Source organism: Oryzias latipes, chromosome 20, assembly GCF_053564925.1.
Source record: "Oryzias latipes strain Hd-rR chromosome 20, Olatipes_Hd-rR_3.1".
NCBI classification, from domain to species: domain Eukaryota; kingdom Metazoa; phylum Chordata; class Actinopteri; order Beloniformes; family Adrianichthyidae; genus Oryzias; species Oryzias latipes.
The window spans coordinates 18,259,758-18,373,199 of NC_136256.1; the positions used below are offsets into that span (position 1 = coordinate 18,259,758).

Genomic DNA, 113,442 nt, shown 5'->3' on the forward strand with positions numbered 1-113,442 from the left:
GGCTTAAAGTACCTGAGTATGTATTTGAGTAAATGTGCTTAATCTTGGTTGGTCTAATATAATTTCTATCAACACTCCACCCCTGTTCTCCCTGTTAGATGAATACTGATATGACCCTATTATTGTGTTACCAATGGTTGTGCTGAATGGCCAGCAGATTTGCACACTCACATGCTACCTGCAGTATTACATTAAAAACCCCAATGCTACCACATTTGATGCTGCAGTACCACAACCAGACACATGAATTGAATTCCTGATTCTGCCTTAAAGCCAGCTCCATCTGAAAAACAATTAAAAGGGGCCAGCGTTTGTCAGTCTGTACAAGTAAACCAGAAGACAGCAGCAGGCGATTGAGGTCGGCGCAGCACAAAATGAGCAGTGGGCTGACCTGAACCCTGGCCAGACTTTATTAATCAAGGCAGGAAACTCGTGTAACCTCTCAAGCCTGACTTTATCCACTGTCTTCTTGTGTTGTCTGCTTTTCCTTCTCAGAGCTCTTCTCTGTTTGTGTTGATAGTCTCTTTTTTTTCCCGCCCTTTGCTCGTCTTTTTGAGCCGACAGCGACTACCTTACCGCTTCTTTTACTTGCATCCTTTGCTGATAAATTTTGTCTCAGGGAAGATGAGATGGCAGCATGGGGATTTTTTATAACAACACCTGCTCTGGCAGCGGCTCGGGAATGTGGTAATGGTTTTCAGCATTGTACCTGCCGTCACCCAAGAACCCATGCATCTCTGCCAATAATCTCTTTCATCTTCCTATTTTAAATGCAGCCGTGTATGAGTTCCTAACAATTTCTAACCCTACTTTATACTTTCTTGTTTATGGTGTTTTACCAGTGTCTTGGTTATTTGAATGTTCCCAAACCAAGCTTTCATAGCTTTGTGGCCGCTTCCATATTTAGATCCAAATATAGGTTCTTTGTATTATGTAAGGGATTTTGTTTTGTCTTTGTTGCTAGAAGAATGCGCTTTAGTACAGGTTTCACTTAAACTAAGACTTAGTATCTTACATCTCAATGACCACAGTCCTCCCTTCCAGTTTTCCAGATATTCTTGTTCTACCACTTTTTATTATATGAATCAGATATTCACCAGTCAAAGGGTCCAGTGACTGTGCTGGTTGGATAAGAAGCACGATAACAGATCTTAAAGTTCCACTCCAATCATCTTTTGATATATTGTAAAACTGTTCTCAGTGGTCTTTTACTTATGATGATGCAGTTTTTAGCCAAATAATAAATAAACAAAACCTGTGTCGTTTTACCTCTGAGTTGTGGTCGGGACTGTTGGTATAGAGTGAGCCTGCCCTGACTGTCCCTTTGTTTACACGCTCTCCCAATAGCTTATAGCCCCTCACAACCCCAACCTAATGTTACCGATTCACCAAACGTGGCAATAAATATTGGAGCTATCCAGCCATAGAGTTTTGAGCCAGATTTCAGCTCAGACAAGAAAATCCCAGTGTGAAACATGGATCTATTTACCTGCAAGTGGATGCACTGGAAAGGAGAGGAGCAGGGTGCTTGTGGCCTGCTGATTGTAGCGTTTACATACCAACTACAAGTTTTCTTAAACTGCATTTGTTTTTATCAGTCCCTGATTCCCTACAGTTTGAAAAACGAAATGCTCAGAAATGCAACTTTAAGCTTAACTGTCTGTATATATGTCCTTCACCATCAGAAAAATGCTGCAAGAACATGTTAAAAACACCATTTTCATTGGAGTGAGCCTTTAAAACTTGCAGTTGCTTACCCCTGTAGTCTAACAAGCAGAGGAACCTCATCTTTTTTTTCCCCCCGAAAAAAAAAAAAAAAGATCCCCATCTTGATTAGGTTTTTGTACTTCTTTACCTGAAATGAGCCAGTTCGTACAAAAATTTGACTTAGCTTAAAGGTTGTTTTAGATCACTGTTACTATTTATTTACTATTTAACTTTTTTAGATGTTCTTAACTAAAGATTTGATGAATTAATAAATATATTATCCTTATTAATTTGTGTAATTAAATTATCTCAATGATAAAGGACAGATTTGTATTTCAGGAAGATAGTTTTAGATGTTTTGTGGTGATGCAATTGTCAAAATTCTAAAACACTCTTAGTTTCCCCAGTTTTAGGCTTCGGTAAAGTTGATGGAACAGAATGGAAGAAAAAAACAGCCCAGAAAAGTTACTCCATTTGAAATTCTGAGAAATCTAATGGCAGTTATCAGTGACTATTGCTCTTACTGAACATCGCTGACTTGATGTGAGGACGTTGCTGTCAAAGGACTATGTAGAACCAGGAGTTGCTGTGAAGCACATTTCTCTGGGGGACTGAGCGTTCTGATACCAAATGATGCAAAAAAAAGGCATAGAGGAATGATTAATGTGATTGCACGAGCGATTGCAAGACTGATTGATGGTTGGCCTCTTTTAATAAAACGTTTGTGACAAATAATGTATTTTTCGTCACAGGGAGAAAGAAAAAAAAAGTGTAAAAGTAAAGTAGAGACCGGAGGAAAGCAACCAGACGCATTGCAATATTGACTGTGCCATCTGTGATGTGTGTGACTTCAAAGTTACAATTACTTTGAGCTGTTTTAAGACTGATACTTGCTCATGTTAAGAGGCAGCCTCTCACCTTCGGAGAGCTGCCTGCCAGATGAGAAATAATTTGCTTTTAAGAAACTTAGGCAAGGGCAAATCTGCCGCGTAGCTCTCCTCACATCCACCTTCAAAGAGAAGCTAGTCCTATATGAAACAATGGAATATGTCGGGGTTTTTTGTTCATGTCATAGGGCTTTTTTTTTGCTAGAGGAGGGCATTTTAATTCTTCTTTTGTTATTGACAAGCCCCGCGGGGAAGGTCTAAGAGGCTTTTTAGACTCTACTGGATGCTCTTCAGCAAAGACCAATCGGAATGCATTATAACAATGGAGCATTCACTCCAAAATTGAAGGGATTTCAGCATCAGGATGATCTCCATCTTTAGAGACGTTATCAAAAGTTCCGAAGACATCCTGGCTGTTTCCACGAGAGGCCATTTTGTTCAGTTCTGCTGTTTCCTGGTGTCTCTTAAATGACAGCTTTGCTGCATCCCTTAACATGCACACCACTGAAACAAGTATTATAGTTTAATTCCTACCATGAAAAGCTTCCAGAGACATTAAAAGGAAACCACAATGTGGAGGCGGGTGGAAAAGGGAGACGAGCTCCAGAGGCCTCGTTGCTTTCGGGATGCGTTGACTTAATGGCAAATGGATGTCATTGGAATTTTTAGAGCGAGCCAGCAAGATCATATCACTCAGATAAATGAATTAATATTTTACACTTCAGCTGGATTTTTTTTCTTTTACAAGAAAGCTAGAGTCGGGGGTGGGAGGGTGTCAAGTAAATTAGGAAAAAAGTAAAGTGAATGAGAAAGAGTGGTAGAGAAATAAGAGGCCGGAGTGTGAACTCTCCTAATGTTATTCAGAGGCAGTGAGTCATGTAAAAGAAAAGGATCTTTTCTTGTACCAGTCAAGGACATTATCTTCTCCTGCTAGCAGTTATTAGCATTAGCATTTATATATTCAATGTAATTTTGAGGTCTGGTGATACTGTGAGGGGTCAGAAGAGGGAAAAAAAGGAAATGGGGAAGAAAGGATTAAAAAAAAGATCTTTTCTTTATGTGCAATTGGTGCTAACCAGCACTGAATAGCCAATGAGGTAAGACACAAGGACATTTCATGCAGGAATTCAATCTGCGATAAGAGATTAAATTCTCCCCATCAACAGGAGAAGGCCATACCTCAGGGTAACAAAGAAGCATAAATGTTCCAGACAATTTTAGTGGGATTGTGAAACAAATGTTTTGATTACTTAATATTCTCAACGAGTGCTCCAGTCTCTGACAACATATCTGCTTGTTGTCCTAAACTACCGTACACATTTACAACCATTCATTAAGCAAAATGTATGAATCTTATACATTTAAAGTCTTAAAGCCAACTATGAGATCTCTAGAGATATGTGCTAGCGCTAGTGGGTCAGATTGCACTGAAGTAAATGGTTTGAATAATTGAAGATTGGGTGTTAAATTGTGTTTTTTCATGAAAGAAAAGTGGGGGAGGTGATTTACTTGAAAGACACACACACACACACACAGAATCCTCAAAATGACAGAACATCAGCTAATGGTTTACCCTTCCAGCACTGGAGGGTCAAAGATCGTGAGCTCAAGCACTCAATCGGTTTGACGCAGTTAGATGCATCATCTGTTCAATTTAAAGACAATAAAAGGCAATCAGAATGGTCCATACCTTGCTGATAATTGGATGTATTGTGCTGCATTTTATTTTGGAGCTTTTCTTTAGACAAAACATTACTATTAGAATACCTGTTAGCTTAAAAAGCTTAAAAAATAGATTTAAAAATGTAAAATATAGCATTTTATATCACAAAAGATATGTTTTCAATTAGAAAATGAGGGTTTATACTAGGCCTGCACAATAAAGCGCAAATGTATTGTTATCGCAATGTCCAGCTCTGCAATATGCATATTGCAAAAGACGGCGAAAATCACAATAAATTGTAAACCTTAAATGTATTAAAACAATCTTATCTCAGCTTGAAGCATTTAACGAATCAAATAAATCCCTTTATGCATTTGACCAATCGGATGGAAACCATCAAGTTGTTGACCAATCGGATGGAGACCTATTATGTTAGATGTTTGTCACCTATGTCGACGAGGGACATTTGGAGTATAACTTTTAAACTGTTGCAATGAATGGGAATGAAGTTTTTGGTTATTTTTTTTGTATACCGCAAATTATTTCGTTATCACAATATTAATCTCTAATAACGGATATCGCAAGTTTTCCTTATATCGTGCAGCCCTAGTTTATACCATTACAATTTACTCTGAATGACAAATTCTCATTTTTTTACCAGGTGTGACTTCAAAAGGATTTTACTAGAGAAGCCTGAAAATACATTCACTGACGATCAGCAGCAGCCTGCTCTCTGTCTTAAGGATATATCATCCCTCTCAAGAAGCATGACGTACAGCGCACATTAGTTTTTCTGCCAATATAACTTAGCAAAGTTTAATAATCATGTTCTGAAAAAGAAAAGAAAATAACTCTTTATTTAGTTATTTATTTATTTTTCAGGGATAAAGCTTTTAAATACTGCCACTCTTCAACATTTGATCTCGAATTATTAAAAAGCACTTCATAAATCCTTAACAAGCATTCATATATCAGTACACCTTCATGCCCTGCCTATGCAAATATAATCTTTTGACATAAATTTGTCCCTTTGTGAGTGCACAAAAGTCCTCTAATCTCAGATAACAAGGAGTCCCTTTTTTTTCCGTATCATCTTTGTGTTTGTTCCTCTGGTAATTTTGGATGCCTTAAGTATCACAATCTGCCCTCATCTCCTCCTTCTTCCACTAACAAACACTCACAGCCCACCTTGTCCCAGACAGCCATTGTGCAGTTGTATTAAGTGGCAGGGGGCAAAAGAGGAGGAGATGTGGCAAAAAGAGGTAGAGAGGGAGAGTTGCGGGGGGGGGGGGGGGGGGGGGGGGGGGGGCACATTCTCTTCTGAGCCTGACTTTGAGATTGTTATTATCATTTTCAAAGCATCAAAGCTCTCTCTCTGGCTTTCTCTCACTCTCCCTCCATCCAAGCTTAAAGAGATGAAAGTTTGCCTTTGTTCCATCCCCTGCTACATTACCTCTATGCATTAGGCCTCCTCTTTATCCGTGAAATTACCTTTTAGCTTTCTCATTCAGAGCAGGCAGCGTGCATGCGACGAGATGGCTCACACTTTTTCACCACATCATGCACCCCCCACCCCTCCTTGCACCTCTCAATCCCCCCCCACCCCCCCCCCCCCCACCATGCTAAAAAGATTGTTGCATTCGCAGTTTGATTTTGTCCACACGTCTCTCCGTCTTTCCCGTAGTTCTTCCCCTCCGTCGTCTCTCTCCACTTCATATGAGGTCCATCTGGCCCTTCATTATATGGTTAGTGTTGTTCTTTGATCGTTCTATCTCCAAAGCAAACACACGGGCCTGTGTTGTTCTCCTCATCATGCAGATGGCAGAGAGATGATGGTGAGATGCTTCTGCTTTCGCTCTTGTGCAGAAAACCACTTTTGGAGCCTCTTAAAGCACTCTTTGAAGCTGACACAAAGCAGCTGTCTGTCGGTCTGTCTACCTATCTGTGTATTCATATCATGATTGATACCACATTCTCCTGCTCTGACTAAAAGCCATGTGAAGCTCCGCACCTGTGCAACTAGTGCCAAGTCAATAGATCTAGAGACCTCTCCAATGAAAATCATGTTTTTGATGTTTTAGACATGTTCTTGTAGCATTTTTCTTATGATGGAGGACATATATAAAGAAAATTAAGATTAAAATTTCATTTCTTTATTCAAATCGTTGTGTATTAGGAGCAGACAAAAAAAGGTGCTATTGAAAAAAAGCTTGTAGTTGTCACATAAAATCTACAATCGTTAAGCCACAAGCTCCCTGCTCCACTCTATTCTGATGCATCCACTTGTAGACTACTAGATCCATGTACACCTTTGTTTTGCTTGTCCGAGCTTGCATCGGCCTCAAAACTGTTCGGCTGGGAAGCTCCACCATTGCGTGCCTTCATTGTTGTACTGGTAATGTTAGGGTGGGGGGGGGGCTGTAAGCTAGTGAGAGAGCATGTAATCAAAGGGATGAGGGGAAATGACGGCAGGCTTCCTCTGCGCCAGTGTTCCTGCCCAAAGAGGCACATTTCTGCACCTCTGCTGAAACTACATTCTAGAAAACGACACAGGTTTTTCTTTTTTTGCCTAAAAATGCTAGAATCATAATCAAAAAACCACTTGGAACACTTTTTTAATAGATCAAAAGACGATTGGAATGGGACTTTGATAAATGTTCCTCTGTCCATAAAATGGTCATACAGGAGGAGGAGTCATCTGTTTACTTTGCAAAGTCCTTTCTGTGCTCATAAACTCATCTCTGGAGGAGCACTTACCACGCATTGTTTGGCCGCCAGACAGCATTAATATACAAATGTTATAAAGTCTATATATGTAAAGATGGGAAACACACACAGGCAGATGCACACGCCGTATTCTACACAGCTGGAATGACTCTCCACAGACTAATGTAATTAATAGCTTTTTATCCATGTAGAATTTGAAATGAAGATGTAAATTGTTCGTTTAACATAGCCATAGGACATAGAGGCTTCTGCTGTCAAAGTCAATTACAGACTCAGCACAGTTCCAGACTTTATGAAAACCTAATCAAGATGTGGTCTGCACGTGTATTTGTGTGTGTGTGTGTGGGTGTGTGTGTGTGTGTGTGTGTGCATGTCTCTGGACACAAGATGAGCAATAAAGTTTGTGGGTGTATGTGACTGCAGCTTCTGTTTTAGCGTAAGCAGGATGTTCTACACTGACTCTGGCGGGTTACACTGATTATAGAAATATCTAAAAGCAAATCTAATCACCAGAGAATGAAGTTGGTTCTGTTTTAACTACTGCAACAGACGAGGGACATATTCTTAATGAAAAAAATGTTTTTGATTCCTGGTCACTGCTGCCTTTCATCAAACCAGTGTGGAATCTCTCATTTTAAAACTAAGCAAAGTGCTATCTATGTTCTACTGTAATCTCAGTACAATTCAAAAGCTTTAGGCTTTGATTTTTATCCATTACACAAAATTATTTTAAAAATGAATCTGATTATGCCTGAATTAATTAAAAAAAAACTGCAAAGACCGACAAAATACAATTAAAGTTCAATCGTTCTGCTCAGTTAGGAAGCAAATCATGTTTGTTACTGAAACGTGAATTTAAACTTGAATGGTGGAAACAAAAATGGACTGCATTGTTTATGGCACTTTTGTTTAACTCTTGTCTTGGAGATCAACCTATACTTGCTTTATTTCCAGTGACATTATATTCAAAGAAAATGTGCTAGGGTCGTGTATCTTTCCCTTTTCACATAATTTGATGTGCAAGCGGATACATGGACCAAGAATCAATACATAAAAGGGTCACCTAATGTGGCGATATGATCCAGATAAACAGATCCTTTCTAAAAAATTTGAATATAATGGAAAAGTGTATTCATTTCCATAATTCCATTGTTTAATTATTTCAAGTATTACTTTGTTTATTTTTACATTAATTGGGGTTCCAGCTTATAAAACAAACAGAAATAGGATTTCAAAAATAGAATACTCTGGAGAGATCACCATTTCCATTTACGTACTTCTCAGTTTTTGTGAAAACATTAAAGACAAAGATTATGATCAATCAAAATAAAGTATTTTTTAAAATGATATGTCCATCTTCAATAATTCAATAGTAGTAGGTCAGAGGCCAAGTCCAGCTGGAAGATGAAATCTGCATCTCCATTCAGATCCTCAGCAGAAGGAATCATGAAGTCCTCTAAAAAAGTCTGATAGACTGTTGCAGTGATTTTGGATTGAAGGAAGCTGAATTTACCAACACCATCTATGGACATTGCAGCCCAAATCCTGACTGACTGTGGAGATTTCACACTGGACCTCAAGCAGCTTGGGTTCTGCGCCTCACCAGTCTTCCTCCAGATCCTTGGACCTTGATTCTTAAATGAAAGACACTTTACAGGACCTTGAACCACATGACCATCAGTCCAGTCCTTCTTCTCCTTGTCCCAGAGACGTTTACTATGTTGGTCCAGGCTCAAAAGTGGCTTAACCCGAGGAACCCGACAGTTGTAGCCCATCCCCTGAATGTATCTGAATGTGGTGGTTTTTGAAGCTGTTCTTCCACCTCATTCCACTCTTTCTGGATGTCTGTAGGTTCTTGAAGCTTCCCCTTTTGATAATCCACTGAAACCCACGTTCATCTCTTTCCTGGAGCGTCTTCTCCTGCCACATGTTGCCTTCCATTAGACTTTGTGTTGATCTGCTTGAACACAGCACAGCCAGCCTCCTTAGCTAGGAACCTTTGTGGTTAACCCAGACTACGGAAGGGACCAATGATGGTCTTCTGGGTAGTTGTCAAGTCTGAAGTCAATTGAACCAAACTGAACCAATTTAATGACATGTGTGGAACCTGTGCAGGCTCTTGAAGTTTAATAGAGGATTAATTTGTAAAACTTAGTTTAAAACATTCCTGTCATGTAGAACTTGGGCAGATTTTTCCACAGTATTCTTATTTTCTGTTTTTGAGAGTTTATTAGCTGGAACATAACTTGACATAAAATAAACAAAACATACTTGAAATCAATTAAACAGTTTGCCCCAAATCTTTAGTCCAGGGGTCGGGAACCTATGGCTCGCGAGCCATATATGGCTCTTTTGATGGTCACATGTGGCTCGCAGACAAATCTTTAATTATGCTTTTTTTTCTTTCTTTAGACCAGTCCTTCTCGGGCGCGATGCGATGCCAGAGGCGCGCAGTAGTAGCGGTGCTTAGAGAGAAAAATCTGCGCCAGCGCTATCAGATTACTATTATCTATTATTTCACAGAGTTTGTACCAGTTGGAAACCTGTGAATTGCCGTGCCTAAAACTGTGCGCTCCCGTCTCTGAAAAAGAGAGCGCACAGTTGCGGGGACAGGATGTGTGAGGAAGAAACCAGAGGGTGGGGGTGTGGGGTTGTGGGGACAGGCAGCAGGTGAATCGCGCAGGGATTGTAATAACGTAAAACCCGCTGTCCGTCAGTCACTGCAGCGTGTGAGTGTGTGTTTGGCTCCACGTCTGCATGTCAGCAGTCTGTCTCACATCTACAGAACAGTCAGACCTAAGATCACGTTTAAAGTCTCAACGCCTGCATGAAGCAGAAACTCACCACGTATCAACCAGACTAGACAATCAGCAAAACTACCACGAGAAATACTCATCATTTATTAGCAACAGCATAACGATGTTATTAAAAAGAATCCACAGACTTATTGTACATTAAAAATGTTGAAATTATATCAAATGCACACATTAATTTGAATATTTAGTTTTAAACATGTTGTCGCGGACTGAGTTGGACTGGGTGGCTGTTGGGCCGCGTTAAAAGTTCTGGAGTTCATTAAACGCATCAAGCAGAGATCTGATTGGCTCTCAGTTCTGTCGCTCAGCCTGTTGTTAGGGAGTTTGGACCAATGGGGTTCAGCTATGGGCCGAATAAGGGAAATGGGAGGGCTGGAGTGGGAGGGGGGGAATATAAAGTTGGGAGAAGCGCTCTCTCTCGTCTCGGCGGGAGAGATTGAGGAGTTGCTGAATTAATTGTACGGCGTTTGTTGCGGTCTGCAGTAACCAGAATAAAGAACTTTAAAAGAGGTTAATTCTCCGTGCCTCAGTGTGGGAAAGGGACACTACATTATTGTATGGCTCTTTCGAAATTACATTTCAAAATATGTGACGTTTATGGCTCTCTTGGCCAAAAAGGTTCCCGACCCCTGCTTTAGTCTATGATTTTTTTTATGGAATCATAAAAATTGATGCACTTCTCCATGATATTCAATACATTTTTTGAAAGGGTCCATATATTATTAATTTGGCATTTAAAAAAGGATTATGTACTTCCAGATTTATTCTATAGAATTGTACCAACATAGTCTTGTTCGTATTTGTTGTTTTAACCAATATTGCTGTTTTTGCTGTTAGTCCCAGTGCTTGATCGATTGGTAAACACATAGCTGTACCTTCTTCATCCCTAAACTGTACTCATCTACGTGTCTGTGAAGACTCTCATTCATCCAGGTTGGTTCCATTGTAGTAGGTTTAGGGGCTGTCATCTGGACTTGGTTTTTAAAGTTAGAAGATGTTTCACCTCCTATCCAAGAGGCTTTGTCAATTCTGAAAAAGCTGGTCGAAGAGCTGGTATATATGCGCTCATGGGGGAGGAGTCAGACCTGAAACTGGATGGTATTGTCAACTTAGCCTACATGGTTTCGGGTTGTTAAGAGTCCTTTGTCCTCAGCTAGGGGTTGGGGAGCCAGTGACTCCCTCCCCAAACTGGTCGTCTCTTTCCGCTGGCAAACTGTTCCTAGTACTCATCTACCTTTACTCAAATGTGAAATTAGGTGACATCCACACCTTTTCCATATGATTTAATTGAGACCTGACTTCTTATTCCCAAATTTGACACAAATAAATGGGAGCTCCTTAAATGCCCACTGAAAGCAGATGTCAGAACAAAGTTTTCCCCTTGACTGGTGTAAACTGGGGTTATTAAAACAGCAATATTGACTATATAAGAGCTTGATTTTGCACATTTTTGTGGGTATGGTCAATGTGCCCATTTAGGCTTTGTTTTATCTTGACAATCCAATTACATCAGCGATTAGATGTCCGGTGTTTATACTGTATGTCTCTTGGTTTAATATGGCATGCTGATGTCAAATGTTAAGGCAAGGCTCCTAGTTGTCGCCACAGCAATTCAGGTTTCACAGCTTTCAGTTTGCACATGTGGTTTTGGCATTTATACGCCGGATACCCTTCATGACACAACCCTGTATTCAATCTGGTTTAGGGATCGGCACAGGGAGAACCAGACTTTGGCCCCTTGTGGCTACATAGTTATGCAGTAGCGTGAAGGGTCTTGCCTAAGAAACTCATCGTGTCCCCTGGGAAACAAACCGTAGTTTCCCATGCGCCAAGTCAACACACATCCAACTAAGCCACCCAGCTGCTTAGCCAAGGCTCCCAGTCTTACAGAGTTGAGGTCAGGGATCTGTGCAGGCCAGTTTAGAATGTCCCCACAAAGTCCAGTGTATGTCTCTATGGACATAGGGGCCATTTCTAAACGATTCCCACAAAATGAGACGCGGCTAACTGTGGAATTATTAGTAGTCTGGAAATATCACGGCATCCCATGCTTGTACCCTGCAGGTATTCAATGAGCTCCTGATTTCATACAAGTTTTACAGGATCCAAATGATCCTGTGTGGAAATGATTTGAAACATCTCAGTTCAAGTATTTGGATTGGTAAATGAGTTCTTAGAGCAAAAATGTGTATTTCTGTGCTGATGCATGCCTATTTTTACCTGATTTCACCAGCAAAAACAAAGCAAACCTTAAGAACCAGTTTGCTGTTGTTCCAGTTAATTTATCACAACTCTCTTTTGTGGCTGCAATATTTGTGCTTATCACTTAACTGTGTCTGCTTCTTGTTTTATGAACTTACACTAGATTTTAATGTGTTATTTTAATTTTAATTTACCTTATTTCAGTGTTTTATTGTTTATTGCTTTTATCAATGTTCACTTTTTCAGTCTCTTTTTTTGTATTTTATTTCATTATTTATTTATTTATTGGGACCTCTCCCTCTGGGTCGGCTGCTGTTCAGCCACTGCGGCTCTGGATGGGGACCTGCATCACCTCTTTGCTGTGGTGGAGTGGTCCCCGCCTGTGATGCTGCATTTGGCTGGTTATGCGGCTGTTCACAGAGAGGGATGTTCCAATTATCAGCGTTTCCAACATCTTGTTTTCGTGCTCAGCCTGTTTTTCTTATTTGTCATTTCTCATTGTCTTTCCCCATTAGTTAGGGGTGGGAGATGCGAAAGAAGTGGGGGTTGTGTAGGTACAGGGAGGGGGGCCCTATTTTTATTGTTATTTATTTATTTTTGTGCTTGTTTATTTTAATTTTTCATGCTTGTTTTTAGATTATTTATTTTGTTTTGTTTTAATGTAAATCACTTTGTGTCATACTTTTATGTGAAAATTGCTTTATAAATAAAGTTTGATTGATTGATTGATTGAAGGGGTCTAATTTAGTGAGTGCAGGTTACTCATCAACATATCTGGCAAAACAACAAGTGGCATGATATTAAAGTATTGTTTTCAAGACAAAGAAGCCAATCCATTAACACTGTTTTGATATTCTCATGGTTAACTTAATAAACTTTTATTCGTTAAAATATGTTTTCTGACAAACAAGCAATAAAAGCTAGTAATAAAACTTACCAAATAAAGCAAAAGAATAAAGAACCTCACTCACACTTCTTATTAGCAGTGCTGTCATCAATCTTTTGTTCTTTATAGTTTTGTTTCCTAGACCAGAGCAAAACAACCCGCCACCTTGTATAGCATTTTATGAGAAGCATAAAAAAAAGCCACGTCAATTTTTCACCTTCTGATCATCAGCTGAAGCTCTTTTTTTTTTTAACCCAGCATTTTTATTTACCAAAACAACACAGTTTTCACTCAAAAAGTCAAAAACCTTAGTGAAAAATCTCATCAAACTTTTTATTGCAACTTGTCACGGCAGTGGACGACTGACACAAATTCTGTTGACAGACCTCAAATACCCAAATGAGCTCAGTGGAGTAAGCCGTGCAGGCGGAGGTTTGCTTGTGTGGAAAGTCATTTATAAACGCCAAGGGTAGCCATTCATGCTCAATGATTTAGGACTTTCAAAACACATTTCTGGCTCATTTGAATAATAATGGTCATAAAAAACACTGCCTCGGGCGCAGCAAGAATACATCAAGCAACAACAAAATGCCTTCTGAAGTTGTCGAAAGGCCCACAAACATGAAAACAATTAGGACACACAACTTAATTTGCAAAGGGTATACTTCGCAGTTACGCCATGCTCATTTTAATGAGTTTGAAGGCAGTAGTCTCTTGTATTTGGCCACGCTGATTGATTGACTGCTGTAACCATACAGTGCCGGCTCAGACCTCTATTAAACTTTAGACGTACATACTCGGGCCTGCTTTCACAGATGCATACAAAAACATATTTTGCTGTCTCTTTTTATGCCAGACTTAATCACACCAGGTAGCTGACGATAAGGCGTTCAAACACCCACATGCACAGACGCACACAAAGATGGATCAAACAAGCCTATCCACTTCAAACAGATGACCTTGTGATTGCCTTACATCAAAAGTAGCATGCAATTAGGGCTGAGTAGTGTTCATCAGCCTGGCCTTGCTTTGTCCACGGGGTTTTTATTGTCCAGGACACTTGGCAGAAAGCATCAGAGAGATATTCAAAAATGAGCGCAATTACATATCACCAGTCTGTATTAAAAAATAAAAAGGTCAGTCCCTAACCCCCCGAATAAATGGAAGATTAAGTTTAACGTACAGACTGTAAATATGATGCACAAATGCCTGCTTACTTCTAACAGGCCTCTTCCTTGAACTGTCTTCAGCTGTTCACTCATCAGTGTGTAAACTTCCTGAAAAGACAAGCAGTTCATGAAAGAAGGCTCATTTGCAGTTAAGATATTAGACTTTTCATGTGACCCTTGTGCTATCCTAGGCACTTTAACATTGGGAGTTGGGTCATCTAGACCCACTACACAGTCCGCTGAACCTTTTTTCTTCAATGATTGGGATCTTCACTGGTGTCCATGGATTACACGAAAACCTCTTCACCTTTTTCCACCTTTGTCATGGTAGGAATAACACATCAATGTAAGGGTGGGATCATAGGATAGGACAAGGGGGATTCTCAGAGTTTTTCATATTATATATATTTATTATAAAAGCACAAACCTAATCTGTTATTGCCAAAAACAACAAGAAATTTAGTTTATTTACAAAATAGAAAATGTGTTTTAAATGTCATTTGTACTTTTTTTTGCATGAATAAAAGATGATGGTGTCATGGCTAGCAGGCTGTGGCAGACCCAGATGCTGGAACCCGGAAGGATACTCGGCAGACAGAATGGTAAGTATAAATAGATTTAATTCTGGAAAACAGAATTTGCAGGGCAGAATACGTAGGAGATGGTTGGAGGTTCTTGAGGGCGAACACCGTGGTCCAGAGGGAAGCCAGAGGGACGCCGAGACAGGAAGCAGCGAGAGGGGAGTGCGGCCTTAGAGTTCCAGACGAGGGCAGAATCCTGGGCAGTAGACAAAGCAAGGGGTTAGTCAAGGAAGCGAGAACCAGAGCGAGACAATACATGAGGTGGCCAGTGAAGCACCGTGGAGTACAACGAACTAGCGTCGAGTACAGGTCCTGGTTCTCCTTAAGAGCCTGGGTCCTGATGAGGCTGACGAGGCGCAGCCGTTGTCAGCAGGTGGACCTGATGAAGAGGGCCCGGCCGGGGGCACCGTGACAGTACCCCCCCTCCAACGACCGCCTCCAGGCGGAACAGGGCGGCGATCGGGATGGGCCCGGAAGAAGTCCTCGATGAGGGAGGGGTCCAAGATGAAAGAGCGCGGAATCCACGACCGCTCCTCCGGGCCATAACCCTCCCAGTCCACCAGGTACTGGTATCCACGACCCCGGCGCCGAATATCCAAGACTCGGCTGGCGGTGTAGGCCGGGGCGCCGTCGATGAGCCGGGCGGGTGGTGGGGAAGCGGACGGCGGGCAAAGGGGGCTTTGGTGGACAGGTTTGATTTGGGAAACATGGAATGACGGATGGATCTTGAGTGCGGCGGGTAATTTCAGACGGACACAGGTGGGATTGATAATGCGCTCAATGAGGAATGGGCCAATGAAACGCGGTGCCAATTTCCGGGACGTGGCCTGGAGTGGGAGGTTCCTGGAGGACAGCCACACTTGCTGTCCTGGCACATAGTTAGGGCTGGCAGTACGGTGCCGGTTAGCGATCTGGCGGTTACCTTCTGCAGTCCGGAGGAGGGCGGCCCTGGCTTGGCGCCAAACGTCCTGACAGCGCTGCAGGTGTAGTTGGACAGATGGTACCGCCAGATCGAGCTCCTGTGAGGGGAACAGAGGTGGTGAGTAGCCCAACGAGGCCTCAAAAGGAGACATGCCTGTAGCCGAGGATGGGTGGTTATTGTGCGCATACTCCACCCAGACGAGGTAGTCCGACCAGTCCTCAGGGTTTTGCGCCGCCAAACAGCGGAGGGTAGCCTCCAACTCCTGATTAACCCTCTCTGCCTGGCCATTGGATTGCGGGTGGTATCCAGATGTGAGGCTGGTGGAAGCTCCGAGGGCGGAGCAGAAAGCCGTCCAAACCTGCGAGGTGAATTGTGGACCGCGGTCAGACACAATATCGGAAGGGATGCCGTGATGACGGAAGACATGGTTAACTAGAATGTTGGCAGTTTCAGTAGCAGAAGGTAGTTGGTGTAAGGGGATGAACTGAGCAGCTTTGGAGAATCGGTCAATAACTGAGTATAACCGTAAACCCATGAGAAGGAGGCAGGCCTGTGACGAAATCCATAGCGATGTGGGACCAGGGTCGATGAGGCGTAGGCAGAGGCTGGAGATGACCGGCAGGAGGCGAGTTGGAGGACTTAGCCCTGGCGCAGGTGGTGCAGGCGGCGATGTATTGACGTACATCCGCGTCCATGGAGGGCCAGTAGAACCGGCGTCTGAGGAGTGAGAGAGTCCGACGAACACCACCATGGCAGGCAATCTTGGAGCAGTGACCCCAGGTGATGACATCGAACCTGAGTCTGTCAGGAACAAACAGAGTGCCGGGGGGACAGGCAACAGAGTCAGGTTTCTCACCTTGGACCTGTAGTAGTTGGTTTTCTACATCCCAAGTGAGATTGCCCACAAAGAAGGAGTCCGGAATAATGGGGAGGATGGTGTTGTCGTCCGAGGTGCAATAATTGCGGGACAAGGCGTCTGGTTTGCCGTTCTTATTGCCCGGGCGGTAGGTGATGGTGAACTTAAACCTGTCAAAAAACAGACACCAGGGTGCTTGTCTGGAGTTTAGCCTTTTAGCTGCACGTAGATAAGCCAGATTTTTGTGGTCAGTCCATACAATAAACGGTAGTTCAGCCCCCTCCAACCAATGTCTCCATTCCTCGAGAGCAAGCTTGATGGCCAATAACTCACGGTTGCCGACGTCGTAATTCTGCTCTGCAGGATTAAGCTTCCTTGAAAAGAACACGCATGGCTTGAGTTTGCCTGAGGTGGAGTCTCGCTGGGACAGCACGGCCCCCACTCCGGAGTCCGAGGCGTCGACTTCCACTGTAAACTGTTTGTGGATGTCAGGTTGGATCAGAATGGGTGCCGAGGTGAACAGTTCTTTGAGTCGCTTGAAAGCGGAGTCTGCGGCAGTGTTCCAAACATATGGGATCTTGACAGAAGTGAGTCGAGTGAGGGGGGCTGCGATTTGGCTGTAATTGCGTATGAAACGGCGATAAAAATTTGAGAACGAGTTTCGGGGATACTCCACTCGGAGACTGCTTGGATCTTGGATGGGTTTGGTTTGATTTTACCGGCCTCGAGAATATACCCCAAGAAAGAAACCGAATTAGCGTGAAATTCACATTTTTCGGCTTTCACAAACAACTGATTTTCTAATAGCCGCTCGAGAACCAGCCTGACGTGGTGGCGATTTTCCGTGGGGTTGTTGGAATAGACTAGAATGTCATCTAAATAGATGAATACAAAACGGTTGAGATAGTCACGAAGGACGTCATTTACCAGACGCTGAAAAATGGCGGGGCGTTGGTGAGACCAAATGGCATGACTAAATACTCGAAGTGTCCAAGAGGGGTGTTGAAGGCAGTTTTCCATTCGTCCCCCTCCCGGACCCTAACCAGATGGTAGGCATTACGGAGATCTAATTTGGAAAAGATGTTAGCACCCTGAACGGAATCAAAGACGGAATTAAGGAGAGGTAGAGAGTATTTATCCTTCACTGTTATTTGGTTGAGCTCACGGTAATCAATGTAGGGTCTGAGGGACCCGTCCTTCTCTACGAAGAAGAACCCAGCTCCCGCAGGGGAAGAGGAAGGTCGGATGTGCCCAAGAGATAAGGCTTCCTGAATGTAGTTCTCCATAGAGAGTTTTTCAGGACCGGATAGATTGTATAATTTCCCCTTAGGGAGGGAGGCACCGCTGAGAAGTTCTATGGCGCAATCGTAGGGTCTGTGAGGGGGTAACGCACACGCCTTAGTCTTACTAAATACGGATTTGAGGTCGTGGTAGCATGACGGCACCTTAGACAGATCGATGTTCTCATTTTCGGGGAATTTAGTCAAGGCAGTAGTGGGAAGAGCAGAATGTAAACAGTTTGCCATACAATAGGTGCTCCAATTAGTAATCCGAGAATTTGACCAGTCAATCTGTGGATTATGTAAGCATAGCCAGGAAAACCCCAAGATAACGGGAGTTTGAGGAAAGTCGGTAATGAAAAACTGGTGATACTCACGATGATTACCGGAAGTAATTAGCTGGACGGGTTCGGTGCGTGAAGTAATTTTGGACAGCAACTTCCCTCCTAACCCGGCAGCTTTTACAGGGGCATCAAGAGACTCGACAGGTAAACCGAGTTGGCGAACAAGACCAGAATCGATGAGGCTGTGTTCAGCTCCTGAATCTATGAGGGCATAACATTCATGAACATGGTTAATACTAGGGAACTTGACAGGCATGAAAAGGAAAGGCTTGGATTTACTTTCAGACGGATCCCCTCGCGACCTGTCACTTAGCGAGGGGTTCTGGAGTTTAAACGGTTCTTGCACTGAGAAACAATATGACTGGCATCTCCACAATAAAAACACAACCCCTCATTACGGCGCTTGAGTCTTTCTTCGGGTAAGAGCTTTGAGTGACCAATCTGCATTGGCTCTTCGGTAGGAAGGTAGGTGTTTTCAGCGCCGACAGATGATTGTGGGTGGTACAGAGGAGAGTGAAAGAAAGATTCCGAGGGTGGACGCCGAGTTACACAACTCCGTTCTGCTTGGCGTTCACGAATCCGTATGTCGGAACGGAGAGCGGCGGTAACCAGTTCTTCGAAGTTATCGGCCTCCGGTTGTGTACACAGATGGTCTTTGATCCTTTCGTTCAATGATTGATAGAAAACCCCCTTGAGCGCGATATCAGGCCAGCCAGCTTCGACCGCTAAAATGCGAAAGTCTATGATGTGGTCACTTACCGGACGGTTACGCTGCTTGAGGCTGAGTAACCGCCGGGTGGCTTCTTCCTGCTTTCGCGGCTGATCGAATACGAGCCGAAATTCTCAGATGAATCGCTCGAAGGGGAGATGAGAGACAGGGTTAGCGGCCAAGAAAGCTTGAGCCCACTGCAGTGCCTTGCTGCGGAGTGAGTTGACAACCAGAGAAATTTTACGTTGATCAGACTGATAGTACCTGGGTGACTGTTGAAATATCAGGCGGCATTGTAGTAGGAATCCGCCGCAGGCCTCCATGTTGCCATGGAACGGCTCGGGCTGTGACCGGATGTTTTCATCCGGAGAGGCGGACATGACGGTGGTGAGGTCACCGGAAACCGGGGATGCAGCGGTGACTGAGCTAGCGGTTTGGCTAGTAACTCCGGCGAGGGTTTGCGTGAGGTTATCCAACCGACGAAATAACTCCTGTTGGGTAGCGGACATTTGCGTGAGAGCATCAGCTTGGCGGGAGAGCAACATACCTTGCTGGGATATGGCCAGGCGGAGTCCTTCCGGGTCAGCTGGGTCGGGGTTCTGGCTAGTTCGTTCTGTCATGGCTAGCAGGCTGTGGCAGACCCAGATGCTGGAACCCGGAAGGATACTCGGCAGACAGAATGGTAAGTATAAATAGATTTAATTCTGGAAAACAGAATTTGCAGGGCAGAATACATAGGAGATGGTTGGAGGTTCTTGAGGGCGAACACCGTGGTCCAGAGGGACGCCAGAGGGACGCCGAGACAGGAAGCAGCGAGAGGTGAGTGCGGCCTTAGAGTTCCAGACGAGGGCAGAATCCTGGGCAGTAGACAAAGCAAGGGGTTAGTCAAGGAAGCGAGAACCAGAGCGAGACAATACATGAGGTGGCCAGTGAAGCACCGTGGAGTACAACGAACTAGCGTCGAGTACAGGTCCTGGTTCTCCTTAAGAGCCTGGGTCCTGATGAGGCTGACGAGGCGCAGCCGTTGTCAGCAGGTGGACCTGATGAAGAGGGCCCGGCCGGGGGCACCGTGACAGATGGTGTCTAAAGCAAGTGAACCACCACTAAGATTATAATCCATTTGGGTTCAAAAGCCTCCAATCCTGCTATTTTGCACATCACTGACTGCAGCAAAAGTGACTTACAGTTTTTTTTAAATATCTACCGGTATTCCAATGAAAATTGTGTTTTTAGTTATTTTTTTAACATGTTCTTGTGGCATTTTTCTCATGATTGATGACAAAAAGAAAATTAAACTCTGAATTGTATTTCTGCACAGTTCTTTATGTAAATCGTTGTGAATCAGGAACAGATGAAAAAGATGCTTTTGGACAGAGCTTGCAGTTGTAACGTTAAACTACGGTTGCTGGGCCACATTGCTCCGCTACATTGTGATGCATCCACTTGCAGACAAATAGATCCATCTACGTCTTTGTTTTCCTTGTCTCAGCTGGCATCTGGGTCACATCTGTACAACTTGATAGCTTCTATATGAGTAGCCATTTTTGTGGGGACAGATAACTTATGGTTGGGGTTGTGAGGGGCTGTAAGCAAGCAGGGGAGCATGTAAACAGATAAGTGACGGGCAGTGGGTGTGGGCTTGCTCTGTGCCAACAGTCCCGCCCACAACTCAGTGGCATATTTCTAATTACCTGTGTGCTGCTCTACAGGAACTATGTCCTAGAAAATACTGTTATTTTTATCTATTTATTTTAATAAATGCAAATAAATAATCAGATCAACAATCATAAGTAAAAGACCACTGGGATCATTTTTACAATAGATCAGAAGATGTTTGGAGAGGGACATTAAATGTAGGCTGACACAATGAACAGATGTGATGAAAAAAATTATGATTGTAAAATGCAACGGCTCTAATGATATGTTAAAGTGGGAGATATTTTTTCAATTATTAGAAAATACAAAAATATGATAGAACAGAAAGTGTGACAAAGGTTTGCCTCCAAAAGATGACCATTTCCTTTATCTGGTTTGTCAGATAATGCAACTTTCAATTAGGTTGGAATCTCATGGTGACTGTACTAGTTCCACAGTCTGTCATAGAACACAGCTTCACATATTAGCCTCTATTGTCTTTGAAGCAGTCAGAATGACATGTTTGTCTCCACTAGAGACCAATTTTGTACATTCAGACAATATCATGAAACAATGTGCGCAGAAACACTTTTTAAGCACTTGGACAAAACCCACAGCAGCCCAGGTGGAAGTGACACAAACAAGCAGATGACTGACTTAAAAAAAAAGAAAGCTATGAGCAAACAATGCAAAGTGAAAGGATATTAATATTTAAATAGATCATTTGCAAGATTGGTATAATTAGCGGCTCATATTCATGTATTCACTTCAGGGATATCACATCGAGACACGTCTACTTATTCAAATAAGATGCAATATGTCACAGAGTGCATATATGCAAATGCACATATGCCACTAATTACACAACGCCTGTCACAAAGAGAGAGAGGTTCTCAGCAAAAATGTTCAAAGTTTCCTATGAACTGTTCAACCAGCTTGCTCAGGTCTAATTAAAACACGCATCTCCCCAAGGCCGTATCAAAGCATAATGTACACACGGAGAACAGAGCAACTGGCAAAATAAAGGACCTCCCAGGCACTTTTTTCCTGCTTAGATGCCATGTTTGACACTGACAAACTTTATTTCTGATTGATTCTGAAGTTCCACCTCAGGGATTTGAGAATATTTTGACCTAAGATGGGAGACTTTTATTTTGACATCTTTTCCCCCTGGAACAATCCCAGATTTGATACTGCACTTGACACCAGCTGCACTAAACAGTGTTGTGCTTGTGACTGTTATTTTAAAAAGGCAGAAATGAGATGTAAACCCTCTAGGAAGTAGTCCTTTTTTCTAATTAATCAAAGATGTTTGGCCTATAAACTTGGCAGCTGACAAATTGTGCATTGTGTATCGTCCAACTATAATAACAGTCTTTTTTAGGGAATCAAAGACATGCCTTTTAGTAGGTACTATTTATAAGTCAACAAAAACTTTTGGTTGTTGTTGGTTACTGTAGAAAAGCATTGACTTATATTTTGTAAACCCTTGATGCAGAAATGGTTTAAATTAAACAAGAGTAGAGATGCTCTTCATGTTTTTGTGAAATATTTTTAATGTTTGGGCTGCAAAATGAAATAAGTTATCCGTAGAACTTTTCATTTCAGCAAGAACTTCCAGCACGTGTTTCTTGATGTTCCTTACGGATGCAAACCTCTTCAAATATTACTACTCTTACTTGGATTTATTTTTTGATAGATAGATAGATAGATAGATAGATAGATAGATAGATAGATAGATAGATAGATAGATAGATAGATAGATAGATAGATAGATAGATAGATAGATAGATAGATAGATAGATAGATAGATAGATAGATAGATAGATAGATAGATAGATAGATAGATAGATAGATAGATAGATAGATAGATAGATAGATAGATAGATAGATAGATGTCACAGAGATGAATATATATTTCACTCTGCAGGATGTATACCTAATGACATTAATGTACGGTAAACAAATACTGGTCTGGCACAGAACATAAACTCTTTTCCATGTATGACTTTTCTAGCGTGTTCATGATCGAACAATGTCTTCAACTCAAATCAAAGGTATGTAGCTCACAGTAAACTTCCTGTATTGAGGATGTCACTTCTCCAGTCTTTTGTAGTTGTGGCCTAATATCCTTTACCAGTCCACTGCAGGGCTGACAAGCCTCTGAGAGCGTGCATGAACACTAACACTGTTCCATTGCACATCCATGCTGGGTAGCTATCCCACTGAAGGAGTCAGTCATGTGTGTCTTTTGAGATAGAAGCTGAGAAAGCTCTTGATTAGGACAGGAAGTCATGTGCATAAAACGTACACTTTTTTTTTAACCACTACTCCCTTTTTATATGCAGCAACGTGCATCCATGTGTGTCTGGAGCATCCATTTTCAGAAAGCATAATTAAGTAGCGTAGAAGTAAATAGTAATAAAATTAATTACACGCTTACAGTGAATTCCTTTGTACCTTTTAAAGTTAGCTCAGGTTTAATTTCAAGGAAAAATAATTAGATCCGGAGCTGTTTTGGAAATGAAACGCCTCACCTCTCCCATGAAAGACAAATTATTTACACTTGGTTTGTTTCTGATGATAAAATTCAAAATGAAGACCCAACAGCCTTGTGAACTGGAGATAAAAGTGTCCATTGTCTAATTTTACTGAATTTCATCAGGTGCATTTAGCTGTTTTCTTCCTACCTGAACCTCATTTCCTCAGAAATGCTTTTATTCTCAGTGTTTTACCCAATTGAGCCACCACTGCCTGGTGCATTCTTTAAGTCTTTTGCTGCTTGTGTTGATACTCATGGGAGCTTGTCTACATATAAAGCCATTGGCAGATTCCAGTAAATTCACTATTAAAGGATTAAGGCAAATTTCTTGACCCTGTTGAAATCATCGGTTGTTGGGAATGCATTTTGCAAAAATGGCTATATTCTTATGACTGCATTATTATACAAACACACAACACAAAAACACACACACACATAACTGACACCTGAGAGTCTTTCTGATGAGCTTTGTCTTGGACAGCTGATCTAAAAGAAACAATTTTGGAAATTGTGATGAATTTGTTATTCTCATTTTTTTTAACATAAAAAAAACAGTTTAAATTAGTTTGTATTTCTTGAAGTAAGTCAACAAAAACTATTTTGCCAGCTCTTCTGCATTTCAGCTAATAGTTGGCAAAAGAAAATTTTAACTCATGTTTTACACGAAAAGCAGCTGGTAAACATAGAAGTCTTGGTACTTGACACTGTGTTTTTGGTTTTCAATGTAAATGTATTGTATTCAGTGGGGTTGTATTCTCCTGCACATACCAGTTACAAGGCTGTGGGTCCATAAGTTAGCCCAGAAGAACAAGATGCTGGAGGGTTAACATAGTTAGACCAGCACAAAGTCCATCACAAGCAGCTGAACCAGAAGGACATAATTACTACTATTTGGAGAAAGCATGCAAATAAAAGATGGGGACTAAGAGAAGGTTTATTTATTACTTTGTGGCTTTACTTTTTTGGAGTCTAACCTCTAAATATTTTAACATCAGTTAAAAGGTTACAGTTTCCTTGAGGCCACCTTGAGGGACGTCATGAAAATAGAACGTACCATTATTGTCCGTGTGGTAAGTGTATTGTGAAGTATTTGTAAGGATATTTGTAAGCCCCCACTGACGTACAGGTGATGCTGTCTCATGGTGCCCTTACACCACACGCCAGTCATGAGTGAGGTGCGTTTACTGGCCTCCTATACTGACCGCATACGAAGGCTGCACGTACAAGGTCTGAAAATGATACGTAAGTGCCCGTGGGATGCCAACATAAGCTGCGTTCTGATTATCTAATTTCTTTATTTCTAACAGTCAGGCTGCAAGTGCGTAAGGCAGGGTTGCCGAACTCAAGGCCTCGAGGGCCGGCCTTCTGTGGGTATTCCAGAAATCCTTCCTTACCTGCTACTGATTGCCTGGATATGGTCTGTTTAGCCAATGAGGAGCTTCAGTAGCAGGTTGGTTGGAAAATATTTAGGACACTGACCCCCGAGGCCTAGAGTTTGACACCTCTGGCATAGGGGGTGAGGAGCAAGGAGTGTGCACTTCTCACTTGAACAGCACTGACAGGCGCAGTGCGCAAGGTTCAGGGGAGTAAAAAAAAAAATTAACATCCGTATGACGTTCCTGCATCTCACCTACTTCACTCTTAACTACCCTTACATGTTGTTTTAATTTTTCACGACAACCTGTCATCAGCAGCTTGCCTGTAGAAAAAATGTGCATGAGCCTTTTTGCCCACCAATGGGTCAATGATTGTCAAATTTCATGCGGGCCACTTCTGTGCCTCATACAGGTTTGCCCAATTTTCTCCCGCAGACTGCCCATATCCACCTGTGAGGGCAGTTGCAACTTAGGCATCAAGGAAATGCATGGCAAATTCCTGTCAGACATGTTTAGCTGTGACATTGTTCATGTTTTACAAGCCCATTGGGCAAACGTGCACTCTAAGCACATTTAATTCATTCCACTATAAATAAATCTTCAACTTATCTGCATTTTTTTCCTTTTTTCTGATCAGTTTTTGTTGGGGGTTCACTTAAATGAAGTAAAAGCACCCGCCATCTCAGCTATGATGCAAAAAATCAGATCATCCACGTGATTAGCATAAAAAAATGAGGATCATAGGGTAAAAGCAGCTCCACTGAAAGCTACACAGCGCTGCTTGACCTTAGCTCTATTATGCTTAATGTTTAAATAATGTGCAAACATTCTTGTTTATGTTTGATAGTATTTTTCATGCAAAATAAAACTGAACTCTTTGATGTAGATCCAGCTTTATTGACTAAGGTTCATAGGCCTCTTATAATTTAGGGTACTAAGTCACTGACCACCAGTTTCACAGCAGAATACAAAAATAGGGGTAACGCAGTACCCGCCTCAAACCATGGACAACTTAGATGTGCAAAAAGGTAAGAATTTCTTTAATGCATATTGAGTTATCTGAAATCATAGCTCTCGCATTCAGTCCTTTACCGCCTTCCTCCGTTTCTCCTCTTCTCTTTTACTTTCTCCCCTCGTCTTTCTCAATTGTGTCCTTTGCCTCCGGCAAATGGGAGTCATTTGTTTGTGTGAACTTCCCATAACCCGGAGTGTGTGAGACACTTATCATTCAGAGTGGAGCTGCATCGTCCCAAGTTGTAATACCTCTTCTCTTCCCCTCTCCTCTCTTCTTCTCTGGTCTATTTTCCCCCCTTTCAATCCACCAAGCCATGTCTGTTGACTTTCATTATGTATGAGTCTCCATATTTCTCAATTCCCCCCACCCCTTTCGAAATCCCTGCATTCCCATTCCCTCTTCTAGAGCACACCTCCTCCTCCTGCTGTCTCACCAATCTCATTCCCGGTCTAATCCTGGGGTACACAGGACCATTTTCATTATACTTCCACTCTTCATTTTATCCACCCTGTCATCTCCTCTGTCTCCTGTTCTTTTTTTTATTCCTTTATTCTAACGAGTCTGCATCTCAGAGCCCATCAGTGGTCCACCCCTTTTCATTTCCCTAATGTACCCCAACAAACGCGCACAAATACACCTTTGTATGGTCCAAACCCCTAATTTCATTGCTCCAACCCATTTCCCATCAACGTGATGCAGAGGGCACTATTGAAACTAAGTAAATCACTGAATCTATGAGTGCAAGCAACAGTTCAGTGTACCCCTTCATTGTGGTTATCTCTGCTACAAAATGAGCAGTCGCAATGTAAAGTAGATAAACCCAAAAAGGGACTGAGCAGGGGAAAAATGGGAGAAATCGCAGGAAGAGGATGACAGAGAATGGGGGAAAAAATGTGGGTTTTAAGGAGGGAAAGCTGTCATTGGAAGCAGAGGTGAACCCTCAACCTCCTGCTTGCTTTAATCCCTCATTTATGTGAACTCAGCTTTGAAAATGAAGCTGTCGCTGTTTTTTCCCCTCCCTTTCACACATCACACACAGCATTATCTGAAACCACACGTGTATTTAACCCACACAGTCGCAGGACAGAGACACAGAAAATCACTCAGCAGAGATTTCAAAGGTATTCCAGAGCTGGGGACCACCTTGCCTTGTTTTCCAAGAGCGAGAAACATGAGGAATTTCAGAGACAGAGAGGAGTTATGGATAAATGCTCTGGTGAGGAATAATAATCTGCAGGCTCTGGATGGAATTTTGGAGCTGCTGCATGTCATTTCTGGCCAGTCATTTCTTGCTGCATCAGTGGCCCCAATGCCCCAATGTGTCTTTAAAATACTTTATCTTTGATTATTTCGGTGCCATAATCTGTCAAATCAAACAAAAGCTTAATCACTGAGCTAATTTAAACATTTTAAACATACTTTTTTCATAAAACACTTACTCTTGATTGGAAAAACTAGCCAAATCAGGACATAAAAAGCAAAGAAGTGTATCTTGAATGCAGCATTTGCATAGGTGGTGCTTATGACATGGAGATTTACTTATTATTTTTGTAGGTGGATGACAGAAGGATATTGTTTTTCTGTAACAGCGTTTGAACGTTCAGTGAAGCACAGACTTATACTGCCACCTACTGTTCATGAGCAGATATAAGTATATTGACACAATATTGATTTGATTTACTATAAAGTCTGAGAAAGATAAAAATGTTAATTAGTGTCCAGCAAGGCCAACATATTCCTGTACCACATTAAGTTATGTAAATAAATCTTTTTCACTTGATCTTAAAATTAAGAATGTTTAGATTAAGTGTATAAAACACATGTGTGTGTGTGAGTTTGTGTTATATCTGACACTGCGGTCATCACAAAAATGTCTTAAAGTTGTTTGCAGCTAAAGAAAAGGAGGAGAATTTTCCTATTCTCGTCCAACCTTTGTTCCTCTCTTCTTCTCTTTCCTTCTTGTCATCCTCCTCAGGTGGAGCGAGCATCACACTGGTGTGTAATAGTGTGCTGTCAGTGTGGGCCGCAGTGAGGTGTGCGGAGTAGAGCTGTGCATCTCAGATGAGATATGTGACTGGCATGCTAACACACAGTTTTATCTGAGGAAAAAGGGAGAGACAGGACCCCTCATCTCCTCACCGTAGGCCTTTGATTAAAGCTCCTTGGGCACACACACACACAAGCAAACACACAATTGAGAGTGTACGCACATGCACTCGCTCAGATTATAAATAAATTGCAGGTAGGAGCATGCACACATACTGTATATGCACCTACACATCTTCCCATTGTAGGTGGTGTTGTTTTGACCTGAGCCAGGTAGCTTGTCCATTATAGAGTTGATAGAAGGATTTGGACATGTTGATTCTAGACAACATCATCTCCGCTGCCATAAATAACCCGAGTATTTTCTCTGAGTCACAAAGCAATATACAGAGAATAAGAGCTCTAAGCTTTATCTCCTGATCTCACCCACTGCACAAAAACACTCACGCGCACACATGGACACACAACAATGATTGTGTGAAGATGGACATAAACTAAATCTCCAAATCAAAGACAGCTTTGGTCCCAGCACGGCTCAGTTTCAGTGTAAATGAGCACTTTGGGTTCCAGTATGTTTTACTGTCTGTAATTACATGTGATTTCTGAGAACAGGGAACTTGTTTGATGAAGACGAACCGCATCATCAGGTGGTGAAGTCTCAATTACATGCCAATAAGGATTTAGAAAATGCAGGTGTATTCAGACGCAGGGCAGCTTTGATGGAGCGTGAAGACTTTCATGAAAGGAGTAATGGACAAACCACACACACCATCATAGAAAAAACATTTTGGACTGCATTTCTGCAGGTTCCCCATTATCCGTTTTAACTTGATTGTTTGCTGTAGAACCTTTTTAACAAATAAATGGGATAGAATATCATCTTAAAATTTGTTTTCTTTTTCTTTGTTATCAAAACAACAGGAGGAATGAATACATACACACAAAATATTATATATTATTTAATGTTTTCTTGACCTCAGAAAAGTAAAAACTAACATAAAGTTATACAACAAAAATGAAATCAATGTATGACTTAAAGCAATGCACACATTGTTTATTGAACCATAAAATGTACTTGATTAAAGTAAGTTATTACAGAAGGTTGACAACAGAATCACTGATATTTATGCAATTTACACTTCAAAAGTTAAATAAGTTCAAGACTTTTTTTTACAATAAGTTTTCATACCTGCTTTATATTAGGATTATTTAAAGTTAAAAAAAAATTCAAACCCCAAAATTACTTTTGAGCAAATTAGTATTATATTCAGTTGAACATGTTGATTTAAGGTTTAATTTTTTTACTTACAGGTTGCCAGGTTTTCCTGTGGAATCTATGATTCCACATCCTTTTGTTTGATTTGACATATTTTCAAATTTTATTACTTGATAAACTGTTGAAACATAGACATTTTTAAGAAAGAAATGTCCACACATCAATGCCATAACATTGACTTATTATAGACTAACCATAAATTTAAAAAAGCACACACATTCTGTTCCTTTAAAAAAAACTTAAATCCCCTTTTTTTACACAAATGACTGAAATTTGTATTTTTCCTGCATACACAAAGAGCAGATATATCAGAAACTATTCAAAGAATGCATTATATGCAAATGAATCACCTTTTATAATAACAGATAAAACAGAGAAAGATAGTCTGACTACTTAGGTTAAATTATTAGTAAATTAATAAAATTATAACTTCAGACTTGGTGGTGACTTAAATATGTTTTTTGTTCAACATCTGAGGTATCTCAATCTGAGTTTTCAAGTTTCTTTGAAAAACTTTTCTATATAGTTATGAAATAAACTCATTCTCCTTTAAAAGGAGGCGCTCAAATGCCAGACACTTTTTTCCCCCTAAATTGCTAAGGACGACCCCTTGTATAATTTGTGTTTATTATAAATTGGTGTAAATTTACAAAGCACCAATCAGGCAGCCTAATCCTATAGATCTTCACATGGTTTTCCTCCCCACTCCACCAACCAAGCAGCTTTGACCCCAGATTTGGCTGATGGTCAGGTCATGTCAGACCAACAGGGCAAACTGTTGCAGGTATTCGTTCTGTTTGCCTATTGCCTTTCTGTTTTACAAAACAAAAGAACTTTGAACTAAGTGCACATTCATACTATATTTGTTCCTGGCAAGTGAGTTTAATAGCTGGAGAAAGACCAAATATTTATTGAAAAAACTCATATGAATGTTTCTCCTTTTGTTTGTGTGTGGGTGTGTGTGTGTGTGTGTGTGGGGGGGGGGGGGGGGGCATGTGTGCATGCACTTGTTTGATGGAGCTCAGGAATCAACTCTACAATCTAACCAAATGTAGTTACTGAACTGACCATTGGGTGCTAGAGCTATTGCAGTGCCCTCATTGAAAACAACATGTGCAAAGACATGCACATCATTCTTGATGATGATAAAATCTGCAGTAATAGTAAAGCTTACACCTTTTTAGTATATCCTGTTGATTTTTCAATTATTTCTTGACAAATGTGTGCTGGTGACCTCCAAATGTTAAAGATAGCTGCAATAATTGTTCTCAGGTTGTTGTTGCAGCAACAGCATCAGTGCTGTACATTTTTACAAAAGATACAAGGCAAAGTTAAAGTAAACACACATATCATAGGGTGCTTCATTCATTTCATACTGGTGTAATAAACAGAAAACAAATGTGGTTGATCAGGGATCTGTCTGTGTGGACGGCGACGGGCTGGTTGGAGGACACAGAGGCTGTGGAAAGGGTTTGAACATTTCTGAGGCAGGAACCTGTGGGGGTGATGGGATGGGAGTGTCTGGGGAAGCTGTAATAAGCAAAAAAGCATCACATATCAAAGTGTTTCTTTGTGAAACTAAATTGTATTATGCATTTGCTTCAACATGTGACATGAGATGAAATTATTTGGTTTTTGCAGACTTTTTTTATTGCAGTTTTTTTTACATTTTTACCTATTTGTGGAGCGTGAAGGACGGGCACGGTGCTAATGACTAGCGTGTGCCCAGTCACAGGATCCTGAGCCAGCTGGGTGTGTCCCTGGTGGTGCAGGTGTGATTGTTCTGATGCAAGTCCTGGAGACATAACAGGGTTTTCAAATCCTGAGACACGCATACACACATATATTTGGGTCTTCTGAGACATAATTCAGTGTTGTCCAAATCTATTTTTTCTCTCAGTATTTGGTGTTGGGACAAAATATGACTTAAAAACAAATCTGTCATATATATATGATCATAAACAAGCATTTATAAACATCTATCTCCATCTATTTTCTGTGTTTTAACTTGTCTGTCACCTATGTTTTCACATGACCAAATATAGACATGCCTAAGCAGTATTTCGACAGTAGATGGTTTTGTTGGTGCTGCTGTTCAGTCGCTGTGCGTATCGTTTTCCATTTGGACAGATTTCTTTAAAAAAAATGCAGCACTTTCTGCTAGCTGTCATACAAGTCAAGCTGTCATAGCCGTCTTTTCTTACAGCCTATATGGTAAAACAAAGGGACATATATGGAGATGACTTTATTTTTATTCTGTTGCACCGCAGCTAACGCTTTAATTGTATTTGATGCATTCTTGTTTTATTGTTTGCCCACATTTATATTTGTTTGTCTTTACCGACATATCATCTAGCAAAAAAAATATGTTTAGAATTACATATAGACATAAATCTGAATTATTTAAAGCTGTGAAATCTTTCTACACATTTAAAAAACGTATCTGATATTGTAGATTTTTACCATTTTTGCAGTCTTGTGAAGTTTATTTTTTCAGTTTAACTGGAAGAATTTAGTTGCTGAATGTCATACAGAATTATAAGAATGGAAAAACTCACCTCCCAGCAGCATTTCATGTAGGAGGTTGTCTATCTTGGCCAGGCCGCAGAGCTTAATGAACTGGAGCTGTTCAATCATCTGCCAGGTAATGCTCTGCAGGGTTGGCAGCAGAAGTAGGAGCTCTCCAAAACGACCCCTGGAGTCATACTGACGGTCATTAATGTAGTCTTCTAGACTCATCTGAACCTGGTAAAGCACATCCGCACAAGGCCAAGCCCTGGTTACTGTGAGTAATATTTGCTCAGTTTCAGGACAAATGTGTAAAAATATATGCCGAATTGCATAAAAGGAGAATGACGGGTGTGATAACTTGGTGCAAATGTTTTAATATTGCTTAATTTGGTTAAAAATGGCAAAGGTCAACCTACCTGCAAACGCATGGCCTTAATCTTTGAGGGGTTTCGCAAAGACTTGGCATCTGCAGATTGAAAGGCAAACAAAGCATGACAAAGGTGGGGGCATTATGATAAACAAGGACAAATACAAAAAAACAAAAATTTAACGAAAATACAATCATGGTCAATCTGAAAAGTAAAGACTAATTTGCAGTGTAGCATTTCATCTAGGACTCTATTTAGTTTAGCATCACCTTAACAGCAAAATGTCAATGAATTTTTCACATTGAAACTTCAGTAATCTGTTTTTTTTAATAGCTTTATTTAATTACTCTCACATCTCTAAATAAAAGCCCACAGCCATCCATCACTCTTTCCATGACACATCGAATTATTAGTTACACAAAATCAGCTGCGTTTTCAACTGTCTGGAAAGGTGGATTCTATTCGAATCAAACGGAAAGTCTTCAGTGTGACAGGTTGTCATGTTGATTGTTGAGAGGCTAACCCTATCTGACTAAATTAAGTTGTGTGGTGCGGGTAGAAAATGACTGGAAAGGACAAGCTGTGAGCACTCAAGAGGGGGTGTTTTCCGTCAGAACAAAAAAAAAAAGACCTCAAGAATGATACTTCAAGATGAGCAGCTCCACACTGATGATACCTCTTCAGGATTGACATTTAAGTAGTACTTTTTTTCAGAAGCTTGTAATAGCCACTCTTTTTTTTTTAATGTTCAGCCGCTTGATTGTTTCTGGTTTAATATACTTTCTTATTACCTGGGTCAAAGAAGACAATTGCTTTGAGAGCTGCATACTCATTGTCATCTATTTGGATATCTTGGAAAGGTACGACCAGCTCATCCAGGGCTCTGTTGGCGACCCGACAAATCTCAGGCTCAGGGCTGTTCCTGTGTATGATGCAGCCATTACCTGTAGACATAGTGGACACAGATATAAAATGAAAGTATGTGGGTGTGTAACGGGTGGGGCGGTGGAGTGTGCTTGTGAGCATTGTTGCAGCCTTGAGAGGTCACATTCCAAGTCAAGGCTATAGTAAATACTTGTGGTGAGAAATACAACAAAGAGAATGTTTGCGTTTTTGTAATTGAAACTATATTCACTCTATGATCTTGATACATGAAGCTATGAAAGATATATATCTTTTTTTAAAGACGCCTTTGAAGTCATTAAGTAACATGAGGATGTGGTTAATCATTGCCAAACTTCACACATCACTGCAGACCCATGTGACCACACCAAAAATAAATAAGATGCTTTTCTAATGGTCAGTTCTTACCCAAAAGAAGTAGGTCCTTGAATCGCATTGACCTTTTTGCGACTCCAAGCAAGAGGTGTTCACCTGCATGAGCTCTGAGTAAGCTCACCTGGTCATAAACACAAATAAAGAAACAAAAAGGTGCAACAGTGAAACTTTTTTACCTACTAAAACACTGTTTATCAATTTAAAAAGTTGTTTTTTTTTGCAACCTCAACAAACAAATTTATTTATTTATTGAAATTAACCACAATAATAATTCAGAACTTGACTTATTATGTGTTACCTGGTCATCCAGTGGCAGCTCCCCAAAGGCAGGAATATATTTAGCCCATTCTACCAAAACCAACAATTGCTGCCGCATAGAATCGCACACATCCGCTACAGATGCTGACTTCAGCTCCGATGTGTCTGTTAGTGCCACTGGAGTAGTGATCTGAAGGGAAAAACGGGAATAAAACTGTTCTGTGGTAACACCAAACACACACACGTCACCACACAAAGGTCTCTGGAACTTCAATGTAGGTAAATGGGGTTGTTACCTGTTGGGATAAGGACTCTGCCTGTGCCAGAATAGTGATAGGAGGAAGGTCTTGGGAGTCAGGAATACTCCTTCGAGAGCTGATTCGATCTCTTTCATTCTGTACAGCTGAGATGTATAAAAATAAAAAAAAGCTTACAGTTTTTTGTGAACGTGTGAGGAGCAAAAAGTTAAGTTATTGTCCTATTAATGTAGTCATAATCAGTCTGCTATTTTAAGAAGTTCTTCAAAAAGATACCATATGTGTTGCGACATTTTTATTTGTGATAGTGTGGTGGGGGTTAGGATTGGAATCGTGAATGCAGGTGATAACAAAGAACACCTGAATAGGTATTATTTGGGGAAATAGCCACACAGACTGGCATCAGCAGAAAAGAGTCAAACGTTAACCTGTCACAATCCAAAACAACATGTTTGAACAGCTCACGATGAGGTCTCATAAAACTCCCTGTCAAGGTTGTACCCCTCATAAATACACATACACACTAAGCAATCATTTGTTTTATTGCTCAGCCAATTTCAACTATCTTCGAAGCTTTGAGATTACGTGACAGCAGTTTTTTTCCTGCAGTGCCACCACTTAAAGCCGACTGTTTGTCTCCAAGGCAGAAATAGAAATAAGCTTCCCAGCAACACAATAAAGGATCCAATCGCTATCTGTCATCAATCCTTGTTCTCTACTTTACCTTCTTTCTTCATGCCAGCTCTGAAGCATTTGTTGAGTCTGCAGAAGCGACACTGGTTCCTTTTGTCCTTATCCACAATGCACTGTCTACTGAATCTAGAACGCCAAAACATACAATCACATTGAATATGACTTTATAGATCCCACAAAGGGGAAATTACCTTGTTACCATAGCGTTATCAAAAATAGCAGATATAAAATAGATAACACTTAAAATACACTAAATAAAAAGCAAAAGCAGGTAAAAAATGATTTTTTTTTACATTAAATGTTCTACATGCATTAAATACACATGGAAAATCCAGTCTGTGTGTGTACTTGTGTCCTGAGTGTATGTAAATTATGTACCTGCATGTGTACACATGGCTCTTGCGTATAGAGCGCCTGAAGAAGCCTTTGCAGCCGTCACAGCTGGAGGCCCCATAGTGTTTTCCTGTAGCTTTATCTCCACAAATAGCACAGTTACTGCTCAGCCCATCTGCACCGGGATGGCTCGGCTCTGTCGGCATACCGTCTGAAACACACACACAGTCATGCAGGTAAACAAGTGTTTGAGGTGTCCTCATAGAGCTTAGGTTGAAAAAATGTCAACAAAACAACAATTGGGAGACTCTCATAGTATCTCATGAAAAATGTGTTAAAGTATCATCCAAGTAACAAAAACTGTTGCTACAAATATAGCACTTTTTAAATATGTGCCAATTTATTTGTATGACAACAAAACCACAATTCACTATCATTTATTTTTAAACTCTGTGATCCCTACTAACACCAACAGAAGCAGGACTGTCCCTAGAGTTTTTGTTGAAGAACAAAAAAAGCATGGTTGTATTGCAAATATACAGCTTAAAACGAATGATCTGCGTTTACATCTTTACAGGACAACACGTCTCTTTCTCAGTGCCCCACCAGGCTGTACCAGGGAGAAATTGGTTAATGTTTGGCTAACTCTGCTCAGTGACAACCTGACATCATTGTATCAGTGAAGAGAGCGCATGCTCCCCAGCAAGCCACGTTTATCACACACAGCTTCTCCGTGTTGACAAAAATCTGCCCTTAAAACTCCTTGACAGACATTCAGTTTTAAAAATGTCGAGGTTTTTGGATTTATTAAATGAAAGGGCTGCACTGTGGCGCAGTGGTGACAGTGGTCACAGCAAGAAGGCCCCCGGTTCAAGTGCCAGTTGGTATCTTCTCCCCAAGCATATGTGGGCCTTCCCCAAGGACCTCGGCTTTCCCCCACCGTCCAAAAACATGCTACATTGGTTACTCTAAATTTTCCGTAGCTGCGAATGTGAGTGTGCAATGGGTGTGTGATTTGTGGCCCCATTACAGACTGCCAACCTATCCAGGATGTCCCCTGAGTGACCGGGATTGGCCCCAGCAGCCCAACGACCCCGAAAGGGACAAAACAGGTTCAGAAGATGAATAAATGTTTCTGTGGTGCCCTTTAATCGGCTTGGTTTCCTGTTTACGAAGTAACCTGCTTGTCAAAGTGACCAACCTTTCCCCTCCTCAGACCCTGGACAGAATGCACATGTGGATTTAGAAATAAATTCTGTCATTAAACATGAAGTTTTAGTTTTTTTCACTCAACGAAAGGACATTTTTTGTTAGTACCTACCAGGGGGTAAGATTTTTTTCACCTTTTATCAGGTCCGTATTGGATTAGAAAGCTAAAGTGTTTGCTTTCTTCCCTTCTTTAGCCTCATCCTCTTGTTTTCCACCAAAGTCGGAGAAGCACCACAAACTTTAAGCTGATTTCTTTTAAGTACTACACTTTTTACACAGCGAATTTAATTCAAATAATCATCTTTAGGATCAAGCTTTTAGACAAAAATTATATAACAAAATTTTTCTTTGGAAAGTTAAATGGTTTCTTCATTTTCTTTGACAAAAACTCTGAGGATATTCTAACTAATTCCAGCTATAAGGCACAGATAGCAGGCTTTTTTATTGCTCTATTTAACATTTAGAGTGATGTTTTTTCATTTAAAACACAGCACAATTACTTTTTTTAAACTTATTTCTAAGTTCTTTGAGGCCTAGGATTTGATTGTGAGTTAATCAACCCAAGTCATTGATTTCCACATTACATCAGGCTTTCTTCAGTCAGATGAAGGAAAACGTTCTTGTCACACAAACGTCTTGTTAATCCACAAGTAAAGGCATAGGGATACTCATGCTTTTCTGCAATCATACATGTAATTTTCTCAGATAATATATTTAGTCAATTTGATGAAGTTGCACATTTTAAACAGGGATCCCCTCCTGATTAAACTAAGGTCAAATGTGAAAAGATTTTCTACAAGTTTGAGTAAGTTTCTGAAAGAGTTGAATACTGTTGATTGGTTCTTTGGAAACTATTCAATAACATTCAGTCGTTACCAACTCTTTTAATAAGACCAATAGATCTCAAAACAAGATGTGAGAACTTGATCAAAGGTAGCTCTGAGCTGAAATCTCTTATCTTTAATATAATTTTAATGAGTATTCTTTTAAAAATCTTAGTATAGCAATGGATGTTTATTTTTTTTCTCCTGTATTTTTTTTACACTTTTGATGTTAAATGGGATGAAATGGACTTTAAATGCCTTTAAGTGATGCAGAATTTAAAAAGCTGATGAATCAGCAGGATGGTCCATCTGGAATCAGTCAATGAAAACTAAAGTTTTTGCTGAAAACATGTTAGTGTGATTTTTTTCCATTTTAAGGTTTGCCTCAAATACTGGACCCTATCTGCCAGCTGTGCCTCATTCATCATACTTCTTCATCCAGCTCTGAGTGTGATCATCCATTTCAGACCTGCATCTACTAAGGATCTGCATCCATCTACAGAAGCACCTTCAATTCCTAAATGCGAGTGAAGGAAATACATTTTAGACATGAAACTCTCTGACTTTTCATGAATGGAATGAAAGTTCTGTGTGTTGCTGTGTGTTTGTGTGTCGATAGGCAATGTTTATTCATTGCAGACATTTTTTTTAGTAATGTGAATGCTGAAGATAACTTTTGCAGTCCTATGCTAACATCTGATGTTCAGTCAGGACCTCTGCCTGCATGAAAACTCACTCACCCCCTCCTCCATAGAGTACTTCTGCGTTCTCAAAGCCCAGTGTGCTGTAAGATGGATCCAGGCCTTCACAGTAGTTTGCAACATCCATGTCCAACAGAGACTTACTTTGGAGAGCTGGATACTTCATTCCTGATTCTACCAAGTTTGCCTTTCCTCCTCTTCTCTTGTTAGATGACTCTTACTTGTTTCAGCCTTTCCTTGTCTGTCCCATCTAACAGCTACAGATTAGAAGATGCAGATCCTTGGAAAACAAATGCCTATAATCAGACTTGATTGGGCCATCAACAAGGAGAAGGGTGGAGTCAAAGGTAAGACTTTTCACCTTATTGCATCTTACTTATCTGTCCTCCTGCCTCACACTTATCTCAGTCAGGAAAAGATAATGTTTAAGGTGATATTAATTTTCTTCCTTTTCATTTATTCTCAGTTTTATCTATGATATTGTTATTTGGGAGTGAAGGCGTGGATCCGAATCAGCGGCTTCATTTGTGCACGCTTAAAACTCCAGTTTATATAAAGGTGTCAATGAGTCTCCTTTGTGTTTGTGTGTTTGTGTGTGTGTGTGTGGGGGGGGTCCTTTCCAGGTTTCCTAATCTAATCAATAGAAGAGTAATAGTATCATTACCTCAGCAGATATAGTCTATAAAGACACAATGTGGAAAAGAGAACACTGCTATCTTTCTTTACCTGGTACACACACACACACACACACACACACACACATTGGGTTTATCCCCTACTCCAAGTTTGTAACCCATCATCATAACTATTTTAATACGTTTTGATGATCATGTCTAAAAAACAGTAAATATCAATGTGTTTAATCATTTTGGAGCTGTCGTCATCATCAGTTTGTGAGATATTTGGATTTCATGAGAACCACAGACACAACTTTAAAAACGTAATTCTCAAGAAAAGGGAAACCCCCTTTTTTCCTTTTAACCTAATTTTCTGAGGACTTTCTTTCAAACTTCCTCTATGGGGCTCCCATTGCAAACACTTGTACCCTTTTTTCCATCACTGTGTGCAGCTTAGAGGCAATCAGTTTGGGGCGTTGTGTTAGAGAACACTGTAGGGGTATTATTGTTGTCCTGATGTCCTGCATCACTAATGACTGATGCCAACCAGAAAAGCAGAGTTGTATTTCAGCAGACACGAAGGTAGTAGTACAATGTCAGAGTAGACATGATTTATCTAAAAAAAAGTGCATAAAAAGGAAATTGCATTTGGTCACAGTGACACACAATAATTAATAATCAAAGCTGCAATGAAAGGCAGAAGCATTAGACAAGAAAGGTGGGGTGAGATGAGTGATACAGCGATTACATTTTAACTAGGCAGTAAGGTCAGACCTACTGACTCATCAAGTTTGCCGAGAGTGGAGAAGAATTTGTTTTTACAATTATCTCCTAAGACGTCTTTTGCTGTTGCAGCCTTTCAGTTCAATTTTGAGGTGAAGGAGACTTGTAATTAAAAAAAAAAAAAACTATGAAGAAACTGAAGTGCTCAAGGTTATTTCCAAGAGGTCATTGTAGGAGAAATGCAAAATAGATTCCAGGTGAAAAGGAAACAAACTCAATAAAAGCTTCTATTAATGTTTAGGTTACATTTCCACAACACTGAGGATTGCAAAACATTTTGGAGCGATACCGTTCCCTCACAAAAATACACCTCTAGTGTAATATACGTATGTATTTCAAGGCTGAGAGGAAAAAAATGGTTAGTGCATTCACAGAGGCCAATATTATGACTTCTTCTAGGACATAGCTGAGAAACGTTGCTTCTGTCTACCAACCAAAAGCCTCGTGCAGCAATAAAACCCCCATGTTAAGAGGCAATCTCTGTGTGAACAGGCCATAACACTGCTGCCTCTATTTAAACTGGAGGATTTAATAGTTGCAGAGGATGATCAGCCACCCGGGTCACTCTTGTAAATCCCCACTTTCTAAAACCCAGGCAACTTTAAAATGTACACAGTTCAACGCAATAGCAGCCTAAAGCTCTATGCTATTGAATGCATATTTTCTCCTACGCTGATTTTGCTGAACAATATCTTTGAGAACAAATGTAGGACATTCTGGCTGAATGAATGTTAAACGAGTTTCTCAAACGATTTAATTTCAACATAACTTTTACATTTTAAGCTACACAGTATCAACAGTGCAGACACAGTCAATCAACAACTCCATGTTTGTCTTGGTGATCTTATTTAGTTAAAGTGAAGTGCAGGTGACACATTTGAAAAGCTGGAATCTTCTCACTGACATTAAATCCTTATTGCTCACTGGATGAAGGTGATAGCTGAAAATGAATTTATGGTTTTTCTGTATGTCAAGTCACAACAATTCTTTATCGGTAGTGAAGACGAGAGGTGGTACACCGGGGGAGAGCACTATTGCTCCTGTTTCTGCCTCGGTGGTGGTGAAATCCATTATCGCAAGATCTTTATAACACAACTTTCATGACAAAGTGTGTCTTTCTTATCTGTTTTGTCATGTTTGTGTTACAGGTTGCCCTGCAAAGCGCAAACCGGGGGTACAAATGTTCAGAAAACTCCTACAACTAGTTCCAAAGAAAGGAAGGCATTCAAGAAAACCCTCCATGAAAACTGGTGAAGACACAGTAAGTGTTCGATGAAACCCTCCACATATCTGAACATCTGTGTATTACAATCACTGTTTCATACTGAAAGAAAAGCTGGACTTACCTGGGTTTCTTTTCCTGCGTTGTATGTGCATTTACTCAGGTGTGCCACTAAACTCCGACAATGGTTAGCCTTTCAGAGTGCCATTAAACCGGACAAAGAAAAGAGCGTTGAAAGAAAATTGGTAAAGGTGCTCTACAACAATAAAAGGGTAGGTTGGAAAGTGGAGCGGCTTATAATTCATGAAGCAACACATTGGATGGCGCCAACATAGCCCCGTCATTAGATCGATTTACTAAACAAACTCAAACTAGGGTGGGGATGTTAAACAGTAACCCGGCTCCATAAAAACCAAAAGGGAAAGATCACCCTGTGAGAGTACGAGTTTATGTGTATGTGAATGTTGGACAAAGCTTCCATGACACCTTTAAAGCTACTTCATTCAAGACGTTTGTGGCCGTGTTTCACAAAATATTTAGGGGTAAAACCATGTTCAATAAGGAAATGTTATTCTCTGTAAAAATGTGTTTTTCTCTCTCTTAAAAATATTGTATCTCCACTATAATATAAATATGTCTTTACTTCTTTTAATAAGTCTTTTAAAGTTAAAGAAATGAAAAACAACAGATTTTCTTATACTCAGACAAATGACATCTTCTGAAAAAATGTGCAGTACAAACACAGGCCAGCAGAGAGCAGTATAGATTCACTTTTGTTCACATCAAAACTTAATGTTCTTGATCTCTTCTACAAAAATACTGTTATAATAAAACATTATTAATTTAAGGAAAACTTGCAACAACTTTTTTTAAACAATTTTTTAGATGAAATAAAATGACATTAATAAAGACATGACAATAGTCCACTTTACTTTAAATCATAAATCACACTGAAAAGAACAACTGCTACAAGTGAAACAATGGAAATTTGAACAGGGTAAAATATGGGCAAATTATATAATTAGTGTGAGACATCTGCGGTTTTCCAGCATACATTTAAAAAATGTATGTTCTTCAGGAAGTCATCGTCTCGTGTTACACTGCATCTCCGCCAACAGTTTTTCATTTCCCCTCTCACTTTAACCACTTTCTGGCACCATTCAGTTGCATAGAAACATACTTCACTTCCTTTATGTTTTTCTTTCGATTTAACCCTTTTTTTTTAAGTATGTAGCCATTTTAAAACTGAATAAGATGAAAGAAAAAAAAGTCTACAACAGCCAAGGACTAAATGTGAATCTATAGACAGAAATGGGTTCAAAGAACTGTTTTTAAAAAGTTATTGCCCTCAAACTCTTCTTGGGGAGAACAGATAGCACGTTTTCCTTCCTAAGAAGGTGAGCATGTCCAAACAGTTAAAAGTGGTCAGACTTAAAAGCACCTCATTGATGTCCTCCATGTCAATATGCTCCAAGTAATACATCCGAAAAATGTGGTATGGAACAAAACAAATCACCATGATCAAGGCGAAAAAGAAGCTTTTCAGCTGAGCTCCAAAATCCTGCTGGGAGCTGCTTTTTTTCTGGTACTTCCTGTACAAAACACGCAAGATGTTGGCTTGGAGCATCGTCAGTAACAGGGCCACTACAATGATCAACGCGCTTACAGTGTAGTTGACTTCCTTAAAGTTTTCCATGTATTTTCCAAATTTGAAGCATGAGGTGTTTTGATTCGATAGCATGCTCCCATTACTGTCTGTTCCGCCTTTGCCGTAGGAATAAAGGATGCCACACGGGACTGAAACGAGAACAATGATCCACACCACAACACTCGCGATGACTGCGTGGATCCTCTTGAAGGAAGACACTTGCGTATCTCTGTTGTAGAATGTCAAAAGGCGGGAGAGGAGGATAATCACATAGAGAGCAAAAGACATGTACATGTGCATGTGGATCATGGCACTGACCATTCGACACCAATGAGAGCTCAAGTACCATGTTTCAACTGCGTAATAGTAAATTCGGAAGGGCACAGTGCAAAGAAATATGAAGTGAGCAAAGATCAGGTTGAGGACAGCGACGGATGTGGTGGAAAGAGGGCTGTCCTTCATGGCGTGCATCATCAGGCTCAGGCTAACAGTACCAGAGAGCAGAACCACTGAATAGATGGCTACCAGGGCTGTGTGGTAGTCTGTTGACCTTTGTGGTTGCATGGAGTTCAAGGTCATCAATGCTGTTGATGAAGCATCCAGGGATTCTGTGGTGGACTTGTTGTGAGACATTTTAAAATATAGACGAGAAGATGGACAGCACCCTGATAGAGACAGGAGGTGAAGAAAAAATGTCAATTGACAAGTCAATACATTGATATTGTATAATACAATGCATAAAAATGTGACATTTTTACATCACCTAGATGAGCCCCCCCCCCCCCCCCCCCCCCCCCCCACCGTGTTTGTTCTTTTGTTTTTACTGGCTAACTGTTAGTCTGAGGAAAAGTAAATGCCAGAAACGTTTATTTTTTTGCCCTTCTTGCATTGCTTTTTATTTTTTTCAAAGTGAAAATAGAAAAATGTTAAATGACCAAAGACGGAGTTGTAGAAAGTCAGTGTTTATGGTGAAAATTTCAGCTACTTCGGTGATAGAATTAGAATATTTTTTTACTTTATAACTTTTTTTTTTTTAATTTTAAAGTATAAAATCTGACCTTACCGTTTTCAGAGAAATAAGTTGGAATCGTGACCAATAAGTGCTTTGTTATGAAATGTCCAAGTTTCAGCATACATGCTACTATCACATAATAAAAACAACTTATACTAGCCAAGTTGAAAAGGCAACAAAGAAAATGTAGATATAACTATGTTCTGCCTTTTTTCAGATATAATCAAATTTTTAAAAATTCATTTGATTTGTTTAAGTAATTATGCAGAAGCAATTTGTTTGTACTTTTTTAAGTAAAATGCCCAACAGCGTATCATAGAAAGAGCAGTCTTGAAAGTTTTAATGAACTTTTAAACTTCAGACCTAGGTTTTGGGTTAGTAGTGACCAAGATAGGATTTATATTTTACTCAACAGAATGATACTGTTAACAGATCATCAGGTTTAAATGTTGTGCTCCTCAGAAGTTCTGGTCACTGTTTTCTACCCAAAATATTCAACATTTTGTTTTGACCAAAATCAATTGGCAACTCTAAATTGTCAATTGGAGTGAGTGTGAGAGTGAATGGATGTGTGATGTGTGGCCCTGTGACAGACGTCCAGGACATCACCTGTCTTCGCCCACAAGTGGCCGGAATAGGCTCTGGCAGCCCCGTGACGCCGAAACGGACAAAATGGAAGAAGATTATGAATGAAAACTTTGTATTGATTCCCGTGGTCCACCAATCCGTTTTCCCACAACTGCTTAATCCCTTTCAGGGTTACTGGGTTGCTGGAGCCTATTCTATCAACGTTTGAGGTGAAGGGAAGTTAAGGTGAGGGGAAGTTAAGAAAGTAACTTCCCCTAAGTAAACTTTAAACAGGTTGCCAGTCTATCACAGGGCCTTGGTATTTTAAAAATTTGAAAGTTGTGTGTATATATATACATATATATATATATGTATATATATATATATGTATATATATATGTATATATCTATAAATATGTGTGTGTGTGTGTATATATATATATATGTATATATCTATAAATATGTGTGTGTGTGTGTGTGTGTATATATATATATATATATATATATATATATTATAGAAAATTATTTGAATTCATGATTCTGATCAAGGTGGACTAGAAGATGATACGTTTGATTCACAAGGAAAAATGTAAAATCAATAAACCACAACCTTACTGTAGCAACACTAACTAACAAGAAATGTATTATTTACAGTTGCTACATGCATATGCACGGTATTAAAAATGTTGCAATCATCAAGACACTACATTGAATGTTCATTATGGAAAAGTAAGAAGCACAAATAAAAAAGTAAATAGTTAAACAGCACTCACCGTTCTGTTGAACAAAAGTCTATCGATTGCTTCAAAATGTTGACTTTAAAACTGCCTCCCTTCTGTATTACATCTCTTCAAGACAACCACATTATTGGGTGGGTTTCTGTTAGGAATGGCTACGAGAATAAAATTTTGCTATTTATATACATCTAGTTAGAAGATAGACAAATGCACAGCGTACAAAGCCACAGCCTTTGCATATACTGCCCTTCTGCTCTGACAAACACAGGAGGTGATTGCTCAGTAAAACCACTCAGGGCCACTTCCTTCTCGTTTTGCCTTCTCGATTTTTTTTCTTCTTATTTTGCAATGTGCAAGATCAAATGGCGAGCCAGTTTTCATGCATAAAAGGTGAAACATCAGCTCGGCTCACAATCTTAAAATGCATAATTTCTGTATTTTCTATGGAATTATCACTGAAGCCCAGTAAACTGTTTTGGAAAAACGTTTATGAGATTTTCTTTACAAAATTTAAAACAACACGGAAAAACCATCAGCATTTTAGATTTAAAAAAGTGAATTGATATTTTTCTATCAAAATGGAAACTTTGCAATGGACCAACATTAAGCAAAAAGAAGTAAATCAGGATGTGGTGGTGCTAACTGACTAGGATGAAAATAAATCTAAGAGCCACAAGCCAAAAACATCACGAGTGCATCTTTTTGTGTGTGAAAATTTGCGTTTAAGACAAACATTTGTGCATCTTATCAGATAAGGGTTCAGTACATTTAAGTTACCATTTGTACGATGCAAAATACATTTCATAATTTGTTTTTTATTTATTTATTAATTTTTACTTTTTTGCTCTGAAGAAATTATTTGGATGACTTTTTTTACTTCTACCTCAGTGAAGCTTTGTTATCTAAGTTGACTTCAACTTTTGAATGTTCACCTCTGCCCTTTATAGACAATTATATGAGTTTTATTGGAACATACAATGCTAAATAAAGTGCATATCAATTGAAATAAGGATAGGTGTGGAAAAGAAGGAAGAATTAAAAGTACTCATTTTCTTCCTGTTATGTGTTTCTTATTTTGTAAAGCTTGACCAGCTCTAACTAATTTGTATGACAAGCAACAGAGTAACAGGTAAGCAGCTCATGTCTCCATATATAAATACATACCAATGGCTAGTAAGGGCTGGCCTACAGGACAGCACTGAAGCGCTCATCCTGGCAGCTCAGGAACAAGCCCTGAGCACCAGAGTGATAGAGGCTCAGATCTACCACACCAGACAAGACCCAAGGTGTAGGCTGTGCAAAGAGGCGCCCGAAACAAGATGCTGGCAAGATGCTGTAAGATGCTGGCAGGGAAAGCTTACATGGAACGCCACAACCAAGTTGGTGGAATAATATACATAAACATGTGGGAAGAATATGAACTGGAAACCCCAAAGTATAAAATGGGAAACATCTCCAAAAGTTGTAGAGAATGAGAGAGCAAAGATCCTGTGGGACTTCCAGATCCAGACTGAAAGGAAGGTAATGGAACAGAGGAAAGCTGTTGTGGTGGATGTGGCAGTACCAAGTGAAGGAAACATCAGAAAGAAAGAACTTGAGAAACTGGAGAAATACCAGGGACTCAGAGAAGAACTGGAGAAAGCCTGGAAAGTGAAGGTGACAGTGGTGCCTGTGGTAATGGGAGCACTCGGGGCAGTAACCCCCAAGCTGGAGGAGTGGCTACAGCGAATCCCTGGAAAGACCTCAGACCTGTCAGTCCAGAAAAGTGCAGTGCTAGGAATAGCTAAGATACTGCGCAGGACCCTCAAGCTCCCAGGCCTCTGGTAGAGGACCCGAGCTTGGAGGAGAAACCACCCGCGGAGATACTACAACGAAAATGAAAAGATGTGCCAGTACCATTCAGTTATATACACAGCTAAACAGGAATGTTTTTAGTTTAGATTTGAACAATAACACAGTAGAGACCTGTCTCACAACCTCAGGGAGACTGTTGCAGCTTTTAGCTGCATAAGATTGAAACACTGATTCCCCTTGTTTAGTCCTGACTCTGGGCACCCACGGGAGGCCGGTCCCTGAGGTCTTCAGAGTCCAAGATGGTTCATATGGTGCTAACATGTCAGAGATGTACTTTGGTGCAAAGTCATGGAGAGACTTGTAAACAGGCAGAGCTGCTTTAAAGATTATTCTTTGAGCTACAGGAAGACAGGTTTTTTAGATGGTAAAATGCTGCTGATGTTACTGACTGACTTGAAATGGCTGTTAATGTTCAGGTCAGAGTTTTAGAGACAGAGAGTGAAGGTAACTGCTGATACTTTCTCTTTGTTTCTGTGGACCAAAGACGAAGACTTCCATATTATTATATTATATTGTATTATATTTATATAAAAAGTCATTTGACCTCTGCAAAGACTTTGTCTTCATTTTGACAGCTGTCCTTACTGTTTGACATCTGAAAAAGTAGCTCAGTGACCAAGTGGGAAAGTGTCTGTTCTGGAGTCATGGGTTCAATTCTACAGTCTTTTTGACACCCATCATAAGTGGTTGGATTTGGGGATTAAACCATCAAAATGGTCTCCCAGTGCACCTGTAACTGCAGCTTGTTACTCCCCCAGGGTCAAATGTGGACATGCATGTTATAGTTTCACAAAAATGATTTTTTTTCTCCTTGTTTTTCTAGCTACATTCATTTTTTTAGCTCGTGAATGCATGCAATTTAGAGAAACGGACATGTGTTTTAATGTACGGTTAAAAGTGTGAGAAACAATAGGCTGTTGAATGTGCAACCAATCCCACAAGGACAATGACATTTTGGCCTTCCCCATTTACAGTTCAGGTCTTATAAACTGAAGGATTGTCTTTAGGTTCTGACCAAAGAGCATCAACCCTTGTGCTATCCTAGGCACTTTAACATTGGTAGTTGGGTCATCTAGACCCACAAGACGGTGCGCTGAACCTTTGTTCTTCAATGATTTGTGATCTTCACTGGTGTCCATGGACTACATGAAATCTTTCCACCTTTATCCACCTTTGTCATGGTAGGGAGAACACGTCAATGTAAGATAGCACAAGGGTTAAAGTAGTAGCTGCAGTTTTTTTTGTCTTCAGATCAAATTGAAGGGGTTGCAGGAAACAGACTATGTATCCATACTTTAAAGGCTAAGTTTTTTGTGTGTATTTTTTATCTTTTTGATATTTTTCTATGAATTATCTAATGCTATATCTTAACCATTTGGTGCCTATTGATGTAAATATGCATCAAACCTGCTCCAAACTCATCGTCATGTAGCAACCATTTGAAAGGTAAACATAAGGTCCAGTCTGGTTTGGCATTAATCGGCTTTTTTTTCTTTTTTACTTCTTCTTTTCATTCCGTATCTTCCCCCTTCTTTTTTCCGATATGCAAAAAGGGATTTTGTTCATCTATGATGTCATTGTCAGGTAAAAATACACCTGGAGGCGTGAAAAGGGCACACACAGACAAGGAATAATGCTTTTAACTCGGGCAGGACATGCAAAGTTCACCGCCACAGCGAGAATCACAATTTTGGAAACTTCCAGCAGTAAATGAACAAGTGATAGTGTCATTTAATAATTTTCCTACAAAAAAGGTCCAGTGATTCCCAGCTTCAGTGTGCTAACCATTTACCAAGAGAAGTAGAAAACAACAAGACGAATAAAAGTTTGCTAGAAAATCTGCTTTATTTTAAAAAATTACATTTTGGTAGCTTGAAAAACATAAACCCAGTTTATAGCACTGTGCGCCAGTGAGGTCTAATGTACAACAAATCTTCCTCATTTTTAAGGGGGTGCAAACAATTTTTTGTCCTTGCATCAGGAGTCGTATTTGCAAATGGTGGTTTTAACCCAATACCACAACATTTCCTATATCAGTTGTAGTGTAAAAAGTGGATTATAGCAGACATAAATCTTCCACTATGATCCTAAATTTTTATTAGTAATTTACAAGACAGTAGATCAGTACAGCAACCCTTCACCTTCTACAGTAAAAAAAAATGTTACCAGGAAATAAATATATATAAGCAGTAAAAAAGTTATAGTCACCCTTTATCAAATTTGCAACCTAAAGACACAGTCATTAGAAAAGTCATTAAGATTAATACAAAGATGTGCTTAAAACGGATACAAATGACTTCAGTGAAAATGGGATTATGCAAAAGCATTGACCCACTTCAGTAAGAAGGGTTTTTCAACTACAGCATATAGCCATGAAGTAAACAGTAACTCACATATGCAGCAACTTGAAAAAACAACAACCATTTGGAAATATAATTTGAATTGCAAACACGCTTAAGGGAAGTGCATTTTGGGGCTTGCACACAAGGTTAGTCGCTTTGAGGTGAGAATATGTGTGACCACACTGAGAAGCATCAAGAAGATCGTCATTGACATCACTATTACATAGTGGCTGATACTGCAACAGACAGAGGCAGGTCATTGAGCAAACACGGTTTCAATTAGAACCCAAGCCTAAAAAAAGGACTAGTGTTTGTTATATCATGCAAAAACTAGATAATATCCCAATTTACCTGGTGCCAATGTCCAACCAGCTGCCATAGTCCTGCACCATGAAGAAAAAATGCTGAGGATAAGAAGAACTGAATTAAATTTACATTTGATGTCATCAGTAAAACCAATTAAAAAAAAAAAAAAAATTCTGGGATTTTGTTTTTTTACCAGAGCCATTACATCGCTGATAACAAGGACAATGAGAAACAAACTGGAAAGAAAAAGTAGATATCATTAGAATGGCAATAAAATCCTACATCCGCATGCTTGCATGGACAAAGGATTTACATCATCTTCACTGTTTTCTTCTTTTTTCATGCTAAATAATTTACTTATTTAAGATGACTAATGTTTCATGGTCTGCATGTAGTTGAACAAACTAAAATAGTACAAGTAAAAAAAAAAAAGACTATTTTTTGCAATTGCATTTTAGTAGGGGGATAAGAGCTTACCTTCTTGATGAGAGCTGTGTTGCAACTTGAATGCTCTCAAATGTACACATTACTATGATGAATGGTATGATGACCTGCAAGAATATACAACATAAAGTATTGATTTCATGAATAAGTGTGCTTTAATAAAGTTTTGATATAAAAAGACAAATTTCTGTGTCAGTCATAATGAAAATAAATAAATACTGAATACATTTTGTTGAAAACCTTCAACAAGGTACACAATCGTCAAACAGGAGTTTAAGTTAAAGGCTTATATCTTTTTTAAACTGATTTTAAGTCAGACAGCATTATAGGAATTGAGTGGCAAGGCAGGAAATACAACTTCTCCTTTAAGTAAATACAGTGTTTGCTATAAAAGGAAACATTTTCAAGTGCAGTACCTTCCACATCATTAGACCTCCCATTATAAAAGGATTGAAAACAGTCAAGAAGCAATAAACAGAAGCTGGATCAAAACTAGACAAAAAGAAAAACAGAAACACAATTAGTTATCACAAAGAAAACTGTTTTAACTAATCCAATTATGTTTTTAGCAGGAATGTGCAATATGAACAGAAACTAGAGTACATAATTCACAAAAAATAAACAACACAGAAGACTAAAATTGATTTACTGTCTTCTTTTATGTGATGCACTGCATGTCTTTAAAAAAAAAAGGATGTCGGTCAGACAGATTTGTTTAAGTGCAACCATTTGAAACCCCTGCGTATCGAAAACAGAACTTCCTCCCTTCATCCTTTCCCCATGCCAATAAAGAAATGGTTCACTTTAAAGCATACCTGTTAATGGAGGCTATGTTTCCTGTACCAAAGAAAGCTGTAATTATAAAAAACACCTGCACAAAATGTGGAGTCAAGGAAATACATTAAGTGTTTTTTGTGATTTTATGCATTTTAAATAAAGGCAATTAAACTAATAATCCCTCAAATATCCTGTAACTCTACAAAATGTAACAGCGGCAGCATTACTGCTGTGTTTCTGTATTTTCTTTATGACTTTGCAACGGCCGTCAGTTCTGCTGAAATTCATGGGAAACAGGATACAAAAAAATATGATCTTCGAATGTCATCCAGTTTCAGTTGTCGGATCTTGCTGATGTCAATGTTTGCTGAGAAGTCGATGGTGGACAACTGCAAGAAAATGAGGCACACAGGCATTTAAAACTCAATACAAATGCAAAGTATCTCAGTATGACAGTAGGGGTGTAAAACCCAAGGGAAAAAATAAAAAAATAGCTTACATTGCCTTAACTTAGCATATATAGGTTGATCAGAAGACCATCATTTTCTACAAGTTAAATGTATTCTTCTTCTTCTTATATTTGGATTGGATTTGTGTTCAGTGACATCTTTTCAAAACTCCCCTAGTGTTTGTTGGTTGCCTTAATGCAGGCCTGCCCAATCTTGGTCCTTTTGCCATCTGCCTGTTTTCTAGTTCTCTCTGCACTGCTTTCTGTTAGCTAGCTTACCCTCCTCAATGTGATTGACAAAACACACCTGATCCAGGTAATCAGCAGCAGGAATAGCAGGGAGCGCTGGAAAACAGGCAGGATGTGGTAGATCTTTGGGAGTAGAATAGTGCAGCGCTGCTTCTGTTTAGGTTTTATAAGTAAATGGAGTGGAGGGTTTTTTTCTTTAAAAAAATTGCACAGAGCTGAGGGTTCTCTTTCAACATTTGTTTCAGTATGTCACCATGGGAACACGCCTCTGTGCACTGTCCCCAAAAATACCTTAGTCATGTTTCAGAGAATCAGGGTTTATTTCTTTACATTGTACTTTCATCTTGATATTTTCTGTTAGCAACGGTAAATACTGAAATGATTTGTAGGGCTTTTAGGAAAAAATGGTGTAAGTCCATTAACAATAAGTAGTTCATGTGAAGTTATTTTTGAAGTTCATGAAGGCCTGTAATTTTCCTCACAAAATGAGAAAAGAAATCCAGAAAATTCCATTGTCTGATTCTTAAAGGGTTCATTTGTAAATTATGGTGGAAATAATTATTTGGTCAATAACAAAAGTTCAACTCAATACTTTGTTTTATACTCTTTGTTGGCAATGACAGCAGTCAAACATTTACTGTAAGTCTTCAAAAGTTCCATGCAGATCTCCTCTGGAGCAGTGATATTTTGGGGCTGTCGCTGGGCAAAACAGACTTTCAACTCTCTTGAACGATTTGCTCTGGGAGTGAGATTTGGAGACTGGCTAGGCCACTCCAGGACCTTGAAATGCTTCTTATGAAACCACTTCTTTGTTACCCAGGCAGAGTGTTGGTTGTCATTGTCGTTGTCATGCTGTAAGACACATCCATGTTTCATCTTCAATGCCCTTTCTGACGGAAGGAGGTTTTAACTCAAAATCTGATGATGCATGGCTCCATTTATTCTTTCTTTTACATGGTCTGAAGTCCTAGTCTCTTTGCTGAAAGACGGCCGCAAAGCATGATGTTTCCACCCCCATGCTTTACAGTACGTGTGGTGTTCTTTGGATCCAACTCAGCATTCTTTCTCCTCCTTACCAAAAAGTTCTATTTTGGTTTCATCTGCCCATAGGACATTCTCCCAATCATATTCTGGATCATCCAACTGCTCTCTAGCAAACTTTAGACGGGCCTGCACATTTATTGGTTTTAGCAGGAGGACACATCTGGCACTCCAGGACTTGAGTCACTGGCGGCGTAGTGTGTCACTGATGGTAGCCTTTGTTACTTTAGCCCCAGCTCTCTGCAGGTCATTCACAAAGTCATCCTATGTGGTTCTGGGATTTTTGCTCACTGTTCTTGTGATCATTTTGACCCTACGGGGGGAGATCTTGCGGGGTGCCCCTGATGAAGGGAGATTATCAGTGGTCTTGTATGTCTTCCATTTCCCAATAATTGCTCCCACTTCTCACCAACCTGCTTACCTACTGTAGATTCAGTCTTCCCAGGCTGGAGCAGGTCAACAATTTAGTTTCCGGTGTCCTCAGACAGCTCTTTGGTCTTGGTCATGGTCGAGTTTGGAGTGTGACTGTTTGAGGTTGTGGACAGGTGTCTTTTTTATAGATAAGTTCAAACAGGTGCCATTAATACAGGTAATGAGTGGAGGACAGAGGATCCTCTCACAGAGGAAGTTACTGGTTTGTGAGAGCCAGAAATCGTGCTTTTTTGTAGGTGACCAAATACTTTTTTTTACCACCATAATTTGAAAATTAATTCTTTAAAAATCAGACAATGTGATTTTCTGTATTATTTTCTCATTTTGTCTCACATACGGAATGTATACCTATTATGAGATATATGTACTTCTCATCTTTTTAACCTACACGATTGGTGGATGGCTAAATACTTTTTTGTCCCACTGTATAGCATGTATACTACAAACCATACTACAAACCAAACTTCAGACTTTGAGGGCTGGTGCCCTCCATGCAGTTCGCTTCTTTTGCTTTTAATTGTAAAGTGCTTCAGGCTGCATAAAGTATGAGAAGTTCTTTTTTTTTTTTAAATAAAATTTGATTTAATTTAAATAAACTACTTATTGTTAGGGGGTGCCATTCAGGGCAGGGCAAAGAATAAAAAAAACAAACAAAGAAATTCTCTTGATAGCTGGACTTGTCATCCTCAAGTCTGATTTCTGAGCAAATTTTATATTTGTCATGTCCCTTAGCTGTTTTGTTTTAAAGGATTAGGCGAGGGAACTCTTAAAACAAAAATAGAAAAAAATGTGTACTGTATCTTGGAATGATTCATTGAGGGTGAACTAATGATATCTTCATAAAACCAGTTATAATTTAAAGACAGCAGATCTACTTTACCTCTAGCCTGCCAGAGACGCCTTGAGCGAGCAAAGCCTCCTGTTCAATGTTGATCCATGCAAACATTAACCAAGATAACACAGGAGGGAACAAGGCCTCTGACCTAGGTAGAAAAAGATAAACACAGTGGAAAACTCTCTAACAAGCCTAATTTTAAATATTGATGTCTCTGCATGATGTGTCTTGTCTCACCCAGTACTAAGCAAAAGGTATGTGGACGTGAGAGACAAAAATATGCTGAGAAGACGATGGAAAAGACGTGATGAGCTCAGCAATGGAACACATATTGAAGAACCTAGAAAAAAAAAACACAAAAAAAAAACAAGATGTGTCAAAGTAAAAATTTGTTTTAAATTCTACATCTTTTTTTTTTTTTTGAAGCAATAAGGGATTTTCTTTAAGAATTTGAATTCAACCTACAGTGGAATTTTTACTGGGTTACCCACCTACCTACCTAAAGTGCTCCAGCTGATGATTTGGTTAAGAAGAGGAAGGCCCCGCTTCTGTTGCAGGCTGGAGTGCGTGAAAGTCGGCACGCATGCACACACCGCCACAAGCAGCATCTGTGGGGTTTTAAGAAAAAAAATCACGCTAAGGTTTTTCGCAACAGCAATGGAGGATCCACAACAGCACTTTAACACGATACGGCGCTCGTTTTTACCTGAGCAAAAAACTGCCGTCCGTCTCTAAACTGCAGCGGTGTCCTCTGCCGTGATGACCAGAAGAAGCAGGCTGAAGAGAAAAGGGTGAGCAGACCTCCGCCGGTGCTGAGCAAACACACACAGCTGTTACTTCATGTCAAAGTGATGTGTAAACTACAGCTGGTAATCAGGTTTTTTCCAAGCTCTCACCTTCATCATTGGCTCAAATAAAAGCACCCTAATGAAAAAGCTGGTCCTTCCCAGAAAAAAAAACAAAGCTTTATCTCACTTTTGACAAAAACACACTTGAAGTTATAGGCAAAAATTAGTTTATTTTTGTTATTTGTGCAGATTAACTCAGACAAGAGTTTAGGCCAGTATATATAAAATAAACCCTCTTCCTTTCCTTATTATTACTTTTGGAAGTGTATTGTTTTCAGCAAGCATGAGAAGAAACTTTTGCTTTGTCTTCACAAACTTTAGTTCCGAGTGTTTTTTGACGGCAGCTTCAGTCACTCTATGTTGATCTGACAAGTTAACCGAACTTTCATTGCCAATGAAAGAATGCATCTCATCTCATCTTGAGAACATCATGCTAACAGAAAAAAATGTAGTGATGGCAGTGTCATGGTCATAATAAAAAAAAAAAAAGTACAAATGCTTCTTATGATTGGGTCAAAATCTTCAAATGCTACAAAATTAAAGCTTAGAATCGGTGTGATTTTCTTCAAACATGTGATAAATATACACAAATATGGATAATCTTCTTATGAATAATTACATTTTCAATTCAAACTTGTAAAACAAGATGAATGCTTTGATGTAGTGTGATAAATTGTTGCTTCCATGACACCACGACACCCTGGTTCCAATAATTGGCTTCTCGCTAACAAGTGTGATTAGATTTATGAGCTTGGAAACTATTGACTGGGTTTATTTTTAGCATATTAAACTTAAAATTGATGATTTGTGATTAAATTCAACTTCTGGGCAGCAGGTGCGGCTGTTACTGGTTATATATCGGTTTATTCAACCAACCTTCTTAAACCAACAATGTAAATAAACATTAGAATCCATGTAAGTTGATTTTTATATTTATTTCTATAATAACCCACGGCTATGTATCCTAAAACAGCTTAGCCACCTTGGATGTAAAGTGGAATCAGACATATATTTGTTCTAAATAATCATTTTTGATTCATACCACATCCATCAAATTTTCGCTGAACAGAATTACCCTTGGTCTTATGGGGTTTGAGATTGACCAATTTCTAAAGTAAAATGATGTAACTGTATGGAAGTGAGTGATGCTGAGGGGGAAACTGCTTACCATGACGACTAGAATAGGCAAATGAAGGAAGTACTCACACCAGATGCAGGTTAGGCTCTCTACCCACGACAGGCATCAGGGGGAAAGCTGACAAGCACAGACACCCCAGAAACCAGCTCAGAGAACGAAACTGCTCAAAAACAAGAGAAAAGCAACTTGTAAATTAGATTGTTAGCATTTGAGAGCCAACAAACACAACACAAATTATAGCTTTCACAGCCGTTTAAAGTTCCTTTAAAATGCATTTGAAAGCTTCAACAGCTTTGTTGCTGTGGCAGCTTTTAGAATTTTGAAAGTAATAATTGGATAAAATTGATGGAATTGTGTTCTTACAACTGCTTATATGATGATTCAGGGCATATTTAAATATACAACTCACATAAAATGCAAGGTTTTTAAATGTATTTAAAGAAAATCCAGTTTACCCTAAATAACCTTTTTTTAAATTAAATCAAATTATATTCAAATCAATATAATTTTTCTTTATTTTGTGTTCCTGCAGGAATATAGTTTCTTGCACTGCTACCTTTGCTTTGGTAAAAAGTCCGGTCAAAATTGGCCACAAGGAGAGGACACCCAGTCCTACAGTCAGCACGGCGCGGTTAAAGAAGCTCACCACCTGGGGGCAGCAGAGAGAAAGAACAGCATAAGAACCATGATACCGCAACCAAAAACGAATACAAAAAGATGCTTGTTTTACATTTTTACTTCACAGAAGCAAATTTCACAGAAAGCAAGAGCTGGATGAACAGACTTAATCACCTACCAGCAACTCGATGCCAAATGTCACCAAAACGAAATACCCTAAGCATTTCCATAATGGTAGAGAGGGGATTGATCGAACGAGATCTTTGAGAGCTCCAGACCTAAATTAGAAAAAAAAAAAAAAAATTGAAAAAGGGAGATCAAAGATTTAAAAAAAAAACGTTCATAGAAGTATAGGGTACACTTTGCTCTGGGCAAATATGAATGGTTGCAACACCACCCTGGAGGCTCATTGACATTTTACCACACCTAAGCCTGAAAAGCCTGCTGTTACCTGCCTCTATTTTCTTAGGATGCGTTTTAATATCATGGCTCCCACTTAAAAAAATCTATACAGAACCCCACAATTCTTTTGTTTTTTTTATGATTTAAATGTTATTATTCGTGTCATCGTAAACCAAAATCAGTTCTGCAGAGATAGGAAAAAAATGCAAGATTGTAATAAGTAATAAATTTGTAAAAAAGATTAGCAATGCTGCATGTTGAGCTCATGAGGGAAGTAATAATAAATGGTTATAACTCAATACAGGCTGTGCAAACAGGATCTATGGGCTGCTCTTTTATCATATAATATATATATATATATATATATATATATATATATATATATATATATATATATATATATTATATATATATATATATATATATATATCTCCATGTGTTTGCCTATTACTTACTCTTTATAAACAAAAAACCAAACAGGCACAGGCAGCAGACAGTAAATATAGTAGGTGACTGGACTTCTTTGGATGAGCAGGAACGCTGTGATCATCACTGCCACACACATGCACAGTTTGGCCACAGTGCGACTGGATCTCTGAACACAGAGAGCAAAAATACCACCTTAACAAGAAAATCCCGTTTCACGAACCTGTTGATGTGGAAGAAGCACTGTCAAAGGGAATTACAAAATGGTCCTCCAACCTGTTTTGAGAAGTGAGGATGTCTGTTGAGGCTGGCGTGAGTCTTTAGTATGACTAGGATAACATATGAGGTCCAGCCAACGAATCCCAGCACCACACTGCAACCCAGAAAGAACCTGTCGTAGGTGTGATAGTAGAGGAGGCCTTCCAGAGAGAGGGATATCAGCGACTGGCACAGGGAAATCTGGCAGGATAAACAAAAGAAAAAGGGTAATAAATCTCTGGCAAAAGCAGAAATGAAATGTTGGAAATGGATTATGAATAAAAACAAAGAGAACATCAGTTCCTTCCTTTTGAAAGCCTGTTGCTGCACAAAAAAATAATGGATGGAGCCAAGTGATTAGTCAATAAAGCTTTAAGCTGCACCTTAAACCATACGTAATATTCACCAGTCTCTACAAGAAATCTATATTTGGCTCGAATATTCGTGTTCCAGCAACGTCTTTCCCGTAATACTTACAGCTTCGTTGTATTTCTCAAGCTGAATCAGTATTCGCGCCTTGTGGGTGATTTCAGCTTGTTTGGACTCAGTTAGCTGCCTGCATAAACAAAGGAACAAAGCATTGCAGGTAAGGGTAAAATTGGCTAATTGTCTTTTCTTATGAAGTACATTAAGCATACTTGAAGGGTGTGAAGAAAAAAGACAGTGTTGTTTCCTTTTTCTGCGTCATTTTTATCTGCAAAAAGAAAAAAAAAAGCTCAGCCGCAGTATGATGCTGTGAATATTATTAATGTAATTATTAGCTGTTAAGTCACACGAACATCCAGCTGTTTTTCCCCCCAGTTGTTTAAGTAGAATAGTGACTGTGTAGCAAAAGATCCCTGCTATCATACCTTGAATTGCTCCAGAACCTGAATCGCATTAGTGTACATGCTTTCTGCCTTGAACTGACCACTATTGTTGAGGTAGAGGATAGGTAAAACACCCTGCACACACAAAATGAGAAGGAATTTTTCTTTTTTCGAACCTGTGGTGAGCTCAAACCACAGCAAATGGAAATATTTTCTTTACTGTCAACATATTCAGAAACTTACCACAGAGTTAACAGGAATAGGTACACCAACAAGAGAAGCCATTAGTGGAGCAATGTCTGCCTGAAAAAGAAAAAAAGGTGAAATTTAAGCTTGACAGGTGACAAACATGTTTGGACGTGTGGGATTCATGATGACAACATGGGTCTCACTGGAATTTCTTACCTGATTGACATCAACTCTACGGATGTGCTCCAATTTCCATTCTGAGAAAAGAACAGGTCAAAAAGGTCACTGCAACTGGTTAGCTTCATTTATTAACAGTTTGTGCCAATCTATCCTTTTCGTTTCGGGACTGATTTTGAGATTATTTGAATGGTTTATAAATGTTTTATTGGTCTTGCGCCTTCTTATCTCAATTATTTTCTTTTAAAGTTCGAGCCCTCGCTGTCCTCCAGTGCCGACCCTTTAGTTGTTCCTAAGATGAGAAACAAAACTTTTGGTGAGGCTTCATTCTACTGTTATGGTCGTCGCCCCTGGAATAGCTTGCCTAATTACTTTTTCTTTTATATATTTAAATATATTTTATGTGTCTATTTTTAACTTATGATTTTAGCCCCAGTGTTCCCATATGGGGGTCTTTTATACCAGGGCTCGCCGGTTTAGTCTGGGGTTGTTGTTGCGTTGCTCGGCCTTGCTGGGGCGGCGGGGTCTAACATTTTAGCCTCACGGCTGTGGACTGGACCTTGTTGCTGTCCAGGGTGGATGGGCGCTGTTCTGTGGATGAGGTGATTCCTCGTAGGAGAGATTCCTGATGTACTGTTCCCTCACAGCAGAGCCAAGCCCTACGTCTCTTTTTTAATTATAGTCATTTTTTTCGTGCCTGTATGCATTGTGTGTGGGGTCATGGGGGTGTGTGTTTGAACGGAGGGGAGAGCAGGTGGGCTGGTTTTACTTTTTTCTCTTTTTTGTATTTTGTCATCTGTTTATTTTTAATTGTAAACGTTTTGAACTGCGACACATGAAAAGTGCTTTTTTTTTATAAATAAAGTTTGATTGAATGAAAAGTAAAGGTGCTGTTTACAATGACTCTACTATACCTTGAAGAAAATGATCCTCATAGGATTGGGGTTCTGTGACTCTCTGGGCCACATTGACGCCAGCACCCCACACCACTAAAGGGGTTAGTGTTTCAGATGGGTGGCCTGCACCGTGGGAACCTGGAGGAATGTGTTCAGAAAATGCCAAAATTCAAGTATTGATCAATGCTTTTTTTTTTCAAGCACACAGAAAAATCTTACCCCAGTTGGTCATGCCATGATCAGAGGTAAACACATATGCTGTTCTGCCATCATGACCAAAGAACTCCTCCATGACGGGCACAAGCTCAGCTATACCCTTATCCACCAGGCCAATGTTGTTTAGGTACTCCCTGCATAGACGTCAAATGCAAAATGTGAGATCTTTGATAAATGTTGTTGTTACTGGGAACTGTAAACGATACTAAATGCAAAAAAAGGCAAGAAACATGCAAGTCCATGCAGGGCACTTACTCGGACATGGGTCTGTGAGCGTGTCCATTTGTGTCAATGCCCAGCAAATGCAGGAAGAATATATTCTTATCCATAAGCAGACTGGCTTTCAGTGTAGAGTTGGACTTTGCAGACTCAAATAAAGACTTTAAAAAGGAAAATGTGGCTTCATTCATTTCAGGAAAATAGGAGTGCAAACACATTTTCCAAAACAGCTTCATTAAGCAATATTGAAGTGTTTTTTTTTGTATTACTAATTAGTCAAATATTATTAACAAACCAATCAGAACATATTTGTTAAAATAAAATAAAAAAAAATACTTTGACTTGAGTGAACACCCAGCTGTCCAGTCTAGAAGCATCTGTGGAAGCAAAGTCCTCCTCCACTGCTGGGTATGTGTGAGTATACACATGGTCTCCACTGGCACCTGAAAGAGCCAATAACAGGAAATGAGGTTTTGTGTCATTCAGCAATATTTTCATCCATGCATATCCCCTTCAAGGTCACGGGACTGCTGGAGCCAACCCAGCTACTGTTGGGCGAAAGCAGTATATATCCTGAACAGATCGCCAGTCTGTTACAGGGTCTCACAGGTAGGGACAAATTAAGAGTCACCAGTTAACCTATGAAGCACGTTTTTGGACTGTGGTAGGTAGCAAACGTGCCCTGGAGAAAATCCTCATATGCATGAGGAGAACATAAAAACTCCAAACAGAAAGGTCCCAGCCAGGTTTGTCGCACAACATTTCCAGTAAAATTTTAAATGAATATAGTCCAAAGCATTCAATGTTTTTTTTGTGAAAGTATCATTAAACCAACCTCTCTGTAAAACTGTTTTGGGGGAAAAAAATACAACCTATTTTTATACTAATCAGCCCCACATAAAGAAAACTGAAGTGAGGTTGAATAAATCACGTTTTTATTTGAAATATAACACTACTGTGTTATACTGAAAAGTATGAAAGAAAGTATGAAAAGGCACAATCAAACACATCTGGCACTCTATTGGCTGGGATTTTTGTTTCAATACAAAAACAAACAATAGAAGTGATAAATATATAAAGAATAAAGAAGTAAAAAAGTGAAAATAAAAAGAAATCCCAATAAAAAAAGAAGGGCTGACAATAGAGATTTTTAAAATCTGTATTTGACATTTGATACAATCATTTATGTCAAGCAAGTTTTCCTGCAACAGACTATTTTTGCACCTTAATCTCGTTGTACAATGTTGCAATGACAATAAAGACTATCTATCTATCTATCTATCTATCTATTTTTTGAGCATAAAGGGTCGTAAAATATTGGAGCATAAATCAGGTTCATAAATCTTTATAATGTGTTTCAATTAAAGATATTTAGGCCCTATGTGACTGTGACTGTGAAAGCATGATTGTGTGTCTGTACCTTTTGCAAACATTGGCAAGATATCGGGGCTTCCCCAACACCAAGTGTGTCTGCTCTCATTGAACACTGAATCAAACTCCACAGGATTCTCCTTCCATCCTGAGACACATGTATGAGGACATGAGAATGCACTCTCTTACTAGTTTTTAATCATACTAATATTCTGTCAATAAATGTCAGCATACACCTACCTTTAGCAACTGCACTGACATCCTCGTAAAATCCTGCAATCAGCGCAACATGACCAGGCCGAGACTCAGTCGGCACACGTGTATGTGATACACCCCATGTACCATTCTCCTCTATTACCCTCCTGTTAGTGAAAAACATACATTTTAACTTGCATATGCTCATGAAAAGGGGTTAGGAAATTTAAGAATAACAAACAACAGAGCAGAACAGCTACACTTGCACGATTAAAGGGTGTACAAATGAACCCAACCTCAAATAATCCATACACATTCATTCAGTTTCCTAACCTGAGGTACGGCGTTCTCGATGAACCGTTAGGAAGCAGGGTGAAAAGACTGTCGGCTCTGAGACCATCTGCAACCACGAGAACTAGTCTGGAGGCAGGAGGATTCATTTGAGTGGACTGGGGCGTCATGCCGTGAACCAGGGGAGATGTGAAGTAGATGTCAAAGATGGATAGGAAGAAGACCACGTGGACCGTCAGTCCCACGATGAAAAAGGTGATCACTCTCATCTTGACTATCAATCAATGGCGTACTGAACACTGGATCCCAGAAACAGCAGTGAGATTACTTGACATTGAGGACAAAAAACAACATTAAGAACCTAAACAAAAGGACAGAAACTTTTCGAGAAAATAAAAGTGCAGTTATCAAAAGTAGGACATCAAACATTATGGCTTTCGATAGCAGATTAAGAAGTTAGATCAAGTTGAGCTACTGTTCTATTGAAAGGCTGCTTAAGGACATCACTAATCTGTTCACCATATGTCAGTGTCCAAATTTAAAACGACGCACTAGATTTTCCTACTGTGCTCTTAAGTGGCATCAACCACTTAGGGAGAAAAACTGCACTTAAAAAAAACTATTGAGAGTCCAAATAAAAAAAAAACAACAACATATATATCCTTACCTTCATATTGAATTAATTGATTCATATAACAAAACCGAGGACATGTTATCTTTTAAGTTTAGTTGAATAGGACGTAGCTGCTAACTTAAATTTCATTCAACATCTTGACCAACTTTCTAGTTTGTATTACATCTTCGAATATTATCTATAACTTACGAAACATAAAGATTACTACTCAGTTGCTTGTACAAGATCAGCGCAATTTACATGCTACTTTAAGCAAAAAACCAACAACCACCCCGCTTTCTAATAAGATTACTTCAAGAAATACAGGTACCACGAGCATTCACTTCCGTGTTGTGACTGACGTTTTTCTTACGCATGCGCAAAGCTCGTGTGTCTGCTACACTATCCTCAGATGTTTTCTGTCTTTATGATTTTCACTATAACATTATATAAACTTTGTTTTCTTTGAAGCTGCCCATTTTATAATAAAAATGTAGTTTCAGTAATTTTACAAAAACCTTCATCCACAACCAGAAGCTACGAGCTGTCAAACGTGCCCCGCCTAGTGACTGAGGGGTAGCCAATTATGTTTTAGTCTGCCATTCAGAAGGCGGGCTTCAGGATAACATCCATCTAAATCAGCCAATCATAGCCCCACATTCCCTGCGCTGCAAACGCCAGCTGAATGTATCCATTCAGGAAGAAGCGGGTCTGATTAGCTTAGCTAGCTTACATTGCTAAAAATCTTTACAGTGGGAAAAAATGGCGTCGGTGAATCCCTTCAATCTCAGCGATTCGGAGGAAGAAGCCGAACGCCGTCCAAATGAAAGCGTTGACACACAGAGAAGCCCAAGCCAAGGGGCGCCAGGGCCGCCGCCAGGGAATCCTTTTTCTTCACCTGCAGAAGCTGAGCCCCCGACGCCCCTGCTGTCTAGCAACCGGACGAGCCCAAACGGTGAGGGCATCTCTGTGTCGGCCCCGGCTACCTCCGCTATGGCAGGCAGCACCGAGGCGCGGGTGTCTGTAGATCTCATCGCTGCTCAGCTGTTACGGGACCAATTCATCCTTACGGCCTTGGAATTTCACACTGAACTGCTGGAAGCAGGTAGAGAGCTTCCGCGACTGAGGGATTATTTCTCCAATCCTGGCAACTTCGAACGACAAGGCGGCACTCCACCTGCCAAAGACCAGGTTCTCGGACCCGGAGGACCACTGAGTGAGTAACACTAGCAGCTACCTGTACATCATCCACACTCTATATTGGCCTTAACCTTAAAACCACAACAAAAAGTAAAATAAAATAAAATAAATTCAAAGGCAGCTAGCAGCAACCATTAGCTTGTACACTGACTGTGGGGGAGTCAATTGATCTTGAGATATCGGTTTGCTGCTCCTGCCCTGCTGAGGGCCGCAGTCAGTCATCCAGCGGGTTTTGTGGGTCAGCTGTCATGGCAAATGGAAAGGAGCTCTCCAGAGAATCCATGAAATGTGACTAGGCAAGAACACTTCTATTTGAAATGTGGATTCATCCACTGAGACTTATAAAATATATGTGTTTAAACAAAGTGACACCCAAGTCGACAGATATGCATATTTCTAGCTGTATTCCATAAACTTAGGGGTTCCCTAAATAGCTAGATTCATCCATAAATGACTAATAATACAATCAATATGTTGACTCTTAAAGGATATGTGTATATATTCACACTTACCCTTTGATGACCTTTTGGCCTGGTAACATTCCTCTCATGGAAATGGTCATTATGAGGCTAAACCACAGAGTTTGCGTTTTTAATTGTAATGAACTAAAAATCAGCTTGAAATGGGCATTGTTATTTTTTATGTAACTAATTAAATTATAATGGGAATTTGAGAGGATAAGCAGCCCCAATGTAGTCAGGTGAGGGAGAGTTTGTCACACGCATCACAGTATAACCAAAAACAATGCTATGGCATATGGTTGGGTTTAAAGACCCACTCCAATGAAAACCCTGTTTTTAACATGTTTTTGTAGCAATTCTTTTTTCTTAATGGAGGACATGTATAGAGAAAATCTCGATTGAAGTTCCACTTCTTAGTGTTTCTCTATTCAAATCCTGGTAAATCAGAAGGTTAGGAGTGTGAGGGGCTGTAAGCTAGTGGGAGAGTGTAAACAAGGGATTGATGGGAAATGAGGGCAGGCTTACTCTGCGCCCAAAACTTGTAGGAGAATTTTGGATGAACTACTGCTGCTTTGCAGAAACTATGATTTTGAACACGACAAGTATTTTTTATTTTATTTTTAATTTTTGCCTAAAAACAGTTTAATCGTAATTAAAAGGCCACATTTAAAATAGTTTAAAAAATGATGGAGTGGGACTTTAAAGTAATCAACCGGTGACAGAGAACAGGAGTGATTTAGAAAAAAACCAGTCCGACTGACAGATTGTTGTTTTTCAGTAGGATTCTTTGGCATTCCCATGAAACCTATAGAATTAAATATTGATCTGTGTGCTAGGCGTATATTTGTGGTGTTTTTTGTACAACTCTGCAGAGAAGAAGACATTTCCACTGCATAACTACTAAAGTTGTCCAGTGGGAGTTTCTGATTTAATAGCTGCTGGAATGCCAAGATAGTTAAAACTGGGATATTTTGGAAGGTAATTTACAACAAAATCCATATTAATCAAACATGAGTAAAGTTATGAGCTACAAGAAATATTGCCTAAGGGACAAACAGTTTTTTCACCTTTATTTAATTAGTTGCCAAGATCACAGTGACTGGATTGGTTTCTTTTCTGTTTGAAGAGTTTCCCAAGCATCTAAAATATTTATGTAGCTCTGCTGGAATAATTGCCAGATGCTTGTTATTAATGCTTGACAAAACATGTCAACTAAAATATTTTAAGTATTTCTTACTTTGGAAAGCTATAGACTCTGTTTTAACATGACAGTGTTGAAGCATGTGATCAGAACCATTCTGTAGCACGATGTGACTCGCCGTCACATGATAACCTCGCAGTTATCAATGGAGTAACACATGAAGTGATGCAGTAACAAGAAGTTTAGTATTCCCTTATGATGATATTAATGATGCAATGACTCACTATCCCCACGTTTTGCGTCAAATCTCCATTTTTGGGTCACGGTTTTGTTTGGGTTTGATAAATGATTTGTGTTCTACAACGCAACTAGAAAATTAAAAATGAAGAAAAATCCTTTTTTGATTTCTAATGACAGCTTGGCTGCAATGTACTTTACACACTGTAGTGAGAAACAAATAGAAAAGTGAGTGTAAAAGTGTGTTTTGCTGCTGGCATCATGACCAGCCTTTGCCTGTAGCATGCTCTTTTGTTTATGTTTTGCATAAAATTAGTAGACTGACTTCAGTGGCTTAGCCTCTCATCAGCAATACAGACTAATGTAATGTTTGTTTTTGAAAAGGTGCAATCAAGACGGACTGTTTTTACCCTATTATCTTTGTGCATCACATTATTGGATGATTAATGATATAGTAGGAGGACTGTGTACCATTTTGGACTGGTTCCTAAAAGTTTTGCCGCTTAATGCTTGCATAAAAACCATTAAAAAAAAGAATTTTTTGCATAAAAGGTTTTAGGCACTCCAACATATTCGTCTTAATATCTACAGGTTGGAGAACTGAGTGATTAATCATTAGGTTCAGTTACAAAATGTGATTATGATATCAACACACTCTTTATAATATTATTTAGATGTATTTATTATCAGAAGAAAGGAAGAAGTCTTTAGTATGTATTTGTGTAGATCTTAAATGTGTCATAGACATTTACAAAAACATTTTTTTTTCTGTCAGAAGCCCTCAGAAAATGTATTGAAAGTCATTCGAAAAATGCAAGTTTTCTGTTGGTGGGCTAGGGGTGTGACGATAACCACATCACCGTGGTGATGACGCAGTGATGAGGTTATCACTGCATCATCGCACGTTTTTTTTTTTAAGTTCTGCATATGGTGCGTGATTGGAACTATAATAAACACATTCAACACATTCATCTTTGCTTTTTCTGCTAGTCCTGTGTTCAGACTTCAAGGGCTTCTGGGGAAACCTTTTATTACTGTTCTCCTTCACTCCCTCTTGCGCTGCTCGCGCTCCCTTTTCTTACACACACGCAGGCGTCTCGTGAGGAAATATAACAAATTTACTGCGTTCTAATGATTAATTTCCATTGTATTCGTATCCCGGGGCGTGCGGTTAACTGCGACACCGTGGTTGTGACACACTGGTTCTTCACCGCTGTGATCAAAAATCCCACACCGTCACAGCTCTATGGTGGGCTCCAAATGTTTTCATAGATCAGCTTTTGTTTTTAGTTTTTCACTTTTTCTAAGAAGATTTTCCAACCAGTTTGACTTGACTTTTCACTCCATCTTGATACTAGTGAGCATAAAACCATTTTATCCTTGAATGTCAATGGGACGGAAATTAACACCACCAATGTACCATGGCAGCCTAGTTCAGTGAAATATGAGCGTGGCTCTTCCTATTAGTCAGGTTGATGTGGTCAAAGGTTAAACAAGGTTCCTGTTAGGCCGGTTGGGAGCTGGAATAGAACTGTTATCAGGCTGGATCCTCTTTACCTTTTAGGGTCACCCAATTAAATCATTTGCCTTCATTTAAGTTCTTTCATTAAGCTTATGATCCCCTTTACTTAGAGGATGGGGATATGGCCCAAAGTACAAATATGTATAATTTTGAGCCATAGTGTAAAATTTGATAGCAATTCTGTTTTTCTAAAAGGAAAAAACAACAATCTGCCAGTTAATTTGACTAAAAAGAAATGATTCTTTCTCATGCGAGGACAGTAATAGACAGTGTTTTTGATGATCTGATTGTGATTGTCCTTGTGTCCCGGTCTCATTCAGATCGAGCAGGCAGCATCAGCACCTTGGACTCCCTGGACTTTGCGCGTTACTCGGATGACGGCAACCGAGAGTCAGACGAACGGGTGGCAGGTAAGACCAATGAAATCCCCCCTCTGGAAAAGCACAGAGCAAAAAGAGAAATGTTTAAAGAAAAGGCATCATCGCACAAGGAAAGTCCACAATCATGCCATGTGATGCAAAACTGAAGAATTTTACACAATTTCTTTCATGCAATAATGATACATTGGCTTAAAAAATGATGGATCTTGCTTCTTTGGGTGCTACAGCCTAGAAATGGAATATTTAAATGAACTTAGGGGGGACGGAAAGATTTAGCTCCACTTTAAAACGTTTTTTTGTATTTTTTTCCATATTGTCTTTGGTTAAAATCCCCAAATTATTCAAACGTGGTAATGTAAACTCTGATCAATGCTCCTGTTTTTTTTATCAGTTGCAGTGAGTTTTTCTGGTGGTGACTGCACTTTATCCTGTCAGTTATCACAGTGCAGAGTAGGTCGCTGGTATTTTTGGTACAGGATTCGTCAGCATCCTCCAAAAAGATGTTCGCTACACCCTCTATCTCTGTTGTATCACATTATGTTAGTGTAAGGCACGATAACAACATATAAGGTAGATATGAACCCTTCTGGGTTCTTTTTAGATTGCTTTACGGTTATTAATGTTGTCTGAAATAAAGCAGTTTTATTGTTTTATTGCAGAAATCTAAGTAGACCGTCTCGTCTAGCAGGAGCCATTTTTGTTATGTTTGCAAAGTCTTTATGCAGTGGAAAATGGAAACCATTACTTTAGTCAGTCATGACCATTGACTGTGATATAATGGTTAATGTACAGCAGTATTTTGTTTTCCCTTCCATTCATCAGCGCATCATCATTGAGCTTGTAACAATAAAAAGTACACATTTAGAGCGCTGTCCACAAACTCACCTCCGTTATTGTTTAAATGTGTGATTTTAATGATAACAGCAGAGTATTTTTCAGTGAAGTCTTGAGTGTTTACACTTACATCTTCTCTCTGAACATTTGAGCGGTTTGCTTGTGGTTTGGGACCTTTCCCCACCAGCTTTTGAAGGTTTAGTGCACAGATGAACCATGCAGCAGAGGTGGTGGTTTCACCGAACTCCCAACAATGAAGCACCTTTTTCTAAGTTGCCTCTGTTTCACTTCCCTTTTGCAGAATTAAACCCCCCACCCACCCCCCCACCCACCCTTGACTTTTTCAGTATTCCTGTTCTGCTCCACCTGTACTCCCAGCTGTCTGACTCTGGGTTTTCTGGCTTTCTCCTGACGTTGATCAAACCCCAGTGAAATTCTGGACAAGTCACTCCATCCAGACTAGATATTATTTTGATTTTGGTTTTGTTCTTTTGCTCTCCCAATATTCAGTTCTTGTTTTATTTTTTTCCTTTTTTTTTGCGATTGCAATCTGTGCCCTCGTAATCTGCAGAAAGAAATTCTACAGAATAAAAACGATAGATTTTTGGGGTTAAAAAAATAACTACTTAACGGACAAAATGCATCAAATTGAGCTAATTCAGTATCCACTTGCCAATGTATATTATATTTCCATCAGTTAAAACAAGTCAATTATGACAGCATCAGTGAAAGATCCTGTGGTTACGGGGTTTCGTTGACAGGCAGATTTGAAGTGCACAGCTATGCAATATTGTTTTTTTTTCCAGCTCCATTGCTCACTTTGCTTGTGTTACTCTAACGTATCTTGTGTGTCGTTTTGCTGCATTCAATGTCAATCTTGTAATTTCCATCTCAATTGGCAAAACTGAAACCTGACAGCCAAATGTAATCCCACCATACGATGAGAGCAGCTCGATCCCTTTCATCACAATTGTTGATGTATTTTTTGAAAATAAATAAAAGTATCTCTGATCTTAAATGACTATATGTCATTGATTTATATGTCAATTAGACTCTTTCTGGGCAGTTTCTGGTTTTTGAGTGGCTTGCAACAAAAATGAGTAAACCTTTTGCTGGAAAACAACCTGTGTCAGACAGCTCTGAGATACCGAGCATGCGTTTCAGAATAGAAATTGGATTGAAATTATCATTGTTACAGATTAATTGAAGATTGCTTCCCCGCCATTTATTAATTTTGGCACAAAAGTGTAAAAATGTGTGCAGGAAATCCTCAAGTAACAAAACTATATTGACAGCTTGACCATGATCCTCTGCTGCATGTGTTTGTTTCTACTATAAATTGCATGCAAGCCTTTTATTTATTTATTTTTTTTTGCTCTTCAACCTCTAATCTGTTATTTCATCTCTAAGTTTTTTTCACACCCATCTTTGTTTTGTTTGTTTCCTGTCTTTGGTTGGATCCACTTCCTGTGTGTGTTGTAATTTCCTGTCCAGTGCTGGAGTTTGAGCTACGGAAAGCAAAGGAGACCATTCAGGCTCTGCGCGCCAACTTGACTCAGGCAGCAGGTGTAGCGGACTTTTAAATTCTTCTTCACCCGAACACTTTTTGTTACAGCTTTCCCCGTTTTTATTTTTTTTTAATTGTTTTTTATTACCACGTAAACATTTCCAAAAGACTTATAATCCCCGTCTTTTCAAATAATCTTGTGTGTTTTCATCTCCCCAGAGAGTGATGTTCTCTCACAGGAGAGGAAAAACTTAAAATCATGCCCTGAAATTCAGGTAGGGTGCATTCAAACATGCAGAAATCTCTCTCTTTTTTTTCAAATGTAAATATTAGCAGGCTTGGTTGGATGAATTATTTTGACTTTTTCTTATTTAGGAGCCTATACGTCAACTGGAGAAAAGAGCCTTAAACTTCCTCGTCAATGAGTATCTATTAAAGAATGGATACAAGCTCTCCTCTATCACTTTTTCTGATGAAAATGATGATCAGGTAAAAGTTTTTTTTTGTCTTAAAAGGTCAAAACGTTTTCTTTGATTCTAATCAAATAATAGAAAATGTACTTGTTGAACCAAACTGCGCTGACACTGATGTTTCGTAAATCATTTTTGGTTTCAGCTGTCCCGTTGTGAACTGTTTTTTGTATCAAACATACAATAGAAAGTAAACACGCTCTTTTATTTACTTTGTCTTTGTAGGACTTTGAGTTGTGGGATGACGTTGGCCTCAACATCCCAAAACCCCCTGGTCTGTTGCATCTCTACAGAAACTGTGGAAACGTTCCCCCTTCACAGAGAAACATGGTTGATGTGTCGGTAGCGGTGGACGCCTCGGAGCTTCTGGGGAACTGCGTCGCATCTGAGTCTTCTAAGAAGCCCGGCCTGTCACAGCAGGTCAGTGTCAAAGCACGGCGGACTTCAGTTTTCCTATTACATCACAACTATTCATATTATTCATGTTGATTGAAAAAAGAAAAAAGTGTCCAATTATCTAATATTTGTACCCGTTATTCACCAAAACTTGCCCATTTATCATAGTTTTTAAGCATTGTTGCAAACTATCAATGCTTTAACTTTCAGACAGTCCCTCAGGTTAATTCGCACACGCCGACCACCCTTCAACTTTGCAGCTTTTACTGCTTTAAACCTGTTTTTCCAGTGAACTGAAACGTTGCATTTATCACCTAAAACATTTACCGTATTATCCCTGCAGGACATAAAAAATGTGTCCAAAATGCATTTTATCACCCATGTTTTGTTTTGTTTTAGAGCAGCTCATGATGATCTCTGACACATTGCCGAAAATGCATTTTCCCTGACTAACAGATTTACTTGTTTTCCATTTTGTCTTGTTTTTGCTGACGAGTTGCTTCTTAATGATAAAATCAGCAGAGGGACCTGACCTATTAGGAAATCAATAAGTAATTCAGGGTTGATTATACTAATGGCCTCAAAATTCCTTTTCTTTTTAAACTCTCCTTTTGTCTACTTGTTTTTTATTTCTCTATTTGTCCACAACAAAGAAATAAAACGTTTGCGTATTTAGTTCAATTTTCGCCAAATGAGATGAAAAGTAGAACGAAAAACAAAGTTCCTGTACTTTGATTCCAAATATGGCTGTTTTGCTGAAACCTTTTATTTACAAAAAAGATAGTAGTTTGAGGCATACTATTTAAAAGTATTAAAAAAGGATCTTATTTTGCTTTTTCAGTCTAAGCAATGTCACTTTAGAGCAGAAGTGTACTATTAAAATGATTGTTTATGTAAATTAAAGTTGTACTATAGATTTATAATAACTGGAGTCTTCATTACTTTTCATTTAGAGCTGAACAAAGTGAGATTATTATTTCTCCTTTTCTTTCCTTTTCTCCTTTCTCCTTTTATTCTTCTAGCAACAAACAGAAGTTGTGCAGGAGTTGGAGTACCAGCTGGGTCTTCTGAGCAGCGAGAAGCAGAGCCTGGCCGATCAGATCAAGAAGCTGCAGAGGTAGGTGACTGCTTGTAACTCTGGTTTGCTGAGGCCCAAAAGGCTTCAATAGCTCTTTATATACCAATAATGAACCGTCCTGACAGTTGTTGAGTTGTGTTTCTACCAGAAGAAATTTATTACATTTTATTACAAATGTTCCTGTTTTTCTTGAAATTCCTTCACAGTGAAATTCAGACTCTGAAAAGGACCGTCTCCTCTCCGCCTCCAGCTACACTAGACCTGAGCTCCCAGAATTCATCCCACCCTTCCTCCTCTTCTAACATCATCACTTCCTCCACTGACTCTCCCTCTGTGGTATCTTTTAATTTAATACCTTGTGACCAGCTACACGGATTTTAATGTCTTTTATTTCAATCGGTGCTTAGCATACGTTAAAACCAACAGATTTTTCTCCCGTGAAGGAAGCTAGATATGCTAATGTTTTATTCTGTTGATTACCTTCAGGATAACAGCCAGACTCTTGAAGGCCGAGGGGTTTCAGAGGCTGGAAATGGGGGAGACCCTCCTTCTAAGCAGAAAGCATCCCAGCTACAGTCCTGCAACAAGACACATGTTCACTTTGATCAGCCAAACAGGTGAATGAAAATGCTGGCATGCAACAAGCCAACAACTGAGAATATCTTTTTGGTAGTAGACTTGTATGGCGCTGTTCTACCTTCCTCGAAGGCCCAAGGTGCTTTACAGTCCCCCATCCACACACACTGATGGGGGCTTCTCTGCTGAACAATGGTGCCAACCTGTAACCTCCAGAGGCAGTGTGGGGTCCAGTGTCTTGCCCAAGAAAACTTAGCCATGTGGGGTGGGCATGGCGGGAATCGAACCTGTAATCTTCTGATCAGAGGTCGACCGCCCTACCCATGGCTGCGTAGTGCCATGTTCATAAAGGTGGATAAATGTCCATAGAGATTATTGTTAAAGGTGAATTTTTACTTTTAATGAGCATTTCTGTTTTCAAGCCCAGTGAAAGGCATTTCACCGATTACATTTGAAGGCAGCATGAAGCCAACCAAATAATTTACCTTCTCATAAAGTCAGTTTGTGACTTGTACTTATTATTTAAAGAAAAAAATACTTAAGTTTAACATTCAGCTTTTCCACTAGTTGCCTTTCTTGGTACTAAAGGAACAATACACACTTGACAACAAATTCAAACACTGTTTTTTATTTCTGTGGGCTTGATGAGCAATTGTATTCACTCATTTCATGCTTAATGACTTAGGGACTTTATTTCTTTTCAATATCTCAATCATATTTATCTCTTGCCATTGAGTTACTGTTTTGTATTCACAGCACAGGCTAAATATCCTTCGCTCATAATTTTTTCTTTCTGTTCTACTCCATTATAATGATGATATATAACCGCAGTAATGACTGAATTTAACAGGTGCATTGATTGTTCAATCAGTAGTCATTAAAGGCTGCAATAGACTATACAAAAAGGTTTTGACCGTTTGTTGTTGAGTCTGTACGTAGAGGTCATTTTCTTTGAACAAAATTGACTTTTTCTTTTGCAAAAGGCATCAAAGTATTCCGCTTAAAAAAAACTAAAAAAAACAACTCATTATTTTATATTGTAGTTTTCTACCATCCTGGTACTCATCTACAGTTTAGTTTTAGACACATATGTATGTCATAAACCCTTTTTTTTGTAAATGTATTTATATGATTATAACATGTTGTAAATTATAATATATGAATTTAAATAGTATTGTATATATAAAATGCATTTAATAATAATGTGCACCTAACTAAGTACCAGCTGACACCAGTTTACCTCATATTTACTCCCTCAAATTGAGTGTCATTTTTATATGACCACTAGATGGCGGTACGTGGCAGTTTTGTTTTGTTTTGTTTTTTTTGCGCAATCCTAAATCACAGCTTCTTTCCTTTTGGAAAATGCAACATTTTTTATCTTCCTATTAATTAAAAAATAAACAATAGTATTCTTTTGATAGTTTTAGGGTTAATTTAATTTACTTCTACTTCTTATACTTTTATAACCAAAATTACAAACAGTGCAGTTATTAGATTTTCTGGCAGCAAAGTCAGACCCCTCCTCTGTCATTTAGTGGTCAAGACGATTTCCAAATCAGAGTTCTGAGTAAATGACACAGATCCCACAGTCATTGCATTGGCTGTTGTTTTTTCCAGGAAATTATCCCCAGCCTTCCAGCAAGCCTTACTGTCTTTCTGCAGAATGTGTTCGGACAGCCGCCTCGGAGCAGAGGTGAGCTACACTGTCATTTCAATCAAACATCCTCCTTGTACATGTAGAGACTCCAGCAACAGTCGTGCACAATCTTCCTGTTTCCTCCAGGTGTCCCGTATAGCAGACAGTGAGGAGAGTGTCATGCTCATGCTGGGACGCTGTCTGCCTCACATTGTCCCTAATGTTCTTCTTGCTAAACGAGAGGTAATCCGACTTTTCCACATTTTAAGGCTCACGTCCTCGTATCCTCTATTGTTATCCTCATCATCTGTGACATCTTTTGTTAATGATCAATAGATGCACACAGGGCAGGAAGGCAGAGCAGGGTGAAAGTCTGGGGGGGGGGGGGTGGGGGGGGGGGGGGGGGGGGGCAGTTCAAAGAACAGGAAGTCTGCACAGCTTCCCATCAGTTTAATCTGCTACACAGCATCCAGCTTTAAATATGTAGCAGTAAAAGTACCATAATGATGTATTGTGCAGTTTATGTAAACTATCCCCTTAGTTTATAGGCAGTTTGATATTTCTTCACTTTTGTGGCTAATATGACATTTGGCTACTGTTATTTTGTCAGTAAAACATCATTTTGATCAAATACTCCTCTTTTCTTGGGATTCTTTTCATTAATAATGGATGCAAATTTGATTAAAAATGAAAGATGGCACGAGTAAAGTGGCTTTATTTGAAACCTGCAAATGCCCTGTTGTCTTGTGTTCCATCTATTCGTTGGGATTTGGTCTTCTTTTACGATGGTTTTTTCTTTTCTTTCTCATTGGCTGTATTTTGGGTCTGTCGCATTTGCTGCCCTCTTTGCCTTCACTGGCTTTATTTTATTCCTCTTTTTTCGTCTCACTCATTCTCTCACTCTCATGCATGCCTCTCTTCTAGAGAATGGTTGCACATCTTTGCCAGGTGAGTCTTTCACTCATGTGCATGATTGTGACATGACCTGTATATCCCAAAAAAATCTAACTATTGGCAGTGGTTTTATGCTTAAAATGCTGATTTAGGCTTATTTTTTTATGTTTTTTATTATTGCTTCTGTCATTTTTGCTAATAAATTATACACTTTGGTGAACTAACACTGCTGGATAACCTAAGCATGAACCCCTGTGACATGCCTGGTTAGCCTAAGTTAGGCAGTGATGTGTCAGGTTGCCTCGTATCAAAGTTAAATCTAGAATGTGTTTACACTCTATTCCTGATGTTATCCTGTCTGTTTATTTAGCTTTAGCTTGAGTCTCTTAATTATGTAAGTGAAAGAAAATTTAAAGTGGTTGTAATATTCAATCTAATATTTTAACAAAACCTTATCATACTTAGATTTTAAACTCCCACTCCAATCATCAGTGGTCTTTAAATTATGATTATGCCGTCTTTAGGTAAAATCCAAAACCCTGGGATGTTTTTTTAGGACATAGTTTCTGCAGAGCGGCAGTAGTTCGTTAGAAATTTGCCTCGTTTTAGCGCCTGCTCCTTATTCAATACAATTTGAATAAAGAAATTCAGTTTTAAACTTCAACATGTCCTCCATCATGAGAAAAAATGCCACAGAAACACAACTTTCATCAGAGTGGGTCTTTTAAAAAACGTCATTTTTTTTTAAGCAGAAACAATGCTCTGTGGTCATTTCAAATTTAAACCCCTTTTTGCGACTTTTTCACATGTTTTAAGTTATTGTTATTACCCAAATCTGTTTTGATTCTAGATCTCCCATTGTGTTTGTTTTTCCAAACTGTTTTACCAAAAAATGGACAATTTTCCTCTCCCCAAGTCTTTTCTTGCTATAAGCAAGTGCAAACACCTGCACAGGTGCGGTGTTTACACTGTTTGCATGCAATATATAAATGTATATGTACGTGTATGTGTTGTCCGTCTGTACACATTGAACGTGTGACTGGCCTTTGCTGTGTTGAAACAGAAGAGATGAAATTGTCTGAATGCAGGTACAGAAGTTCTCGGTTTGCCTGCTTTGCATATGGTCATGGTTGTGTAGTCGCCGTCAACCACAAGCCGTTACAAGAACCTTATCTCTTTACTAAATCAATGCAAACAAGTCTGCTGGGAGGATTTGGCAAGAAATCAAAACCTGCACCGAACATCATCACTTCAGGCTCCTTGCAGCTCACTGCAGTGGACTTTGCCCCCGTGACTGTTACATTAACCGACCAAGACGCTGGAGGTTCAAAACCCACCGAGCTGCTGTCTCTTCTTGTCAGGCTTCTACACTCCCACACGCCTGCAGACACGCCTTAAGCCGTTTGAATGCGACACCCGCTCACCAACAGAAGGTGTTTAACGCAAAACAGAAGAGTTAGAGATGGAGTCTGCGGCTGCCACCTGCTCATATTATCAGTCTCAGTCAATCATTAAACATTATGTTTTGCTTGTAGACTGAGGATCTCACTCAAATGCAATAAATGACTATGTGTAGTTTTATAGTATTTGCATTAGATCCGTCCTGTAAAAAGGCATTGATTTGTGATCATTTGCTGCAGCCTGATGACCTTGATTTTGCTTTTGGCCTAAATAAACAAACAAAATTATATTATTTTGTAGTTTTAGATGATTTTTTTTTAAATTTATTTCAAGAGAAAATGAACAGAATATTCTAACTTTTAAAAAGATTTTTGAATGGAAAGCGCCTAATAGGGTTTAGGTGGCCGAACAACTGATTAGTGTTTCTGTGCGTTCCTCAAAACACTCTAGAAAATAAAATTGTGACAGTAAAATATTCATAGTTGCATTGAAAAAACAATTTAAAGAGAAGAACAAACAGTAGATTCAAGGGAACTTAAATTCTTGTTTGAACCGTTTGGAAAGTGCAGTTAGTCGAGATTATTTTTTTGGTGTAACTGCATGTTCATTTGATGGTAAAACAAGACTGTCAATCAAAGTTCAGAAACGGCCGAAAAAACGTTGTAATTCTGAGAAATAATTTAGATCTTTAGCCTCGTGTGTTTTTGTTGGCAATGGGGTCTAAAGGAAATTCAATCAGATGTTGACATATTAACATTTTACCGGAACATCCTTGACTGTTTGGTGTTTGACATTAGTGTGGCTTCTCAGAGGGGCAGTCTTCCTGGATTAAGGTGTCCACCCTACCTGCCCACAGTGTTTTCTTTAGAATTAGTAAATGTTGACCTTACTGAAGAAGATTTTACATGGGGAAGGCTGGCTTTTATACTTAAAGGGAGCACAGTTTCTGGCTTTCAGATGTGCAACCTTTAAAGAATTCCTCTTTTTTTCTGTTCTGTGGTGTTAGGCTATTAAATATGACTCGTGAAGGTTTGTATTTTTTTAAAGGTCTGAAAAAACAATGTTATTTATTTTGATAATTAAAGGGGATTAAACTCACTTTCTTTTGGTTTTCTTTTCTCTTTTATGTTTTAGACACTTAAATAAATGAACCCAGATGCCACTTATTGTGAAATACACCGTTACCCTTCTTTTAGTTTTAATCTTTGTAAAAAGTCCATCAAGAACAAAAACATGGATCAAAAGAGTAATTCCAAATTAGGAAAATAGATAACTCAAGAAAATCCTTTTGTTTTTTTACCCAAGTTGCCTTTGGGTGCATCTATCCATTTCTGCTCTGGACTCTTCTAAGTCTTGGTAGGAAAATAGTCTATCTGGGAAAGAAGCAAAGCTTGAAAAACGAAATATTTTTAACTCCGTGTGCACTCTCTAATTTGGGAATGTGTAGCGGGAATGTCGAGCTGGCCGCAGTTTGGCCATGGAGGCCCTGTATCCAGGGCGGCTGAGCTTTCTTCTCTCTGGCAGGAGGGCCCATGAACTCTGACTGAACTGTGGGGCAGGGCTCACTTTTAGGTGCAGAACTGGATCATTAGGCATGTGTGCGTCAGCTGTGTGTAGGCCTGCTTTTGCTCTTTGTTGGCCTTTATGGTTTGTGGCTTCTCCTATATGTGACTATAAATGCAAATAAATCAGAAGCTAAAAAGTCTTTCAGAGTTTAGATGTTAATGGCCCTCTGTTGGGTTTCTAAGGTGAACTCCCTGTTTGTTTTTTCCCTGTGATGATCCCATCGTTAGTGTCCTTTTTCCTTTCTTCAGTCTATAACTCTGCTTGATACCAACCCCCCTCTTTTTTTTTGTCTCTCAGCTGTTGAAAACTTGTAAATGATTTGATCTAATGTTGGTTATTTCTATCTCTCTTGTCTTCTGCACCTCTCCAGGAGTTGATTCCACTCATCTTGTGTACCGCATGCCTTCATCCAGAGCCTAAAGAAAGGGACCAGCTCCTCCACATCCTGTTTAATCTAATTAAGAGGCCAGATGATGAGCAGAGGTTGGTAAACTGCATTTCAAAGCCTTTACATGAATATTTGAGGTTTTCTTTTTTTTTAATATATGTGTGTTTCCTCAGACAAATGATCTTGACGGGTTGTGTCGCTTTCGCAAGACACGTTGGTCCTACTCGAGTTGAAGCTGAGCTTCTTCCTCAGTGCTGGGAACAGGTGCAGTGACCTTCACAATTCAACACTTTTCTATTCCAATTCTTTTGTCCCCACCATCTGTAGAATCACTTTTCTTTTCTAAAATGTACACAACTAAAATTTTTGACACAGTTTCTTCATATTTTCTATTTTTAAATTAAGTGTTTGTAGTTAAAATCACTTTTTGTTTACTTAAGTTCCAGTTCGTGGTCTGTTGTCTTGTACAGCAGTGTCAATTGAGCAAGAAAGCTTTTTTATTTTAAATAATAACTATCAGAATAAAGTCAAAGCCACCAAGAAAAGTGATCAATTTAGGCAGAGATATACATTTCATGTAAGGAAAAAAGCCACTTGTGTAGAATACAGTGTCATTCTATTCCATGTTTGTAAAAATCCGTCTTGTTTGCGTCTGACAAATATAGACTCATGGTTTTGTTTTTATTGCCACCTGTGTCACCACATTCTTGGTAAACAAATTCTGCTGCCATGGCAACGGCAGCTGCCAGCCGTTTGGAGGCTGAGAATCTGCAGAGAAAGACAAATTGTGGTTTCTACAGGGTCAGGATGTTGATGATTCTCATGTTGTTTCCATTCTTTGGTGACGGCACTCCCCTTTTATTCTTCTTTTTCCTTTATCCACGCTCTTTCGCTTCCAAACGGGTCGTTGTCCTAATCTGGCCTTCACAGATTAACCACAAGTATCCAGAGAGGAGACTGCTGGTGGCTGAGTCCTGTGGAGCGTTGGCGCCTTACCTGCCTGTGAGAACATTTCCATGCAGTAGTATCTTTAAAGGATACATGGAGCATAAAGATGGATTCAGTTTCCCCCCATCACTTCCTGTCTCCGCAGAAAGAAATCCGCAGCTCCTTGGTGCTGTCCATGTTGCAGCAAATGCTTGCAGAGGACAAGGCTGACATGGTCAGGGAGGCTGTGGTCAAAAGTCTGGGGATTATCATGGGTTACATTGATGATGCTGACAAGTACCCCCAGGTTTGTTTGTTTTAAGCAGAACAAAGATGCAGTCTGATCTATTGTTTTGAAAAAAAATCAGCATTGCTTCCTAACAATGCTGCCTATACTAGTTGTTGGCTCCTAATGCTGCTTTTTTTTTTTTTATCTTTTTTTTTAGGGTTTTGAATTAATGCTGCTATCACTTGGAGATCCATCAGAGAGAGTGGTCAATGCGGTCCACCAGGTCTTCATCCCTGCCTTTTCCGCATGGAGCACTGAACTGGGGAACCTTCACGTTGCACTCATTCCTTCTCTGTTGACGCGAATAGAAAAGCTCCTGCCTGTAAAGGAACTTTATGATTATGAATTCCATATAACCATTTGTAGTCTTGATTTTTGCTTTTTTACTCTTCTACTTGCTGTTCATACTTGTGATTAATCGTTCTGCAGCAGGGGGAACATGGTCTGGATGAGCACAAACTCCATATTTTCCTGTCCGCCCTTCAGTCGCTCATCCCTCCACTGTTTGCTCTGGTGCTGCAGAACGCACCCTTCACCAGCAGAGCTGCAGTCCATGCAGACACACCTGCCATTGAAGGTATGACCGCTCATCACAAACATACAGAAACGGAGTGTTGGAGATGATTTTCACACACAATGTACAGCTTTTACCACAGCAGGCACTTGTGCTCTCTCAGTTTTTAACCTTTTAACACTGGAAATGTTGCCAGCAACACCTAAATAATACATACTTTGAATCTTTGAGCCCACTCCAATGAAAAATTGTATTTTTAGTGTTTTTAAACATCTTCTTTTAACATTTTTCTGATAATGTATGACATGTTTTTTTGAAAATTGATCTTAAAATTGCATTTCTGAGTATTTCTTTATTCAAATCAATGTGAATTAGGAGATGACAAAAAATGCCATTGGGAAAAACTTGCAGCTGTGACGTAGAAGCTACAATCGGTGGGCCACAAGCTCCCTGCTCTGCTCCATTCGAATGCATCTAATTGCAGACAAATAGGTCCAGAGTGTGTTAACAGATGGATGATGGGAAATGGGGGCTGACTTACTCCGTGCCAATGATCCTTCTCACAATTCAAATTTCTTACAAACTTTTGCCACTCTGCAGAAAAAGACAGGTTTTTTTTAATGGTATCTAAAAAAAAATTTGTAGACCACTGGAAATGCTTTTAATAGATAAATAGATTTATTCAATCAAATGAAAATCAGAATGGGACTTTAAGCAGCAAATCCATATAATTTCCTCTGGGGTTTTATTGTCTCTGGTCCTGCAGTCACCCGGTTCCCCAGGCCAGCTTCTCCTCTCCAGGATATAGCTACCATCATCGGCAGCAGGGAGGTACTAAGTGTTCTGCTCCAACTCTACGACCACCAGCTGGAGCTGGAAGGAACCACCGGCTGGGACAGCCTCCTATGGGTTGTCAACCAATTGTAAGAGCTGCTGACATTCAGTCACTCTTTTAACACTTTACCCTCAGCCTTGGGCACACTACTAAAGTACTGGTAATCTCTCAAATGACTGAACTTCAAGTCAAACTCCATGTAGGCTCTGTGATCAGTGGGGGTGCAACGGATCACAAAACTCACAGTTCGAATCATTTTTTTATCAGTAAAAAGGAAAAGAAATATTTAAAAGATGAAGATTTTATTTACTCTGAATGAAATTTATGTTAGAATGTGAGATTTTTTAATTAACTATTATTGTTTTGAAGTTTTATATATTGATTATAATTTACGTTTCTTTTTCTCTCTCTCTCTATATATATATACTGTACATATCTTTAATTTAGGGTTTTAAATCGATCTTAAATCAGGATTTAATTCACTATGTTTAGAGTTTAAGCGGCTCGTTGACCTGTATCAGTGACAAACGTCTTCCTGTCTGCTCTTCTTCCAGGTTGCCTCAACTTATAGAGATCGTAGGTCGCATCAATGTGACCTCGTCGACCTGTGTTCACGAGTTCTCTCGCTTCTTCTGGAGGTTGTGTCGCACCTTTGGGAAAATTTTCACTAACACTAAGGTACCCTTCTGTCACGTCAACTATAAATCAGAGGTTGAAGCTACCAAAAGAAATCAGATTTATATTTTCAAAATCTTTGTAAATAATTCAATTTGAATAGAATCTACTAGAATTACATTTCCTTATTTAGCAAAAGTAAGAAGTATGGAACTCGTCTGTTGATAATATAGCACAGGGTTAGCTGTCATTATTTGATTTCCTGCTATTCTAATATATCTTTCAAATCCATTTATGATTGCTAAAAAAATTCATTTTTCTTTGTTTTTATTTTTCATAGGTTAAACCACAATTCCAAGAAATCCTGCGACTTTCAGAAGAGAATGTTGGTAAGTCGTTTTCTGCCAAACAGATGTTCATTTCTTTTATGCCAAAAATAGGTGGTGTTCAGATGCAGTCACAGCTGATCTACACAAGCTGTTTAGAGACAGAAAAAAGGGTGTTGGCCTTTTCTTCTTTCTTTTTCCCTTTCTAATTCTAGATATTTTTATTTTGTTCTCGCATATAGGGGCTTCACCGGCTTGTTTCTTTAGGTCTTCAACTTTGTCTTTAAGACATTTTATCCTCAGATGTACAAAGAAATAACATTTTTTGTACATTTTGTACATATTTACTTTCACACAAATGCCACACAAAGTTTTCATTGTTCCGTTTTTGTTTTGTTGTTAGATGCGTCAGCAGGAAATGGGATTCTCACTAAAGCCACAGTCCCCATTTATGCCACTGGAGTACTGACATGCTATAACCAGGTAACCAAGCTGCAGCTTTCAGATTTTAATCAATAATCCATGCAACAACCACTCTGCTCATATATTTGCTGTTCTGTCATTTTTTGAAAGGCTTAATGTATCATTAGCTTACCTAGAAAAAAAGAAATGAAAATATATTTCACACAGTTGAGATGCAAAAGGTCTTTGAAATATTATATTGATGATTGAATTATAAAATCAAGTTATGTTAGTGGTATATAAAAAAATGATCAATAAATTAATTCAATATGAGCACAGCCAGAAGATGTAGCCTCAAAAAAAAAAGGAATAGAAATCTGATCCTAAGAAGAAAATCACTAGAAAGTAGTAAAATTATCTTTACATGCAGGCAGCAAGTCATTGTCACCAAACAAAACACATTATAATAAATCCAACTTTAAACTAGTTTCACACAAGCATTCAAAAGAGAAAAAGAAGCTAAAATTGTCAACTGTTTGATAGAATTACTTGAATAAATAAATAAATCTATATTCTTTGCTAGTTCTAAGCAAGTGGTTTGTATTTTTTGAGTTTTATGTACCCAAATGTAGTTTGTTTGTAGTTTATTTTGACTACAGTGTCAAAAATCTAGTGTCATAAATGGAAATTACTAATATCAGTTTAAAATGTGAACAAAAAGACAATATGATCTTTGCAGAGGTTGGCCCAGCTTAATAAATTTGTATAAAATCCCAAACTATCAATTATTCTTACAACATAGAACTTTTGTTTCTTAAGTAATTGACAATGAATTCCTCTCTATGGCTTTGTCTGAATGGCTTCACTACATAGCGCTCACTACTACAAGGGAGAAGATGGCGTCATATTTGCAGTTTAAAAATAGAAATTGCTTTTAAAATCCAGGACACTACATAATCCCACACTATATAGTTTGTTAGTAGTTAGAGATTAGGGTGTGAATTCGGACACGCTCTACAACATGTCAGCATTCATTGAACTTTAAAGTAACATCCTTAAAATTAAACCTTAAAATGAGTATTTTGTGTTTTAATTCTTTTTTTTGACAGTCAAACTCCATGTAGCCATGTTTGTCAAGCCAAACGATTTGGACTCATTTTAATAATAATGTCTTTATTTCTAGATCCTAGGTCCCAATTTCAGGAAAGTCAAGCTTTAATCTAATTGTTTTATAAATCAACATGCATTCTCATTGATTCCTATGTTTTCACTGTAAAGTTGTTTCTGAAGCCAACAGGAGCCGTCAAACTTTCAGTTACTTTCAGTTCAGAGGGAAAATCCATACCAACACAACTTACCACATATTTTTGTTTTCCTTTTAGGTTTACAAAAATATGCAGCATTTGCAAAACACAGTGGAGTTCAGGAATGTTGTATTGTAAACTTTAAACACAATTTGTCCCAAAAACCAAATCAGTTTTCAGGGCAGCTCACTTTGTAAGAAGCATGCTTTTAAGTTGTCTGCCTTGACTTTAACACAAACATGCTATAAAATGTTAAAAGGAGGAGGATCGAAAGCTGCTGGTGGGTTTTTTGGAGGATGTTATGACGACCCTGTCTCTGTCACACGCGCCTCTCGACAGCCTGAAGGCCTCCTTTGTAGAACTGGGGTGAGACTCCAACACACACGTTACAGACAGGCTTTAATCCTGTTTTCCTGATAATCTACCTAATGGTTTGAAGGAGTATTTGTCAAGTGATACGGCATTTCCATTTTTTTTTTGTCAGTGCCAACCCTGCGTACCATGAACTGCTGCTCACAGTTCTGTGGTACGGGGTGGTCCATACCTCCGCTCTGGTGCGGTGTACTGCAGCACGGATGTTTGAGGTACACAAACACAACCACCTTCAGCTGCTGTTAATCACTGTTTTATAAAACTAAATATCAACTGCTTACTTTTGCATTTATTGTCAATCAATGTACTGCTTCTGATAAATTCTCTTCACAAGTTTTTATCACCTAATTTTCCTATAATCTGTTATTCCAATCCTTTCTTTACCTTGTTTGATAAGTAAACGCTATCCTTCGGGGCGCACACGTCTTTATTTTCCTTTGCTGCGCGAGCTCTGCCGGCTGCTGCTCTTAAATATACATTTGACCTCATGCTGTTCTGTCTTTTGAATGCAAGGACCAGCCTTTCTCAGCGCTCTGCTTCTGACTGTATAGCTACACTCTCCTTGAGCCAGCCTTGAACCTTTAACTGTGCACTTAGTTTCTGACAATTGTCAGAAAAAGACCCAAATCAACAAGAAGTAGTAGGAATATTTGGTGCGCCATTTCAGCACTTTTAAAGAAAAAAACATTGTAATCATTTTGAAAGACAGTAAAGAGTTTTCTTGGCAGTTTGGTTCTGTGATATAATAATAAAATGGAAATCTGTGCACATTTTAGGTCCAAGTTTGGATCAATGAGTTAAACGAGTGGAGACTGGCTTCTGTTGTTATGTACCGGGGAGAGGAGGAGTGGTCGGCTGTTTCCCCCCCACTTCCGTGAAGTTACTTGTCTTTTCCCAAAACACTTCACCGTTACCATCCCATAGTGTGAAATTGTCTGCCATTGTTAAAACTGGATTGAAGGGGCTCTTGCACGATTTGCCTTATGGATTTGGCTTTTATTTTCTAAATTGACATGCAATTTTTTTGTAGTTTGATCTGGAGTGTCTTGAAAGAGCCCCCAGCTGGACGCCTACCTTTGCCATGTCTTCCCTGTGACAGCATGTGTGTATGTGTGTGTCTGTGAGTGTGAATACGAGTATACACACATTTGCCTGACACATACAGTGCCGTTCTGCCTGCACCTTGCAGCTATAGATTTTTTTCATTGTATATCACTTTCTTTCTATGTGTTTGTCCCCCCCCCCCCCCCCTTCCTATTTGTTTTGCTTTTTTTTTTTTTTTTATCTCTTGTCCGTTGGCGGTGTTGCTCGCTCTTGTTCCCTCGCCACACCTCTGTGACATCACGGCTGGCTCTGTCCAATCCGATCAGCTGCTGGTGAAGGGGGTGAATGAGACGCTGGTTGCTCAGAGAGTGGTGCCGGCTCTCATCACACTGTCCTCCGACCCTGAAATGTAAGTGGAACAGCAACAACAACAGCTACAAACCGCGCCGCGTCTCTCCCCCCCTTCTCTGCGCTGCTTGAGAACTATCACACTAAAACAAGCCTGAACCTGTGAGGAGCAACTTCAGTCCATTAGTAACCCTGACTCTAATATGATTGGATTTTATTTCCATAAATTTCCAGTTTCCCAGGACAAATAGTGGGTACTTGTGTTTGTATTTCTTTTTTGTTCATTTAAACTGGTTTGTGTGGCTCCCACTTGGGTTCGGCTGTGCTAGGGTGGTTCTTCTGCACAACCATCGTTCACACTAACACTGTACATGTCTGCATGGTCGATCTAACTAATACCAGCCTTCATCGCTTCAACAGTCCTCGTTCAGATGAACCGGTGTGCTTTGACCTCATCTGACAATCCCTGCATGAATATCTGTGACCCAACCTCTCCTCCTCTTCCTCCCCCCTTACCCTTCCTCGTTGGCGCAGGGCCATTCCACACAGAAACATCAACTAGTGGCCGGTTATCTCTACCTCATCTCTCGTTTATTCTGCCACTCTGTTTTTCTTCCTTTCGCTCCGTCTCTTCTTTGTTGTCCCCCTCAATCTGCCTCCCAATTTTCACCTGTCCCCCTCCTTGGTCTCCCACCATACCCCTCCCACTCTCATCCTGCTATGTGGTGGGTTTGCAGTTGGTTCTCCGAGGCATGAGCGAAGCATTAATAGATCGCCGGGCGGCACCAGCCCTTATAACACTGTGCAGTGGGCCTGAATTGTGAGTCAAACGACACAAGAACTTGTCTGAAAACATTGTCATTTCTGGGCTGTGTCCTTTCAATAAAATTCTGCCTTGATGATCTCTGCTGTGGCTCCTGAGGCCACATGTATGACAAAAAAACATGCATTGACTTAGCCTGGTTGTCACTCGTAAAGCAAAATAAAAAGTAAAAAAAAAAAAAAGAATAAGGAATAATATTGTTTAAATTTGGGTTTAAATTCTTATATTTCTTAGAAACAAATTGAATTTTGCACTATATTACTATACTATACTACTATACTATATTTTTGTTAGAATTATGAGGCATACATAAATGCAGGTTTGGTGCAAATGGTCTGTGTTTATCAACCATGATTTTCTTTAGGTTTAAGAAGTGAGCTAACATAACCAATTTGAACACGTTTGACTTATGAACCAAACATAATCATCTATGAAGCAGCAGATTTTAATTGAAATAACATAACACTTTTCCTCTTTTTGTTTAAATCATTTTTCTTTATCTATATTTGCAATGTAGGATCTTAAACTTAAAGTCCCATTATCCGTCACGCACCTAGATGTGTAAAATTTGTTCTCTGCATTTGAGCTGCAGACACAGCCGCTCTTAGGAACCATTTGGTGGTTTAACCCCACAATTCAACCCCTAGATGCTAAGTGTGAAGCAGAGAGGCAATGGCTCCCATTTTTAGAGTCTTTTAGGCGATCTTCCAGTCACAGGGCGGACACTCTACCACAAGGTAGAGTCAAACAGAATTTCTTTTGCATCAAAACTATGGCTGGATCGCTCCAATGATGCTCGCAATTTTTGTTGCACCGGTGATGTAAGGTTGGGGGTGTAAGAGGCCGTAAGCTAGCGGGATAGTGCGTAAATGCATAGATGACGGGAAGTGGGACGGGCTTACTCTCTGCCAACAGTCCCGCTCACAACTTTCTGATGAACTCCTGCCGCTCTGCAGAAGCTATGTTTTACAATTCTTAAAAAGATTATTGGAGTGAGTCTTTAAATGCAATCAGCTGCTGCCACATTTTTGTCTTTTTATAGCTAAAACTGACTAAATATCACCTCTGTCCATATAAGGAAACTAAATGTTGGTGCGATTTTTTTTAATTTTTTGTTCGTTTGTTTTGTTTTTCCAAAAAGAAATCACACATACTCACGTGTTCCACAACCTATAGAGCACAAACTCTTTTGCACTTTGCTTTTGTGTCTCCAAACAATTAAAAACCAAAACAAAATCGTTTTATTCATGTGGCCTCAGGAATATTTTGTAATACTTACTGATGTGACACAAGTACTAAGCAGAAGATGGTTTTAAATTTCTACCATTATGGGCTTAGTATCTAGATTATTGTCTACAGTTTTCACATTGCAACAGATAAAGTTGATTTAATAAAAACGAATTGGTGCATTTATTCAATTACAAAATCAAAACATTTCTTGCTTCAGCATTCCTCTGATTCATGCATTTTTATTCTAATTTAGTTACATATTTTGAACAAAATAATCCTAGGATTCTTTGTACTAACTGCATAATATTTAAAGTTACAACAAGTATTGTAACTAAACTTTTGGTCTAGAATAGAATTAAAATATCTAAATTACCACTAGTTAACAAATCCGAATCTCAGTTCTACTTCTTTGTGAAATTAGAATAAAGTCCTGTGTGATAATAGATAATGTAAGTCAGTGAATCAGTTTTTTCTTAAAGGGCCTGGGAAAAACCATTCCATGCCTTCTTGTAAATGATAAACCCAATAACTATCTGAGTTATTTGTGATGTGGTTTAAACCTAAAAAGGATTATTGCAACATTTTAAAACACATATGATTTTTCTCTTCAAGAGTAATTGAGTCATTCTGTTTCTGGCACGCTATGAAGAATGTGGAAAGTACCTGATAGATGGATATAACAATAATATACGGTCAAAGTGACAATTGCTTCCTGCTGTTTTTAGTTCTGTGAGGATCTCCACTATTCCCGCTTTTGGCACCATCATGGAGACGGTCACACAAAAAGAGGTACATAGCCTGATATATAAGTACACACCTTATATTACCTCACCTATTCAATGTTGAGATTCATTTAATCAGGTTATAATCAATGACTTAATGTGTGTGTAGCTGCAGGAGCGTGTAAAAATGCAGCTGGCATCCTTCCTGGAAGACCCCCAGTACCAAGATCAGCACTCTTTGCACATAGAGATCATCAGGACATTCGGGAGAGTTGGACCAAATGCAGAGCCCCGCTTCAGAGACGAGTGTAAGTAAACTAGAAAAAAACATTTCCAACCTCCTCAATACTTTACCATAGTTTTAATGCAAACATCTTTTCTGCATCCCTATAGTCGTGCTCCCACACCTTCATAAGCTTGCGCTAGCTAACAACAGCCATGCGGTGGAAAGCAAGAGGATTGACATCGCCACCCAGCTGTTTGAGGCCTACAGTGCCCTGTCCTGCTGCTGTATCCTTCTGTCACATGAAACTGTTGTATTAAGCTGAGACACGAGAGCCTGCTTAATATTTCCATTCTCAATTCCAACTTTGTTTATATTTGCAGATTTGAACCCAAAAGAAAATATATGCAGCCACTAGTTCTACTTTCTCACGCTCTAAAGTGTTTCCTGAGGATTTACTAGAAGTATGTGTCACTGCTGGGCACAATCCAGTTTAGCTTATCATAATAATGAGTCAGTGTCAGATTGTTGGAATGGTTTACCTAGTGCTCGGTTTGATTCACTCCTGTAAGTGTGGGTCTTGTTTTGTCTCCACTGTGTGCATTGGCATGGCTTACCTTTTATTTGGCACAGGGAGAAACGAAAAAATAGATTTCTCCCATTTTGAGAAGTAATTACAGGTTTGTCAAAGCGAAGGAAAGGATAAGAGCAGAAGGCCCATGAAAGGAGGGAAAGGACTGAGCATCTGACCCGGTTAGATCTTCTGCTCCGGTTAGATCTTCTTCTTCTCTCTACTTTGCTTTCCCTCAGTCAGCTGTGCCCCACCCAGGTCTAGCATGCACACACTGATGAAGGATCGTTGGGTTTGAGGTTCATTCCTGTGGATTTTTGTCAGGCTGTCATTTTACAGGCAACAGTGTCCAGGATGTATAGCTCCAACCTCAACAGCTTTACCTCCCACTGCACATTTTTTTTATTTTTGTAATCAGTATGACAATCAGTACATTCCCACTTCTAAAAATATGTTTTTCTCCTTGAGACTGCCACATGGTTCCACCAGTTTTAACATGTGGACACAGCACATTCAGATGTGGACAAAGTTGCAACCATTTTTCAGTCTGGCCACTCCCACATGAGCTATTTTTAGTGGATTGTTGTCCCTCTGTAGGGTTTATCCATCTTTGATAGAGATCTCTGGGTGTTTAGATGACTGTCCACCTGGTTATCTGTTGTCCCAAAAGCTTACATAGTCTTAGTGTGGCTCAGAAAGCTCTAATTTAAAGTTTTTTTTTGGGGGGTCTTTTTTTTCAAATTACAAATTATCTTGCTTCTTTATCAACACCAGCCCACAAGACATTTTGTCTGCCTCATCATTTGGCTTTTCCACACTCATTTGGTACTGTTATTGAGTGAAAGTGAAAGAAGTTTTAACAGCTGAGTTGTAGAATTTAAGAACAGCTGTCCTTGCCTAGGCACAGTTTTCCGTCAGTGCGCCCTCTGGGTCACTGCAATCAGCTCCTAGTAAAGCCTCTTCGTTGCCACTTTATCACAGTCGGCATGAACCAGATGATGAGGAGGAAGTAAGGATGGATGAAGATCTATTAGGTCCTCATCCAAACCTCAAGGAAGATCTTTTGGTCCTGGCAGCATAGACCTGTATGTGGCGGTTCTGGTACTGAAAGAACTCTCAACTCAGAGCTATTTACTGTCTGAGGGGTTTTTATCTATGATGCATGAAGCTGGACAAGGGCGATGTGAAGGATATCAGTCATATGATCATTCTGAAGCAGGTTTTACCCTCTAATCAACATACATGGGAGCACAAGCCTTCTGTGGCTTAAGGATTCAGCAGCAATTTAGTTATCACGACCTTGGAGATAGCCCTGAAACAGAAACTAGAAGCGCAGAGAAACAACTCCAGAGTGAATAAGACTGTAGCAAAGTGAAAATATTGGAGGATTCACTTTTATCCGTTATTTTTGCCAACAGCCTGGACACAAAGCTTCTGTTTGTTCCCTTAAGAAACCTAAACTGTCTGGTTTTTGCTGTGTACCTCAGAGAGTCACAACATTTAACTTCAGAAGTTCTTATTATCCAGAGTCTGTTAATGGAATTTTTGTTGTTGTTCTGCTGGACAGTGCAAGTTCTTGTCTTTGGTAAAGATGTGCTATTTACCAGAACATGACCTTTTGTATAGAAATAAAACTGACATTGTTCATGGAGACTGTAAGGTGTAGTTGAAGTAACCATTGGTGTCACAGATCAAGCTCTCTTCTTGGAAGTTGCAGGATTTGAAAACATGCTGGTGGATTGCAGTCTGGACGGGGATTTCCCTCTTTAGTGAGATTTACTTGGGCATTGTTTGTGCTGCAGTCACAAGGTCTCAGACTAGAGGTGGTATAGGGCCCTCCCTGAACTTGCGGATGGTCCTTGTAAGAGGGACTCTAAAGGCCCCAAAAAAAGATGCAGCGTCATCAGCGTACAGGGAGACATCCAGAAAAGTGAACCCCGAAAAAGAACTTAAAAAAGCCACTCCAATCTTCTGAGCGATTTGTAAAACAATCCCAGTGGTCGGGTCACTGTTTTTTCTTGTCTTTTCAAAGATAGACATCCACCCATAGGATCCAGTTTCTACTAGCATAAACCCATACAGAGTCATTGAGAGGGTCGAAGACTTGTCAAGAAAACCAAGGGAATTCTTGTTTTAGGTGGGACTAAACTACCACATGCCACGCTCACACCACCCTCAACAAGGCATCTTCAAGTAGCCACTTCCAATAAAGTCTATTTAAATTTGTGCAAACTTGTGTTCACATGTTGCCACGCAAGACCATTTTCAGGCTTTACATTCAAAACGCATGGCCATTGAACTCGTGTTGAACGTTAAACCAGATCAATCTTTGACCCATCAGGATTTGGTGGTGATGAATGGATGACGTTCCCTATAGGACATAGGATCCACTGGCATATATAATGGCTCCAGCTTGAGTGGAGCCGTAATGTTACCAAAAGTCTTGTGCTGCTAGGTGGGCTGCTGATTTGACTCCTAGGTTGCCATCATTCTTTTCTAAAAATTTGAAAGTGACTCTCAAGTGACCTTGATGTAGCTAGCCATACTTGTTAGACAAAATGAGAGGCTTATTTTTATGAAAGACCCCAAATACAGAGTAAAGCCCCCCAGCACCACTGAGCGTCCCGCTGCATCATTTTTTTCCCCCTTCCTTAACATCTCGTGCAGTCATTTCTGAGGAGGTGATGGTCAACCATTTCCTGCCGGGCCTCAGATGTCTCCATGCCGACATGGAACAACTGTCTCCAGAGCACGAGGTCAGGAAATGCACAAACGCACACTTCTTTTGCCCTATCTGGTAATAACCCTAAATTCCCACCTTGCACACACAAAGACGGTATCTCATCTGCATATTTATGTACTGCTGCGCCCGTCTGACTGCCTGTTTTGTATCCCGGGATAGTCTGACTCTTTACCTCCTTCACAAACAAACCCGTACACACAGACCTACCATATTTCTCTGCGTCTCACAGTCTCACGCGATGCAATTCATGTGAGCATTTTCCAAAGGTGACTAATGATCAGCTGACTCTTTGCTCTGTGTACATCCGCCCCGTCTGCAAGCTCTACATACCAGGAACAAAATTAGAAATGTCATCATGATATATAAAACCCAAACCCATATGTATGACAGCTTTGGTCTACTTCAGAATCTCTGTTAAAATGGCATTTGTTTGATATAGAGCTCTTTCAGTGAAGCAGGATTTTATTTCCATTTATTTTCGAGCATCTTTCTGTGTCGTTTTTAACGATTGTTCTCTGCTCTTAACAGGTGATCCTCAGCTCCATGATAAAAGAGTGTGAAATCAAGGTTGAAAACAGAGGGATGTCTGATGCTCAAGGGTGAGAGGCGTCGCTCAGTCACACTCACACACACACACATATGCACTGATTCTGTTGAAATTCCTCAAGCTCTTCATTATTCATCTAAAAGAAGGAAAGTCAATCAGTCTTATAAACTCAAGTTTGACTGTTTGGATGAATTTGACATTTGCAAAAAAGGGAAAAAAGAGGTCATTGTCAAACTGCTGTTCGTAGGAAAAGTGCATTAAACTTTGTTTAAATCCTTGAGTTGTTGACATAAAGTTTTGATCTTCAGACTCAATTCTGGTACTGCATTAGTATTTCTGTTAGGGTTGCAGTTTTTTTTTTTTTTTCCCTACTCTTGAGCAATACAGTTGCTCACCAGAGCAGTACAACTTCTCCGCTCTGTTAATCCCAGCTGAACTGAAAGAGGAACTAGTGGAGCCATTGGGCTATAAAAAATTAAGATGCTAGACGTTGCCAGGAAGCTTTTCTTTAGAAAACAAAAGGGTTACTGTCTTCTGAAAAAAAAATATATAAATATATATATATATATATATATATATATATAAACTTTATAAATAATCTATGTGTTTTTTGTAGGTCTATATCCATAGCATCCAGTCTGGTGGGTGAAGATGCAAAGACTAAGTTCCTGAGCAAGATGGGCCAGCTGACCACCTCTGGTGCCATGCTGGCCAACGTCTTCCAGAGAAAGAAATAATGGCGGCATTGACTAATCAGCTGTTATGAAAATCTGACAAGCCCGCCCTGTTTATGGGAGCCTTTCATTTAATAGGAGAAAGCATTGGTTCTGCCGACAGAAGAAGAAAGTGACACGTAAAGTTTGATTTACTGAAAGAAAATCGGGTTGACCACGTTTAATGCGGCGGAGCTCCTCGATACTTTTAAAAGACCAGCAGCTTTTTTGCATCGACAGCATACAGAGTTTTTTTTTTTTTTTTTTATCTTCGGCTTACTTTTCCTCTCCCTCATCCATTGCCATGACGACAGCATTGTTGTCAGTGTTGATTTCAGAAGTTGAGAGGAACTAAAAACAATAAACCAACGGGGACGTTTCTGAACTAAAAAGCGACACGACTTATTTTGATTTTTCTTAGAGCGGCACAAACGCATCTTCTTGTGTCAGAACAGACTTCCTCGCCTCCAGGAAACGACGCTCTGAGCTAGAGATTGCTGGATTTCAAGAAGAATTTTAGCAGCCACCACTTTGAGTAAAAATATTCTGAAGCTGTTGCACGGATTTGCATATATAAAGGAAATAACAGCGACAGTTTGAACCACACAACTGCTGTACATCTGTTTAGCCGGCCTCATGCAGTGTCTTTATGACTCCCAATTATTGCCTACTTGAAGCTCAAATAAACTGTCTTGCCTTTATGTCCTTAAAGTCTGTTTTTCTTTTCAGAGCTACTATTTTATAACTTATTTTATGTCTTAATGAAGGATAAATCACTTTTTTTCCCCACTTCCAAAGAAATTTGCACTTAACTTTATTGGGGGGGGGGGTTTCTCATGGATTTTAATTTTAAGTCTGATATGGAATAATTATCACCTTTGTTTTTCTTTTTGCGACGGCAGTTTGAAGTTGAGAAAAAATGATTCCTTCTGTGTTGCATCATGTCTCAGTGTGGCAGTGTTTCTGATTACTCTCCTTGTTTCTCCTTTTTTTTTTTCTCTTTTTTTTTTGGGATTTGATGAGAATTCCGTAAATAACTGTATCATACACAGAAGTGAGGACACTGGTACTTGTTATGTATATTTGAATTTGTGTCATGGTGTAATAAAAGATGAACATCAGTTGTGTACTTTAATGCACTTATGGAATTTTTATTGACTGTCCAGGTTTAGGGACATTCCCAGCAGGTGATAGTCATTAAAAAAAAAAGAAGAAAAAAGGTTAAATTTTCACATTTGTTTAAAAGATTGAGAGTATATTTAGAGAATTGCAGCTATAAAAGAAGAAATCTTTTAGTTCAAGATCCCCAAATACATTTTACTTTGTTCTCATTGCACCTTGAAGTGTTGACTTAATAGTTGAACAATAGTCTAGTTAACTATGTCGGCTATAAAGGCTTAAATTTGCATTTTTGGGTTAATGTTTGACTCTCATCACTGATAAGTAGCCAGGTGGGCAAATATTTAAAACCTGGGGCGGGAAATGGGGAGGTGGGGGCATATCTGTGTATAGATATGTATTGGTTGTCAAACACGCCTGAAATGAGTGAACTGATGCCACAACAGCCTTCTACTGACAAAAATATTCATATATTTTGTTGTCAGGGACCAGATTTGATCATAAAAAAGTTGCTGAAAATTTGCAGCTATGTTTTTTTTTCTGTGGGTGTGACTTGAACCCTATTGTGCCAAATGTTTTTTTGTTTTTTTACTGTTTATGGGAAGTCAGGCTTAAAGCTGCAGCTTTTGTTCTGTGGATCCGGCATGTTTGTAATTAATCGGAACCATGCATCCTCTTTGTAGTGTAAATCTTAATTTATGTGCGTCTTGTGGAAGGAACGCACGCCATGACTTGTGCTAACCAACACAACCTTCACACCACTCTTCCAGAGTTGTGTGGCTCAGGTCATCTTTAGTTTAAAACTCATTAACCCACACTTTTTTTTTCTACAGCGAGGGGGCTTTTAAACCTCAAGCTGTTTTTCATGAAAGTCTGGTTAAACTGCAGCCTCTCAAAGTCCACACTTTAATTTTCCTGCCATAGTTATCTGACATGACTGTTTTCTGTACATTTTAATTGGATTGGCAAGAATGAAACCTCAATTGTGCACACAGCAGAGGTTTCATTACAAACCTGCTCCACACTGCATGTTTTTACAACCAGAGGCAGAAAGTTAAGAAGGTAGAAACAACATTAAACTCTGGATCTTTGTTTTTCTCACTTTCTCATCATGACGGAAAGATTTCACAATTCCTTTTTCATTCCCTTTCCAGGTATCTAAGCTCCAGGATGTACCAATTTAGGATTTGCATAACTGTCATCTTAAAGAGAACATGATTCCAACTCTGCCTAACCTTCCTTGTGTACTTGCCAGCGTGGGCTGGGTTATGCAAATCCCCAGAGAAACGGGAGCCAGAGCTGCTTTTCCACTCTTCAAAGGCAGCCCTAACATTTCCTGGACTCACTTTTTTTACATAGCTGACTTTTGGAACAGTGTGGAGATGGTCACGGCTGTTTAAAAAGCCCACGCTCCAGGAAATGTGCTGGGAGCCCACCCTGTTCCTGAGAAGGCCAAACGCTTTGCCTTTGTGGATAACACCTGACGTGAGGTCATCACTGAACTTACCTGACCTATGACACTAATTGAAATATCCACTTTCTCACTGGGAAATTGTGCGTCTTGTTTTTTAAGTTTGCGCAAATATTGAATCCTTACTATCATATTGAGTGGGTGGGCCGCGCAAACAAACAAAAAAAGATTTTTTTATTTGCATATCTAATTAGGTGGGAGGAGCTCTGCCCCCCCCCCCTTTCCTGTCTCCGTGAGACACTTCTTACATGCTGTTACTTGCGCCGCGCCTCTTCACAGCAAATGGATGAGCGCCGGAGGAGCAGCCTAAATGAAGCCACAGGAACACCGCGTGAGATGCGGCTCGGCTCGACCCCCTTTTACGCACGGCAGAAGATGTGACTTGCTTCGATTGTGTCTGAAGAAGGCTGCTGGTAACTGATCCCGGTGTGTTCCCCTGTCAGACGGACAGCATAAAGTTAACCTCAGACGTTTATAACTCTGCAAAAATGGGGAAGAAGAACTTGCCTGCGCGATGGAGACTTCCAGCGTTGGTCATGTGGCTCATCCTCCTTTGCGCACAGGTAAAGTAACTATCTGTTATGCAATGGAGACACCGTTAGTTACGCGTTTAAAACACACGATATTGCTGCTATATGAACATCGTAATGCTGTTTTGATTGTTAATGCAAAGTACTACGATTCATAGTTTGGCTTATTTGCAAGAATTTGCATGACACAGTAGTCAACAAGCCCCACTGACTGAGTGACTGAGAACTTTTCAAACCGGGATCACTGGCTCACTTGATGTTGATGTCCTTCTTCCTCTTGATCCAAAGTTTGCCTCACCCATGCCACAAAGGCTCCAACGAAATAAAGATGTAGTTTTAAACACTTAAAGTTCTGCAATATTCAGATCAAAGATCATTCACACTTAATAAGGCAAAAGTACCCTGCTATGATCTGATCTGTTATTCCAGTTGTGAAGTCCAAGCAGCTAACGCCATCCAGGTGGACGGGGTTTACAAGATGTGGTTGTGGTGGTGGGACTGCTGGGCACCACTGATGTTACTGTAAACCAGCATTGTTCCGACGTTGACTGGAACTGATGCTCCTCTTTTTCCCTGCTCCTCCGTTTCCGCTCTGCCAAGTTGTGTTGAAACAACAGAACATGCTTAAAGAAGAAGCGGCTCTGGATTTTGGATGTCTGGAAGATTGATGGAACAAGGAAAAAAAGAGAGGTTTTTACAGGCTGTGAAGTGAGCAAACACTGACTTGATGACTGGAAAAATAATCAGATTGTGGAAGGAAAAGGCTCTTTTTTATTATTTTTTTTTTTTCATTTGTTTTAGGTGACTTTGCAAACCTTTGGCTCTGGCTTGTTCTCACCACGGTCTTGCCATTACTGACTCACAGTATCCCCTTAAGAAATTTCCCCTTCTGTTTTCATGGTTTTCAACCACTTCTTCATCTTCACTCCAAATTCATTCCTAACTGTCTGCAAGACATTGAGCAATGGTCCACAGAATTACTTCAAGATGTTCTGAGTTTAAGTGAATAAATCTCTAACAATCAGAGTTTCGGTGGATTCATTTTCATGCTTTTCCATTGGTGTTTCTGTTGGCCACCTTTCCCATTGATTGGTACTTTCTTGTGAATGCATATCTGATCGGTCAAGGTTCATTTGATCTCCTGCAGTCATTTTTTGGAAATATTTGTATTTAAAAGTGTTGCATGTCCATTGATCCACATATAATCAGAAGTATTAGGCGAGACTCACCTCTGATTTATCTGCAGGCTCAGTCACATCAGAAATGTTGCAATTCCTTACTGAAACTGTATTGTTTTGCCACCCAAAAAAGGAAGGTGATTCATAATCTTCACTCCTTTGAACCTTTTATTGTGGGAATCATAAATTACAGCAGTAAAACCTTTACTTAAAACATTTTTGGTCTTTTAATCAGGCTTTGCTGCTTTCTTCTAAACAGGAAACACTTGCGTGTTTTTTTCAGGGTCCAAACTGGGATTCCAAAAAACAAGGCAGGTGCAAACATCATACAGCGTTACAGTTGTTGCGCAACATCCTTTTACTGCACCTTATCAATCATCAGTTAACCCCCCCCCCCCCCCCCCCCATGTCTAAAGTCACATCGTTCCACTCCTGGCTCTGCGCCTCCAGCTGCTGTGGCCGTTATGCAAATTCTCCCACTCTCTGGAAGCAAATGGAATGCGCTCTGTGTCCCAGTGGGCTCGGACGGGATCATCAAGGTGGAGAAGGCTTGGCTTTGCTTGTAAAAATTAAACAAAACAGTCTGGAAAACACGATGGAATAGCGGTTGTTGTTGAAAGTGACTGTATCAGCGGGGTTTTCAATGTTAACCTCTGATATTTCATCCATCCACGCATTTGCCTACTTTTTCTTCTTCACATTTTCAACTTCATTTTTGAATGTATTTTTTCCCAAAATAAAGTTAGCTGTGGGAGTAGATTTTCTGTCTTTAACATAAATGGAGTAACAATCTTTTTTCTGGATTGTTCAGAAGTCGTGTTTTTTGAGCTTTTCACAGGAATCGGTGTCACTTCTGAATCTCTGAAACCCAGTGTCCTCAGTCCTGCTTACCTGTTGGCTAGAAGCACAGAGCATCACTATCCTGGTTGAGCTATAAAACAAAGGCTGGCTGATATTTGACTTTTTTGGCAGTTAAATGCATGCTACTCTTACACTTGTTGCCCGAGGCTGCATTCACTCACCAAGGAAGTGAAATGAGTTGAGCCTGAAGGCCTAAAAGCAAGGACATGCACAACAAAACGTTGTTTTTCTGTTAGAAATACTACACTTTGGATAAATACAAATGATGGAGGAATCCAGGAATCTAGGTTTTTCCAGTGATTACAAGTGAAGTCTGAAACCAGTTTGTTTTTGGTATCATTCGGTCCAGACTGTTGTATTTAGAATGTTTCCTTCATTTTCTATTTTCTAATCTTATCACGAAAGTTAAAAAGCAAAATAATCTTATTTTGAGAAAACAGGGCTTAGTGACTAGAATTTGTTTTTCTTAAAATAAGAATTCTTGGTAAAACCATTTTTCTTATCCATTGGCAGATTTATTTTTTGTTTATTTAAAGAAGATCTTCCAATTTGGTATTGACTTTTGACATATTTCTAAATCGCCTGTTTTTACAGTAAATAGAATGATACATGTTTTTTTAAAGAAAATAATTACATATTTAGCTTGTATTTAGTTCGCTGTGAATAGAACAGGAATAAATCACAGGTACACAAATTCAAAGGTGTTCATTTTGAACTTTTTTGTACTTTTTTTTTGGACAGTCTACAGCAGGAATGTTAACATGCAGACGTTCATGGGAAAATGAAATCAAAAAGGGCTGAATGAGACATAGAAAGAGGCTGATGTGGGGTCACAGCAAAGTCAAGCCTTCAAGTTGTATTTTCCTTCCTTTATAAAAAGACCCTGTGGCTTTGGGATCATTTCTGTCAAAACAGAGATTCTCTAATTCAGCCGTGTGGTGAGGAGGTAACACGCCCCAAATCTGAGGCGACTGAAGGGACCGTGCAGCATGTTCAGATCCGCACGGAGTTATTGAGTGATGACACCGATGTCTTCATTCTGAAAGCTAGAATGAGATTGTTTTTCATTAATGTTTGGTCTTCTTATGTGACTGTGCGAGTGTGGCGTGCTGCTTTGGTCAGGTGCTTCTCAGAGTCTGGAAACAACTCCTGCTGGAAATGTTTCGGCTCTTCTCTTCCTCTCATTACTCATGATCATCCCATGTCACGGGCTTATTGTAAAGCTGAACCAAATAGACAGACGTTTCATCGGTTGTCATGGTGAAAAATGTTGAAAGACTTAATTTGATCAAATAAAAAATAAAAAATCTAGACTCTAGAATTTTCAATATTCTATTAAAGATTCTTAAAACCAACTATTCCAATCTTAAAACTCATCATTACTCAGACTGGCAATTTTTGTTATAATTTGCTGTTATTATTATCATAGAAAAATAACATTTTGAAGTATTTTTGTATTTTTTTGTTGATTTTATTTGTGTGTAAAGTGTTTATATGACCAATTGTTTATTTTTGTAGGACGCACTCACCAAAACTCTCCAGTGTAAAGAGAATCAGTACCGTGAAGGCTCCAAGTGTTGTGACAAATGTCAACCAGGTAATTACACATACAAAAAATAAAAGTAAATAATGTGTACAAGAATGGAACAGGGTGAAAATATATATAAATATTAAAAAAAGAGAGGGAAGGGATGTTTTGACTAAAACATGATTCTGCAAAGCACACTTAGGGCTTGAATTTTATGACATTCCATACAATTTGTATATAAACACATCTCCCTTTCTGATTCTGCTTTTTTTTTTTATTAGGTTACCATGTGTACTCTCACTGTACTGATTCTCAGCGGACTAAATGTGTCAAATGCAATTATGGTGAATATCAGCCTGTCTGGACAGAAGAAATGCAGTGCGTTCGGCAGAAGTTCTGTGATCCAGGTCAGTACTGACGCCTCCAAAAGAAACGACACACTGCAAAAAATTTATAGGAAAAAGACCTTTGTTTAAAAAAAAAAAAAAAATGTCTTTTATTTTTCTTGCAAGAAAAATAATCTTATCCAGAAATTTTTTTAATAGCAAAATAATCTTAGTTTGAGAATCATTTTTTTTTCTTCTCTTGGTAAAACCATTTTTCTTACCCCATTAGTATATTTATTTTGCCAATTTAAAGAAAATCTGTCAATGGAGTAAGAATTGTTGACATTTCTAAGGTTGTAAAATCCTGAACCATATAAAGTTTTGCTTTTTTTCTAATGTTTCTGTATGTGTTTAATTTTTTTCTGATTAATAAGAGCAAACATTTAAACCACGATAGCCCCCTTAAATTTAATTATATTTTCATGTCACAACAATTTTATTGGGGATAATTACACCAGTTTCAACCCCGACGGTTGGAGGTTTTGGAACTGTTATCATGGGTTCACGTTTCACACCAAAGCTCCTTCCACTTCCATAGCACAGAACTGGTGCAGCCCTGTGTCGAGTGATGGTTGTGTGTGCCTGTATGTTAAGTATCAAATAAATAAACTAACAAGGTCATCCAGTTTTAAACATAGCTCAAAAATGTGCTTCTACCAGAAGTCAGACTCAGGTTTGTGTATATATTCGTCTGACTTGAGTCACAAACTGTACACACAAATGCTCAAGTAATTCTGATAATTGTGAAATATATTGTCAATATTGTGACATTTAGACTTTTGTATGTGACTCACATTTTTATTTATTGTAACTGCTTGACACTTGAATTTATTTTATTTACCAAAAAAAAAAGAATATCTGTTATGTTTTTGATTTCAAGTTAATGCTAATTTAAGTTAATTTTGGAGCTGCAGCTGTTGTGTGCATATTTGCATCAATAGCATCAGAGGGTAAATGATCTAGCTTATAATTTAAAATATTTTTTTACTCATTTCATTTTCAGGTAAGGGTTTTATGGTGAATAAAGAGAACCCTGTGGCTGAGGAACCATGCCGCTGTAGGCCCAACTTACAGTGTTTCCACATCAATTGTGAATTCTGCGAAAAATTACCCACCTGTGACCCTGGTTCTGGCATCGAAGATGACCCCGGTGAGGTTTTCCAACAAGAAACAAAGTTTAATGGAATTACCACAAAGAGATGTCTTTCAGCAATAATAACTGAGAATCTGTTTGCTTCCCTTCAGGCTCAAATAATGGAAGAAAGATCTGCGCTCCGTGCAAAAGCGGCTTTTTCTCCGCTCATCGTCATTCTGAGCAATGCAAAGAGTGGACCAAGTAAGTGCACACACAAACATGCGCAGGGACATTTTTAGTTGAAACTGTTTCAACATGTTGTGGAGGGAAAATGCATCAGCCCGAATGAGTAAGTTGTTCACCACTTCCCCTGGAATCCTGGCTGGACCACTGCCGGCCGCAACTGTAATGGGGATGACGATGGACAGAGAAGGAGGGACGTTGAAAGGGAACTTTTTCCTTCCCTCTTAGCTCTTTTCTTTACATGAAATGAACAAAAACGGGTGTAGGGTTTTGTAATGATTCCTAGCCTAAGTTCCAATCCTCTTGTTTTCCAGTTGTAAGGCAGAGGGAAGAAGTGAGACGCAGCCGGGCAGCAGCCGGGCGGATGCAGTGTGTGGACCTCCTGACCCCGGTAAGACGTGGACACACTGAAAGCACAGACATATGAATTCCCACACTTTAGATTTGCATCATGAAGGAGTCTTTACTCACAAACAGTTGATGCAAACTAGAAAAGAAAGCTTTGAATTGTCTTTCTTGCAGGTACAACCCCCCCTTGGGTTTTAGTTTCTGTGCTGTCAGTCCTAATTGTTATGTGTCTCCTCCTTCTGCGGCTCCTCTGCTACAAGGACAAACTGAAGTTGCTCTCCAGTAAGTTTTTGCTTTGCTGAGTTTATCCTAACAAAATAGGCCAAAATGCTTCAAGTTTTTATTCTCCAAATATATCATAAATATCTAAAAATTAGCTCAAACTGTGTGAATTTCCATGCAATATCTATTTCCTTCCCGTGTTGGAATTACCATTAATTTGTTATATTTTGTATTTTTGTTGCAGTTAATCTGCGATCTTGCGTCCAGAATCTGAAGAGGACCAGGATTCAACAGGTGCTGTAATGTTTCAGTTAAACATTATTGGTGATGTAGAAAAATGATTTTTCATATCTAAAACACTTCTGAAATGAACAAAAAAGCTATAAAATACACAAAATTACATAAGTCCTCACCACTAACTATTCAGTGGTTAACGGCATTGGTTCTGTGCCTGCAGGAGACTTTGGCCCCTCTTTACCACAGTGCACCAGCAGGTGGAGGAATTGAAGCAGCTCCTGGAGATCCCAGATGTTTCCCGTGTCAAGAGACTAAACTCGTCTGTCAAGATCCCCACAGTCCTGAGAATGAGCCCCTCCGCCCATCCGCCTCCATCGGTGCCAGCGCCTGCCTGCTGTTACCAGAGCAACCAACAGAAAAAGGAGGGATGGAGGAAAAGACGGCTGCAGAAACTCAGAGCGAGGGATATGGAGAACCAGAAGAGGTGTCAGAAGAAGACTTTTCAAGTGTCTCTCCACTTTTGGCAGGTTCCTGTGTGTGTGTCATTCCAGTCTGTGAGCCACTGGAAGTAGGGGAGAATGAGGACTGTAGCCAGGCTGTGAGTCCTGGGATGACAGGAACCTGCTCGTGTGGGGCTCTGGAAGACAGAAACGAGAACAGAAGCAAAAGGCAGCGAGAAAGGGCCAATGGAAGTCAAGAAAAGATGGCTTTGACCACAAGTGAGACATGTGAGGTTCTTCTGACCTCCTGTGGGGTTCCACCATCCAGTCCTCCTGAACGCTGTCTGCCAGCCTCCCAGGCTCAGATGATGGAGCAGTCCAGATCTGACCTGACGGACGGATCACCGGTAAAAACAGTGGAATTATACACACAGACAAGTTTACACTCCACCTTTAAAGGAAATAGCACAACCTCCACTGTGACTTTAGCCAGCCCCTCATTAACTTCAGCATCGGTTGGAGATCTTTACCTGGAAAAGCCGCCTGAGTCCTCAAGTGCAGATCAAAGCCTGGGACCTTCCTGGAGGAATAGCAGGGAGAAAAGGTTTCCTCTGGGAGACTCGGAACTGGACTGTTCACCAGAGAGTCTCCACAGTCAGCTGGCTGAACCAACTCCTACCTCAGGCAAGTGAAACTTAAGGTGGAAGTGGAACCACTTTGAGATCTTGCAGACAGCTTGGAGTCTACTTTAAACCGCTAAATCAATAAATGAAAAATACAAATAAATGGAGTTAGGTTAAAATCAATGAATTTTTGAAAACAACTATAAATAAGTGTGATGATTTAGCAAAAAACGTCCTTCTTTTACATTTGAATTCATAATACTTATGAGTCAATCGTAGCATCTTGATCCACTCAAGGGTGCTTTTGACCTGGATCCTTTTCACTCTGATCTCATGATCATTTTCCTCCAAACTGGACGTACTCTGCTTTTTGGACTCCATGACTCAACAAAGTAGCTTTTCTTGAGTTTTTCTGCAGGTTTGTGTGTTGGTTGTTTGTGTAGGTGGTTACCGCTACCCTGCCACAAGCTCATACACATGCGTGATTCGATACACTTCTCTTTCCACAGCATAGGTGGGGCCAACCTCTAAGAAAAACACAAGAAGCCCAGGACTGGTTTCAATGGAAAGTTTAAGCTGTCACATGGTTGAACCTGCATTGTTCTCGCAGAGTTCTCCGCGTTCTGCCAAAGAATAATAACCTGCGGGAAACATATTTATAAATTCTGCTCCGCGCGCTGAGTGCTGATGGTTAGTTGTAAAAGCAGTAACTGTGTGATAGGGACAGGGGTTAGTTCAAACCGGAGCATTAGATGAATGTGCTGAAGCCAACTCAAAACAGGAGATTGGTTTCAGCCAAACAGCAAGAGGTCTTCGAGATTTTCTCCAAGAAATATGTTTTCTTAAAGTCAGTACCGATCACTGCACGGCAAATTCTGGGGGGTCCACACAGGGAGCGGGAAAAAGAGACGTATGTGTATGTTTGATACATTAGTGGACCACACTCAAACGATAGTCACTGTGCGCGCCTGCATCAACGTTTAGCACAGGACAAAGCCCTTGTTTACCCAGAGTTCCATGGGGCAAAGTGACCACAGCCTTAATTGAAGCAAGATGTGCAGAACTTGAGTAATACTTTTATATGCCCCGCTCACAAACAAACACACACACATCGTCTTTTGAAGAGCTTTTTTTACTCTCACTGATTACTGGGTATCTACCTTCACTTGGTTTCTTCAAAAGATTTCCCATCATGCAATAATAACATTGAGTGCGCTTCCCGCACGTGTAACTAAGGAAATCTCACCTGCCCACCTTAAACTCGTTACATCCTACAGCCACAAGCATAAACTATGCGGTCCACAGCAGTTTTGATCTGTTATTTTGAGCAACTATTTTTATAGTTTCTGCAGAGAATCAAGGTCTCAGTGTTCCAGCAGACAGGATTTTTTTTTTTTTTTTTAAAGAAGCATAATCACATCACAAACTTTTACAGTTGTTGAAAAGAGTGGAGTTACCAACAAATAAACTGAGGAACTCAAGCAGATTCCTCTGAGTTTTGTTTTCAAAGCTGCGGTAAAATGACTTTTTTTTTTAGCTGGACCTCTTTGACTTGTATTCCGGGAAAGCCTCTGGGAACACAAAGAAACTCTCTGAGAGTGTGATGGTGTTTGTTTTAACAGATTTGTGTGCTGCTCAGTGTGTGCGTTTATGCAGATTCAAAAGTGTCCAGTTCAATGTGATTGCTCACACTTGGTGTGATTTCATGAGCGTGCGTGCTTGGAGTCTGTGAACAGATGAGACGTGGAGCTGTGAGTCACACAGACTTGGCTTGTCCTGTCGGCTGGAAAGTCAGACAGGAGGCGGGTTAAAATAGGAACCAGAGGCTTAATGAAGTAAAATGTGTCATTCAAAACACACAAACGCAGCTACTCTGCTAATTCACACAGTTAGTTCATTTATGACAACAATCAGTATTATTCTGTTTTATTTTCATCTGAACATTTTCATTACAATCCTATATTCAAGGGCTTTTATTTTGTAAAACTTCAAGGCCACTGTGTAAGAAAATGAAAAACACAGATAAAGAAAAAAACATTTTGGTAAAATGTTGCATTTGTGTGTGGTGAGTTTCTACAATACTAGTTTATGACTTTTAACTATTTATAACATAGCTCCCTGTCCTACCATGCAGTGATGTACTAAATACTTTGTAAAAAACTTTAAAAATATTCTCTGTGAACCTTTTATTTAACAGTATCTAGGGTAGTAAAACGTCCTGTTTTGCAGAGCATGACTGAACTTCCTGTTCATATTTAAACCTATGAAGTAATATTGACCTATCATTTATTTTAAACACATTTTGAAGCAGTTTCTTTCTCATTTTAGGCTTGAAAAGACAAATTGCCTATAGGACAGCTATACTTCCTTTACTGCATAACTGTGTCTTGGTTTTGCAGAGGTATTGCTTTCCTTCATATGATTTGACTATGTCGAGCCCAAGGCCTACAGAATCCCTTCTGCAGTTCATGTGTATTTTTAGGACCAAACAAATGACAAATTGCTTATTTTTCTCTTCATGTGGAAAGTTGTTGAGAGCTTAACAAATTGCGTACTTATCTATTATGAAGCTAAGAATCAATTATTGAACTTTTTAAAAAAAAACGTTTTTTGGAGCATATTTTAGTAGAAGGGCAGTAGAGGGCAGAAAAAGGTGCCACCTATCTATAAATTCTTTCATAATTCTCACAAGGACATTGGTTTTTTAGTTTCTCACGGTAAAAAGTGCTGGACGCCCTATTGTGGCTTGCGAGGAATGATAGGGTAGTCTATGTAGTGTGGCTTTTTTGTGGTCATGCTGCATTGTCATTACACCCACTATCCATTATTCACCTTAGTCAGGCCAAGTGTTTGTCCTTTTTTCAATCATGCCATAAAATGAGGGGAAAGTATATTTATTTACCTGTGAAGGAGTAAATTGGCTGTTTTGCAGATTTATACTTCATATTTCTTTACATTGCTACTGTTGTCTGCAGCATTTAGCTGAACCTGTAAGAAAATGTTCAAAGTTCTTTTTGAAAATGTCCACTTTGACTGCATTTTTACTCACAAATTCATCATTTTCTCTGTTTAGGTCTGGTGTCTGGAAACAACAATACTACCTTCATCTCCAGCGGTCAGGTGATGAATTTCAGCGGTGATGTCATTGTCGTGTGTGTCAGCCAAACATCTCATGACAGTGACGAGGAGAGGCAGGGTGACGCTATTGGGAGCCCTGTGCAGGAGGAGTCTACCCAAACGGCGCAGTTTTTCCAGAGCAGGTGTAGATCACAAGGGAACTACACTACCCATAACACCTTGCAAGAACTGACAATGCCAATGATGCAGGGAAAGTAAAACAAAATCGTGGAGGACACCAACAATCTCTGCAGCTGTTGGATAAACTTGCACTACTGAACATTTTGATGGTAACATCAGTGTTGCAGCTCCCAGTGAGATTGGAGTGATTTATATATGAAATTTCACAAGTAGGACAAAGATTCTTCAGTGGAATTTCTTCTGGAAGTTGTTTTTCTAAATAGATTGAATGGATCTTGCCTGACATTTATTTCCAGCTGAAAGCTACAGTGGAAACTCCCTTTTGAGATCATTTTGGAGAATTTTGAATTGGTGTAGAATTTGGGTTCAGACTGGAAGAGCAAAACATTTGTTGCTCAGACTCAGTTGTAAAATGTGTATTTCAGTTTTTACTTTTGACTAAAAGAGTCCACCTTTTGGATTTATTCACTTTAATGTTATGTCTGGATAAATTTAAGACTTTTTTTCCTACGGTTTTTCAGTGTTTAAAGAAATCAACTTACTTTTTCCAGTAAAATATTGTTGAATTGATTTAAAAGTTGTTTAAAATTCAAATGAATTTTTTAACATTTTACTGAATCTTTGCTTATTTTATATGCGCATGATTTAACTGAGGCAAACAAAGTACATCAAGTTTTGATGTGAGGCTTTTTTAGCTATTACATAGACTGTACATAGACTTTTTATAAGACCACAAATGCGGTTTTGGTCAAAAAATAAAATGCTATGCATTTGATAAGCTACCTTATTACTGGTTTGTTTTAATCATATATAAATATGATGAGATCTTTGAAGAAATGAAACTATCCCTAATTGTTTGCTTTAAGTCCCTTCAAAGGGTTTGATTTCAGAAGCTGCATATGTGCTCAGTGGTTGCATGCATTCCAAAGAGTGAGATGTATTTGTGAATGGACAGTTAATACACTTTGTGTTTTATTTGTGGTGTTGGTGGCGGTTGGGGGGGTTAAATCACATTGTACCAATGACGAAGATGCGCACATTCCAGGACTTAAAAGCTGTTCAACCACAGGCTCACCAAATGTATGCAGCGTTTGAAAAAGAAATATGTACATAATAATCATTTCTGATGCAATGAATAAATGAAAGACTATTTTGATTAGAAATAAATATGTTTTCATTTTACTCCTTCATGGATGGCTGCCATCCGGCATTCTGTGGCGTTTCTCTGTCAACTTTCTTCTTTTGTGGAGGGGCAAATTACAAGCAAAAGTCATTGCTCTCATCTGGATGAGCCAGAACCTCTGTGAAGTGATGCTAATTGCATATGTGGCGAGGCGGCTCTGTCTCTGTCCCGGTGCTGACAGACGGGCGGCCTTTCATCAGGGCAGGGGATGGCGAGCAGCTGTGAGGGGAAACTGCTGGAAGAGTCAGAGCAGCCAGCATCACAGACCACATGAGAGGAGCTGGCAGCCCTCATTTAGGCCTGGTTTGGATCAACAGGAGTGTGTTTATGCATGTGTGTTTGTGTGTGTGTGTGTGTCTTCTTGGCAAATTATAAGAGTTGTTTGGAGAAAACAGGAAGTTATGACTAGCTTTCACAAAGTTTACAAGAAAAATGGCTGGGCAGCCAACAGAAAGCCAACTATACAGTTCTAATGAAGGCAGCGACGCCCATCCCCAACATGCATGAGAAATAATTCCAAACTTATGTAGAAAGTTTACAACTACTGTGGAGGCTATAGCCTTCCCTCTAGAGGTAAGAGCGGGTTAATACTTATACATCTGCACATATGAAAGAAAAATTGTGTAAAATTAAAGCTTGAAATAATATAAAACTATTTGTTTAACAATCCAATCTATCATTAAAGTTTTTGTGTGTAAATTATTATGAAGTGTGACTTTTCCACACAACATAGAAAAAGCATCAATTTAAGCATTTTGTTTTTTAAATGGCCAGTTTTGCAGCAGATAAGCTTATGGCTTCTATTTTTTTGTTTTACATATTATCTAACATGTTCAGTAAGAATCATCACACATCCAGTTTGGCAAACAAATACTACGTGGGTTTATTGAAAGAAAATAATGTTTTAGACATGTGAGTCAAGAAGGTGATCAATGAAGTTGAACATTGATAGGCAATAGAATTGCCAACCAGACAAATACATGAGAAATAGGTTTTAGGAGTTGCTATTCACTATTTAAAAAAAGCCTATTTTCAATCAAATGTAGTTCCAAACATTTTTGGAGAAGCAAAATGGTAATAAGAGATTTTAATGGGTTATCAAGATTTGTTTATGGCACTACCAGATCAGCAACCGGAGGCTCTGGACCACATGTGGAACTTTTATTCCACTATTGTAGCTCTCTGGCTTTAAAGAAAAATGAAACATTTTTTTAAAAATATATAGATTATTTCATTGTATTTTTAAACTGAGGCAATCTTCTATCAGTCAAATAGTATTTTTGTGCAACTGTTGACATTACACTGAAGTGCTTTTCCACTCCTCATAGACTCTAACATGTCAAAAAACAGCAAAATGATGGTAAAAGGAAGGAATTAATTAAAGAAATCTTTTGCTGCACAAAAGTGTCTCCGTTCAGAAGCAATGTTCTTATATAAATGCATTTACATATGAAGGTTGTCATATTTATATTCAATAGTAAAAAAAATAACAGCGCACCAAAGTCATAATGATACAAAAGTCATGTTTGACTTTCTTACATTTTTAATTTAAGTAAATCTGCTGCAGTAGGAGGATTTTATTTGACACAAGGTGTATTTTCTTTTGAAAGGTACCTGCCGTCTAAAGTATACAAAGGTAAAATGGTTATACAGAAAAAGATGACACTGTGATAATTCAATCATAGTAAATATTTAAAAAGCTTCATTTTATAAATAAATGGCTTAATGGTCACAAAAACATAAATCCTGTGTATTTCTCTAAACAACAAAGAATTTCGGTCAAATGGTATTTTTGTGTTAAAAGTTGCAGAACCCTGCTCAGGGTAGAGGTAACAATTTGACAAAAACAAACAGAGAAAAAGGGATGATGGACTTTTGGAAGCAGATTTGCTTTAACACTACCCCAATAGTATCAAAATAAACACTGAAAACTCTGTCTAGATGTTGAGAAAGAAAACCTGAATCTTAGTCTTTGTGTGAGGCCGAAGGATGAGGCTTTGAAAAGACCTGAAGTTCTTGCTGAAATGTGTAATTGATTGTTTTTGCATTTGACCAAAAGTGTAAAATGGAATAAAAATATCTCATATGATACTCTGAAAGATTTGTTGGATTAGGTTTGACATTCAGAACAATATATCTTTGCAAAGGGTCATTTCTATTGCAGAAAACACTAAAGAATCTTTGCAGAAAGAACGTTCATGGTTGAACCCCCACGCTTTTGAATGTCTTTAGTACACCCTGGTTTTGTAGATTAAAATGATAAGCAAGGTTTACATATCTTAAAACCATACTCCATGCATTCGCTACTGTTTACCTGCATTTCTATGTTCAGCAAAGGTAGAGCACTCCACAGACCAGGAGACTGTTTTTCCCAGAATTTTCTGTATCTATCACCTGGGCAAGGATGTTTCTGTTGTCAAACTTCAGACTTACTCCTGTGTTCATTATAAGATTTGCAATTCACACAACAATGCCTGGATATAGGCGCAAATGTCTTCAAACTCACTGGGAAGCCTTCAACAGCTACCCTGAGCATTAATGTCACAAAACCAAATACATTCACGGATCCATGCTGCTCTCAATATTTATTTGGAGAAAATGGGAGGAATGTTTAGCTTCAGATTCTTAAAAGTAAAAATCTCTTGCAGCTGTCAATGGGACTGTGTACATTCTGAGAAGTCCTAAAGAGAAAAAAAAACTGAAAATCTGGTGGTAACTCTACCAGGAAAAGGTCTAAAGAATCATTGTAAGACAGGATGGAGGCAGTATGCAATAATGTAGGAAGCTTATGCAAGCACAAAGGCATGTGTGAAAAGGAATGTTATGTAACCATCCACTGACTTCCACCAAAACAATTTATTTAGATGTATATATGTACTATCTTTCTCTATTTTTTATTATTTTGGCTAATATTCTGAATTACTTTTTTTTGTTTTCTAGAATGTTTTAAGTCCAGCCCAAATCTGCACCCACCCACTTACCCATCATGCAGTTTTTTTTATTTATTCTTATCAACAGGAGAGGACTCCAGGAGTAACCTGAGGGAGGGGAAACCCACCCACCCACCCTTCAGTAATATCCAGAATGCAAATCTTATAATACTGTATTAACCCCTTTAAAAAAAACAATTCAGCTGTGATGTTCATCGCAACCAGCCCAGGATATTTGTATCAGGAGATAATGTAGACGCATGGAAAGCACCAGAAAGTCCACATTAATGAAGTGCTGAGGTTACAGTGGTCTCACCTGCAGAGGCGAGTTTTGGGTTTCACCTGGAGACATGAACAAGGTCTCGGCTGTTGGGGTTAGTCAGCCCCTGTCGTTTCACCATAAACAATACTGCTATCAGGTCACAGGATATTCATATAACTGTGATTACCAGGTTGTGATCAAATATCAGAACTGAGGTCAAATCTGTTTAAACGAGCAAACACCTGGATCATCACAAAAAAAAAAAAAAACAGCTGTTGAAGGTTCAGTTTGCACTTTTTTCATTATTGAAGACTTTATGAAATTGCAAGCACATACAAAAAGCCTGCAGTCTAAGAGACAGACTCTTTGACTTTATTATATTAACATAACTCATCACATGAATGCTGACAAAATCACTATTGGAAATTCAGCCATAATTGATTAGTAACAATAACTGCTTTCGGACAGAGGAGCGTTTGTGATGATTGGTGACTTTCCAGAGCTGTTCACCAATAAATAAGGCTCCTCTTTTTACTCATTCAAATCTTCATCATCCTCTCATCATTAAGTCTGAGACTTGATACAAAGTCAGACTAAAAAAATAAGCCACTCAAGTCATTTTAAGGACTTTTAAATTATTACCAACTCCAGAAATGCAAACTATCAGGTAAGCTAAAAAAAAAAAAAACTTTACACTTTCATGACATTACAGACCAGCTATGTGCATCTGCAAGGTGGAGACTTTAATTGACGTTTTTGGAGACGGATGTGTCATGTTTTTGTTTTGTTTCATTGACTTTCTGACTTTGAATGGTAAATGTAGTGAAAACATACAAGCTGCTCTCAAATGAGCATCTTTGATTCCTTTAATGTGTACTAAACTTATCATCCAGATCTTTCTTCATTCGCAAGTGCTCCTCAGACGTGCGCCTGGATGGGAAGACGGCGATAGTAACGGGAGCCAACACCGGAATAGGCAAAGAAACAGCTAAAAACCTGTCCGAAAGAGGCAAGCAAACTCATCTGCACATTTAAACATGACAAACAAACCCTTTTTCTTTTCTCTTTTGGTACCCTTTGGGTGAAAAGTGGCTTCCAGGGGTGAATGATCAGAAAAGGACTCTTTGAACACTTGTCTTGCTCAAATTTCTGCCTGCCTGTGCATGCAAAGTCATTCATCATAGGGGGGTTCGGATCTCCCTGCACAGGAGCCCGGGTGATTCTGGCATGCAGGGATGTAGAAAAAGGAGAGCGGGCTGCCGCTGACATCAGGAGGGAGGTGGATGGAGCAAACGCAGTGTTCAGGCAGCTGGATCTGGCTGACACCAAATCCATTTGCCTTTTTGCCGAGAGTATTTATAGCAGTAGGTCACACTTGACATTCATATTTTGACATGTCTTCACAAAACGTTGAAAGATACAAGAATATTGTCCTGTTTTCCAGCGGAGAAAGCTCTTCACTACCTTGTCAACAATGCAGGCGTGGCCCTGTGTCCTTATGCCAAAACAGCTGATGGATATGAGTTGCAGTTTGGTGTCAATCACTTGGGTAGGACGTAAAGATATAAAAATGTTTATGGAGTTATTGCTTGTGATAAATCCGGCGCAGCAACCTTTCCTCCCTTCCGTCTCCTCAGGTCATTTCTTTTTGACCTTCCTGCTGCTGGACCTGTTGAAGCACTCGGCCCCATCGCGTGTTGTAAACGTCTCATCTGCCGCCCACGCCATGGGCAAGATCCAGTTCGATGACTTGAACGGAGACAGAGATTACCACCCGTTCAGAGCCTACACTCAAAGCAAACTGGCTAATGTGTTGTTTACCAGAGAGCTGGCCAGGAGGACTGAAGGTGTGTGGCTGGAAAGAAAAAAAAACAAGTAAAGCAAGAGCAGCAGTTCGTCTGTCTGTGTATCTTTTTTTTAAAAAATTCTAATGAAAAGAATGAGCTGCATTTCCTGTCAGTGTGAGAGTCTCATGTCTAAACCACAACTGCTTAAGGCAGAAAAATAAAGCCTAAATGCTTCCTGGTAAAGACAGATGTCATTATTATAAAACAAGCTTTGTTTGTAAGCTAGTGGTCAAATGAGTTCAGAACTGTTTAGATGCATGTTTATTCTGTAAGTGATTTAACCCTTGTGCTATCCTAGGCACTTTAACATTGGGAGTTGGGTCATCTAGACCCACTAGACAGTGCTCTGAACCTTTTTTCTTCAATGATTTGTGAACCTCACTGGTGTTCATGGATTACATGAAATCTTTCCACTTTTATCCACCTTTGTCATGGTAGGGAGACCACATCAATGTAAGGGTGGGGTCATCTAAGATAGCATAAGGGTTAAGTTGTAACAAACCAAACTATAAGAAAGCGGACGTTTTTATACATTTTTATTCATTCTCTACTTTCTGTCCAGCTCTAGGTGTGTTGACTTTCTCAGTTGACCCTGGGATTGTCAACACTGATATAACAAGAAGCCTTTGGCGCCCTCTTGTGGACATCATAAAGACCTTCAGTTTTCTGACCAGGACCCCAGCAGAGGGAGCCTCCACCAGCATCTACTGCATCGTCACTCCTGAGAACCAGATGATATCTGGTGGATACTACAGGTCTTTGCCTTGATAGTACACAGTACATGGATTAAAAAAAAAACTATCCTAGAAGTTAGTAGAGTATAATACGACTTTGTTCATTCTTTCATTTCCATCTCCTCTTTTTTAGGGACTGTGCCAGTGCGAAGAGCTGCAGAGCAGGCGAGGATGATGGCACCGCCCTGAAGCTGTGGGCCGTGAGCTGCCGCATGCTTGGCATCCGCTGGAAATAAACCACTCTCCCATATGCTCAGATATACTGTCAGTCACACCCTTTTGACACAATATTTGTGGTTTCTAAGTAACACACAAAAAATTTGTGGGATTGAAAATGATTGTTTTGATAAATGTGTAACAGAATTACTGTACAGTAGGGAGGCTGAGACCATAACAGCAGACTGCATTAAACGTATTACAAACCATTCTTATGTGTCTTTCTGGCTATTATTGCCCCTGTTTTTGCTTTAGTGTTTCATCTTTAGACATTTTCCCTTTACATCAATTCTGCTAATAATAATACGGTCATTTTGTTAAAATGTTATGTATTTCTTCAAGGCAAGGTGGGTTAGTTTGTATGGTACATTTCATGTACAAAGACAATTCAAAGTGCTTTACATGAAACATAAAAAAATAGACAAGAAATTATTAAAATATTAAAGTTAAAATGCAAAGACGATTAAAAAGAAATATATTAATAACAGCGTGGATGTAAAACTTTAAACAAGATCTAATCAAATGAGAACAGGTAGATCTTTAACCTAGATTTGAAATAGTGTTTAAGCTGATCTAAGGTTTTCTTAAAGTCTTTAAACTTTTAATTTCTATCCCCTGGCAGACAGGAAACTAGTGTAAAGACCTCAGAACTGGACTGATGTCTGCTTTTTTAGTCCTTGTGAGAACCCAACCAGCAGAGATCCGAATAAGCTGAAGTTCCTTATGAATTATTTTGGTAGTCCTATAAAAACACTTACAGTATTCGAGTCGACTAAATATAATCTCATAAACCAGTTTCTCCATGCAGGTTCTGCTAAAATAGCAGATCTTTAATTCTTGAAAGGTCATCTACCAACAGGGGGTTGGGGGTCCAATACCTGGTCTGTACAGAAAATGTAGGTGTTGATGACCCAGTTTTTCTTGCTGCATCCATCACAGTGCATGGGGGAAAAAAACGCATGCTTTATGCAAAATTGTTTAGAAATGTACGCTGGGTGGTCAACTTGATTAGTAAATTGCATAATAAATTCAAACCTTTTACAAATTCTTACATATTTGATGAAAATTTACATAAATATGAATTAATATTAAATAACATCATCTAGTTTTTACCCCATTTGAAAATTACTAGATAATTATTAACTAAAAATAATAAAAATAAAAACAAACAATCCAGGAGTCATAGAAATGAAAAAAAATCTGTTCTTTTCAACTAGATCATGACCCACATTTATACAGCTAGTTAAATTAAAAACAAAAATTAAAAACAACAAGTAACCTTAAAATCTTTCAGCTAGACTGTGACAAAATAAACTTTATATTTCACATTTTTAACCCTACAAACTAAGAACTTCTGGGTTTTTAAAACTAATTTGACCATTTTGTTTGTTTGCAGCAAATAGCAACAGCAAGCAACGGCAGACAAAATACTACTACTACTACTACTACAACTACAACTACT

General features: G+C 39.3%; 6 protein-coding genes and 1 long non-coding RNA gene across 21 annotated transcripts; 4 read left to right on the forward strand and 3 right to left on the reverse strand.

Annotated features, from left to right (window-relative positions):
- Window positions 1–28,309: 28,309 nt before the first annotated feature.
- hnf4g (hepatocyte nuclear factor 4, gamma) lies at window positions 28,310–40,032 on the reverse strand. 3 transcript variants are annotated; one of them, XM_023950283.2, is made up of 11 exons: window positions 39,818–40,032; window positions 34,383–34,548; window positions 34,036–34,130; window positions 33,351–33,457; window positions 33,095–33,244; window positions 32,830–32,917; window positions 32,310–32,462; window positions 31,567–31,616; window positions 31,198–31,384; window positions 30,315–30,434; window positions 28,310–30,169 (listed from the first exon to the last, which is right to left on the reverse strand). In XM_023950283.2, the coding sequence occupies exons 1-11, from the start codon at window positions 39,846–39,848 to the stop codon at window positions 30,048–30,050; spliced, it is 1,269 nt and encodes a 422-aa protein (XP_023806051.1). In that variant the 5' UTR covers window positions 39,849–40,032; the 3' UTR covers window positions 28,310–30,047. The 3 variants fall into 3 exon arrangements, with proteins under 3 accessions (XP_023806051.1, XP_023806050.1, XP_023806052.1); XM_023950282.2 differs by lacking the exon at window positions 39,818–40,032 and adding an exon at window positions 37,111–37,354; XM_023950284.2 differs by lacking the exon at window positions 39,818–40,032 and adding an exon at window positions 37,216–37,348.
- Window positions 37,322–41,708, forward strand: LOC144988515 (uncharacterized). Its single transcript, XR_013652445.1, has 3 exons — window positions 37,322–37,418; window positions 39,620–39,732; window positions 41,469–41,708. It is a non-coding gene; the product is annotated as an uncharacterized LOC144988515 (long non-coding RNA).
- On the reverse strand, window positions 40,324–43,905 carry gpr141 (G protein-coupled receptor 141). The gene is made up of 2 exons (XM_023950285.2): window positions 43,694–43,905; window positions 40,324–42,006 (listed from the first exon to the last, which is right to left on the reverse strand). The coding sequence occupies exon 2, from the start codon at window positions 41,972–41,974 to the stop codon at window positions 41,042–41,044; it is 933 nt and encodes a 310-aa protein (XP_023806053.1). The 5' UTR covers window positions 41,975–42,006; window positions 43,694–43,905; the 3' UTR covers window positions 40,324–41,041.
- Window positions 43,906–47,337: 3,432 nt separating this feature from the next.
- On the reverse strand, window positions 47,338–61,942 carry pign (phosphatidylinositol glycan anchor biosynthesis, class N). 4 transcript variants are annotated; one of them, XM_078938967.1, is made up of 29 exons: window positions 61,803–61,942; window positions 60,481–60,737; window positions 60,193–60,314; window positions 60,002–60,100; window positions 58,918–59,024; window positions 58,618–58,742; window positions 58,366–58,496; window positions 58,165–58,284; window positions 57,290–57,330; window positions 57,128–57,187; window positions 56,927–57,019; window positions 56,714–56,769; window positions 56,553–56,631; window positions 56,094–56,276; window positions 55,847–55,986; window positions 55,168–55,267; window positions 54,928–55,020; window positions 54,440–54,531; window positions 53,092–53,197; window positions 52,885–52,993; window positions 52,623–52,725; window positions 52,431–52,533; window positions 49,683–49,769; window positions 49,419–49,474; window positions 49,020–49,095; window positions 48,637–48,710; window positions 48,353–48,395; window positions 48,205–48,257; window positions 47,338–48,089 (listed from the first exon to the last, which is right to left on the reverse strand). In XM_078938967.1, exons 2-29 carry the CDS (start codon window positions 60,705–60,707, stop codon window positions 47,966–47,968), a joined length of 2,802 nt encoding a protein of 933 aa, XP_078795093.1. In that variant the 5' UTR covers window positions 60,708–60,737; window positions 61,803–61,942; the 3' UTR covers window positions 47,338–47,965. The 4 variants fall into 4 exon arrangements, with proteins under 4 accessions (XP_078795093.1, XP_078795095.1, XP_023805829.1 ...); XM_078938969.1 differs by having other exon boundaries at window positions 61,785–61,921; XM_023950061.2 differs by lacking the exon at window positions 61,803–61,942 and adding an exon at window positions 61,106–61,611.
- On the forward strand, window positions 61,814–92,410 carry relch (RAB11 binding and LisH domain, coiled-coil and HEAT repeat containing). 9 transcript variants are annotated; one of them, XR_013652439.1, is made up of 32 exons: window positions 61,814–62,267; window positions 65,933–66,022; window positions 68,321–68,392; window positions 68,553–68,608; window positions 68,709–68,822; window positions 69,029–69,223; window positions 70,222–70,316; window positions 70,484–70,613; window positions 70,764–70,894; window positions 72,474–72,549; window positions 72,640–72,735; window positions 73,417–73,440; window positions 76,724–76,836; window positions 76,915–77,005; window positions 77,672–77,743; window positions 77,835–77,975; window positions 78,115–78,279; window positions 78,387–78,534; window positions 79,238–79,394; window positions 79,861–79,984; window positions 80,262–80,310; window positions 80,651–80,730; window positions 82,213–82,319; window positions 82,438–82,537; window positions 83,696–83,778; window positions 84,455–84,537; window positions 86,496–86,559; window positions 86,662–86,800; window positions 86,886–87,002; window positions 89,954–90,042; window positions 90,558–90,628; window positions 91,193–92,410. XR_013652439.1 is itself a non-coding variant. In XM_023950055.2 (31 exons), the coding sequence occupies exons 1-31, from the start codon at window positions 61,814–61,816 to the stop codon at window positions 91,311–91,313; spliced, it is 3,564 nt and encodes a 1,187-aa protein (XP_023805823.1). In that variant the 3' UTR covers window positions 91,314–92,410. The 9 variants fall into 9 exon arrangements, 7 of the variants coding, with proteins under 7 accessions (XP_023805823.1, XP_023805824.1, XP_023805825.1 ...); XR_013652441.1 differs by lacking the exon at window positions 73,417–73,440; XM_023950055.2 differs by lacking the exon at window positions 84,455–84,537.
- Window positions 92,411–94,136: 1,726 nt separating this feature from the next.
- On the forward strand, window positions 94,137–105,990 carry tnfrsf11a (tumor necrosis factor receptor superfamily, member 11a, NFKB activator). The gene is made up of 10 exons (XM_023950062.2): window positions 94,137–94,442; window positions 97,967–98,045; window positions 98,258–98,383; window positions 99,366–99,512; window positions 99,608–99,698; window positions 99,995–100,071; window positions 100,203–100,310; window positions 100,495–100,544; window positions 100,708–101,611; window positions 104,624–105,990. The coding sequence occupies exons 1-10, from the start codon at window positions 94,368–94,370 to the stop codon at window positions 104,884–104,886; spliced, it is 1,920 nt and encodes a 639-aa protein (XP_023805830.1). The 5' UTR covers window positions 94,137–94,367; the 3' UTR covers window positions 104,887–105,990.
- A 3,716-nt stretch (window positions 105,991–109,706) lies between these two features.
- si:dkey-73n8.3 (retinol dehydrogenase 12) lies at window positions 109,707–112,144 on the forward strand. 2 transcript variants are annotated; one of them, XM_023950063.2, is made up of 7 exons: window positions 109,707–109,850; window positions 110,077–110,192; window positions 110,392–110,547; window positions 110,628–110,732; window positions 110,821–111,030; window positions 111,593–111,785; window positions 111,898–112,144. In XM_023950063.2, the coding sequence occupies exons 1-7, from the start codon at window positions 109,837–109,839 to the stop codon at window positions 111,998–112,000; spliced, it is 897 nt and encodes a 298-aa protein (XP_023805831.1). In that variant the 5' UTR covers window positions 109,707–109,836; the 3' UTR covers window positions 112,001–112,144. The 2 variants fall into 2 exon arrangements, with proteins under 2 accessions (XP_023805831.1, XP_078795096.1); XM_078938970.1 differs by having other exon boundaries at window positions 111,599–111,785.
- The last annotated feature ends 1,298 nt before the right edge of the window (window positions 112,145–113,442 follow it).

Coding starts and splice junctions, on each gene's coding strand:
- relch (XM_023950055.2), top strand. CDS start 61,814: ATGGCGTCGGTGAATCCCTTCAATCTCAGCGATTCGGAGGAAGAAGCC. Junction 72,550..72,639: donor ACAGCCGCCTCGGAGCAGAG/GTGAGCTACACT, acceptor TGTTTCCTCCAG/GTGTCCCGTATAGCAGACAG. Junction 82,538..83,695: donor CTGCAGCACGGATGTTTGAG/GTACACAAACAC, acceptor CAATCCGATCAG/CTGCTGGTGAAGGGGGTGAA.
- hnf4g (XM_023950282.2), bottom strand. CDS start 37,237: ATGAAGTATCCAGCTCTCCAAAGTAAGTCTCTGTTGGACATGGATGTT. Junction 32,463..32,829: donor CAAGGACCTACTTCTTTTGG/GTAAGAACTGAC, acceptor CTATGTCTACAG/GTAATGGCTGCATCATACAC. Junction 31,617..32,309: donor AATTGTCTTCTTTGACCCAG/GTAATAAGAAAG, acceptor TTCAATCTGCAG/ATGCCAAGTCTTTGCGAAAC.
- tnfrsf11a (XM_023950062.2), top strand. CDS start 94,368: ATGGGGAAGAAGAACTTGCCTGCGCGATGGAGACTTCCAGCGTTGGTC. Junction 94,443..97,966: donor TCATCCTCCTTTGCGCACAG/GTAAAGTAACTA, acceptor TTATTTTTGTAG/GACGCACTCACCAAAACTCT. Junction 100,311..100,494: donor CAAACTGAAGTTGCTCTCCA/GTAAGTTTTTGC, acceptor TTTTTGTTGCAG/TTAATCTGCGATCTTGCGTC.
- pign (XM_078938967.1), bottom strand. CDS start 60,707: ATGAGAGTGATCACCTTTTTCATCGTGGGACTGACGGTCCACGTGGTC. Junction 60,101..60,192: donor TGTCAGTGCAGTTGCTAAAG/GTAGGTGTATGC, acceptor CATGTGTCTCAG/GATGGAAGGAGAATCCTGTG. Junction 58,743..58,917: donor GGGTGTTCACTCAAGTCAAA/GTATTTTTTTTT, acceptor TCCTTTTTAAAG/TCTTTATTTGAGTCTGCAAA.
- si:dkey-73n8.3 (XM_023950063.2), top strand. Junction 110,193..110,391: donor TAAAAACCTGTCCGAAAGAG/GCAAGCAAACTC, acceptor CTCCCTGCACAG/GAGCCCGGGTGATTCTGGCA. Junction 111,786..111,897: donor ATATCTGGTGGATACTACAG/GTCTTTGCCTTG, acceptor CCTCTTTTTTAG/GGACTGTGCCAGTGCGAAGA.
- gpr141 (XM_023950285.2), bottom strand. CDS start 41,974: ATGTCTCACAACAAGTCCACCACAGAATCCCTGGATGCTTCATCAACA.